This window comes from Monodelphis domestica, chromosome 1 (genome assembly GCF_027887165.1).
Source record: "Monodelphis domestica isolate mMonDom1 chromosome 1, mMonDom1.pri, whole genome shotgun sequence".
In the NCBI taxonomy this organism is placed as follows: Eukaryota; Metazoa; Chordata; class Mammalia; order Didelphimorphia; family Didelphidae; genus Monodelphis; species Monodelphis domestica.
Genome location: NC_077227.1, coordinates 670,697,787 through 670,841,965, shown reverse-complemented (window position 1 = coordinate 670,841,965; position 144,179 = coordinate 670,697,787). Strand labels below are relative to the sequence as shown.

The following is a 144,179-nucleotide window of genomic DNA, read 5'->3' as shown; positions in this document are numbered from 1 at the left end:
TCTTTGTCAAGAAAACCCTAACTATGATCATGAAGAGCTGGACACCACTAATTGACCAAACAACAACAAAATAAATATAATTTATCAATGTAATATAGATAAAACATTTGTTAAACATTTAATTTTTGCTATACACTGTGCTAAGCTTGGAAATACAATACAAAAAAAAAAGAAGCTATCCTTTGCCCTTAAGGAGCTTCCATTCTAATGGAAGAAGAAAAAAATATAAAAAGGAATAGAAAAACAAGATTCCCCACATAACCACACACCACATTTCAGTCTGTCTTTGCATCCTCACCCATTCTTCTATAGATCTTATTTTTCTCTTCTTTGTTAACTTTCCACTTATTAGTGTTCCTTATACATTATCCTTTATCTATCTCCTATCTTTTCTCCTTCTATTCTGAATTTTATTGTCACATATATTTTCAAAACAAAAACAATAACAAAACCATTAAATCACCTTAAGTGAGGCCTGAGGTTTCATCTATGATGTTTCAGGTCTGTTTCTTCACTCTATGACTTCTGTTTTCACCGTGGTCTTCTTGTGGACTTTTAGAATTCTCTTCATGATCTCTTTGGAGTTGTTTTAGTTTTTGTTATTATTGATAACTCCAGCGGTATCTTTCTCTTTTTTCGTTTCCCCCCTTACTTTTTTGGGGATGTGTAATTCATTTTGTTATCTGGGCTTTCTCCTCTCTAAGGTTACCCCCATCCTGGATCAGTCCCTCAATCCTTCACTCCTGAACAATAGTATTTTAGTTTATTCTCCTGCTTTAAGCCTCTCCACCATCTAACTTGTCAAATTGATCTTCTTAAACCATAGTTCTGACAAGGTCACCCTTACCCCCACCCCATTCAATAAAGTCCAGTGGCTCCCTGTCACCCCTAAGATCAAATATTCTCTCTTTGGCATTCAAAACCCTTCATAGCCTGACTCCTACTTACCTTTACAGGAGGCATACATACATGCATATATATGTGTGTGTGGGTAATTTATAATTCAATATTATGGAAATATATTATATTTAACATATGCCTGATATGCCATATATAACTATATAAGATATATTTAATTATATACATACATGTATAATTCAATACATAAAAGTCCACATAACTCACAATACCAAGAAGGTATACATTCTTTCGGTTACTTGGCACGCATGGCTTCCTGTTTTAACCAATCCTTTTTGTACTAGCAAGAGCAAAGTCTGTGGATCTGCTCCTTTCCTTAGCACTCTCTCCATTTCAGTATCTCTGTTGGGGTCTAGGTCCTCAGTTCAACTGATTTCCAAAAGGGGTTCTCCATCTTTATTTTTTTGTGACCATTTAATGGTCCTTGTTATAGATTAAAAAAAAAAAGATCCCCTCTTGTGTCCCTCGTGAACAAGTTGGGAGGAGTTCATATGCCTGTCTACCATACATACATATATGTCTTATCCCCACATCTAAGATCCTTGAAGATGTAGATACTGTATTATACTTTATATTCACTCCTCTCCCTCGTAACTAGCATAATGCCATAAATGTAGGAGTTCCTCACTAATTAGTGATTCATAATATAATAATTGTGCTATTGACCTCAAACACAGCTTGGGCAACAAAAATCAGACCAGTTTTCCATTTGCAGAAATTAGTCTGTATATAAGATAAAAATAATGCTTCCATATTTCAAGGATCCGTCATTTCGTATAAGTGGGTATTCCTTCTGCTGACACAGCTTCCAAGTCCTCTATGACTTAGTATGTTCCCTTCCTGATAAAAAATAAATCTCCCTTTAGTCGACTTTCTTGTGATGAGGCTCTATGAGCTTATGTGGCTCCTTGGAGGACAGACATAGCAGTCTATCATTAAGTCTATGTTTGAAGCTTTCCTAGTTTACTAGGACCTGCCAGAGCTTATGATCCACAGACATAGCCTTCAATAACTCAGGGTTATGCCTTTGCCATGATGAAGCATTGGAGTGGGATCTGAGTGGAGAAAAGAGAGTACATAATGCCAAAGTTTAGAATGATTAGGTTCATCACAATCACTTTTCCTATGATTCTCTTTAATTCAATAAACATTTATTAAACACCTACTATGTGGTAGGCACTGAAGTGTCTGATTTACCAAGGTAATGAGAAAGAAGGAAGGAAAGAAGTCAGGGATAGAGGAAGAGGGAAAGGGAAGAAGGAAGGAAAGAAGGGAAGAAAAAAGGGAAGAAGGAAAAGAAGAAAGAAGGGAGGATGGAAAGAAGGGAGAAAAGAGGAAGGAAATGAAGAAGAAAGAGAAAAAGGAAGGAAGGAAAGAAGAAAGCAAGGGAGATGGAAGGGAGGAAAGGAAGGTTGGAAGAAAACAAACAAACAAAAATTTGTGAAGTGCTTACTATGTGCCAGGAACTCTGCTAAGCACTGTGATAATAAAAATAATGACAGCTTATGTTCATACAATATTTTAGGTCTGAAAAAATCTTTACATAATTTATGTCATTTGATCTTCACAACAACCTTCTGAAGTAGGTGCTATTATTATGCCCACTTTACAGATGAGGAAACTGAGCCTCAGAGGGGTTAAGTAACTTGTCCAAGGTCACATATATAGCAAATGTTTCAGGTAGAATTTGAACTCAGGTCTTTTTGATGCTCTGAACTGAGCACTCAGGAATTTACCTTCTGCTGGGAGATGGGTCTGGCCATAGATAAGTAAATTCTAAATATATACCCAGTAAATTCAGCATTGCTGATAAATGTAAAACTTGTGTGTGAAGTTTTTAGAAACCTTTGTCTCCCTTTCTCTCTGTTACTGTTTGCTGAAGAAGCAAAATGGGACTGAAGGACATTCAATTCATCTTGTTGCTTGTTTCATAGATTTTCTTGGCCAAAGGATTCATCATCAAGTGCTGAGGATGAGCATCTTTGTAGTTAGCTAGGTGTATTCTTGAAAAGCAGACACCCTGTGTTTCTGAGGACCAGTTTGAAACAACCTGCCAGATCTTGTCTTCCACTGGCATTGTTTTCAAGAGCCTAGGATGACCCCCTAGGTGCAATGGACTTGGGTAGGATAATTAATTGCCTAATACTTGGACTCTAGCATCACATTCCTAAATGTGTTAAGAGGCAGGTTCATGGAGGAGTGAAAGACTTGAGTTTGAATCCTGCCTCAGATACTCACTAATCACGCAATGAGGCAAATCCTCACTCTCTGCCTCAGTTTCCTCATATTGTAATGGAGGGAGAAGGAATGGAGCCTCCCGCCACTAATTTCAGGACCAGAGTGTGGTAAAGATGGAATGTACTTAAGGGTTGAAGAGAGAGGATAGATTTCCTCCTCTCCTTCCCTGGTAAACCCCACTCTGGTTTCCTTCGGAATCACAGATGCTGTTCCCTCAGAGACATGATTGAACCAAAGTGTAAGACAGACAGACAGACAGCTCCTCTCTCTCTCTGGGAAAGAAGGTAACTTTCTTCCCCCCAAACTCCCAGTCTTCCTTCTTGAACACTATGCAGCAGACTCTTGATTTAGGAAATGGCTATTTATTCTAAAGAACATGTAAAAGGTAAGACAAGTGAGTTGTGGGATAAGGTGATTGGGAAGGAGGGAAATAGGAAGTCCCTAATAATAACAAGTGAACCCCTTCTCCCCAAATCCTGCAGGGTCAGGCTTTGCGTGAGTTGTGAGAGCTGTCCTGACTCTTAGCTGTCCTAGCTATTATCAAGTTCAAGGACTGTTCAGAGGGACTTAGAGGATCTTCTTCTTATGGTGAATGGCTTTCAGGCAAAGTCCCATTCACTCTGGTTTATCTTCACTGAATACTGGGGTCAGGTTTCACAGGAAGACGCTCCAGGCTCAGAGGTCTGCTCAGATCAACCTTTTTGGTAGGCTTCCCAAAGACTCTCTTCCTGAGTTCAAATTCAGCCTCAGGTAATTACTAGCTGTATGATGTTGGGTGAGTCACTTTACTTTATTTGCCTCAATTTCCTTATCTGTAAAATGAGCTGGGGAAGGAAATAGCAAAGCACTCTAGTATCTTTGCCAAGAAAACTCCAAATGCGGTCATGAAGCATCAGATATGACTGAAGAATGACTGAATTATTGAAGTACTTACTATGTGTGGGTCACTATGCTGAATAGGCTTTCACAAGCAAAATTCCACAATAGATCACATTGTTAACATGAAAGAGTTGGCTGAAACCAAAAGTACAGTATCTAACTATGAGATAATATTAGTAAAAGTATGTAGCACAGTGCCTGCCACATAGTAAGTGCTTCTTCCCTTCCCTGCCATATTGTGTTTATCGTATTTTTTTTTCATTTCATAAAGCAAGGTGCTGCCTTGAAAACTGCTCCAACAAAGCAGCTCCTATATTTGCGTCAACAATTATGCAAGATTCCTTGAAATATGCAAAAAAGAAAAACTTGTTTGACTTGTTCTGCCTCTGATCATGAATACTGGGTGAGGCATAAAACAGTTAGTGAGATGTTTGCCAGAGGGATTCATCACAGTCATGGAGGAGATCGAAATCCAAGTGGAAGAGTTTTTCCCTGGAGTTGGTGAGATCCTCTGTGTGCTCTCGTTTATAGAAGACTCCCCTGGTTGTTTCATGCCCTAAAAGAGCAGAGGCTATTGAATGGAATGTGGAACTACTCAAAAGATCTTGGCCTGACCACTAGAGGAAAAATCAAAGATGAAGGATAGTACTTCTTGCCTAGATGATGATCTGCAGCAGATGGGTAATATCTAGAGCTTGTCCATTGGCATTTTCCTAGGATAGCTAGGTGACTCAGTGGATAGAGTTAGGTCTGGAGACTACAGGTCCTGAGTTCAAATGTGAACTCTGACATTTTTTAGCTCTTTGAACCTGGACAAGGCACTTAACCCCAATTACCTAGTTCTTATGGCTCTTCTGCCTTGGAACAGATATTTAATATTGACTCCAAGAAAGTAAGAATTAAAAAAATATGTATATATATGTGTACAAATATATATATATATTTTTTTTCCACATATGCAGCAAATGGACAGTGAGTTGAGCCTAGAATTATGCAGAGGGAGAGCAGGCTGGATTGCTTTTGAGAAATTTCAAAGTTCTTTTAATGACCTTAAGTTTTTAAAAAGTCATTCAATCAAAAAGCATTTATTAAGATCTTGAGGACAGCATTGGTGTAGTATTGGCATGTGTGCAGAGCTGGCACTCAGGGAGCTGCTCCATTCCCCCTTTTCCCAGTACCCAAGGATATTTTTTGCAGGACTTATCCCTCTGTCTAATCACCCAAAGCCAGAACATCTTCCCTCTGCTCTTTGGGGGTAATGTGGGAGCAGGGGGAGAGGGGAGGGGCTTACGGGTAGCGTGAAATTGCACTCTGGGGACTCAAACTTAAAAATCTTTGCCAATGCTGCTGTAGGGTCTATGGGCAGCTGGGAGGTGCAATGGATAGAGTGTCAGATCTGGAATCAGGAAGACTCATTTTTCTGACCTCAAATCTCAGACACTTACTAGTTGTGTGATCCTAATCAAGTCACTTTATCCTGCTTGCCTCAGTTTCCTCATCTGTACAATGAGCTAGAGAAGGAAATGATAAATCATTCCAGCATCTTTGTCAAGAAAAACCTAAATATCAGCACTGGGAGGGGGGAGCAAAGAAGGGAGGGACAATATGAATCATATAACTTAGGAAAACTTATGTGGAAATTTGTTATTAAAATAAAGATTAAAAAAATAAATTAAAAATAAAAAGAAGCAAAAGTAGAAAAAGAAAAACCTAAACAAGATCACAAAAAGTCAGACATGACTGAAATATCTGAACAACTGTAGGGCCTATGTGCATTTGCCTTTTTATGTGTACATGTATATTGCCCATGTAGATTTTGTATATATAACATGGATCTGTCTAGATGTTGTACATTTGGAGACATGAATAGATATTTCTAGCCCTTTTTGTCCATTTTTCTCCAAGAGAAAATTCCAGTCAGGAAACAGGAGATTGTTGCCACAAAGTTGATCGAACTTTTCTCTTCAGGTAAAGGGTTAGAATTATATCAATATGGCCACTAAAATAGTGGTAATATATCAACAACCAGTTACTATTGACAAATATCTGTCAATGAGTGAATGTTGATAGGTAATGATCATGGCATTATAAATTTAGGGCTGGAAGTGATCTAAGGGGTCATCTAGTCCACCTTCTTAATTTTACAAAATGAGTAAACTGAGATCAGAAGAAATTAAGTAATTTGTCTAAGATGAGACAAGTGGTATGTGTTAGAGCTGGGGTTTGAGCCCAGGTTGTTTGACTTTCACTCAGAACACATTCCACTAGGTCCAAGTGCCTAGGGAAATAATTTTTTAGGTTCAAACTTCATGCCTAATTGCTCAATGGGGAATGAATGCCTAAATTTAGCTATCTAAGGCTTGACTCTCACCCCATCAACTGCCAGCTATTCAAAGACCACATATAATGGAACTCAAATAAACCCATTTATCCAAGCCAGTAGTAAATTGAAATCTTAGAAGTTATACATATGAGAATATATCAGACAATATAGAATGAATGAGTTCTCCTATTGGAAATAAGCTATCTCAGGTCGATTAAGAAAGAGATCTCACTTAAATGAGATCTTTTTTTTTAAATTAAAACTTACCTTCTATTTTAGATCAATACTGTATATTGGTTCTGTTATGGGAGGGTTAAAATGAAGGGTTAAACAAGCTATATATATATATATATATATAAACATAAAAGTTTATTTAACTAAAAGGAGGAGGAAAGGGAAGGGAATCAGGGACTACCTTACATCTAATCCCACCACAGATATTAAAACCCTAAACTTTCTAAATTATCCTAAACTAATTAAAAGAGTAATTAAAGTCAGAGAGGGATTTGTAGGGGCAAAGACAACAGGGTCCCAAAGAAATCTCACAACCAAGAGTCCTTCTTTGCTTCAGGCAGCAGTCCCAGAGAGATGTTACCAGCACTAGCAGAAATCTACTTTTTCTGTACCATCATCAGTAGGAACAGGAAGAAATATCAAGACAGTCAAAGGAAAGGAACCACTGGTTTTCTGGGTCCACCCCAGAAATACCAGACACTTATCCTCTGGTTTATCCTGACAGCAAGGGAGAAATAGCTTCTCCCTCCTCTGGAGTTCACCAATTGTCAGCAACTGCCTCAGTCTCTAGTCCCAGCTTCTGGGAGTTCTGAGTAGAATGTTGACCCTGTCATTGCCCTGTGGGTTCTCTTTGCTTCTTGCTTTTTGCAACTTGCTTCTTTCTCTTTGCAAAGCTAATCCTTTATAACAGTTCCAAGGCAGAAGAGCATTAAGGGCTAGGCAATGGGGGTTAAGTGACTTGCACAGGTTCACAGAGGTAGGAAGTGTCTGAGGCTAGATTCAAACCCAGGACCTCCCATCTCTAGGCCTGGCTCTCAATCCACTGAGCTACCCAGCTGCCCTCAATTCTTTCTTTTTTTTCCTTTTAAAACAGAGAGAAAAATCATCATTATGATTTAGTGGACAGAGTCAGAAAATCTGGGTTTGAATCATGTTTCTGTTATTTACCATTGTAAATAGAACCTGGACAAGTCACCTGACTTCATGGGTCTTAATTTCCCCTTCTCTATAATGAAGGTATTAGAATAGATGATATTTAAAGTCCCCTTTTGATTCTTTATTCTATTTCAACAAGTTTTGTCCGTGAAAGTGAGACTAAGAAAAAGGAGAGATTTTGACTTTCTGTACTTGCATTGTGAGTTGTCAAAAAGTCACAGTTTAGGGCAGCGAGGTGGCTCATAGAGAGCTAGGTGCCTGGATAGAGAGCCAGACCTAGAGATGGGAGGTCCTGGGTACAGATCTGGCCTCAGAAAATTGCTAGCTGTGTGACCTTGGGCAAGCCACTTAATCTCATTGCTTGGTCCTTATCGCTCTTCTGCCTTGGAACCATTACACAGTATTGATTCTAAGATGGAGAATAAGGGTTTAAAAAAAAAAAGAAATCACAAACATGAAAGAAAAGCATGTTTCACTGAATTATCCTGATGTTCTCAAGGACGTTTATACTTGGGGTAGCAAATCGTGGCGTTCAGAGAAGAGAGACATGAAACATTTTTTGTTGTTGTTTGGTCATTTTCAGTCATGTCTGACTCAGTGACTCCTTTTGGGTTTTTCATTTCAAAGATACTGGAATGGTTCTCTATTTCCTTCTCTGGCTTATTTTAAAGAGGAGGAAACTAAGGTGAACAGAGTTGAGTGACTTGTCCAGGATCACACAACTTCCAAGTGTCTGAGGTTGGAACTCAGGAAGATGTTTTTCTGACTCCAGTCCTGGCACTCTATCACCTGTGTCAATAAGGTGCCCTAATAAGGAAGTTGGGAAATACCAAATATAAAACCTAACACACATCTTAGAAAGGCTCAGCTTGGATTCCTAGGCTCTGGTTTGGGTACTGGTTATTTCCATCACTCCCCTTGAACTCTACTTCTTTTCCCATTTCTTTCAATGGGCTCTTAAAAGTCCATGAAATGAGATTGAGTTGGACTAAAGGAGGTATCGCAAAAATATGATTGGGTTGCCATGCTTGGCTTGGATCAACCATGAGGAAGACTTTAAGGACTGTTTCTGGTCATGTATGACTTAGGACTAAAAGTATTGCACTTTGAGATGATGAAAAGTGTCTTTATTGATTACTGCGTTGGAAGAATTCATGACAGAGGATGCATAAAAGAGAGTGACCTTTCCCTTTGCTTCTCTCTTCCTTTCTAATGGTGAACCATGTTGGGAGTGTTTCAACCTATTAATGGACAAGGGAGTAGCAGGAGGAATAATTTATCTTTACTCTCATGCTGACTTCCATGAGGTCCTGAGCACATGGCAACTAAAACATCTTCCCTAGCTAGGAAACTTCGAGCCTGGATTTTGGTTATATCTTTGGTGTTTATACTTTTCTCATCTTAAGTAAGTTCCTAATCTTAAAGATTCAAGCCCCATTGGGTCAAAGTCCATTGGGACCTGAGCAGTAATTGCCTTCAAACCTAGACAAAAGCATCTTTTGATAGATAATCATTCACCTAAGGCCAAGAAAGAACAAATGAACAAGAGCCCACAACAGACTTGGGTTTACCTAGACAGAATGTGTACTTTAGATAGTATGTGTTCATGGCTGCATATATGGCTTAGGGGTTAAGGAAAGCCATCCCTTTCTCTACCTTTTCTCAAGAAACATATTGAAATTCTTTTTTTTTTAAACCATTACCTTCTCTCTTAGAATTAGTGCTATGAATTGGTTCCAAGGAAGAAGAGGGATTAGGTAAGACAATGGAAGTTAAGTGACTTGCCTAGGGTCACACAACTTTGAAACAGTCTTCATATAATTGAAGATCAGAGAGCATAAGAGAGACTGAAGGAGCAGTCACTTCCTTTTATACTTTTACTGAATCACCAGTTTTTCTAGTTCCAAGGCTAATAGAGTTGTCATCTCATAGTATAATCCAATGAAGGAGATTAGAGATTGAGTACTCAAACTGCAATGCTCATGCCCATGTGAGCCCCGCACCTTACTCCAAACAAGGGAGGGAGGAAGTGCTCCCATTGAGCAGAGGGGTGGGTCATGTGAGAAGTGTCTCCAGGCACTGTGAAGAGGGGGAATGGAGCCTGCATGGGTGCCATAGGTTTGCCAACATGGGTATAAACCCTTTAAAGGTAGCTAGTGATACAGGGAACCAAATGTTGGACCTGAAGTCAGAAAGACCTGAGTTCAAATCTGACCTCAGACACCAGCTATGTGACTCTGGGCGAGTCACTTAACTTCTGTTTGCCTCAGTTTCTCCAACTGAAAAAATAGGGATAATAACGGTACTTCATAGAATTTTTGTTTGAGGATCAAATGAAATAATATTTGTAAAAGTGCTTAGCACCATTCCTGGCACAAAGTAAATACTATATTAATGTTTATTACTTCCCCCACCCCCCACTTCTCCATCCATCTTTAGCCCTGAGTCACATATGTTGGGATGTAAGCCCAAAAGCTGTTGACTGGAGCCAGGAATGGCAAGTCTGAGCATGCTCCATGAGATGTCCCCACAGACCTACTCAACCTCTCTGCACATACATCATTTCAAGTTTTTGCCTGTCACTGGAGTGGGGGGAGGGGGGGCTAGAGTAAACAGTGGAGGGACTTCAAAAGTGTTAATACCTTTTTTTGTTGTTGTATATTCTGATGTAGTATTTCTGCTTCCCCTTTCCTTTACCTTCCTAGCCAGATCTTGGGGCTCTTCCAGCATTAGGTCCTACCTGGAAACACCTTGGCTAGATTCTGGGGTCTCTCTGTCAACATTCTGGCACCTTTTATTTCCAGAAGTGGCGATCTGGTACACAGCCACTGCTGGAGCTAACAAAATGGACCTTTACAAAGCTGGTTAATATCACAGGGAGTGATCCATTTCAACAACACTCTCGGTAGAAAAAAAGCTTCCAGGCTTCTTGGCAGGAAGGGCTGATATAGAGAAAGATAAGTTGGAAAATAAGAATTAAAAAAGAAAGAAATGGAACACAATCCCTCTGAATGCAGGACTGAAACAGTCAGACATTTTACAAATGAAGGAACGAAGAAATCAAATAATTTGCCTTAGGCTGCCCAGAAATTCACTACTGGAGTTAGGATTAAATGTTAGGGCTAAGGATGCTTGAAATCAGGGACCTCCTATAGTCAGATGGGAATCCCTGCTAGAGAAACTTTAATTTGGCAATTTTGGGTTATAGGAGGAAGGAGCAGCAAGTCCATGTGATCACAGAGTGACTAGTATATGCTGTGCCCTTCAGAGGTAGGGGAAATCTTCCTACTATTCTCTCCAGACATTCATATCATCTCTGCTAAAATGGAGATCACATCGAGTTTGAATATACTGTATTAAAAGGCTAAATGGAAGCCATCCATCAAAGCTGTTCATATCTTTCTTTTGCTCATTCTCATCCTCTCTCTCTCTCTCTCTCTCTCTCTCTCTCTGACTTTGTCTCTGTATCTCTCGTTTTCTCTCTCCTTTCTCTATCTTCATCAGTCCTATAAATCTGTACCCTGACAAAGTCTTGCCTTTTTGTACCAATAGCCAGAGGTGAAATGGTAATTTTTCTTCCTAGCTTTCATTTGTTTCCTCACTTGAGTGACCCGTCATTGCCATGTGGCACCCATCCATCAAAGGGACCCAGGTGCAGCTCTATGGAGGTGTGCTGCGAATCCTGTCAAATTAGTTATCCCTTCCAAAAAGAACAGAATGGTTTTCCAAGCACCATGCACATCAGATGATTGCACTCAGCAGTGTCTGATGAATCCTGGCACATTGAGATCAGTAAAAGAATGCAACACATTTTCATGCATTCTTCTGATAGCTAGTTCAGAATAGCTATGAAACACTGGTTAATGATTACATAGAATCATGTGATTTTTGTGATATTGATTCAAATTGCTCCACTGAAGTTCTATTCCAGTGTCTGATTATGATATGGGGGTGGTCTTGGCTGGCTATTCTCTATGCCTGGAATATTCTCTCTCCTCATTTCTGCCTCCTGGCTTCCTTCAAGATAAACTCCCATCTTCTATAAAATATCTTTCCTCATCTCCCTTAATGCTAGTGTCTTCCCTTTGTTGGTTATCTCCAATTTATCTTATACACAGCTTGCTTGTACAGAACTTTTTTTTTTAATCTGGATATTGTCTGCCATATTAGACTGAGCTCTTTGAGGGCAGGAACTATCTTTTGCCTTTCTTTGTATGTCCAACACTTAACACAGTGCCTGGTATACAACAGATGCTTAATAGATACTGACTGACTTAAAGGCTATGCCAGTGTTTTTTGAGACATTATCCCAAGAAGGAAAGGATGTAAGTCTAAGCCTGGCAGTGGCTTGGGTTTCCACTGTATGAGGTCTAGCCTGGCTAAATTCACACACCGAAAGTTGACCATGATTTTCCTAAAATGCTAGTCTAACCACACCACCCCATACTCAACAAACTCCAATGGCTTCCTATCATATCCAGGATAAACTACAAAATCCTCTGTTTAGTGTTTAAAGCTCTCTCTCCACCTTTCCAGTCTTCTTACACTTTGTATACTTCCCTTTCCCTGTTCTCCTTGATCTGGTGACATTGGTCCCCTTGTTGGTCCCTAAACAAGAAGTATCTCAAGAGGTGGAGCACCATCTCTTGGTTCTCTGCATTTTTTCTGCCCAGAAGAGGCTCCATCCTCATTTCTATCTCCTGGCACATAGTAGGCACTTCAGAAATGTTAATTGACTGACAGATTGCCTAGGAGGTGATGAATATTTTTAGCTGCAGAATCTTATCAAACCTGTTTATGAAGGCGTGGAGGAGTTATGATCTCTTATCAGTGGCAGGAATACTCAGACTAGAGAAATCATGAATCTTTTGAAGTATTGCTAAAATTACAGATTTATTGGAACATTATGGATTTTAAAGCTGACCTTTATATAAATAGTTTAAAGTTTGCTAAGAGATTTCCATATATTATTTTTATAGCAATACTGTGAATTGGGTGCTATCATCATATAATTTCCATACTATAGATAAGGAAACAGGCTCAGAGAGCTGAAGTGACTTAAAGAGGGAAAACAGGTAGGTTAGTAAGAGTATGAGGCAGGATTTGAACACAGAACTTCAAGTCTGGAACTCTATCCATTATGCCATATAGTATACAATGTTGACCTTGTCTGCCATGGTAGTTCCAGAAGATTTATTTGTCATTAGACTTTACAAGTCATGGAGATTCATCTCTGTTGTGAATAAGGAAGTGACAGAAAAATCTTCTTACCTTAGATGGACAAGTTTTGCCTTCTTCATCATCAGCTTGCCTGATGGCTCCTAGCAACCATGCTTTGGATATGGCTTCTTAAATCCTTCCTGAACTCTTCCATTCCAGAATTTCATTCCCTACTACTAATTGGAAGAGAAATTCAGCTCCAGTTTGCCTCTAAGTCAAGGGTTCCTAATCAAGGCTAATGGATAAATTAGTGAATTTTGATGGGAAAAAAATGCATCTTCGTTTTTATTGCCCTCTCACCCCAAATTCTCATTTCCTTCAATTATGCAATTGGCATTATGAAATTATTCAGAGAAGAGATCCAGAGATGGCACCAGATTACCAAAGGAGGGGATGATACAAAAAAGGTTAGGACCCCTCTTTTAGGTTATCACCACCATTCTTCCCTCTTTCATCTCTGACTTTATTCCTTGTGTCTTAGCTCCAGAAAGTTTTAACCTTGGCCTTGCTTGCAAATTTAGTCATTTTCCATATTTCTCTAACAAACAGGTTGGTAATAAATTTATAAATAATCCCTCTGCCTTTGAGAATGTCATAAAAATATGGTGTTGGAAAAGAATCTTGAGAACTTGCCCAGTCTATCTTCAGGTGGGAAAAATAAACTGCCTTAGACAGACAAACGTCGGCTGTATTTTGAAGATTTTTCATGAAATGGAGACACCGTATTGCCCTTTGGCAGCTTATTTCTGCTGTTTGCAAATCAGCATTGACTCTTTGTTCCTTACAAAATAGAAGCAACTGGAGAAGGCATTGCTGTCTCTCCTGCCTTTAAAAATACAGCATTTTCACACTGGGATTCATTACGATCTGCTTCAGCTTTTAAATCTCTTGTGCTAAAAGACTTTCTTTGCATTCTTTTCTCTAGTATGCAACACCTGGGAGAGCATTATGTTTTATGCTCTATATAGGAGTCAGATAGTAACAGGCTACTGTGGCCATTGCACACATATTAATTAATAGTGAAATACTTTGGAGAACTTGATAGAAGCCTGTGAAAATGAAGAGTGAAAGGACACTTTTGAGGGCACAAGTAAATGTGGTAAACTGACAGAAGAGCAGAGCAGAGAATCATAACATGTCAGAATTGGAAGGAAACTGAAATGCCCTTACAGAGCAGTAAGGTGATCCAGTGGCTACAACACCAGACCTGTAGTCAGGAAGATTTGAGGTCTGTACTAGCTATGTAACCCTGGGAAAATTACTTAATCACCATTTTCCTCAGTTTTCACGTCTGTTAAATGGGCATAATAAAAGTATCTATGAGGATCAAATAAGATAATATTTTTATATTTAAGTCATTGACTCATTTTGAATTTATCTTGCTATAGGGTGTAAGATGTTGATCTAAACCTAATTCTTCCCATATTCTTTTCCAATTTTCCCAGCAGTTTTTGTCAAATAGTGAGTTCTTGTCCCAAAAGCTGGGATCTTTTGGTTTTTCGAACACTAGCTTGTTGAGGTCATTTACCTCTAGTCTATTCCATTGATCCACCCTTCTGTCTCTTAGCCAGTATCATATTGTTTTTTTTTTTAACCCTTACCTTCTGTCTTGGAATCAATACTGTGTATTGGTTCCAAGGGCTAGGCAATGGGGGTTAAGTGACTTGCTAAGGGTCACATAGCTAGGAAGTATCTGAGGTCAGACTTGAACCCGGGACCTCTCATCTCCCTGGCTCTCAATCCACTGAGCCACCCAGCTGCCACCAGTACCATATTGTTTTGATGAGCACTGCTTTGTATATAGTACAGTCTAAGATCTGGTACTTCTAGGCTCCCATCCTTCACATATTTTTTTCTTCATTATTTCCCTTGCTATTCTTGATCTTTTGTTCTTCCAAATGAAAACTTTATTATATTTTTTCTAATTCTATAGAAAAGGTTTTTTTTTTGTAGTTTGATAGATATGGCACTGAATAAGTAGATTAATTTGTGTAGGATTGTCATTTTTATTATATTAGCTCATCCTAGCTAGGAGCAATGAATATTTTTCCATTTATTTAGATCTAGGTTTAATTGTATGAAAAGTGTTTTATAATAGTGTTCATATAATTCCTGTGTCTGTCTTGGCAGATAGATTCCTAAATATTTTATATTATCTAGAGTAATTTTAAATGGAGTTTCTCTTTCTAATTCCTGCTACTGAATTTTCCTGGAAATATATACAAATGCTGATGATTTATGAGGATTTATTTTGTGTCCTGCAACTTTGTTAAAGTTGTTAATTATTTCCACTAGCCTTTTAGTTGATTTTCTAAGATTCTTTAAGTAGACCATCATATCATCTGCAAAGAGTAATAGTTTAGTTTCCTCATTGCCTACCTTAATCCCTTAAATTTGAGATAATATTTTTAAAGTGCTTAGTATACTGCCTGGTACCTTGTAAACATTAGGTAAATGTTCGCTATGGCGATGATGATGTAGTCCAACTCAATTTCAAGCACATATGACATATGGTCATTCAATCTTTGCTTAAAGACATCCAATGAGATCTTCTTTCCTCTTCTGAGGCAGTTGATTCTGCTTTTGGACAGCATTTGTTTTTAGGAAATGTTTGTTCCTTTGCAAACTCTATCCCTTTGCTCCTACTATTGTCTTCTGGGGCCAAACAGAACATAATGAAACTCTAATATATGATAGTCCTTTGGTTTCTTGAAGAGTGGTATCATGGCTTCCCTCAAGTCTTTTCATCTTTAAACTAATCACTAATTTTCAGATGGCATAATTTTGAAACTCTTCCCTTTCCTAGTTACTTTCCTTTGGGCACTTCCAATGATCTTCTAAAATGTGGAATCTGAAACTTCATGCCATGCTCCAGATATGTTCTGTCCAGGCAGAATCCATCTCCCTTGAACTGGGCTACTATATCTCTCTGAATGAGGTCCAAGAACACATGAGTTTGCTTTTGTTCTCATGTCACACTGATACTGATATTGAGTTTGCAGACCATGAAAACCTCCCAATCCTACTTAAATGAATAGCTATCTAGTCATGCTTCCCTGTCTTTCAACTGTGAAGCTGATCTTTTGCATTGAAGTGGAAAACTTTACATTTATCCTTATTAAATTTGTTATTATTAGCGTTAACTCAGCATTCTAACATTTTTTGGAACCCATTTCCATTCTCTGTGATTGCTACTATTCCTAGCTTTGTGTTATATGCAATTGATTAAGTATGCTAGCTATCCCTATGTCCAAGTTGCTGATAAAAATGTTAATCAGTACTAGACCAAGCACAGGTCCCTGGGAATATTCCACTATCAATCTTCTTCCAAGATATTATTAAACACTTAAAAAACCCCCCAAGAACCCTTATCTTCTGTCTTAGTATCAGTTCTAAGACAGAACAGCAACAAGGACTAGGCAATTGGGATTAAGTGACTTGACCAACTAGAATGTCTGAAGTCAAATTTGAACCCCAAACCCCAAAATTATGCCATCTGAAAACCCCAAACCTCTCAACTCCAGGCCTGATGCTCTCTCTACTGTGTTACCAAGCTGTCCTCATAAAACTCTTAATGATAGTTTTTGAGATCTGGGTTTCCAACCATTTTGGAATCCATTTCATTGAGCTATTGACCAGGTCACATCTCTCTATCTTTTCCCATAAGAATAGTGGGAGAAACTTTTGTGAAATGCTTTGCTAAAATCAGGGTTAATGATATCTACAGTGTTCCCTTGATCTATCAGATGAGTAACTCTGTCAAGAAAGGCAATTAGATTGGTCTGGCATGACCTCTTCTCGATGATACTGTACTTTATCTTTGCAAATGCTGCTTCCTTCTGTGTTCTAGAATTTTTCCAAGAATCAGTCAAGCTCAATGGTGTATCATTTCTAGACTTCATTTTTTCCAATTACTAAAGATAAATAGGGATAATATTTGACCTCTAATCCTTTGGGGCTGCTCTCATCCTCCATAGCCTTTTGAGTATCACTCACTTTGGCTCAACTATCACATCTGCCATTTTTTCCCCATCAGGACACAAGGGTTTAATTGTTCATGGCCCAGAGATTCAAACTCATCAAAAGTAGCTAGCTACCTTCCTAAAAACTCTACTTAAATAGATATCCTTATTAGCCATTTTTGGTCCATATCTCTGCATCCAAAGGTCATTCTCCTTAAAGGAGAAAACAGAAGCAAAAGGAGAACTGCCCTCTTTTTGTCATCCATCCATTCCTATTTTCCCCAATATACCTTTTAAAATGTTCTTTGTATTGTCTTTAATTTTCCTAGCAAGCCTCAGCTCATCTTGAAATTGGAATTTGCTATATGAATGTATATATGTATTCCTCCTAGTCTTTGCTCCCATTTTCTGTGTCTTATTTTAAAAAAGAGATAATAGGATTTAGAGCTGAAAAGAGCCCTAGAGGTCAACTAGTTCAACCTAGTTCAATCCATTTTATAGATAAGGAAAAAACGAGGCTTAAGGAGATTAACTGGCTTTTTTCCAAGGTCACATAATAATAGCTAGGATTTTATATTGTGTTTTAAGGTTTTCGAGGCTCTTTACAAAAATTATTGGCTTAACCACCCTGGAAAGTAGGTACTATTAATACCCCCATTTTGCAGATGAGGAAATTGAGGTTGAGAAGGTCAAAGTTACATGTCTAGCATCACACAGCTAATAAATTTCTTAGGCTAGATTTTCAACTCATTTCAGACATAACTGAAACTCACGTTTTCTTACTACAGGTCTGGTGCTTTATCTACTACTTCATCTAGCTGCCTAAAAAATAGATGGCCAAACTAAGATTTAAAGTCAGATGCTTTGACTTCCAATATAATGCTTTTTCTACTCTACTGACCTCTCTGTTCATTGATGAATTCCTTGTCTCTCCACACTGGACTTTATAGATGAATCTTCCTTTTAATGAGATCAGCACTTAGCAGGATACTTGACCCTCAGTAGATACTTTTAATAAAATGTTGGATGACTAGTTAATTGCTCATATCCTCTACATCAAAATTGTTTTTCTTTTTTTTGCGTGTTTTTAGAATTTTCTTCTTTTTTTTAAACCCTGACCTTCCATCTTAGAATCAATACTGTGTATTGGTTCCAAGGCAGAAGAGTGTAAGGATGAAGCAATGGGGGTAAAGTGACTTGCCCAGCTAGGAAGTGTCTGCATCTAGATTTGAACCCAGGACCTCCCATCTCTAGGCCTGGCTCTCAATCCACTGAGCCACCCAACTGTCCCTTAGAATTTTGTTCTTGAAAGCCTCCTGCCCCTTCTGGACTAACTTCCTTAATAATGATAATAACATTATTATTATATTATTAATGATGATTATAGGTGGTTAGCTAAGCAACATAGTGGATAGAGTGCCAGATTTGGAATCAGAAAGACTCCTCTCCCTGAGTTCAAATATGGCCTTAGATACCTACTAGCTGTGTGACTATGGCCAAGTCACTTAACCCTGTTTACCTCAGTTTCCTCATCTGTAAAATGAGCTAGAGAAGAAAAATGACAAAGCACTGCCAAGGAAATCCCAAATGGGATCATGACTGAAAAATGACTTAACTATGCTATAGTCCTTCAAAATTTGTAAAACACTTTACATATATTATCTTATTTGATTCTTATTACAGCTCTATGATTTAGATGCCATAATTTTACCCATTTTACATGTGAGAAAACTGAGGTTGAGAAAACTTAAATGACTTGTCCTGGGCTACACAGTGTCTGAGGCAATGCCTAGCTCAGAGTTCAGCACCACCTCATTGTCTTAGTATCATTGGGTTGTCAAGTCTTGGAAGGTTGGTTTTTTCATATTCTGGATACCTGACCTGGGAAGAAAGTATGCCTCTCTACTACTGTTTTAAGGTCAATAGAGTATTTTCAAGCCTTTTCAACAGGGAATCACCAATGATCATTCCTTATCTCTTTTGAATCTTTTTGGATGATCTCTTACCTATGCATCCCAAGCATTTTTCTTGGAGAACCTTGGTCTTTCTTCTGGCTTTCTCCAAATCCTAACTAAAATCTGACTTTTTACAAGAATTCTTTTCTGGTCCCCTTTAATGCTAGTGCCTTCCTCCTATGATAATCTTCAATTTGTCATATGTGTGTATTTGAAGTGTGTACATAGTTGTTATCTGTACAAAGTTGTCTGTATGTTCTCTCTTCCATTAGATGGGAAGTTCTTTGAGGGTAGTCTTTTTTTCCCCCTTGCCTTTTCTTTGTATCCTCACTGTTTAGCACAGAGAAATTAGTATGTTGTTTAATCAATTCTTCCTGGCTTGACTTGGTGGTCAGTAGCTGCTTCCTTCTCAAAGATCCATTCTCATTAGGAAAAGTCTCGTGTCTATTGCTTAGCTTTAAGCATTCAGTGTTCCTTCTTCTCTTTCCACCCTCCAGTCTCCCAACACTTGTTGGTTTTCCTTTCTGCTGCATCAGATCTTTCTTCTTAAATTCTTTCTTCTGCTTCCCCTCCCCTTAAGAAATGTTGCATTTTCTCTGACAATCTAGAGAATGGAGAAACAGTCTTCAAACTCTTCATTTTTTTCCTAGGAGGGAGATCAGTTTATATTTCAAGCACAGATAACCATCCTGTGGCCAAAGCAGAAATATCAACGTTGTCCTCTCCACTTAGGTAGCAGCAAGATTCTCTGTGCTTTTCTGTACTTTCTGCCATATTTTCTAGTAGTTGCAGAATTGCTAAGATATTGTCTGGTTATGCCTGTTTAATCAGGATATTTAAATAGTACTATGGCTGAGGGTCACATTCTCAATGAAAAAATTACTTGCTCAAATTCAGTTCTATATGACTATAGCACATTCAAATTCACTATGAGATTAAGTCAATCCAATTCTCCGCTGCCTGCTGCCCAGGCTAGATGGGGGAAGGGAAACACCTAGAAATACTCTTTCCACTATTCTTCAGCCTATATTACTAAGTCACAGTAAATTGGACTGACTGAATCAGTTACATCCAATTTAACCATGATTGCAGGGACATTTATAAATTCATGGTAAAACGGAATATACCAAATATATCGCATTAAAATGTACACAGAGCCTATTATATGACTGGAAGGCACTGATACTTCAACATTGACATTCTTTTCATAAATAAAACTAGAAGAAATTGGAGAAGGCGAAGGCAGGGTAATGATGATAGTGGTCTAAACATTTTGAGAGATGTCGCATAGAAAAAAATTTGGAAGGGCAGCACAGTGGATAGAGCTCCAGGTGAGGAGTTGGGAGGACATGGGTTCAATTCTGGCCTTAAGTGGGGCAAGTTCATCACCCTCACCCACTTTCATACATGTGGGTCACAGACCTCCCCTACTTAAGGATAAGTGGGATGTATATGCTTCTGGTGATTAAATCTAAAAAATGGGCAAGGGAGAGTTAATCCCGTCTTCACATCTCACACACACACACACATACACACACCACACATAAACACATACATTCAATAAACGACTGGCTTCTTATTACTTCCGAGATCAAACCCCAAAATTAAAGTTAAAGTCTTTCAGAACCTGACCCTTTCCTACCTTTCTAGCCTCTCTTCTGTGCTCTGGGACACATTGGAATCAGTTTTCTTGCCATTCCTCATACATGACCTCCTATCTCCTGACGCTAGGAATTTTCACCAGCACATCCCGTTTACCTATAATTCTTTTCCTCTTTACTTTCATTTTCTGACTTCCTTCAAGTCTCAACTAAAAATCTCACTTTGTTTTAACCCCTTACTTTCCATCTCCAAAGGTATTTTTTCATGTCATGGAGGATCCCTTTTTGCAGAATCCAAATGGAGGGATTCTTTAGAGCAGGAGAGATTCTTCATATGCACCTTTTTGGCAGGTGACATTGCCCTGATTGCAAAAAGCCTCAGAAAGCACTTCTTTAATGACCTCCATCACTACTCAAAAGAAGTTACCGTTACATGTGAAAAACCAAATGGATTACTAAAATGCATAACTCTCTAGATTATGGTATACCTTTGAATTGAGTATCCATTTGGATTAGTTCCTCCTTACGTAGGCATTGGATGGAATAATGAGTTAAGTTTCATACTGAGTAGGGAAAAAATAAGCAAGGTTATATTTGGGAAATGGTCAAGTACTTTCAATAATCCTAAACTGTTCTTTGAAACAAAGTCCATTTATCTAACACCATTAGTCTACTAGTAATCATCATCAAGAATCATTTACTGGGGGCAGCTGGGTAGCTCAGTGGATTGAGAGTCAGGCCTAGAGATGGGAGGTCCTAGGTTCAAATCTGGCCTCAGCCACTTCCTAGCTGTGTGACCCTGGGCAAGTCACTTGACCCCCATTGCCCAGCCCTTACCACTCTTCTGCTTTTGAACCAACACACAGTATTGGTTCCAAGACAGAAGGTCAGGGTTTTAAAAAAAAGAATCATTTATTAATCACCTACTATGTGCCAAATATGCTATATGGCTGCAAACCATGGAATACCATCATTTCCAAAGAATCAGTACTCTGAGTGACCTGAAGAGTAACAGAAAGGGGCAGAATACTGCCCCCCCCCTTTTTGCAACAATTATGATTTTATTTGAATCAAACACAACTAGTAAGTTCAGAAAAGGAAATATAAGAGTGATATAAGAAAATAAAATTAGAATACATATCAACATTCCAAAATGAGAATGAGAAAATAGAGGTTAACAGTAGATATTTGATCTGAACTTGGATCCATTAGAATTATGTTATATGGAGAGAACTAAGCAAGATAACTAGCAAAGCCTTCTTTTTCAAATGCACAAAGAAAATGCTCACAAAAAGTTAACCTCAAACTAGCTCGTAAATTAAGCCAAAAACTATAAAAGGCAGACATAACACATGCTATATTATTAAACTGTAATAACTCAAAAATTGTAAAAGAAAACCAGTCTACACAGCTACATTCTAATAAAATAACAACATGCGGATTACTTATGATTTCAATTACCAAAAACTGACAAAAGGAATTCTTTTCCTCTATAAAATCTATCTGATCACATATACCATTAGGCTTCATTTTCATTCATCCACTGCTTTGTTTGGCTGCCAATCTCTTATCTCTTTCTTCCGCAATGGTAAGACGGATACCTTTTCCTCGGGGTAGAGAAATCCAAGTCTTATTACCTTTGCCAATAACAAATATGTTTGAAAGCCTAGTGGCAAAGATATTGTCATTGGCATCCTTCACATGGACCACATCAAAAGATCCAGGATGCTTCTCCCTGTTAGTAATCACACCAATTCAACTTAAGTTTGGCCACACCGGCCACCATACACAGGTTGCCAGTGTCAAATTTGATGAAACCAGTAATCTTGCCAGTCTCTAAATTAATCTGGACAGCGTCATTCACTTTGATTAGAGGATCTTGTTATCAGATTGTATGAGCATCTTGGGTCACCAGATGAAGGATGCCTTTTGTAGCCACAAAAATCTTTCTTTGCACAATTTCTATTTTGCCTCTTCAGCCATGATGTGATAAACACAAGTTTAAGTAGTCTTTAGTTTATTTGTGCACAAGGGGTAGTCTAAAAATGTTATCCAGGAACTTTATGACTGGAAAAGGGAATGGAAAGAGTGAAGAGTAACAAGTAGATGTCCCATGAGTTGGTTTGTGGTCTTTCCAAAGTGTTACAAGGTCTAGAGCAGTGTTGGTGAATGCTTTTGAGGTCACATGCCTAAACTACAACTTCAAGTGGTCTGTGAGTCCCCCCACATTACCTCAGACAGTGGAGAGAGGAAGTGCTCTCATTAGGCAGCTGGACAGAGGATGGGGCGTGTGAAAGATGTCTTTAGGCACCAGGAAGAGGGAGACCAGAGCAGCTTCACCAACATGGGTGTAGAGGAAGGTCTCTAAAATGTTGGACAAATCCTCCATAGAGCATTTATGAAAGGTCATGGTCAAGAATCACATAGAATGGGAAGAGCTAGATGAGGTACAATCCGCATTGGTAAAGGCAACAATTAAATTTATCCAATCATTTTTCCATTGAAAAAGAATATTGTATATCTTAAATATTATAAAGCATATTAAAATAGATGATAAATAGTAAGTTAGAGAGATCTCATCTATCCCTTCTTGACTTTTACCTCTGTGCCATCCAACAAGCTGCCTTCCATCTCTCTCCTTATCTCTCTCTCTCAGAATCCTTTTCTTCCTCCTAGGCTCAGGTCTGATTCTAGCCCTTTTAGGGAAAACTTCCCTAAATCTTCCAGTTACTGGTGCTCCCTCATTATGTCTCTATTTATTGACATTTGTTACATTTTTTTCCCTATCCCCAAGGAAACATAAGCTTCCTGAGGACAGGGAGAGTTTCATTTTTAACTTTGTATATCCTGTACCTACTATAGTGACTTGCACATAATAACCACTTAATAAATAGTTGCTGAATTGTACTTAACATGGGTTCCATGGGAAAGTTCTGAAAATTCAAGGGAAAAAAATGATATGACTTAGCCCATTGAAGATGATAAACTTCCTGGCTACTCCTGACCATGTGGTGGCCCCAGGGGGCTGAAAGGACTTTTTGATCATTTAAAATGATATGATAAAACTTGTTGCCTCCTCATACTACCATCTGACAAAAGAAGAAGCCTCCTGCTGATGACTGTTGGCTACAACTTGCCAGATGACAAGACATGAGGGATGGAAAGTGTCTCGCTATATGTTATGGTCATGGCAATCTTTCTCATGTGTAGTCTAGGATGGGGGACTTAAAGAAGATGAACCTACACCAGGAACCTAGGTGCTTCCTTTGCCTCCTCCTTTTTGTTTCTTCTTCCTATTTGGTGTTAGCAGTGGTAAAAGCAGGCTGGCTCCAAGGTCAGAGCCATTTGATGAGACTATGTCCACTGGAGGTGAAATGTAAACTAATTGGTAGTCTTGCAAAAACTTTACATCCCCCAAAGACTTAAGTATTAGCATTTTTTCTGTTTGTACTAGCAGTGATAAGTTACTCAACCTATGATAAACGTACTGATTCTTTTATTCTTGGAAACCTTTTTTCTGTGTAGGAATAAACCTGCTCCATATTTTTATATTAAGTATCTCGTTTACTTTCCTGGAAGGCTCTCCTTCCTCACTAATATCCATCCTGGCTTTCCTAGCTCCCTTCAAATTTCATCTAAAGTTCTACTTCGGCAAGAAACTTTTTCCAATCCTCTTTAATCTTAATGTTTTCCCTCTGAGACTTCTCCCAATTTATCCTTTACTTATCTTGTTTATACATAGTTGTTCCTTCCCTCTGAGAGTATGCCCAATTTATCCTGTCTATATCTTGTTCATACATAGTTGTTGGCATGCTGTCTCTCCCCATTAGACTATGAGCCCTTTGCTATCAGGAACTGCTTCTTTTTCTTTGTATAATCCAGCACTTAGCTTCACGCCTGGCACAAAGTAGGTGCTTAATAAATACTAGTTGGTTGAATTTTTTTCCACTTTTTTGAGGAAAGGGCCCAAGGTGACATTGCTGGGAATAGCAATTTTTCTCAGAAAGTTGATATTAGGATGATGAAGCAATGAAAGCAAGTACTGGGGAACCTTCTTTCCCTAGAGAGGTCGGGCTTCCTCCAGAGTTGAACCCTGGGCAGTAAAAGAACATGGATTGCTACAGGTCACCAGCCCCATGTCCTCAGAAGTACTTAGCTAGTCACAGTGCCAGCCTTATATTTCTGCGGAGGGACATTTTCATCAGCAATGAAAGTGGAGCTGCAATATTGTGTATTCGATCACGTCAGTGCCCGGTGTCCTATGAAGAAGTGCCAGTTATACTGAAGATGAAGTAGGAAATAGCTTATGGCCCTGACCAAATAACTATATATGGAGGAAATCCGTGCTGGAAGCAAGATAATTTTAGAGGCATCCAAACTGATTTCCAAAATATCTTATAGAGGGAATATTCCAAAAGAATTGAAGAAATAACAGACAGAATCACCAGAGACACCACATGAACATCAGCACCTTCTGATTTTCTCATCTCTATAAAACATTCAAGAAGAATCTTTGTATAAATTGAGGGTATTCTTGTGGAAAATGAGAGGACAACAGGCTGATTTCACAGATAGCTTTCTCCAGTAGATGACATTTTAACTCTCAGTCAATTAACATTTATTAATCACCTACTATGTGCCAGGCACTATACTTAGCACCGAGGATCCAAATAAGTGAAAAAGACAAATCCCGGCTCTCAAGTTGCTTACAGGCTAAGGGGAGAGACAGCAGATGAACAAGTATGTGGTGTTGTTGGGTCATTTTTTTCAGTTGTGTCTGATTCTTTGTGACCCCATTTGGGTTTTTCTTGACAAAGATACTGCAGTGGTTTGCCATTTTCTTCTCCAGCTCATTTTACAGATGAGGAAACTGAGGCAAAAGGGGAAAGTGACTTTCCCAGAATGACACAGCTAGTAAGTTTCTGAGATCAGATTTGAACTCAGGAAGATGACTTCCTAACTCCAGGTTCAGCACTCTATCTACTGCACCACTCAACTGCCCTAGCTGTATATGACATCTATGTACAAACAAGCTATTGCTAAGAATACAGATAGTAAAAGATACTTTTGACTCTTGTTTTGTAAGAAAAAGATATTTGACTTGGTAGAACATTCATTCTACTTAAATGTTCTTCTCCAACTAGGTGCCTCCCATGCCTTAAATTAAAATCTTCAGGAATTTATAATTGAAGAGATAGGTAGGTAGTATGGTGGACAGAATGCCAGGCCTGGAATCAAGAGGACCTGGGTTCAAATCTGACCTCAGACACTTCCTAGCTGTGTGACCCTGGGCAAGTCACTTAAACTCAATGGGTTAACCTTTGACACTCTTCTCTCATAAAACGGATACTAATTCAGAAGTTAACAGTTTAAAACAAAAAAGAACTTATGAAAAGTTTATTCATTCACTGGTACATTGAAATGGAATCTATTGTTTCACTGGTATAGGCAGCTCCTAAGGTAAGGAAGCTACGGGGTGCTGTAGATTGAGCATGGGACCCAGAGTCAGGAAGATTCATCTTCCTGAGCTAAATCTGGTCTCAGATACTTACTATGTATCCCTGGGCAAGTGACTTAACCCTGTTTGCCTCAGTTTCCTCATCTGTAAAATGAGCTGGAGAAGGAAATGGCAAACTGCTCCAGTATCTCTGCCAAGAAAACCACAGATAAGGTCACAAAGAGTTGGACACAACTGAAATGACTGAATAACAACACAAGGTAAGGAAAAACCTTCTACCAATGTAGACTGGCATCATTTCTGCAACTTTTTGTCTAATATACTGGGAAGATAAATGTCTTTCCCAGAGTCCCACAGCAAGTATATGCCAGAGGCAGACTTGAACCCACCTCTTTCTGGTTTTGAGGTCAGCCACACTAACTTTTATGCAAAGAACATCAACATGCAATAGCATAAATCAGGGAATATGGCCACCTGAGCTGGTTCCTAGTGTTATAGTGGGTGTCCTGTCCAGTATCCAAATATAAGAGGAATTCCTCATTTGGGATGAGTTTCTCCATATGTCCCTGCTTGTGGATGACATGCTGATTATACCAAGCCTTGACACATGACAAGCCCTTTTCACTGAGCATCATGATTGTTTGAAAGAGACTAGTTAAGTCATCTAGCTACCATAAAAGAATGAAGAGCTTAAAACCATTTATCACCCAAATGATGACATGCAGTTAATTGTTCGAGGAGCCCATTGAATTAGTCCATCCATCCTGCCATATTGAACAGCTGTTACAGATAGAAAATATGCCAACTATAGACCTACATGGAAAGAGTTTCAAGGCAGTGTTGCTCATGAGAAAGGACACTAATTCTGCAGTCATAGGAGCTGGATTAAAATCCTACTTCTGACACTTATAACCTGTGTGTACATGGGCCAGTCACTTTATCTTGTTGAGCCTCACGTACCTGGTCTGTTCAATGAAGGGGTCACGTTGGATAGTCCCAAAGATGCCCTCCAAGGCTGAATATATGAGCCTCTGAGTTGTCCTCCATCACATTTCAGAAATCGCACAACCATTTGAAGGAACTCAAGCTGATTATTGCTGCAAAAGCCCATCTTTTTAATATTGATATTCTGCCAGTGATACTATATGGCTATAAATAATGGCCCATCACCACTCTACTAGAAGAATCAAAACTGTCCATGACCCAAAGGGCAACGGAAACAGAGTTCTCCAGGTAAAGGACATTGCCCACGAAGAAAGAGATTGTGCATGAAAAGTGTTGTAAGTGTCATGAACCAGGACATGTGTGATTGGTAGAGGAGGTGGCTCAGTCATGTAGCATAAGCTTAGGATAGCAGACGGACAATCTGGATGTTATACTGGTAACCACAAAACATAAAAAGAAAGAGAGGAAGATCTCCAGGGCTTTGAGTACCTCCTCTGTGCTGAGTTTATAGGAAGACAGAGACAAGAATAACACAGGATGAGAAAATGTGGAGGGGTGGGCTAGGGATGTGCCGATGAGATCATGGCTGCATCAAAATACATGGACAGGACCCAAATCATGATTTATTTTCAGCTCTGGGCCCCTGGGCTGGTGTTCTAGTGAAAATCTGAATGAGATCCCAGTCTTGTATAATACAGATCATCTGGGAAATGTGTGGAGATTAATTTGCCATCATCTGTTACAGCATCACACATTGAGGAGGATCAATATGGCTGTGGGTGACTTCGAATGGTTTCCTTCACCATATGTGCATGATAGGTCCCCAAAAGGAAGTCGCTTCATCCAACATGTGAAAAAGACAAGGCATTTTGTGGAATGTTGATGAAATTGGAAGCAAGTTTGGGCCTGTGATATTTGAGTAATGTCATGCTTCGAGTCAGTATCACCAAGATGACTTACCATAGGAGTGGGCACTAGAAGTCACAGTAGGAAATTCTAGTTGTGAGATCTATTTCTAGCCTTGTCCTTAATCAACTTTGTAGTGGGGGGGAGGGGAAGGGCAGTGTCAGAAATGTGATGACTCCAACATAGGTAAGTGCAATTATTTGCAAAAATGTCAGATAATGGAAGAATTTAAAAAAAAAACAAACAAGCCTGTTTGGGTAGAAAGCAGTGTTCTCTTTGGTGGTTTTAGGGCAAATGATTCACTTCCTTGGAAGTATATAGAAAAAACCACCTTGTGACTTGTAGACATGACCATATGAATTGGACAATTCATATGGTCAATATGTCTCAGAATACAAGAACATTATCCTTGACCCAGTTAATTGTTCAGTTTAGTCAGAGATGGTAGACCAGGAGATATTAGGGCTGGGCAAGGTTAGGGCATCAAGAGAGGCAATTTACATTGGTTTCTAGTGGTTGAGAACTAGATTAACTGGCTGTGTGGGTGATGTGAAAGATATCTAAGTACAAGAAGGATCTAACAGGGAGGGACAGAACCAAGAGCTGGACTGAGGATGAAGAAAAGTAGAAGCTTATTGAGAACTTTAGGTAGAACAGGCGGGTTCCAAGCCTGAGGAATTTTGGATGTAAATCAAGATTGGATGGGAATTGGCAGAAGTATAGTGAGCAGATAAGTTAGAGGCTGATCCTGGGTATTCCAAAGCCAATGTTAGCAGACAGGGTCAAATAAAAAAGTGCAATTAGATTCTCAGGAAGTCAATCATGACCAGAGAGCTCACAAGAAAACTTTTTAAAGCAAGAACATTAGTTGTCTGCAACTAGTAGGGAGCAGGTTGTCTGCCCCTGAAAGAGGAAATCTCTGAATCAAAGTGGTGGGGGGGAGAAGATGTACAGAAAATCCTCCAAAGGGAAGGATATGGTTCTCTAGAGCCTTATTTCATTTTGGAGGAAGGCTTTAGGAGTGCAGGTATAGGAGAGTTACTTGTGATCCCAAAGGAATCCTCTGAATCAGGGCTGGGAGGTGAAGCGTGACAGAACATCCCTTGTTCTAATGGGCATAGTTTCCCAAAGACCCGCGTTATTCTGACATGTATGTGGGTGTGGGAAGGGGTTATGGGGTTCAAAAAAGGTGTTTACCTGCCACTCTAATAGCAATTAGATGAATAGAATAAAATATACTTAGAACTATTAAGGTTTAGCTATATATAGGACAGGTTAGAATTACTGAAAACACTACCGCAAAATTTCCTGAATGTGAGCTTCTCTGCTTTCCTTCTATGAAATTCTGATCCCTTTTCATTGTCCACCTGTGTGCTAGTCTTACATACATGGACACACACACATATAGATAATGGATAGCCCATTCAACTATGAGTTATGAATGATATGCATCTTTCTCTAAATGGATTCTTGAATCAATCACTTTTTTTTTAACACTTACCTTCAGCCTTAGAATCTATACTATTAATTCTAAGGCATAAGCATAATAATGGCCAGACAGTTGGAGTTCAGTGACATAACTAGGAAGTGGCTGAGGCTGTATTTGAACCCAGGTCCTCCCAACTTCATGTCTGGAGTTCTTTTCACTGCAAACAAAATCATCTAGAGATTCTCACATCTATAATCAATTTGTCTTCTATTAGAGCATCTTCATGACAATGGCAGATACTTTTGTTTGTCAATGTTTCCTTGTCTTACTCTCACATGAATGTGTGGAAGGTTTGTGAATGTTGTCATTGTGGATATTTCTTTCACCCATGTAGATCTCATAACTGTATGATTTAGTAGATTCCAATATGACCAAAAAAAATATCATCTCTTTGTGGTCAACTTGGTGATGAGCCTGAATGTGTGAAATTCCAGGGAAGAAGTGAACTTCAGGATGAAGAGACTTCTTTAGTCACAATAGAGGAACTTTGGGAGAGAAGTCTTGAAATGATTATTCACACAAAACACCTTATTGGATAAAAGTCTTTAAGGAGATGTTTCTCTTGATAGAATTTTTAAAAAAACAATTAAATCAATAAACCATAAATAATGAGGTCTTATCTCAGACACTTCCTAGCTGTGTGACCCTAGGTAAGTCACTTAACCTCCACTGCCTAGCCCTTACCACTCTTCTGCCTCAGAACAGTATTGATTTCAAGAAGGAAGGGAAGTTTGTTTGTTTTTTTAAATAATGAGGAATTATATTCCTTGCGACTATCTTTTAGTTTCATTACTTATCAAGAGGTTATCTTATGGTACAGCATTATCTTCCGTAATCTTGCTATACTGTTCATGTATTTTCTTCTCTGATGCATTTTTATAGAACTTAGCAAGTACAAATAGAGGTTGATAATCACTTATGCCTTCCTTATCACCTCTTATTAGCATTAACACTCTGCCATCATGTCCGTTCTTTTGGAATCTTTTTTAAAATATCTTGGAAATTGATCTCCAAGTACTTTTAAAATTTCGCTACTGCCAACATGGATTTCCTCTCATATCTATTTGGGCCTGTTCAGCTGCTTTTTCTTACATCATTTTCTTGACTGCCTTCCCATGTCCTCGTGTAGCATTTTAGGTACTGAGGTGTTAAGAGTCCAAACATAGTGGTTCTGCAGTTATCAGTGAGGAAAATGGATTACTAAGGCAATCCTGAAAGTTCTGTTCCATTTCATATTTATTTGTCTTTTATCCTTTAAGTTTTATCTATAAATGCTCTCACAATGACATATCTTAGCTGGGTCTCACAAAATGTTTTCTCCATGCTCATCATCCCCTTTGCTCTTTTCTGTTTTGATAGATAATACTGATTGTAATCTTCAGTCCTTCTCCAAAATATTTTTAAATGATAAAATATGCAAAACCAGTATTGCCCTTGGCTGCTATGTATCTTTGCTTGCAAAGCATGTCAAGTATTTGCTGTCTGAAGCAGTTTCAAGATACTTTTAGCCTCCTAATTATGAGAATTTTTTTACCTCTGTTAAATGTCTCTCAGAAATGATGATCAAATCAACGTCTGTACTTTGTGAATCCATTTGGGATTGGCAGGGGGCGGGAATTCCCAATTACTTTGGAGAAAAAAATCAATTTCCCACTTGTCAGAATTAACATTTCACTTGAATAGGTGAAGTTGTAGCTATTGTCACTGCTTACAGTTTGGGCTCTCTATTCTTTTTTCTAATTTGAAATCAAATTTGACTTTTGTCATAGCCACTCATTCTTACTTCTTGTAGACAGCTGATTCTCAAATTATTTTATTATTTTTAACTCTTATCTTCTATTTTAAAATTAATGCTAAGTATCAATACTAAGGCAGAAGGGTGTTAAGAGGTAGGCAATTAGGATTAAATGACTTGCCCAGGGTAACACAGCTAGGAAATCTGTCTGAGTGCAGATTTGAACCCAGATCCTCTGGACTCCAGAACGGGACTTCTCCACTATGCTACTTAGCTTCCTAGATTCCGTTATTTTCAACTCGTATCTGTCAAGATAGTCAGTTTCCTTTCTTAAGGACATGATATTTATTATTTGATGCTTGCCATGCCTAGTTCCTTCTGAATCTCTTCTTGAAGAAAGTATTCATGATCTGCAAGCCTGGGGCTTCTGAATAACCTAAAAGTCTTTGGTTCATTTCATTTCTAGATTTTGAATTATATTTTTTGGCATTTGTATTCTTTTCCTCTTCTATGCCCCTCTTTATGCTGGAATCACTGAGAATGTATTGACTTGGTTTTGAGACTCTTTTCTAATTCTAGTCAGAATTTCTTTATGTCTTAATACTTTACAATAAATGTTGACACAAATTGCCATGATCAGCGTGAAAGTGTCCACGTATGTGCTCCTCACAAGCACTTAGAAGTGAGATGACCAAAAATATTATGAAATGATACTTATTGTCCTTGAGAGCATCATGAAACCGATTCTATCAACTTTACCTCTTAAAGGGCATCCTCTATGTAATCCTTCCATTTCACTGCAACTTTTTTTTTTGTCTCATGATATCATTTATAAGACTATCGGTATGATGTACTAGAAATGTATCAAAATGGCCATTGGGCAAAGATCTTACATTCAGAGTCCCCGTATTTAAATGAATGTAGGTGATATTTTTTTAACTGAAAAAAAATTTATTTAATGAATTTAGAATATTTTTCCATGGTTATCTGATTCTTGTTCTTTCCCTCCCCTCCTCCCCCTCCCCGCCAGCTGACCCGCAATTCCCTGGGTTTTACCTGTGTCATTGATCAAGATCTATTTCCATATTATTGATAATTGCACTAGGGTGATCCTTTAGACCAGGGGTCCCCAAACATTTTACACAGGGGGCCAGTTCACTGTCCCTCAGACCGTTGGAGGGCAGGACTATAAAAACCTAACCCTAACCCTAACTCTAACCGGGCAACAGTATACAGAGTGTGGAATCCCCTCCCCCAGATCCCTGCTCACCATGCTGACGTCTTCCATTGTGCAGCCACATAATCTTTTGTGCAGCACCTCATTCTAAGGTGCCACACAAAGAATTATGCCACCACTACATACAGTGCTCCTCTCACTGACCACCAATGAAAGAGGTGCCCCTTCCAGAAGTGCGGTGGGGGCTGATACATGGCCTCAGGGGGCTGCATGTGGCCCGAGGGACATATTTTGGGGACCCCTGGTTTAGAGTCTTGAATCTTGGTAATCTTAAAGTGGTGTGCTCCTTAGCACCCTCTTCCCACTCCCTTACTCCCCCTTTTCTGCCTCCTTACAATTATTCCTACCAAAAAAAGAGACATAAGACAAGACCATTTTGTAATTTTTATTTATATTACCAGTTTTGGTGACCAAAAGATTCATGGTCTACTAGCCAATCTTCTGGCGTTGAATTTTTCTACAAGTAGCTAGGTCAGTTCTTGAGTAAGACATATGTTTTTTTGCCAGGATTCAAATAATAATTTTAGTTTAATAAGATGGTACTGGTGGATAAGAATACCTGGAGTTAGGAAGATTAAAGTTCAAATCCAACCTCAGGCAATTACTAGATCTGTGACCCTGAGCAAGTTTCTTAATCGTGTTTGCCTCAATTTTCTCATCTGTAAAATGAGCTGAAGAAAGGAAACAGTTAACCACTCTGGTATTTTTGCCAAGAAAAACCCAAATGGGGTCTTGAAGAATCAGTAACAACCAAAAAAATATCCAGCCAAAATTTATATCCTGCCTTCAAGAATTCTAGGTCATCTTCATGCCCTAATATAACATTGAAATAGCATTTATGTAGATTAGGCAATTGATAAATCACTTATCGTTGATTCATTCATACTCCCAATATTCAATTCAACATTTATTGAGCATCTCTTCTATTCAAGGCAGTATTTTAGGATAGCTGGGCCAATAGAGACACAGTCCTTGAGAGAGGAACAGTGTGCTCTGCTTGCTTCCAAACTATGTATGAAGGATGCAGGATCACCAAGCTCTCACTTGAGCTGGCAACAGGCAGAACATACTACTTATGTTCAAAAGATGGAGAGGCCAGTTCTATATTACACTAGGATCTAGGGATACACAGATAAAACTGAGGCAGCCAATTACCTCCAATAACTTACATTCTAGCAGGGTGTGGGATTCAATATGTTAACAAGTTAGTAGATACAAACTATGCAAAATAATGCAAAGTAATTTCTAGAGGAGAGAGTGCTAGTGGGGAGGGGCAGAGTCTCAGGAAAGATGATTTGAATGAAGCTAGGAGGCAAAGAGGGAATGCATTCAGAAGCTGGTAACAGCCTGTACAAAGGAATATAATAACTAGCATTTATCTAGTGCTTTAAAGTTTGCAAAGCACTTTGCAAATATTACTCTATTTTGTCGTCACAATAAACCTTGGAAGGAAGTGATATTGATACTCTCATTTTTTTTAGATGAGAAAACTGAGGCAGAGAAACATCAAGTGTCTTGTTCATGGTTCATGGTGTCAACATGGAATCTAGAAAGCCCAAACTTGTAGCTAATAAGAACCCCAAGTTTTAGGACTAGCTTTTAAGTTGGAGACCCCAAAGCTTGTACTTGTTCCCTGTTCCTGTGAGAATCCACCCTGAAGGGAATCTCAGGCTAGCAGTGTCAGACTGAATGATGGATCCTCAGGTGAAAGACAATCCATTTTAGGTGGGGACTTTGCCAAAGCTGAGTCACTCTTTAGTGTAGTAGGCAGCGCATCAGTCTCGAAAGCTGAAGGTCCTGAGTTCAGTCTGTGGAAGGAGAATATGATATACTGGAAGAGGCTTCTGGAGACAAGAAGAATGACTCAGCTTTGACTTAGTCCCCACCTAAAGAGGATTGTCTTTTACCTGAGGGTCCATCATTAAGTCTGAAATTGCTAGCCTGAAATTTCCTTCAGAGTGAATTCTCACAGGAACAGGGAACAAGTACAAGCTTTGGGGTCTCCAACTTACAATCTAGTCCTAAAACTTGGGGTTCATCAGATCTCATTAGGCTACAAATTTGAGGCTTCTAGATTCCATGCTGACAATAGCTAATAAGTTTGCAAGGCAGGATTTGAATTCTGGTCTTCCTGACTCTAGGTCCAGTGTACTTTACACTGAACCACTTAGTAGAAGATGGCATATCATATTAGTAGAAGAGTTACTATGTCAGTTTGGATATTATAAAGAATGTATGAAGGGGAGTAATAAGATTAGAATTCTAGGTTGGAGTAAAAGCTTTAGACTATAGGCTGAATGATTTTTTTTAAACCCTTATCTTCTATCTTGGATCAATACTGTGTATTGGATCCAAGGCAGAAGAGCAGTAAGGGCTAGGCAATGGGGGTTAAGTGACTTGCCCAGGGTCACACAGCTAGGAAGTGTCTGAGGTCAGATTTGAACCTAGGACCTCCCATTTCTAGACCTGGTTCTCAATCCTCTGAGTTACCCAGCTGCCCCCCACGGCAGAGTGGTTTTTATTTTCTTTTAGAATCAACCAGAAGCCATTGTAGATTTTAGAGTTAGGAGATGACATGATCTGTTCTGACAGATATATGGAGGATGCATCAGAGAGGGGGGAAATTGCATTCAGAGAGACCATATAAGAAGCTTTTGCAATAGTCCAGGTAAGAGGTGATGAAGACATGAACCAGGTTGGTGGTTATGTGAGTAGAGAGAAGGACATAAATGTTATTTGGAAGATAGGATTAAGAAAACTGGAGAACTGATTAGGTATGGGGATTGAGGGAGAGGAAAGAGTCAAAGATTATTCTGAGGTTGGGAATCTAGGTGACTGGAAGATAGCAACAATAGAAATAGCTGACTCCTCAAAGAATTTTTATTCTAGTTGGGAAGAAAATAAAATATATTATAAAATGGTGAATTATACATAATAAGTTATAATACAGATTTTATAAACTATAGAAGTTGGGAGGACAGGGAGATCAATATAGGAAGAACTAGTCAGGGAAAGATTTATAGAGAACTAGCATTTGGGTTGATTTTTGAGGAGGAAGTAGGATTTGGATAAAGTAAGATATACATATATATATATATGCAAGGAAAGTAGCATGAATTAGTACATAGAAGCAGAAATGAATAGAATTTCTCTTTTCTACAGTGAAGAGACCATTCTATCTAGATCTAAAGGGTCACATATATAATAACAGGAAATATATTTGATTAGGTAGGATGAGGCCATGTGTTGAAAAAGAGTTAAAAAGGTTTAGACTTTTGCAATAAGCTATAAGGAGTCAGTGAAGATTTTTGAATAATTAAGTAACTTAATGAAGGCCATGAACATTAGTCTGATGGAGATATGTAGGATGTATAAGGGCATACTAGTATAGAAGACAGACAATGAGATGGACAAAGAGCTTGGAGTTAATCAAGTCAATTAGGAAATCATTGCTATAATCTAACAAATTTAGAAGGGTGATGATAAGAATGGAAAAAAAATTATGCATATGAGACATTTTGAAAGGAAAATCACCAGGATTTATTGGTTAAATGGATATGAGAGATGATATATTTTCTCCTTTTATAAAATTGGAACACCTACCTTCATGGGGGCTGTAAGAATAAATGAGATATAAAACAATCTACAAACCTTAAAGTACCAAATACATATCCACCATCATCACATCATTATCTCATTCTTCTCACCCTTTTCATCTGATGCATCTGGATTAAAATATTCCTGAGAAAACATCTTCTTCCTCTCCCTCTCCCTCTCCCTCTTCCTCTTCCTCTTCCTCTTCCTCTTCCTCTTCCTCTTCTTCCTCTTCCTCTTCCTCTTCTTCTTCTTCTTCTTCTTCTTCTTCTTCTTCTTCTTCTTCCTCTTCTTCCTCTTCCCCTTCCTCTTCTTCCTTCTTCTCTTTCTCTTCCTCCTCCCTTTCCCTCTCCCTTTTCCTCCTCCTCCTCCTCAGAAAATTGAACATGTGGATATAATAATGACTTCCAATAGTTGAAAAAGAGTAATACTATATAAACTAATCTACTATGGGCTCCCTAAAGACATTCCTGGAATAATTTCAATAGTATTTTTTTTAAAAAGGATCATACACACACATATACATGAGATGAGGTATATATATATGTATACATATATATATATATATGTAATATATGTATATACACACACCTCATCTTTTCCCCCTATGACTTGGAGCTCAGCTAGGTCACTATATTTTGAAAGCTTTTCATTGATTTTAGTTTAGAAATGATAAATATTTAGTATTATTTCATCTGTTTAAAATATTCTTAAGTTTCTATAATTCATATTATATCTAAGTGATTGCAGACAACTTTTTACTCTGTGTTGATGATCAGGTAACAGTACAATTTCATTCTTTGAGTTCTCTAGGATGTTTGAGGTCCTTAAAAGATAGTGAGCTTCTGATGTATAATTCTAGTCACCATCTTATATTTTACAAGATATTTGGAAGGTTAGGTGGTGAGTTTTTATATCTGCAGCAATATGTTGTATAGTTTCTACCATATCTTTGTATAATGTATAAAAAATCAGAGTCCTTAAAATATCTCTTCTATAATTTCTAGTGACAATGACTAGAATACGAATTTCCATCATATACTCTTCCATCTCCATAAGCAAATAAATATGATTCTGTCATTAATTATATATTTCTTTATTAATATATTATTGACTAAGTTCATGTGGGTCCATGGAGGGTCTTTTGATTCTGGTCTTGGATCTTAGCTATTTCATAGGCTCCATCTGGAGGTAAACTATTTAGCTACATTTGACAAATATGATGGACTATACATGTAATCAGTTTTTAGTTTGCTTGCTGAAATATAATTTTATTCTTAAAGTACCAATTTTTTTGCATATTTATTATGTGCTCTATGAATGTCAATCAATCAAACCCCCTTGTTCTGGTCCCCTTTTTTAACAAATACTATTCAAAATTTCATAATGATGCTTCCCTAATCTGTTATGATCCATTTTATAGTTCCTATTAAATAAGCTCATGATTTCAGGCTGCCACTTAGTCTCTTAACATATTTATCCACAGTTTTCTCTTTGATATCTTTATGCTTGATGTGTCTTGTTTGGAAGAGACTGCATTATTCATATGTATTGTTTTTATCTGTTAGCTCAGGGAGGCCCAAAGTCTTTAGTATTATTATTGATGTTGTTTTTGTTGTTGTTGATTTTACATAAGTGATGGCCCCAAATTTTAAACCTCAGTGATTGAGATAATAATCTTTCTTAGAGTCAGGGAAATTGGTATTGAAATATGGTTTATGAGGAAATATTGGGAGTTTGACTTTTTTATTGTGTCAAGTTTGACTGGACAGTGTGACATAAATGTGGAAATTCCCCACCTCTCTGACTGTCACTTGTATAGGCACCACTGACATTCTCTTAAAGATGCCCTAGAGAAACTGGAATGATAGGGGAGAAGTTAACAAAAATTTAAAACCTTTACTGTGTCTAAGAAGTAAGGACATGGCCTGACAAGACTGAGACAAAGAATGGTGATGGAACTTAGAATTTGATGTATTATAGACTCAGCTCCCCATCTGACAAGGTGCTGTGATCGTCTTCTGTCTTCTGGCCCTGGTCCTTAATCCACCTCATTTGTCTCATTATGTGTCTCTCCTATTTAGGAAATGCTTAGCTTGTTGTTGAACATTGAAATGTGCCATCTCTGTGATCCCCCAAATTATGAAACAAACACCTTACTAACAACAGCTCAACACTGCACCCTCGATTTTCTCAATGCAGCAATCGATAGCAAATAGAAGCTTGGTATGTTTGATTAATGAATGATGTGATTTCCTATTTGGAAATTTTCCAATGAATTTATTAAAAAAACCTGTGGCAAAAACAACTTACATTGTAGCCCCATTGATGCCTTTAATGATACATTGGTAGAGCTGGCCCTTCAATTATAGAGAGCTGGCCTATATTTGTAATAGGTGACATTTCTGTGAAATATCGTCGAGGGTAATCCATCAGATTATATGCCGAGACTAGTTTAAAACAGACATAAATGAAATTCAAGGGTAACATTATTTTCTAAGAAGGACCTGATCAAAGTGTTCTGGCTAGGGAAATGAGGGAGACTATTATGTTCTTTTAAATGTAACCGAAGTGTCAGAAAAATAGAATTGTTTCTGATTCAATCTGGTGGGAGATAGGTGTAGTTTTTGTCCAAAGACTGCTCACATGGCCAGGTAATGTGGAGAAGTATCAGTTCTGGGTGATGCATAGTGTTTATGAAGGGGTTAGACCTGGTTGAAAGGTTAGAGGCTCTAGGGACATGCCAGCCAAGATCCTGAGTAATTTCATCTTAAAAGACATAAAAGGGCATATGCTGCCTTGAATGAATTTCAGGTAGCAATTGTTTGCTCACAGCTAAAGGTAGTTTCTGTCGGCATCAGTAAAAATTGAAGATTATATTATAGCATATTAATAAAAGAAAGCTCACCAGTCTCAGCACCTCTGTGTAAGGACAGATGAGACTCCTGTGACAAGCTTTGCATTTCGTGCTAGAAAACTTACAGGTGAGAGGAACAATCTAAAATTACAATTCTTTATCCTCCTTAATTAGACATGAGCTCACTGTAGATCTGGTTAAAACTATAAGAAAATCTGAATGATAATTCATTCCCTGGTCTACAGAAAATGGGTATGGAGTCCAAGGAGACTGATAGATTTGCCCAAGTGAGTTATGTATGAACAGAAGAGCCTATGAGAGGTCTATATTCTTCAAATGGAAAAATATCCTGTACAGAAGTAGAAAACAACCACTTTCAAAGTCTGATTCTGATGAGATTTGGACACTGTCTTTATATGTGCCATTTCAGAATACAATATAATTCACATTAATTTTTATGTGGGGAATCAATTAATAAGTGCCATTAAAAATGCACTAATGACATCTAGCATTTAATGAATGCCTCATAACCTTTTGATCATTGAATATTTCATAAACTAAGGACCTAAGAAATGCCATGCTGGTATCTCTAATATTATATTCACCCTCTGTCAAGGGCACTAAGTTACTCTTTCAAAGACTACTTAGTTGAATCAACTAGCTCTTTAGAAACACTGGGCACAAGTACTTTCTTTAACTGAAAAACCTTTTATTGTTCTTCAGTTACAACAATAATAATAACTCATTTATATAGCATTTAGTCCTCACAACCTGGAGAGGAAGAGACTATTATTAATATCATTTTACAGATGAGGAAACTAAGGCAAAGAGTGGTTCAAGCAACCTGTCCAAATTCACAGCTAAAAGGCTCCATTTGAACTCAGATACATCAGACTTTAGGAGGCAGCAAGGTGGCTTAGTGGATAGAACCCTGGACCTGGAGTCAGGAAGACCTGAGATCAAATCTAGCCTCAGATATTCACTAGCTGTGTGATTCTGCCTTAATTCACTAGAGAAGGAAATGACAAACCACTCCAATTTGCTAAGAAAACTCCTTGGACAGAAATATTCACATGGTCATGTAGAATTGAACATGATTGATTTCAGGCCCAAGGTTCTATCCACTGTGTGTTTTAGCTGTGCCCTAACAAAGTTAACATTTATAACTACATGAGAGAGGGACTCCAGCCTAGAGAGGGAAGGCAGGAATAAGAAGCAGGAAGACCTATATTGGAGCCTGTCTTTGATACATATTCTCTTGCCCTTGGGCAAGTCAATTAACTTCTCTGGAATTATAGACCAACTGTGGATAGTCATTGGTGGAGGGAGTTTCCACACTAGGAGCTCTCCCAAACCTATCCTATCATAAGTTCTGACCATATACTGCCACCCAACTAGATGTGTGATCCAAGGATACAGATTTGAAACTAGCTACTACTACACTCATTTACTTTGCAGCATTGTGCTACTCTGAACTGACTGCTTCCTGTAAAGTACACATATGGAAACTTACTATGATGAAAATCATTACTTTGATTTATTACTGGAGACTTTCTTCATTTCATGGTAAGAATCACTTTGCAGAGCAGATGCCTATTGCATGTGTTCACTGAGCCTATGGACTCATCTATAAATTCCAGAAGATAACTCACTCAAGCAAGAGAAGAGGGTAACTGACTGACCAGTGGGGAGAGGGGAAGCCTGCCCCAGATTGTCTTAAATGAAGAACAGAGAGAGCTTTGTGACCTAAACCTTTATAAGCCTCCAGGAACACTCTTAATGGTCTTAGTGACTTTTCTTTCAGAAGAATGGCTGGAGCAGAATGAGGGAGGCTTTAGCTGGACAAATGAGTACTCTTTCTCTGAAGAGGGAAGGAGATATCATGAGCAAGACACTCGCAGTGCTCACTAGGCAACAGAATAGAAACCGGGGATACAAGAACCTTGCCACATGGCACATAGTGCACCGAGGCATTAAATATTATGCAGACCCAGTCTGATGAGGCTTTAATACTGGATGCATCCTGGAAGCCACTGGGGGCAGTGATCAAAATCAACTTGGACAAGTGACAAGCCTGAGTCTGATATTGGTAGAGTTGTTCTGAGGTAGTTTTCGAGGTGAGGACTAGAGGTCACGAGGGAGAGATGGAAACTAAGTGACAGACTAAAGAAGGGGGAGAAAGGAAACTGTAAATGGAGAGGTAACAAGAAAAAAGGAAAAGAAAAAAGGAAAAAGAATGGAAGATAAGCTGGAGGGAGGGAGGAAGAGCTAAGACTTGGGGAGGAAAGATTTGAAGGAGAAAGAAAAGTGAAGAGATGAGACAAAGTGAGGGACAAGAGGGAGAAGCCAAAAAGGGAGGCAAGCTGAAGGGGGGGGGGGTGGAGAAGAATGGGGGGAAATGGGCTAAGAGGAAGGAGGAGAAGTGGGAAAGAAGAGGATGGGAGATTGCATTTGGGGGAAACGAGGAGGGGTGGGGAGTGAGGTTGGGAAGAGAGATAAGGAAGAGGGGAGAGGGAGGGAGAGAGGAGTGAAGAGAAGGGAGGGGAGACCGTGGGAGCGAGATTGGGGGCGGGTGGGGAACGAGGGAGAGAAGAAGAGGGAGGGAGAGAGGGAGTCGAGAGGGAAGCAAAGTGCATTGTGTCTAACTGCAGCGGCGGCGGCGGCGGCGGCGGCGCCGGAACCCAGCTTGTGGGTCGGAGCGGCGGCGGCAGCAGCGGCAGTGGCGGCTGTGGCTGCAGTCCTGGCCCGGGCCCCGGCCCCGCCGCGGACGCGAGTGGAGGAGAGGCACGAAAGGCAAGAGAGACACAAGAGGCAGGCAAGCTGGCGAGGCGAGGGATGGAGCCGCGGGCGCTCATCACGGCGCTTAGCCTGTGCCTGAGCCTCTGCTCTCTGGGGCTGCTCGTCACGGCCATCTTCACCGACCACTGGTATGAGACGGACCCCCGGCGGCACAAGGAGAGCTGCGAACGGAGCCGCGCGGGCGCCGACCCCCCGGATCAAAAGAACCGTCTCATGCCCCTGTCCCACCTGCCGCTGCGGGACTCGTCCCCACACGGCCGTAAGCTGCTCCCGGGCTGGCGCAGCCCCGCGGCCCCCGAGGCGGCGTCGGCCGGAGGAGGAGGCGCTGGCAGCCCGGGTGGTGGCGGTGGCAGCAGCGGGGGCAGCAGCCGTGGCGCCGGGCGGCCGGAGGACGAGCTGCTGCTGCTGGAGCACTGGCGGTCCCTCCTGGGGCTCGGCGTGCTGGAGTCCGAGTGTGGCCGCCCGCTCTTCGCCACCTACTCCGGCCTCTGGAGGAAGTGCTACTTCCTGGGCATCGATAGGGACATTGACAACCTGATCCTCAAAGGTGAGGTGGCTGCGCCGCGGGGGAGGGGGCTGCTCTAGGCTCCGTCTGCCCCCACCCCCACCCCTAAGGGCAGGAGGGAAGCGGGAGGTTCCTGTGGCCCTTTGGACAGTTCCCCTGAACAGCGCGCACACTCGGCGTCGGACCTCAGGATCTGGGCAGGGGCAGAGCGTGGGCAGGCGGGACGTAGCTATTGCTCGAATTCTCACCATCCCTTTCTCCCACTCTTCTCTTTCGAATTCTTTCCACCTGTCCAGCCCTTTTTCGATCCTTTCCTTCCCCTTCTGCACTCTTCGGCTTCCTTTTCCTTTTCTTCCCATTTTCTCTTTTTCTTCCTCCAAGATTTCTCATTCTGCTTTTGCCTCCCAAATACCCCTTTCTCCATGCTTTTGCCTTCTCCCCCTTTTTTTCCATCCTCCTCCTCCCTATCTGTCTTTGTGTGTGCATGTCTGTCTTGGTATACATGTGTACGCCTTGTCTGTCTACCTCTCTATTCCATTAGTGACCGTCAAAAACACCTTCCAACTCGGCTTCTTCCACAACTTGTGCTTTGCTTTAGAATGCTTTTAGAGTATAGGTTTCCTCTTGTATGAAAAGTGGTGCAAACCCCGGAGGGGACAAACCGGCATTCTCTCGGTCTGCATGCTGTATTGGTCTTTGACTGAACTGCTGCCCTCATTGCAGCCAGTGGAAGCTAATGGAAAGCAATAATACAAAAGAAGCCTTCCTCCAAAAGGAGGTTAGAGCTACCAATGTACAAGATTCAAGGAATTTGCAGCTTAGACCTAAAGTGCCGGTAATTCATTGGTTGCAGGCAAGATATAGCAGCCCATATGGCAGATACTAACACCTACTTTTCTAAGGCTTTCTGATGAATCACCAAGCCAACTGTAGTGCCTAGGCACACCAGGGTGAGCTAAAGATAGAGAATCAGCCATAACCCTTTTAAGGTAGAACTTGAGCACTTCAACTATTATTAACACCTTCCCTCTCTTGAAAACATGCTTCTCTTTTGATTTTATATCATTGATGTTTTAAATTTTGTTTTTGTTTTCAGGAAGGGGCCAATGACTTAAATAGTAGCAGTAAGCTTATCTAAAAACCTTCAAAACACTTACTTCAAAGCCTGAAACTGTTGGTGTACTTTAAAAGTTTTCACAGCAATCAGATTCCTGTAAACATTTTGTTTTGTAGTAGGTGTATGTTTTCTGTATTTTTAGAATTTCTTATTTAATATTGAAAAATTTTCTGAGCTTTTGGAAATTAAAAAAAAGTCTGTTTCTTATAGATACAACATTAGGGAAGTGCAAATACTTAGAAATCAGTTCATTTTCATATTCTAGACCCCTTCTTTAACTTATAAATATCTGAACAGATTTGTGTCCAAGTTATTGCTTGAAATGAGATTGTATAGAAAGAAGTTAATAATGTGTTGGCCTTCAGAGTAATACAAGTTGCCACATTTCTCATTTCTCAAACATGTCAACTTCCCCTTTCCCAGAGCTAACTCAGCTGGATACTGCCATCAAAATCTGCCAGTGCATGGAAAGACTCCAACTCTTTTCATGAAGGTCTGAGACAATAACCTCTTCTGGGAAGTATACCTTTTTTACCCTTCTAACTAGCATCCAGATATGATTTCATCTCATAAAGAGGCTACATAATTAATTCTGATCATAGCATAGCACATGGAAAAAGGTGGTTTGGAGTATTTGTCCACTCAGCTATAGAATATCATTGAGACAAAGCAGTTGCAAAAGCTAAGCAGTGTGGTGGGTCTTTCTTTGGAGATGACAATGCTGCATTTCCTTATACTTCTCAACTCCCTCCCTCACACTCTGCTCTAGCTGGTGCTTCTCTCTCTTTCTCTAAGTTATCGCCTCACCACTATTCAAGTATTAGCAGGGCAGAGTTCAGATCTAAATAGGGTGAATAGGAACACCCCCCAGGATCATTAAACCCTCCTCCCCTACAATAGACTTAAAAAGTATAGTGGTTAATTGAGATACAAAACCAATTGACACTTGTCAGTGTACTCTCCTGTTATATTGTCTGATACTGACTCATTTGTAGGAATGTTGTATTCACCCAGTAAGATGGAAACTCCTGAGGGAGGGAATTGTTTTCACTTTCATGTCTCCATCCTTGCTCATAGTAGGTATTTAATGAATCTTTGCTGAATTGAGTTGGATTAGCACTCTGGGATCTTAGAATTGGACAGGAACTCAGAGATCATCTAATGCAAACCCACTGCAGGAATCCCATCTACTAACATCACTGACAGATGGTCGTCCATCTTTCAGTGATGGAGAGCTCAATGGTTCTTACAAAGCAATCCATTTATACTAGCAAAACCACTCAAAGTTTTCTAGATAAAATCCATTCTATATGACTAGTTACTTTTAGATTGCTTTCAAGTCAAAATGGGGTAGGCTCTATTACATTGATGATATTCACAGAATTCTGTGTATTGCATGGGGAATAAAGAAATGGATATTATAGTCCTGGCTCTGCCCTCAACTAACCATGTTTGGTATGTTTGGTCAAATCACTTAATTTCTCCATGCCCCAGCTTCTTCATCTGTGAAGAGAGAATTATACTTGTTATTCAGTCATTTCAGTCACATCTGACTTTTCATGACCCAATTTGGGGTTTTCCTGGCAAAGATACTAGTGTTTTGCCATTTCCTTCAACAATTCATTTTATAGATAAGAAAACTGAGGTAAATACCATTACATAACTTGCCCAGGATCACGCCACTAGTAAATTTGTGAGGCAAGATTTGAACTCAAGTCTTCCTGAATCTAGGCCTGTTGCTCTATCCAGGGTGCCATCTAACCACCAAAGAATTGTATTAGACCATATCTAAGATTTTACAGGACTAACTCAATACCTTATGTAATTATGTCTTTGTGATACTAGTTTCAATGGAAGCTACTGTGGTAGAGGAAGAAGGAGCAAAAAGTGTTTATGGTGCCCACTAAGTAAAAAGGACTATGGTAGGTGCTGAAGATACAAAGAAAAAACTGTGAGAGTTCTGGGTCCTAAGAAGGTTATGTTCTGCACAGGTGGAGGTATTCAGTATATATACAAATAAATAAATTCAAGGCGATTTGAGGAGGAAGAGATCCTTAACAACTGGTCAGACCAGGAAAACCTTTTTAAAAGAGAGATAACTGAGTGTTAGGGGAAGATAACAATTCTGAGAGGCACAGACAAGGATGAACTATATCAGAGACAGAATATAAAATGGGCAGAGATAAGACATTAAATGTTGAGTTCAGAGGATAACTACTAGTCCAGTTTGGCTGGAACAAAAAAGTTCATGAAAGGGAATACAATGCATGGAATAAGATAGTTTGGAAACACATTATGGAGTGTGATAATCATCCAAAGAATTTATATTTTATTCTAGGGTAATAGGGGAAATTGGTGGAACTTAATTTTCAGGCTGAGCTTCATTTATAAAAAAGAATGAAAACTTTAGAGGAAAGAAAAAAAGATCTGGCATGATCTTCCCCAGTTCAGTTTTGTCATAAACCAACTGGGTGATCTTGGATGTCAACTGAACTCTCTGGATTTGAGTAGTCACATTTCCTAGAGAAAGAAGTTGAACTAGATAATGGATAAAAATGCATTTTAGCTTTAAAGTTTAATGAATAATAATGGTGAATTCAATGCATTTTGTTTAGGCTGAGACCTTTAGTGCTAATATGAGTTAAGGATTTTTACTTTTAATTGTTGCTAACTGATATTAATAGATGCCATGTAGCTTTCTTTCTCTTTTTCTAAAGTAAAAATAGAAAGATGTAGACCATTTCAATGGGGTCTGGAATTTTCATCTGTCATGACTTCTTCCATCCCCATCAGTTAGCAACATATTTGTAAGATACAGCATTAGATTGTTTCCTGGAACAAAAGATAAAAAGACTTGACTATTGCCATACGGATAGTATACAGTAGAGGCAGGACTGAATCAGTCTCCCTACCTCCATCACTGACCTTCTATCTACTATTCCTCATTGCCTTAATGAGTCATTTAAAAAAAAAAAGAATGACATAATGGTTAAAGAACAAGATTGCTTGTCTGGACTCAGTCTTTTGCTTTACCTTTACAACGAACATTTCTGTATAATTGACAAGTGGTATAAGATCCTGATTCCATTTTGGCATGTTAAATGTGAGTAGTGGTATGCATCTACTTCATAAAAAATGCATACAAAAAGATTTCAGAGTACCCATCTCAGCTGGGGAAATTGCTTAGATTATTGTCACTTGTTGCCTCTTTCTTCTCAGTCTTGAACTAGTCTAGTTCTAGTGGTAAAGGGATTCTGACAGGGAATAATCCTGAAAGATCTGTCCAGGAGCTGAAATTTTGCTCATATGATGAACTCAAAATGTGAATGTATCTTGGTAATTTCTTGGTGCCTTGAACTCATCCGAAAGACAAGGAATAGCAGAGCATACCAGACTGGCCTTAGAATAAATGCGGATTTCCAAGAAAATTATAGATATTGGTTCAAACATCTTGAATGTCTTGTATGTTGGAATGGATTAAAATCAAGGATATAGCCATGGCCTCAATTGTGATAATCTTCAATCCATGACAGGAAGAAGATGGGGATTAATGATGTTTCTGTTCAAGGCAAGAACTCTAGGGTCTATTTCAAAAAAGGTATGCACAAAATGAGCTAGACCTTCAGCAGATTGATCTCTGGGAAGGGTGAGTCAAAGAGACATTGAGTTAGGCAATGTCTCTAAGGAAGCTAATGAGAAGAAAATGAACATGAATACTTTTGCAAACATATCTTATATAGTATATGAGAAGAAAGCAGCAACAAATTTCTTAAAATTCTAGAGAGTTTATGGATTGCTTTTTAAGCAATGGAGTGTGATGATTCCTGGGTCCCTCTCTAGCAGCTTATCTTTTGTTTTCTATTTTCTTTAAATGTACTTATGATGTCTATAAACATAAAAAGCTGAATTTCTAAATTTAATTCTGAGACAAATGAAACATGACTTAGACAGTTACAAAAATTTTGACAATAATACAGGATGAAATCAATGACAAAAATGGAGACGATACCAATTTGACATAGATAATATGTTTACATATAAATAAAATGTTTAATATGTATATATAATGTATTAACCAAAATATTCTTAATCCATAATAGTAAAGTATTGAAAGTTCTAAACTTTTATTAGCAGAAATAAATAACAACTAGGCAATGCCATGGATTGAACACTATATTTGCACTCAGGAAGACCTAAGTTCAAATTCAGTCTCAAACACTTATTAGCTATTTGACCCTGGAGAAGTCACATAACCTGTGTCCTCAACTACAAAATGGGGATAATAATGGCACCTACCTCTCAGTGTTTTTGTGACCATCAAACAACAAAATATTTGTAAAATGCTTAGCACAGTGCTTACCACATGGTAATGTCTTAATTTAAATTAAGGTAAACTGAGGCACAAAGTTTCAACCATGTTCAATCTGTTGATAAGGCTAGAAAGGAACTGAAATTGTTCCTAAATGAGGTAAAAGATCCCAAATCAGGGAAGACAAATCGTTTTTATAGTCAAAAAGAAGGAGCATAAAAAACAAGAAAGCAATATCATAGATGGGGACAATATAGTTGGTTACAAAGCCTGGAGCATCATAAGTATGAGGAACAATATGATTGGGTAGAAGAAATTGGGAATAAGAGGCTAGCAAAAACCTCTCTTTCCATTCTGTTGCTAAGAAATGTCCTTGTTTGAGTCCATCTACAGGGAGAGTTATCAATCTAATACATTGGATAATGGACCAGACTCCCTGGTATCCACCTTCTTCCTTGAAGGATGACAGATTTCCTTAAGGCAAGAATACAACAGTGATTAGCCCAAAAACTGGACTTCTGAACTGAACATAACTTAGAGACAATGAGTGATTTACATGAAAGTTGTATTTCCAAACTTAATTCTGAGACAAATGAAACATGACTTAGGTGGTTACAGAAATGTCGGCACTGATACAGGATGAATTCAATAACAACATAGAATCAGTTATAAAAGTAGAGATAATATCAATTTGATTTTCTCAGTGAACACTTAATAAATGCTTATTTCCTTCCTTTCTAGAAATGCATAATCTTAGAGTTAGAAAGGACTTTGAGGTTATTTAGTTTGACTTTTGATTCAATGAAGAATTTCCTTCTCCAACATCTCTAACAGATGGCACATATAGTCTTCTTGTAACTAGTAATAAGGAAATTTCTATTTCACAAGACAGTCTATTTTGATTTTAGACAACTCTTGATGTCTGAAAGTTTTTTGTTATATGGAATTGATATATCATTTAAACAAACCTCTGTAGTTAAAATTTTTTTCATTCATTTTTATTTTTGCCTCCCTAAAATCTATAAGGCTTACTTATCCCAGGCTATCTCTGCCCCACATGTGCTTCCTATTATTATCTAACACACTCTGTCCCCTTTTTAGAAACCTTTATTTTCTATCCTAGTAATAGGTCCAAGATAGAAGGGCAAGGGCTAGGAAAATGGGGTTAAGTGACTTGTCCAGGATCACCCAACTAGAAAGTGCTTGAGGCCAGATTTGAACCTAAACCCTTCCTACTCCTGTCCTGGCACTTTATCCACTGAGCCCCTAGTTGCCCCATTTATGTCCCTTTTACTAGAAATTTCTTAAATGGAAACCTCAATTTTGTAAATTTTCATGACCTATGTTATACTCAAGCAGACCTTACCACCCAGTCCTTAACATCTCTCTGCCTTTGACAACTGAGACAGGAAAAAATTAGACATTTTTCCTTCTGTATAAAAACTATGGGAGCTATTAATTGCTTCCCTGGTAGGTAGATTGCCCAGTGTATGAATAATAATTGCAAGTGAAATTGTCCCAGGAGCTGTTGGGTGTCATGTCAGCCTATTAAGATACTCTGGTATGGAGGATAAAGTACTGAGACATCTTGCTTATAGAACTAGGAGGAGTCACAAAAGGTTGTCATGATCTGGATGTGCCAGTTCTGGAGGATAGCTTCCAATAGTACCATACTTCATCTTCCTCCTGTCGTAGCCTGAAGATCATGATATCTTGGACCCAGAGCCCTTCTTGGTCATATCCTTGCATGCCCTCTCTACCCCTTTCCCAACTGCCAAGGACATCTTTGATTATTTATCCTTCCCCCTCTCCTCCCATGGGAGCCTCTTGTCAGTTAAATGCATCTGCACTAAAGGCTACTCTCTTTCAGCAGGTAGATTTGCTTCTTTTGGGAAAGGCGCTAGTTTTCAAAGTGACTGCAAAAGTCTGATTTGTTTGGAATCCATTCCCTTGTCATTTCTAATTTTGGCTTTTACAGCAAAATTCCTTAGCCTGGGATGGAAATCCATGAATAGATTTCAGGGAGTCCATAAATTTGGATGGGAACAATACAGTAACTTTATTTCAATATAAGTGATTTCTTTTATAATCCTATGTGTTTTATTTTATGGATTAAAAAATAATTCTTCTGAAAAGGACTTAAGAGACTTCTCCTGATGTCTCCAAAGAGGTCCATGGCATCAGGTTAAGAACCTCTGATCTGTAAGAACATAGACTGTCTATTTTCTCTAGTTGTTACTTTGTCTAAGATTCTTGAAGCTAACTCTCTCCTAGGTCTTTCTTAAGCTTAATGACTCCAATTCCTTTGACTATTTCCCCTATGATATGGTTTCTAATTCCAACTAGTGAGAACATGGACAAATATCACATAGGATAAGAAGGTATGGATTAGTTGCAATAAGTACTGACAAGATCATTGAAGTAATATAGATGGATGGTTTCTAAAACTCTCACCATCCAAGTGGTCCTCATCTGGACTCATTTTAGCTTGTCAATGTATTTTTTTTTAATATGCCACTCCAATTGGAACACAAAAAACAAACAAACAAACCAGATATGGTTGGGCTAGGCTAGGGGGCAATAGCACTATTCTTTCTATTAATTTAATTAAAAATCTTGAAAAAGTATTTTTTTTTTTAGCAATAGTTGATGTTTTTTGTTCAGTGTCCCAGGTTACTCCATAGGAAGTAATGAGGCACTGGTTTTTTATCAACCACAGCCAGAAACTGTTTCTGGAATACTTATTCCAAATTTCCTTGTATAAATTTGTAGTTAATTCAATGGAGACTCATGATCTGACCCTGAATTGCTAGGACTTAGAGCAAAACTGGCAATTCAGTCTCCGAACACTTCTATTCTTTTGATCTGATGTTGAGATGGCCATGCCCTTAAGGGGGATTCTAACTGAAGATTGTAAAGTGGGATAGCAAGGGAGTTTGGGGAGTAAAGGTTAAGTTCTTTCAGGGAAATTGTCATATGGCCAAAGTAAATATGAGGATATCAGGAAAGGACAATTACTGATTAAGGCTTTTGCTCAGGAGAAGGGATCTTAATGATGTAGGTGAATGGTGAGGATGAACTATGAAGTATTAAAATATTAGTCTTTGTTGGGGAGCAGGCAGTCCATAGTGGAATCAGCCCTTATTTTCAATCAAATAAACATATAGACTGGTAGACAATTAGAGAGAAATTGAGTCAAGAAAAAAACAATGTAGATAATGCTTCTTTCAGATGTGTGGCAAATCAACACTGATAGCATTTTTGAATATATTACTAAGAATCAAGAGGTTAAAGAATTTTAGAAGAAGAAATTTGGAGAGGAAATTGAATCATTGAAATAGTGTTAGCATTGCTTCTTTCCAATCACATATATTTAATTTAAAATTAAAATAGTCTATCAATGTCTATATTCATGTATATAGATAACTTATTTCTCTAAACCAAAATGTGAATAATTTATCATGCCCAGTAAGTTAAAAGAAAACGAATGTTGTGGGTTTTTTTGTCCTGCTGGTGTATATGGAATATCAGAAATTAAAGCTTGAAATACTGAATAGGTAATCTATAACTTGTCTAAATTATTTGTGTTTGAATATTTTACTCAAATGCTCATCAAACTAGAGGTTTCATGACCATTTTAAAATTATGAGATAAGTGTATAAAAATAGAAATATATATAAACCTTTAAAAACTCTGTTTTTTATATATAAAGTGTGGTAGGGGAGAAAGATTTGTAAAGAGTTCACAAGATTTTCTCATCATTCTCCTAATGATTTATCTGTTTCCCCTGCTGTTTATTCTCTGTGAAATTAATAGTCTGTGCAGGACAGCCAGACTTAGTCCTGGCATATAAATAAATGTCAAAAATCATACAAGAGTCCTTGAAAGATGTAACAACAGTGGTAACTTTGTTCTATGACACGTTGATTATTACTATGAAGCGAGGCATAAAATAGGGAGACAGATGCTCACCTAAGGTGTTCACCACTGTCATGGAAACTCAGAAGGGTACCCAGATCAAAGAGGGATTTCCTATAGATAGTGAAATCCTTCAGATGTTTCTGTCTGCTGATGACATTGTGCTGCTGGCATTAAGCCCTGGAACATTGTAGAACGTCCTAAATTAGATCTATAATCACACAAATGAATTTGGCCTGATTATCATCAAAGGAAAAATCAAGTGCACTGAGAATGCTTGTCGAACAGACTCTAATATGCAATTGGATGGAAAAACCTGAAACCTCATCTTGGGGTATATACCCCTTGGATGTGCCAGGCAAGTGGACAGTGAGATGAGCCCAGAATTGAACAGGAAGAGGAGATCATTTGCCTTCAGGAAATATGACAGGACTTTTCACAAGCCTTTTCCTGAAGCAAAGGACCATCATTTAATCAATATTTTAAAAAATAGTAATGTAAAGATAGAGTTGATTACTTGGAGGATTCAGGTAAACTTTATCCTATAGACCTGTAATTCAAAAGGATGAGCCTTGATTGCTTCCTAAAACCGTCAAATAATCAACTTACTTTCACTCTTAAACATAGTTGTCACTTTCAATGATGTCTCCCATATGATAAGTTAAAAAAAAAACCTCCAAACCCAATGCATTGGCCATATTTCCCAAGACAGACCTCTTTCTATACCCATAGCTCACCAACTCTCTGTTGGGAGAGAAGCATGCTTTGCTAAAAATAATGAAATATATATATATATATGTATGTATGTATGTGTGTATGTATGTATAAAATCAACTTTCTTGCAATGATGTTGTGTAGCTATAGACCAAGAAATAGAACAGTGTCCAAAGAAATGAAGATAATGATCATGGACAGGGATTGGAGAGACCCAAGAAATGTGTGAGTAGAGGGCCATATGTGCCATGTTTGTTTTTTTTTTTAAACCCTTACCTTCCATCTTGGAGTCAATACTGTGTGTCGGCTCCAAGGCAGAAGAGCAGTAAGGGCTAGATAATGGGGGTTAAGTAACTTTCCCAGGGTCACACAGCTGGGAAGTGTCTGAGGCCAGATTTGAACCTAGGACCTCCCATCTCAATCCACTGAGCCACCCAGCTTCCCTCTTGTTCCATGTTTTTTTTTTTTTTAACAAATTCAATTTTATTTATTTTTAGTTTTGAATTCCCTTTCCCCTCCCCTCTCCTAACCATTGAAAAGGCACAAAAACAATGCTTATTACAAAATTGTAAAAATGTGCAAAACAAATTCCTGAATTAGTCATTTTCGTTTTGAAAGAAAAATAAAGAGAAGAAAAAGTCTTCTATCTGTCCTCTGAGTCCAACAGCTCTCAACTTGGAGAGCAGGCAGTATATTTCAGGAATCCTTTGTAATTTCTGGTTGTTGTGTTGTATTGATCAGAGTTATTAAGTGTTTCAATGTCAACATCTTTAAAATATTGCTCTTATCATATAAATTGTTCTCTGGTTCTCCTCACTTCGCTTTATAACAAGTCATACAAGTCTTCCCAGGTTTCACTAAAATCATCTTCATCATTTCTTACTGCAGAATAGTAAGCTATCTCATTCATTCATACTAATTTGTTGAGCCTTGCTCTATTTGGTGGGTCTCCCCTCAATTCTTTGCCACCTTGAAAAAAGTCATTATAAATATTTTCATACACATGGGTCCTTTTCCTCCTTCTTTGAACTTTTCTCATCTTTCTTTGATGTCTTTCACACATTCTAAATAAATGAGAAGCAAGGTAAATAATGTCATTAGAGAAATGTATGATCAAAAAGACACGCGCGCACACACACACACACAGACAGAGAAAGGAGAGAGAGGAAGAGAGACAGAGACAGAGACAGAGACAGAGACAGAGAGAGGAGACAGAGAGAGGAGAGAGAGGAAGAGAGAGAGAGACAGAGAGAGAGACAGAGAGAGACAGAGAGAGACAGAGACAGAGACAGAGAGAGGAGACTGAGAGAGGGAGAGAGAGAGAGAAAGAGAGAGAGAGAGAGAGAGAGAGAGAGAGAGAGAGAGAGAGAGAGAGAGAGAGAGAGAGAGACAGAGAGAGAGACAGAGACAGAGAGACAGAGAGACAGAGACAGAGAGCCAGAGAGCCAGAGAGAGGGGAGACAGAGAGAGAGACAGAGAGAGGAGACAGAGAGGAGAGAGAGGAAGAGAGAGAAAGAGAGAGAGATTGGCTATACATGTAGCAAGAGCTAAGATAACTAATAAATAGCTTCCTGTGATATCTAGGTAACATCAAGGTAATGTGGGGAAGGTTCCTGCCACACCAAGTGGATATCTTAGAGAACTGATTTCTGAGTAGATTCAGAGTTTCAAGAACTAGAGTTGCTCAGAATTGAATCATGTAGAGGTTATATTGCTCCTTGTTGGTGAGGCTCTCCACATCGATGAGACTACAGATCTGTTGGAGTATCACAGCAGTGATTTTGCAGATGACAAGGTAGGTGCTATTGCTAGCCCATTAGATGACAAAGTCAGATCCAATATATGTTGGCTAGTTAAAAAGTTGAATTAAATCTAACGAATTGAAATCTAATAGATATAAATGTAAGTTGGGCTAAAAAAAATCACCTTGACCTGGGCAAGGTAGTAGAGGTATGACCAGATAGAAAGTCATCTGAAAAAGATGTTGAGAATTTTATGAACTGCAAGTTCAATACAATTCATCACAGTAATATGCCCCCCCAAAACAAAACAAAAAACAACTTGTACGATCTTAGACTCCTTTAAGAGAACTATAATCTCTAGGACTAGGGAGGTAGCAATTGGCTTTCTATTTTCTTCCTGCATTGGGCTTTTTTTTTTTTGGATTGTGCTTGGTTCTGAGAGCCACATATCAGGAAAAATATTGATAAGCCTGCCATGTCTGGTTGAATTTATGACTTCTTCATCTGTCACCTCTGTCCCTTTCTCTCCATTCACACAGCTACTGTACCTTCATTCAGGTCCTCATTTCCTCTGGCCAGATCTAGGAATAGGATCCATACTGGTGTCCCAGTTTAGATGGGATGTAAGGAATCTGCCAAACAATTAGACTTATCTAATAACAGAGTGAGTTGTCTCTACAAATGGGTTCTCTCTCACTGGAGGTCTTCAATAAAGACTGGGTGGTTATTTGTTAGGTGTATGATAGAGGGGATTCTTATTCAAGTATGGTTTTTACTAGATAGTGTCCATAGTACATTTCTCTGAGAGTCCATGACTCAGTGAAACTCAGGCACACTTAATTTGCCTCTGTTCTACTTCTGACATTACATGAAATATCAAAAGTAGCCTCCCCCCACTGCATTGAACATCTGACAATTTGTATGGCATAGATCATGTAGATTCATATGAACTACTTCTGGTTGAGGTTGAAAACACACAATTGGATGTTCCTTGTGTATGCGAATGTTTCAATACAATATATTTATGAAGTTAACAAAGTAAGGAGTTTCTTATTTATTAAATCATCTTGGACATCAGTCCATCAATAAACATTTATTAGGTGCTTACTACATGCCAGGCACTGTGCTAAGCACTGGGCACTATGTAGGAAATAAACACAATCCAAACATTTCTTCAGTTCTTATTTTCACAGAATTGAGATTTCAAATGAGGCTTTAAACACAAAAAAATAGAAATTGCTTTAAACCATTGTGTGAACATATTCACCAGAATCACTGACATTTCATTCTTTTTTACTTTGTGGATAACATTTAGCTTCAAGGGAAAAAAGTGTTTCCTACGTCACAGATTGATTAGATACATATAGTTTTTCTTTGCTACTGATTTTGGCTTTTTCACAGCTCAGATATCTTACATTCTAAAAGACAGACTCTCTCTCTCTCTCTTTAAACCTTTATATTCCATCTTAGAATCAATACTATGTATTGGGTCTAAGGCAGAAGAGTTGTAAGGGCTGGGCAATAAGGGTTAAGTGACTTGCTCACCATCACACAGTTAGGAAGTATCTGAGACCAGATTTGAACCCAGGACCTCCCATCTCTAAGACTGGCTCTCAATCTACTGAACCACCCACCTTTTCCCCACGAGACAGATTCTTTATAACTTGGGGTACTCTTTATTGTAGTGGGAGACAAACTTCTGAGGGGCAGAAACATTTTGAACTACATTGGCTACTATTTAAATGAACTAATACAGAGAGACAGCAGAGATAGGGCATTCTTTGCATCTGGAAGACAGTAGGTAAAGTGCTAGACTTTGAGTCAGGAAGAATTGAGTTCAAATCCAGCATAGTTACTAGCTATGTGACTATGTCATTTAATCTCTCGAAGCCTCAGTTTCTATGTTCCTAAAATGTGGATAAGGGTAGAACCTACAGAGTTGTGAGGATCAGAGGAGATAACATATCTAAAGCATTCTGTAAACTTTAATGCTCTGTATAAATTCCAGCAACTGTTATTATTTATGATGATGATAATGACCTAACTGTGTGATTATGGGCAAGTCACTTAATCTCTCATCATCCCAAGACACTACCTAAGACTGTGAGGATCCAATCAGAAAATCTTAAAGCACTTAGCACAGTGCCTGGCACATAGTAAGCCTCTATAAATATTATTACTGTTCTTTACATTGCAGAAGAGTTGCTAATCTCTCTCAGAGAGAAAGGAATGAAATCATGCATACAGAGAAAATAAAAAGGCAGATCTCTATTATCGAAAGTGAAGCAGAAGACTGGCAGTGAATTTATCAAGGGAAGCCATGGGAATGTCAAGTTTGACTCATTTGGACCCAAACCTTTTTTCCCCTTCTTAATTATTTCATTAATTCAGGGAACATAATTGTTACTGGTTAGACTAGGTTTAATTTCCTATCTATTTCTCTCTCATTAACAGAAGAAAGTCACCATCACTATTCTCTAATGTTTTGCCCTTCTGATTGTAATGATTCTTATCATAATAAAGGCATTTGTATTATTAGAGAAATTGATTTTCTTCCCCAAACTGGCAACTCGTGAGTTCAGCTCTCCTTTGTTTTCACCTCATGAATTCCTGGGTTTGAAAATGATTGTGATGATTAATCTGCTTTAATGCAAGATTTAACTGAAGTTCTTGGAGCACGAGAGGCTGAGGCTGTCGAAAGCTGACAGCCTTTGTTTCCTGCTGAATAACAGGAATGTACTCACTGAACTCCATCTTCCTTGTAACCCAGCCAGATGAGCTGATTGCAGACCAAACAGTCATGTTATGGGTATACCAACAGAGAATGTATTAGTGAGTGAAAAAGAGCACAATGGTACAAACTACACTTTAGATTCAGTTATCAGGAATTACTCAGAACAGATTGGATATCTCTTTTGCAATATATTGAGAATTTCCCAGTATGCTGGGAGTTCTTTACATTTTGCCTGTAGAAAAAACTAGTTAGTTTGAATTATCCCCTTGAGATCCAAAGGGATACTATTAATATCTTCTGAGTATGAAAGGAGTATGTACTGCTCTTCCATTTCTTCCAATATCCTACCTTCTATGCCCTACTTCAGAGGGAGCCGAGGGGCCAACTTTGGGGTTAGGATGACTTGGATTCATGACTCATTTCTGATGCTTATTGATTGTGTGATCATGGAAAAGTTGCTCTCGGGAACCTTTTGAAGACTATAAGCCACTGAAGGAACTCCATGCTGGGAGTTCCTCCCATCAATAAAATTACAAGTATGTATCTCTTCTAAAGGAAAAAATGAGGAAGACAAAGAGATTCTAATAATATAATTGGGAAACTTTGCATATAGAATTTATGCCATTTAAAAATCTAATATTAGTTGGCTATGCTATAGGATAACAATATAACTACAAACTCTGGTCATGAAAATAAGAACACCTAGAGGGACAAAAGAATCAGGAAGATCAGCCCCCTCCCCCCCCCAGTTCTATTTTGTTCCTTTAAAAAAAAACTCTTATTTTCTATCTTAGTATTAGATCTAAGACAGAAGATTAGCAAGAACCAAACAGCTGGGGTTGTGACTCACTCATTATCAGACAGCTAGAGAATGTCTGAGGCTAGATTTGAACCCAGTTCCTCCTGACTCTAGATTTGGCATTCTGTCCTCTACTACCTAATGGCCCCAGCTGTACTCCCATTTTTCTTAATTTTTAAGGACTTTATATTTGTGGAAGAACATGAATGTTTGCCTCAATTACTCAATAAATAAAAATATTTCTGGATGATTAACTTTTGTGACCTTTATGAATCTAATAGCACAGTGTGTGGCACATGTTGAGTCATTTTGTTCATGGCTGACTCTTCATGACCCCATTTGGAATTTCCTTGGCAAAGATACTGGTATGGTTTGCTACTTTCTTCTCCAAGCTCATTTTCCATATGAGGAAACTGAGGCAAACAAGGTAAAGCAATTTGCCCAGGGTCACATAGTTAATAACTGTCTAAGACTGGATTTGAACTCTGGGAGATGACTCCAGACCAGGCACTATCCACTCTGCCACCTAGCTACCCCAATAAATGCTGACTAACTGAAAAGTACAAGGGAGATACTCCAAGTATGAATTCATTTCAATTTAGTGACTTCTTGGACAGTAAACTTACAGATATGACAAGCAGAACAAGAGACCGATATTGGCAAAAGTGGATAATACCAGCATATATTTTGTGAGTTGAGTACAATTTCTGATGGCCCCACAATTCTAGAAAATACTTAGTCTAAACTGTGACATGATTACAGCCTTTTGACCTCCATTAGGACATTCACTGAATGTTCTCCTCATGTTAAAACAAGAAAATTGATCAAATGTCATATCATTTTCAAAGTGTGAAAAAGCTTTCCCCATGAAGTCGTGTTCTTGCTGAAGACAAAGTGCAATAAGAACATAATTGTGAGTGCTGTGGTAATAGAGTGGCCGTGAAATGTGAAGGCGGTTTGTGCACACAGAGCCCCTGGTTCTTGGGAATTGCTTATCTCAGGTGGTTTAGCCCTCCCTTACTCCTGGCATCAGTATTCAAGGGCCTCCACTTATCTTGACTGTCAGACAAAGGGAGAAGATTTGAAAGCAGATAAACTAACATATGTTGAAAAGCTAAAGTGAAAAATTGAACCAAAGAAAGGAGAATAAAAGTGGTGAGGACTAAAGTGAATCTTCTGGGAACACATTGGCTTTTCTCCTCTAGGGGAAAAAAATGGGGAAAAAAAAGGTAACCATGCAAACAAACAGAAAAAAAATCCTTTAACTATTTATCAGTAGCTATTATGGTGATGTGAGTTTTGATAGTGTTCTTGACATTGTAGAAAAACAGATACAAAAATTCCAGCAGAGATGCCAGTTCAAGGAGGGTTTAAGTCAGATATTTCTTTTTTCTCCCCTCTTGAGAGCTAACTCCCTCTGAAAGAAAACTCAAGTGGTAAGGAGAATGATAAGAAAAAAGGATGTACTTTTATGGTTTTTCAGAAAAAGGGAGGTTGTTTTTTTTTTTTAATGGGGCAGAGAGTCTTGATATGAGATTGGAGAAACTTTCTAAATGGTGAGGAAATAGGAAATGAAAATAGAAGAAAGAACAGGAGTGGTAACAGATTGTACTAGGAGAAGAGAATGGTTAAAGGAATGAAATTAGGGACTATTGATCCCAAAGTGAAGTCATGGTAGCAGAATTTAATAGAATAAACATAAGTGAGTCACTGGCAAAAATTAACTGGTCTATAGGGAAGTCTGGGAAAGGATTAAAATTAAGTAATCTTGGGTAGTTTTTTGGTTTTAAGATGGAAGGCAATTAAAAAAAAAACCCAGATGATATATTTATGGTCTGACACTACATGGTTGCTAGCCAGGATTAGATAGGAGTTAGAATCAGAGAAACTGAGTCTAAATCCTGCATGTGCTACAACTATCTGTGTGGCTTTTAGCAGGTCATTTGAATTCTCTTCTTCATCTGGAAAATGAGAGGGTGTGGAGAGAGGGCAGCTATGTAGCACAGTAGATAGAACACTGGGGCTTAGAGTCAGGAAGACTTGAGTTCAAATCCAGCCTCAGACACTTATTAGACACATATAGCCCAATACTGAGGTCCTTCTCCTAATCGCTTTCCTTTGGGAGCTTTCCAGTTCTTACGGTCCTTCTTTCTGAAAATATGGCACCCAGTGCTAGGTGTAATGCTCCAGTTGTTGACTGATGAAGGCAGAGTAAGACAGTCCTTTTCCTAATTTTGGACACTCCTCTTTTAAGGAAGCCCAAGATAACATTAGCTTCTTTTTGCCTTCTGTATATTACTGTAGACACAAAACCCTCAGATTTTTTTTCAGACAAACTGTTATTTGTTTTTCCCATCTTGTGCTTGCAGTCTTTTTTATTTTTAAACCAAATGTAATACTTTATATTTATTCCTATTACATTTCATCTTATTAGATTTGACCCAGTGGTCTAGACTCAAGATATATTTGGATCTCAATCTCTATGTAACATATTAGCTACCTTTTCAAGCATGTGCCTCACTCTCAGTTTATATATTTATTATATTATAGATGTTTATTAATTTACTAAATTAATACATGTTTATTATTTTATTTACTAATTTATTAATTTACTTTGTCATGAAATCTCTGAGTTGGAAGGACCTCACTATGTGATATACCATGTATTATAATAGGAATCGGTATCATCTATCTTCATTCCTGGCTTTGGGTCAAGATGACATAGCGGACTGATAAATTGGACAATTAATCAGGATAGTAGTTCATTAAGGTTCCAGAATCACAGGATTTTAGATTTGGAAGCTGTTACTAGGGCATCATTTAATTCACCATAGATAGATGGGCAGACAAATGGATAGATAAAGATTTGGATTGGGTGTCAGTGGTCATTCATATAGTAGAACCTGTACTATTAAGAAATCTCCCAAAAAGATTTTTGAGAAGTGGTCATCCATTGGTCATCTTTGTTGAAAGATCTCTGGTATCAGGGAAGTGAGGTGGCTTGGTGGACAGAGTACCAGGCATGGAGATAGGAGGTTCTGGGTTCAAATCTAACCTCAGAAATTTCCTAGCCATGTGGCCTGGGAAAGTCACTTACCCTATTTGCCTATCCCTTGACCTTCTATTTTAGATCTATTACTAGGACAGAAAGTAAGACTTTAAAAAAATGGTCTTTAGTAGCCCATTCCACTTTTAAATGACTATTTGTTAGGAAGTTTTTCCTTCCATCCTCCTAGAATGTATATATATTTTTAAAACTTAAATTCATGCTCTTAGCTCTACCCTTGGGGTCAAACAGAACTCATTTTCTCCTACTTCCACATGACAGTCTTTCAAACAGTTGAAGACAATTATCATGTCTCTTGTAGGGAAATTTTTCTTCTTCCTTTTTTTTTTGGTTCGATGAAATATCTCCAGTTACTTTAACTAATGTATTTATGACGTTTCAAGTCCTCTTACCAATTTGATGTCTTTGTTTTATATGCTTTTAAGTTTCTCAAAGTCCATCATAAATATAGAATGTAGTTACAATATTGAAGAAAACACGTCTAACTAGGCATAGTACAATTGTATTATCATTTTTTGTTTCCTGAATAGCATACCCTTATGAAGGTAGGATAAGATGATATTTATTTTTTATGGCTATTATGTCACACTACAATTTTTTGATTTTATTAATCACTAAACTCTCAAAGTTTTTTAACATAAACTTTTATCTAGCTTTGCCTACTGCATTCCATACTTTCTGTAGTTGATTTTTTGAGCCCAAGTGTAGGATTTTATATTTATTTCTATTCTGTTGTTGTTTAGTTGTTTTAGAAATGTCAGGCTCTTTGTGATGCCAACTGGAATTTCCTTGGCAAAGATACTGGAATGGTTTGTCACTTCCTTCTCCAGCTCATTTTTCAGATGAGGAAATTGAGACAAACAGGGAAAAGTGACTTGCTCAGGGTCACACAGCTAGAACATGTCTGAACCTGGATTTGTACTTAGATCTTCCTGATTATAGTCCTGACATTCTATCCACTGTAGCACAGTGGATAGAATGTTTCTATTCTATTTTTATTTAATTTCAGCTTGTTCAATTTGTTCTCTTGCACTAGTTTGTTGAGAGCTTTTGGATCTGATTCTGACACCCAACATATCAGCCACCCCTTTGAACTCTGTGTCATCTTCACATTCAATGAGCAAACTATCTATATCTTCATCCAAGTCAATGATAAGTAGACTGTAAGCTCAGGACCAAGGACACATGCCTGAGGCACTTGCAGGGTCAATTCTCTAATTAGCTTGGAATCTACCTGATTATGTTATAATCTAGTCCACTTCTCTTTAGATTGTCTATGGGGATATCACAAAAGAATCTGTCAAATGCTTCCCTGAAACTCAGTTACACTTCATCTACAACATTTCCCTGATCTATCAGATTAATTACCCTGACAAAAAAGGAAATGAGATTAGTCTGGCATGACTTAAAGGATCTATGCTGGCATTCAATAGTCACCACTTTCCTTTGCAAATGTTCACAAATCACCCCATTAATAATTGTTGTTGTTAAGTAATTTCAGTCATGTCTGTCTCTTTGTGACCCCATTTGGGGTTTTCTTGACACCATTAATAATATGATCTGTACTTTTGATGAGTACCAAACTTGAACTCAGTAGCTTACTACTATTTCAAGCATATCTCCTCTTCCTTGTTTATTTGATTTTGGAAGAAAATTAGAATAATCTTTATCAGTCTCCAGTCTTACAGCATATCTTTCATTCTCCATAATTATTAAAAAATGATAGAATTATAGATGTAGCCCTAGAAGAGACCTTAGAGGTCTTAGACCTAGAAAATCCCCCTCAATATATAGATATGGAATCTGAGACCCAATGAGGTTGTGACTTGCCCAAGGTCACAAAAGTCATAAGTGACAGATTAGATTTGAGTCCAGATTCTATGACTTCAAAATCAGAATTGTTTCCTATGTATACCATCACCTCCATCACTGATAGTGACTTAATAATTTTATGAATAGTTCTTTCAGTACTTGAGATTGTAATTCATCAGGACCTGGTGACTTGAACCCCTTGAGAGAAGTTAAAAGTTGTTTGTCACCATCTTAGCATTCTCTGTTGGGTTGCAATTTCCTGTTGACTGTTTTATCCTACTCATTCTGAAATTTTTTCTTGATAAAGAAAGCAGAAGCAAAAGAAGAGGGACAGAGCCTGCTGTTAAGGGTAAATTTTAGGGTTGAAACTGAATATAATTTTAGTGGTTGCCAGGGATTTAAATTCTAAATCCCAATGAAATACTCAAGTCAGAATGGAATTTTATGGTGATTTGTTTACAATAGAAGGAAGAAATTTAGAATGAGGGTGAAAGAGAAAAAGGGAAGAACTGCTCCAGCCTGTCCTGAGCCAGGGGGAGTTCAGAGGCCTCAGCCAAGGGGCCTTCCCAGAAGATTAAATCTAGCTCAACTTCTAGCCAAGAGGCCTCCTCCAAGATTAGGGGCCTACTTGGAGGCTGGTGCCTTCAGAAAAGTCAAGGGAAAGGAAGTCAGCTTTAACATTCACCACATGGTCACCTAAGGGAAGCAGTCTCAGGACCCACGCTCCACCAACTCAAGTTCCACCACCAAAGACCACAAAAGCACAAAAGTACCTCTCACAGGAAGTGATGGGAAATATAAAGACTAAGCAGGGTGAAGTAAATCTAAAATTCACACTGCCTTCTGTTTATCATCTGTGGTCATTGACCAGTCTAACCAAGAAGCAGTCCTTCCCTCATTTTATCTTAATTTTGATTGATTTAGTAAATGTTCATTGATAACTAACTATATACAAGGCCCTATGCCCAGGCACCTTTGAAGAGACAAAAAAGAATGATATAGGTTCTCTCCTCCTGGAGTTTACTTTAGAAGAGAAAACAGTCAACTCTAATACAAACACTAGGCAGTATAGTGGAGAGTGTACCCAGCCTGGAGCCAGAATAACTCATCTTCCTGAGTTCTAATCTGGCCTCAGAAACCTACTAGCTGTGTGACCCTGGGCAAATCGCTTAACCCTGTTGGCCTCAGTTATCTCATCTGTAAAATGAGCTGGAGAGGTATATGGCAAACCACTCCAGTATCTTTGCCAAGAAAATCCCAAATAGAGTCACAAAGAGCCTGACATGACTGAAAAACAACTGATCAATAACAACAACATAAGTGCCCTTACTGCAGCAAATCAATCCTTTATATCTTCCTAATTGACTCATTAGCCCACCCACAACAGTGGCTTTTCCAAACCTCTTCATCCTTCCTCAAACATTCTCTGTCCACCTTCCAGTGGGAATATTTTACTGAAAAAATTAAGGCCATTCACTGAGGGCTTCATCTTCGACCTACTTCCTCAGTTTCACTTCTCCCAGATGCCTTCTGCCCTTTTCTCCACCTTTCCCCAACCCATGTCATGAAGCAGCTCTTCTCCTTGCTAAAGCAAATCACTCTTTATGCATGAGTAATTTCATTCTCCTTCCTTCTATATGCTCAGGTAATTCTTCTTCTACCTATCCTATCTTCTCCAGCAGATTGCCCCCTCTATCATTCCCATTTACTTATCTTCAGTTTCTGTCTACCAACTGCTTTTCTACTACCTATAAACACACCCATCCTTTCTCCATCCTCAAAAGCCTCTCACTTATCCATCTATCCCCACTAGCAAAAATTCTGTATCTCTTCTCCCTTTTGTGGCTAAAATCCTTGAGAATTGGATTAAACTTCATTGAGGAGACTATCTATAATAAGTGCCTCTACTTCCTTTCCTCTCATTCTATTTTTTTTAATCCTTACCTTCTGTCTTAGAATCAATACTGTGCATTGGTTCCAAGGCAGAAGGGCAGTAAGATTAGGCAATGGGAGTTAAGTGACTTGCCCAGGATCACACAGCTAGGAAGTGTCTGAGGTCAGATTTGAACTTAGGACCTCCTGTCTCTAGGCCTGGCTCTCAATTCACTGTGCTACCCAGCTGCCCCCTAATAATGGTATTTTATTTTATTTTAATTTTTTAAATAAATAAACCCTTACCTTCCATCTTGGAATCAATACTAAACCAATATACAGCATTGATTCCAAGATGGAAGGTAAGGGTTTATTTACTTAAAAAATTAAAAGGCAGAAGAGTGGTAAGGGATAGGCAATGGGGTTCTAGTGACTTGCCCAGGGTCACACAGCTGGGAAGTTACTGAGTTCAGATTTGAACCCAGGACCTCAAGTCTCTAGGCCTGACTCTCAATCCACTGAACTACCCAGCTGCCCCTTAATAATGATATTTTAGGTAAATTCAGACTTCTGAGTTATACTATGGGCTTCTTGAGAACTAGGATTATCTTTTGCCTTCCTCTGTATCCCCAGGATCTAGTGTAATGCCTGGCACATAGTAGGTGGAAATGTTAATTTATCGATTGATTAATAAACATTTTTTGTTTGACAGACATACTAATAAAAACCTCTTTCTTTTCTTTTTTTTTAATTTTTGACCCAGTAATTCTCAAAATGTAGAGCTCTGCTGTTATCCTTTATTTCTCCAAAGGGTAATAGGATTTTTACATTTTGTATAATTTTATCATTTGGCATGTGTGCCTTTAGGGCTCAGTGAGAAGTTACAATTTTTATAAATTTAATTAATAAAACACTTGACAGATTTCATAGTTACTGTACTGTGGGTAGTTGGTGAAATATTCATCAGAAGAGTGAGTAAGCAAGCATAAGTGACAGCCACATAGTTTGGGTGACAGCCCCAGGAATAGAATATAGAGTTCCAGTTTCTAATTCTTATTGATGAAATATTGCATTTTCTCTTTGCATGCTCTTTGGAATGTGTGTGTGTGCGTGTGCACGTGTGTGTAATAGGAATAGATTAAATGTCCCAACCTCTTCTCCTTGTCTTCTATATTAAAGAAGAGGTATAGTTACCCTTTTCTAAGGCTAATCCCTCTACCTATATTCTTCCATTCAACTTAACTGAGTTCTGTTAATCCAATCTGATCAATATTTATTAGGCAGCAGAAGGGGAAATTCCAAGCTCTCTGCTAAGGGCTGGGGAGACAACAAATAAAAAGAAAGGACCTCAGGACTTGACCTCAATGAGCTTACAGTCTAAAGAGGGACACACAAAAGGAGGTAGGAATTGTGGTTGGGGAGTGGGTGGGAAGGGATACCAGGGAGGTGCCATCTTGTTCCATGCTCTTGAAACCAGGCAGGGCAGCAGATATAAAATATAGTGCTCTGAGAGTCCAGATTCTGCTCTTTATAAAGGAAGACATTGGGAGGAGTTTGGTACTCCACACTCCAACTCTCCAGAGGAAAGAGGAGGCTGAGAGGCAGACAATGATTCAAAGCTTGCATTAGTAGCATGGTGGTGAGTTTAGAGGTGATGGCTTTATCTTGGGAGGGGCATCTTATTTCCAGAAGCTGGAACCCAGCAGGGCAACAGATACACAGTGGAGAAAGGGTAACTGAAAGGGATTCTTCCTATACGGTTCCTCATTCTATAGACATTTCATCATTTGTCCTTTGGGACTTTGCTTCATTAATCCCACCCCTATGCATTTGCATCATCTTCTTCTTTACCAGCTCCTTTTGCTTTGTCTATAAACATTAAAGAATAAAAAAGCAAAACAAAAACAACCAATATAAACTATACTAAATGGCAGCTTGGTGGCTGAGTGCATAGAGAGCCAGGCCTGGATATGAGAAGTCCTGGGTTCAAATTTGAGCTCAGATACTTCTTAGCTGTGTGACCTTGGGCAAGTCACTTAATCCCAGTTGCTTAGTGCTTATAGATCTTCTGCCTTGAAACCAATACTTAATCTCTTCTAAGATGGAAGGAAGGGGTTTGACAAAAACCTATATTCAGATTTACCTTTTACTTAAAAAAAAATTAAAAGCCAAGTCAAAAGATCTTCCCTTCACTTAAGGAGCTACTAGTTTTTCAAACTTTACTTACTGATTCTACTTCCATAGTAACTACTCAGTTCTCAGTACCTTGCAATGGGGTTTCCATCTCAACCACTCCCCTGCAGCTGCTGCCTTGAAGATCATTATTGCAGCTCATAGATTGTGTTTATGAAGAAGGCTGGTTGGGCTAAGATTCTTGGGATGTCAGTAACTGGGTGAGGTCACCATAGGTCCACATATGGTCTTCAGCTTACCCAGAAATTATAAGGTTATAGGAAATTCATTCATGCATTCATCAAAATAGCTTTTAAGTCCTTCTCTGTACCGAGGAGGTGCACAGATTATATGAGTCATTTTCCTTGCATTTGTGGAGCACAGAATCTTGTAAGGACTTAAAGAAGATTCATGCTAAGTAAATGCTCAGCTAACACTGATAAACTAGAACAGGGATTTATCCTAAACTCAGCTGGGAGGGACAATCCAGATTCTCAACATCCTTCCCCAAATCCCCTTATTTTACAGATAAGGAAAGAGATGCCCAGAGTTCAATGCTGAGTCCAAGGTCACACAGGCAGTAAGTGGCATGGTATCTATCAGTCAAGCTGCCTGATAATGGTGTTGACTAGTGAAATAATTTTCCCAGTAGCACAATCCCCTTCAATAAACAAATTAATACCTGGCTGCCTGATAGGATAGGATGAGAGTAAATGAGATGTGCCTCTCATTCCCTAAAACTACTGCAACCTGGTTTATCCATTTGTGCTATAAAGATTTACCTGCCAGGCTGGATGGTTACTCGTATTGACTGCTCAGATCTCCCTTTCTCTGGGCAGTTTTGGATAAACACCAACACGTAAGTTGCTGGTCAACTCCCTCTTTTAAATATTCCTGATCAGTGTTATTACAGCACTCCCCTGTCAGACAATAAGACTCCCCACATACAGCATCTTATGTTATTGTTGCTGTTGCTTGCATTTTTGTCCATGTGAGTGGTATTTCTTCTCTAGTGTATATCCATTTTGCTGATAAGAAACTGAGGCAAATAGGGATTAAGTGACCTTCCCAGTCAGATACTGTATGAGTTCAAATCCTATTTGCTATCCCATCTAACTGTCCAAAATAGGAGTTAAGTGACTTGCCCAGGGTCACACAGCTTATGTTAGTTACATTTTAAATAGACGTATTCCCTTTTAGGAGTGTACCCAAGACCCTTTCTTAATTCAGGAAGTTTGCTGGTCTCATTAGCAAGATATATAACAATTTCTCTTAATATATTATATTTCTTATAATATGTAACATATTCTATTTTATATATGCTTATTATCTTTTGGTTTTAGATAGTGATACTCTTGATCTTATCCCCTAATTCTGGAAGGATACCTCATTTGGAACCAGTATCTTAAGAAGTAGGAGGAAAAAAGAACTATAAGTAGGGCAAGATGAATGGAGTATAGTATCAGCTTACTGACACCCAATGGGATATACTTTTTTTTAACCTCTATCTCCTGCCTTAGAAGAGTGGCAAGGGCTAGGAAATTGGGTTTAAGAGATTTGCCCAGGGTCACATAGCTAGGAAGTGTCTGAGGTCAGATTTGAACCCAGCACCCTCCCAATGTCCAGACGTGGCTCTCAATCCACTGTGCCAACTCATTGCTACTGGGAGATGTATGTTACCTTAGGAGGGGCCAGACTTGCACCAATTAGCTGCTCTTCAACTTGTAGTTTTGGCCAGTTACCTCCAGCACAAAGAGTTCAATAGCCAGTAAGTGTCAGAAGTAGGATGTAAACTCAGGTCTTCCTGACTCCAGCACTTAGTACAGTGCTTGGCATAGAGTAGGAAGTTAATAAATGCTTGTTGACTGACTGACTGAGACTGGCTTGCTTTAAGCTATTCTATACATATATATATGTAATATATTTACATATGTGTAAAATACAGTGCCTCCCAATATATTTGGATAGGGTCTGAAGGCGTGATTTCACTATGAGAAAGAATTTCTTTGTGAGGAAATGCCTTCTACAAGGAGGGGTTGGCTCCTTCTCTGCAATTTAGAGTTGTAGACTTGCCTAGGGGTGGCAAGAAGTTAAATGACTTTTCCAGGATCACACAGTGAATATGTGATCAAGGCAAGAGACTAGAACAGAAGTCTTTTAACTTCCAAGCTGAGCTCTCCAGCCATTATAGCATACTCCTTCTCTAAATATCAAAAGAGATGGAAAATCAGCCCAAGTCTGAGTATTAAGAGAATATAATCAATGTATTTCACTATGTACTACCAAATTTCCCAGGCAGTGAGGTTGCATAATTAATATAGTACTCGATTTGTGGACAGGAACACTTGAGTTTGAATGAATCTTGGCTCAGATGCTTCCTATTGGTGTGACCCTGGGCAAATTATTTATTATCTCAGTTTCCTTATCTATAAAATGGGGATAATTATAGCACCTCCCTCACTGGTTTGTTGTGAAGATCAAATGGCATGATCCATGTATGGTATGTTACACACTTTAAGTGCTACATAAATATTATTTATTATCACCAGCAATAAAAAGAGTGATAAGACTAGATGAATTATCCTTTGAATCACTGGCATACAAGCATTCTGATAATGCTGTTCAGTCATTTCAGTCACGTCTGATTCTATGATCTCATTTGCAGTTTTCTTGGCAAAGAAACCGAAGTGGTCTGCCCCTTCCTTCTCCATCTCATATTACAGGTGAGGAAACCGAGTCAAACAGTATTAAATGACTTGCCCAAGGTCACGTAGTTAGCAAGATCTTCCTGATCTGGTACTTTATTTACCTAGCTGCCTCAGTAATATACTTATTTGATAATATATTTAATACAATTCGGTGTCAGAGGAAAGCATCCAGGAAAAGATGTGTTGAGGGAGCAGGTAAAAGTTATGATTTACTTTGTAGTATTTTTGTTTAAAAACTCTTGCTTTTTGTCTGATTAACAACTCTAAGACAGAAGGGCAAAGCCTAGGCAGACAGGGCTAAGTGACTTGCCCAGAGTCACACAGCTAGGAAGTGTCTGAAGCCAAATTTAAACCTAGATCCTCCTGACTCCAGGTTTGGTGCTCTATCTACTGTGCCACCTAATTTCCCTACCTCAGAGCATTTTAAAGATATAAATCCTATAGAAATTTGGATGCCCCCCAATCCCCACCTACCATATATTTGCCATTTTAAAGATGGTTTTACCTTCTGGTTAAGTTGGAAGACAATGTTGCAAGCCCATATACCCATATCCAATCTAGTTTACTCTTCTAAGGAATCTATGGTAAAATTATGCCTAGCTACAAAGAATTTGTTGTTGTTTTTTCTGTAAGGTAGAAAGACACTGATAAAAGGCACTAACCTATTAAAGAATTCTATTCGTCTAGACGAAGAAGCCTCAGTAGAATATGAAGGGTTGAACTAGACATCCGGTAAAGTGCCTTCCAGATCGAAAACATGTCAACTCTGAGTACAGACATTCAATCAGAAGTAAAGCCAGCACACCAAGGGTTCATCCAATGCTATCCCTTTCTTGACAGTTATCTTCTCAGTTGCCTAAGACCACTTTGTTCAAAGGAACTCAGGCTCTTCACAAGACTCCAAGAATGACTAAATTCCAATAAAAGCAATGTGAAACTTGGCATTTTTTCCCTCTTACTTATATCATCATTGTATGGTACCATTACTGGATTCTGAACAATTGTGGGTTTTAAATTCTAAAAAAAAAACAACAACAACAACCCAGTATCATTGTGCTTATAAATAATCATAAATAGAGGGTAAATTTCCTTCAGGAAAATTGGGAATCATGGAGTCACAGAACTTCAGAATTAAAAGGGAATCTCGATGTTCATCTAATCCAACCCGTACCTGAATAAGAACTCTCTCTTAAAACATCTTTGACAAATGGTCATCCAGGTTTTGCTTGAAGATCTCAACTGTATCCTGAAGCAGGTTATTACACTTTTCAATAATTCTTATATTTCTTAGGCAATTTTTCTTAAGTCAAGACTAAATTTACCTCTGTATGATTTGTAATAATTGTTTCTAATTCTGCTCTCACAGACCAAGAAGAAAAGGTCTAATCCCTCTTCAAAGTTTTCGAGGTTCTTGCTTCTACATTTTTATAACCCTTACCTTCTAGAAGCCTTAGAATAAATACTATGTATTAGTTCCCAGTCAGGAGAGCAGTAAGAGCTAGGCAATGGATGTGTGTGTGTGTGGGGTTAGGTGACTCTCCCAGGGTCGCATAGTTAGGAAGTGTCTGAGGTCAGATTTGAACCCAAGCCCTGGCTCTCAATCCACCTACTTGAGCTACCTAGCTATTTCCTCCTTTTTTTCTTTATACCAAACATTCTTGGTTGGAATGGTGGTAACTGATATAGCTATCAGTCAAGAGAACAGAATTCAATGTAATTTTCCTCCCTAAGTCACATCATTGTTTATACAGATATGAACAGAAATGGATTTGGGAAAGTATTTCCAGAGTTTTATTTACTCAGTGTAGAATTGGTAGCATTTTATGGTAAACACTGACCTATATGTGGCTCATCTTTATGTGGGGTTCATTGAACTTTTTCAGATTCAGGGGGTAGCTAGATGCTAGATAAAATCCTGGGTCTGGAGTTAGGAAGACTCCTTTTCTGAGTTAAAAATCTGACCTCAAGACATTTACTAGCTATGTGATCCTGGGCAAGTCACTTAATCCTACTTACCTCAGTTTCCTTGTCTGTAAAATGAACTGGAAAACAAAATGGCAAACCATTCCAATATCTTTGCCAAGAAAACCCTAAAATGAGGTTGTGAAGAGTTGGACATGACTGACAAACGACCAAACAATAACAACACAAGCTGATGAGAAGGTAGGAGCCTGAGTTTGTAGATGGGTTGCTTGATCTGCCACATATAGGTCAGTGTTTACCATAAAATACTACCAATTCTACACTGAGTAAATAATACTCTGGAAGGTCCACAGGTCCATATCAGATTGACTCTTGCCTATATCTATACATAGAGTTTATTTTTCTATCACTCAGCTCTATCACTTGGTTGTATTTGCATATTCTCACATTCTTTTGGTATTTTTTCATATTTTCATGCCTTTTCTCCCCATCAAGTTAGGGGAAGAGTCTTACCCTTCTTTGTATCTTCAGAACCAAGGATAGTTCCATATATGAAGTAGGTGATCAAGGAATGTTTGTTGGTTGGCCGAGTTCTGCCCACATATTCCTTTTTTACAATTTCTAGTCCCTAAAATAAAAAGGCTAGATTGCTTTTAGTCAATTGCAAAGTTATTTTAATGACCTTAAGTTTTTTCCTGAAACAAAATATTCATATTTTAATAAAGTGTAGCAAATGAAATTGCCTACTTTCTTCTAGGGGGAAAGCAGAATAGATAAGAAAGAATTAATTATTCTGAGAAATACAAGAATAGTCTCCATGGCAATAAAGAGCCAGGATTTGGTTCCAGACTTGTCCCTGGGGAGTTTAATGGCTATTAGGAAATGAGATAGAGCTTTGAACCATTTAGTAAAATGCCTGGTACATAGTAGGGGCTAAATAAATACTTTCCCCCTTTTCTACTACCCTACTTTCATATCAGTGAAGTAAAGCATTACAAAGAACTTTGTAAACTTTCAAGCACAATGGAACTGTCAGTTAATTTATAATTATAACTGCCAAAAACTGATAGTTGGGGAGAGTGGGATCCTGTTTTCTCTGGCTCATCAGAGTCACTATCTAGGTGGATGAAAGCTTTTCTAATATTCTGAAATGCTAATTTATTTTAGGATCAATTCACAGTCCTTGGGGATAACATAAAGAATGCCAAGAGAATATCAGCTTAATTAACAGAGCAAAATGTAAATATGCAATAAAGTCAGTTTTCCCTAGGAGTAGTAAAAGTTCAGAACAACCGTAGTCTGAGGGCATTTTCCCACTATGTTTAAGTGATGCATCATCTTGTTTTTCTTTGCTTTTTCAAGTGTGGCATGCTTTCTTATTACTTATTCCCTTTTTAGTACACAAGTTTCCTGAGGTTATCAATGAAGAAGTAAATACTTTAGATATGGTTGGAGGAAATCTGTTCAGCAGGGATAATACTTGTTTTTAGTTTGATGGATTCTGTTCTGTGGTTTGACAATCTTTTTCTTTTTAGGTGAGTTAAAAGAGTATTTGATGATGGGTCCTCTCTGCCTTTATAGGAACAGACATCAGAGTTCACAAAATCTCAAGCCTGACAGAAAATATCTGATATGCCATTGTTGGAAGACTCCAGTTATCTAGATATTGGCTAGAGAACTTTCTTTCTGCCTCAAAGAGAAAAGCTAATCATTTCTTGACTTTCCTTAATAATAATTTTATCCTTCAAAAAGTAGAAGGGTTAACACAAGGGAATAATATTTTGTCTGTTTCTTACCATCAGGGAATGAATGAGTAAATGAACAAAGAGCATCTCTTGAGCATTTATTGCATGCATATACTGTAATAAGAGGTGAGATACCAATAGAAAAGTAAGATAGTTCCTGGCCTCAAGGAATTTATATTCTCTTTCTTTTCCCTTCTAAATTCTTGCTTTCTGTTGTAAAACTCTAAGACAGAAGGGAAAGGGCTAGGAAAATAGGATTAATGGACTTGTCCAGGGTCATACAACTAGGAAGTGTCTGTGGCCAGATCTAAAATCAGATCTTCCTGATTCCAGGCCAGATGCTCTATCTACTGTGACACCTACTTGCCCTGAGACTCACATTCTAAAGGGGAAGATAACCTACATAGAAGATTTTAGAGAAAATATTTTATGGTTTTTAGGGTGCAGTGGAAAAGCCAATGGTAATTTATCATTGGGACAGATAGATTGGAACAGTGGAATCAGGAAGACCTGAGTTCAAATTTGGCCTTATTTAGATTTATGACCTTTGGCAAGTCAATTAACCCCATTTGCCTCAGTTTCTTCATTTGTAAAATGAATGGGAGAAGGAAATGGCAAACTACTCCAGGATCTTTGCCAAGCAAACCCCAAATGGGGTCACAAAGAGTTGAGCATAACTGGAAATGACTATATATTATAATACATTATCCTTAATGTCATTTCCACTGATAAAATTGAATTCATTCCTCATATTGAACCATTTCATTTCCTTGCTATTTTGTGGCAAGGCTCTGGTGGCAAGAACTTTCTTAACTGGGTCTTCAGTAGCTGTGGCTTCAGAACCCACAGATGTGATTGCTAGGTCATATCAGCATGGAGATTGCTTCCCAGGATGATGGCTATGAGGACTTATCTGGAAGCAGGAACAATAGTCACCTGAAGCCATAATTCCCAGGGTTTTTTGGTCTACCTGCTCATTGTTGTCAGTTGAGTAGCAGTTAGTGGTGAGTGTGGTAAAGAACATGGGTCCCTTTTCCATAGTGATTTCTCCCCTTAGTGGTGGTGACAGGGCCTGGGTTGGAAACAGATCTGGTGGTTTGGAAAACACTGGGATTTATTAGGCTCTTTGGATCAGAATTTTAAAGTGTCTCCAACATGATCTCATTAGAGGTGGTGATCAGGATGATGGTGGCTTGCCTTATCAGGCACAAGGTGTCTCCTTTCTCTTCTTCAAGGTGCCTTACTGCTTTAGATAGATTATCTTGTTTGCCCTTGATGAGGATGTCTGGCCCTTTTCTACAGCCATTATCTCCTCAAATTATATCTGCAAGAATTAGGCTGAAAGAAGATCAGGACTAGAACTCTGTCTGGCATTGATATTCTCAAGGTTCTTGGTTTCAGAGACCAGAGATGTCTCTCTTCAGATCTCAGGAAGATGGCAGTTAAGGTGATAGTGGTGGTTTAATTCTCTTGCCATAAACTGTTTGCTGTCTCCCCACAACCCCACAGGGTCATTACTGCTACTGGGAAGGGGGGTGGTTGATAGATAATGATAGGAAATTTGGAGCAAACTTTGGTTATAGACATCAGAAAAGGCAGGCATGGTCTGGCATGCATCTTGGAATTTTGGAGAGCAAATTAAATAGGTTCAGAGGAAATGTGTAGATATCATGTTCCCCTTCTCTTCTCTAGGCTAAGTAGTCAAATTCCTTTGACAGATACTCATCTGGTATGATTTCAGGGTCAATTATATTCTAGTTGACCTCTTATAGGCAAACATTCCATTTCTTAATATAGTTCCTGAAATCTGGCCTCGGACACTTCCCAGCTGTGTGACCCTGGGCAAGTCACTTGACCCCCATTGCCTAGCCCTTACCACTCTTACCACTGTAGCCAATACACAGTATTGACTCCAAGAGAGAAGGTAAGGGTTTAAAATATATATATATATATATGTGTGTGTGTGTGTGTGTGTGTGTGTATAGTTCCTGAAATGAGGCACCTACAACTAAGCAATAACAACTACCCATGAGACACTATGCCTCTATTAATGCAGGCTAGGAAAAAATGATGATGATTTTATTTATTTTTTAATCTATTTAATTAAAAATGATTATAGCTGTCATGTCATGTTGTTGCCTTATAATAAACATCCACTGAATCATTTTCTAGCCTTGACTTTCCATTGAATTTTAAATCCGAGAGTAGGATGTTATGTTTTTAATATGTTAAATTTAATCCTTAAATTTTTTTCAAGGATTGTGACACCCAAAGAATTTATTATCTGGTGTCCATGCTGCTGGTGATGAACTTCTCTGTACTGAGATCAGCTTGCAATTTAGATAGCCATCAATTTGCCATTGAGACCATAAGGGAAGACTTTCCATGGTGGCAGAGTCTACCCAACTTTATGCTCCTCTGTTAAAGGATGCAGAATATAGCCAAAGATACTTTCTAGGTAGGTGAACCTGAGCGAGCCATTTGCCCTCAGTCTGCTTTAATTTCCTCATCTGTAAAATGGGGCCAATAATAGCATTGACATCCAAGGATTATTGTGAGAATCAAATGAAATATTTGTAAAGTGCTTTGCAAACTTTGAAGTACTATAGAAATGCTAGTTAGCATTAGTAGCAGCAGCATTAATCCACTGAAGTAATAATACTCCTGTGGATAACATTGCAAAATGATCCTTAGCCTTGTGAAGTCCCTCTGCTCTTGCAGGAATGGTGGAGGCATGGCAGAACAGAAAAGGAGACAGATGGTGCTAAGAATCATACAACTTTTACATTTACAAATATTACTTTAAATATAAATGTGCTAGAGGTGAGATCTTTGCCCAACCACTGCCAAGTTCACCCACTCTGGAATAAAAGGAACCATATCCATATTGACATTTTCAAGATTAATCAAAATAGAAGACCAAGAAGTCATAGTTCAGTGGAAGGTTAGCCAATCAATTCTTCTCAGAGGGGCAGCTAATAGAGCTGGCGAAGATGGTTTCTTCATCGGTCAAAGACAGCCATCTCTAGTTACAGTGCTCATGATGAGTATTTGTAAAAAGACCATTCTGATGATAGATAGTTGCAGCTTCAGGACCAGGCACTATTCCAGAAAATGAAATAGAGAAACTCTCCAAAGAATTTGATAAGATCATACAATCAAGTAAATGCTACGGTAATGATATATGCTCAATTACTTTAATGTGAAAAATGGGTACAAGTGTTGGAAAATACTACTTGGTATTAAGATGGCCAGAGCAGCTAGATGGTGCAGTGGATTATCAGAGTGCTAGCTCTGGAGTTAGAAGGACCTGAGTTGATATCCAGCCTCAGGCACTTACTAATGGTGTGACCTTGGGCAAGTCACCTAACTGTGTTGCCTCAGTTTTCTCTTTTTTTAAAATGAGCTGGAGAAAGAAATGGCAAACCCACTCTAGTGGCTTCACCATGAACACCTTTAAAGGGGTTAGGAAAAGTCAGATATGACTGAAAAACGGCTAAAAGACCCAAATTAAAATGGCCAAAGCCTGGTAGTTTACCCAGAAGCTTCAGGTCTGTATATAATGAAGCCTTTAGTAAAGCAGAAAGTCAGAAGTACCATATATGGTAAGTACAGAATAGCATCCTCAAAAAAGAAATGGGCACTATCTAGAACACTATCTAGAATGAATGTGACTGGTTGATGCTAAGTGAGCTTTGCAGCTAGATCATTGACTTGTTAAAGGTTAGGCCAAATGGGTTAGAATAAAGAATAAAGACCAGAAAAAGATGTCACTTACCATTATAAAAGTTCCAGCTTAGTCTTTTAAAATAACTTATTGGCTCTGAAAAATGAGAAGTGGATAAAAATAAAGACTTTGACTCTTTATAAAAAATACTCTTTCTGTCTTTGAATAAATACTAAGTATTATTCCAAGGCAGAACAATGGTAAAGACTAGGCAACTGGAGTTAAATGACTTCCCTAGGGTCACAAAGCTAGGAAGTGTCTGAGGACAGAATCTCCCATCTCCGAGTCTCTTTATCAGTTGACCCACCTAGCTGCCTCTTAAAGCCATGGACTCTTCTCATCATTTATTAGAGACATTTAACCTATATGAAACAGTTGTCAAAAGAGGGACAAAAGAGTTCAGAAACTTTCTAAGCCAACAAACACTTAATGTCCTTACCAGTCAGAGACAAAATAGCCAAATGAACATTGAAGTTGAATATTCGTCTGCAAAACATGGTGGAGAAGGATGACACAATCAATATCACCTCACAAAATAGTGAAAAGCAGGGGTTGGGGGAAAGAAGTCTATAGAAAACTAGACATAATACCCAACCAGGGATATTTATTAATGGATCTTCAAAGGTAGACACTAAGTAGATTATAGGACCATAGAATTTATTTTTTCCTATTATTCATTTTTGTAAAAGAGTAACTTTAAAAAAACAAAACCCCACATCCAATACCCATATAAGGAAGTGATGAATCAAATGTTTTCCTTCTGCATTTCTACTCCCACAGGGACCATAGAATTTAGAGCTGAAAGGTTCTTTGAATCATTAAGACTAACCCTCTCAATTTATAGAAAAGGAATTCTTTTCCCCCAGATTAAGTGGTTTGTGCGAAGCCAAATAGGAAGTAAATAGTAGAAAGAGGATTTGAATCCAGGTCCTCTGAATTCAAGTCTTTTGATCCTTCTATCATATTTACCAACATTTTCATAACAATCTCTTCTCGTCATTGTTAACAACGGAAATATCATCTTTGGGTGCTAACACCTCACCACAAAATGTGTTATGATGATGAAAATGGCATGATGAAGTAAGGAGAGGAGTTAGAACTATAAAAATTCATAAAAAAGAAACTCCTGTTGATGGCCAATTTCAATCTCAGCCAATGCTAAATTTCCAAAATATCAGTCAGTAAGTAGCACCAACCATGTTCCAGGAACTGTGCTAGGCATTGGGGATACAAACTCAAAAATAAAATCTCTGCTTTTAAGAAGACCAAATTCTACTGGAGTATGCATAACTATTGAAATTCTTGAGAGTCAATATTTCTTAATTTCAAATTAATTTACTAATTGACTGGTCAGTGAAGGCATCCTAGCCTGCTAGTCAACTCTTTTCCCAATGGACAAAGTAGAGACCTTCTCCCCTCTGGTGCAGGTTTACATACCCCTATTGCCTAGCAGGTTTACATACCTCTTGGGATCTCTCCATTCAGACCTCCCCCCTCAATATCCCAAGATATCTGATTGGTAAATAGCCACTGAGGAGGTGGACTTAGAGACCTCAATTCCTCTCTCATTCATAATAAGGGGGAAGCATCCTTACTTTGACCCAGAAGATGCCAATACATTCAGTCATATAGAGTCCAACAAGGCTGCTTGAGTTTGATCAGGATTTACCTTGGCTGCTCAGCTCCATTTTTAATCCTTTAATCCTTAATTAAAACAAAAGATTCACAACCATTTTTATAGCCTGGGGGGGGGGGAACTGGGAGTCTAGAGTTTTCCACCAAGTTTCAGCCTGACCTGGGGAGTGAAAGGGTAAATTGTTTCACCTATTACAATTCAACATCAATTTTCCACAGAAAGAAAAAAAAAAATATATATATATATATATATATATATATATATATGGTGATGGTGGTGATGGTGGTAATGGTGGTAAGATGATAGGTTTATTTTTTCTCTAACTTAGAGATATTCCTCATGATGCTTTACGTTCTGTAACGCTTTACTGAGTCTTTTGGTCAAGGATGAGTCTCATCCTGCTCTGCCATCTCCCTGAGAAAAGTGAAGTCACAAAATCCCGAGGCTTCTTTTTTACTCTGCTGCCCCTTGTCCCTACAAGTCCTATCTCTTCTTCAGTCTGGGTCAGTTATTAGCACCCCACAGCTCCCATTAAATATGCTTTGGGGCAGATGCTTTATTTTTCTCTGTGATCCAAGAAGGCAGAGAGAATTCCAACACTCAATGACACTTGATTTCTCTCCTGTATAAAATCTTTCTAACAATGGTCTAATGCATGTTTTAAGGGTATTTTAGATCAAAATTTGAGAAGGGAAGTCATTTTTTTCAGCTGGTTTTCTACAACAAAGTATATCTTCATAGTTCCACAATCAATGGGTAGGTGAAAGAATGCAGCATCCTCACTGGATATATATATATATATATATATATATATATATATATATATATATATATTAAACCTTTATCTTCTGTCTTAGAATCAATGCTAAGTATAGGTTCCAAGGCAGAAGGGCAGTAAGGGCTTGGCAATTGAGCTTGCGACTTGTTCAGGGTCACAAATCTAGGAAGTATTTGAAAGTATATTTGAACCCAGGACCATCTCTCTCTAGACTTGGCTTTCTATCCACTGAATCACTGAGCCACCTCCTATTTCGTGCTTTTTTATTTATTATGTTTTTCTTTAAACTTTTACCTTCCATTTTAGAATCAATATTGTGTATTGGTTCTAAGGCAGAAGAGTGGTAAGAGCTAGGCAATAGGGGTTAAGTGATTTGTACAATCTTACAACTAGGAAGTGTCTGAGGCCAGATTTGTAATTAGTGCTTTTTTAAAACGATTTTTCTTTTAACCAAGATGTTTGACTCAGGAGAGCCAAAGACTTTTCAGTCTTTTCTAACAGGTATTTCCATGCATGTGTTTGAATTGTACCAGACTTAATATAAAGTGGAGCACAAAATAAGAAGCTGTGTGGACTATGTCTTGGGCACCATCCAAAAGATAATACATCCTTTAGAGATGGTGAGATCTTCAAGTTGCTCCTGTCTGCAAATAGCTTTGTGTTGATTGAATCTAACCCTAGAGTTTTACAGAGCTTCCTTAGTGAGATCCATGGTTACTCAACAGAGATGTAACAATCCACCCAGAAAAAAACCCCCAATAAATCACCCAAGTTGAAGAAGGTTTATGTATATGTCTGCACATATGTGCACACATCTCTTGGATGATCATTGCAGATGGACAAGTTGAGGCTACAATTGCATTAGAGAAGAGTGCATTGGATTGCCTTGGGAAGTTCAGGTATTGTTCTTTGATTCTCCCAAACTTCAGGAAACCATCTTTAAAAAAAATAGAAACAATATTCTTCATATAATCCCTTGAAACTGCAAATTATGCAATACCATGATCTTAGAAGAATCAAAATTTCATGTAATGATGGGATTTGTGACACTGAATTGGCATTCTAAAATATTAAGAGACTGAGAGGAAGACACACACTACACCAGTAGATGCTTAAGAAAATGTCATGGAAAGACACTCAGAATATCCCCCAAATCTTGGTGCAACTTTAATCTATTAAAGCTTAAATAAATTAAAGCAAATATAAATAATAAATACAGTGGTTAGAGCTAGGCACTCGGGGGTTTAGTGATTTGCCCAGTCACACAACTAGGAAATGTCTGAGGCCAGATTTGTATTTAGTGCTTTTTCAAAACCAAGATGTTTGACTCAGTAGAGCCAGTCTCTTTTAAGTCTTTTCCAAAAAAAAAAATAAATAATATAGCACAGATAATAAGCTATAAATACATTAATGTAACATGTGTCACATTAATGTACTTATAACTTTTATTTTTAATTTTTTAATTTTATATTATTTTATTTAAATTTTAATAGCTTAAACCGTTGCTAAGATTTTTGGGGACACTCCCATACCAAAGGTACTCTGTACCAGGATCACCTGGGATGGGAAGGTAGTGAGATGAATTATCATTTGTACAACAAGGAGGGTGGTACAATGAAACTCCTGATTCATTTTTTTTTTATTTTTGGAAAAAATTATTTAATTAATTGACTTGGAATATTTTTCTATGGTTACAAGATTTATGTTCCATGTTCTTTCCCTCCTGTCCCTCCACCCTCTCCCAAAAACTATTGATTCATCAAAGAACTTAAACCAGTAAAAAAAAAACAAAAAACCTATTTTACAAATGAGAAAACAGAGGCATGGAAGTTAAAAATTTTAAATAAATAAATAAAATACATTTATATAGGATTTTTTAAAAGAACCTCAGAGTTGGAAGGGAACTGAAAGACCTAGCCAAACTTTACCTAAATTAGAAGCTTTTCCATTTGGTGTATTTATAGCCTATTGAGCAACTGTTGGGCAGATAGGTTGTACAATTGGATAAAGGCTCTTGCCCTAAAGTCAGAAAGACTCATCTTTCTGAGTTCAAATCTCCCTCAGACACTTAATAGCTGTGTGGTCCTGAGCAAGTCGTTTAACCCTATTTGCCTCATTTTCTTCATCTGTAAAATGAGCTGGAAGAATTGCAAAGCACTGGAACATATTTGCCAAGGAAACCTCAACTGGGGTCAGGGAGAGTCAACTGAACAACAACAACAACCTGTTGAGAACCTGACTTTGTCATTGAGCAGTTCTGTTTTCTCTGCCACCTTCCATACGGAAGAGAGGTGAGAGGAATGAGTACCTACCCAATAACATCTTAAACTCCCTCATGAGAATGGATACTCAAGAGCCTGTATTAAAGCCAACAAGCAATTGGACGAATGGAAGGGCACAGGCGCCTTTTATTAACGCGAATTAGTCCCTCCCCTTGTCAACATTGGCTGACAGTCAGGCTGATTGGAGTGAAGTTTACAATCCCCAGTCATTCACGTGGGTTTTAACCAATTAAAGTAAAGCAATGTCACCTGTTAGCCTCTTAAAGGACAAAGGTATCATGGGTTCCTTGTAAGGTCCTGCTGACGTGGCTGTGGGGGAATGGGGGGCTTAAGCTAGGAATTGAAACGTCACTCAATTTTCTTTTCTTTTCATTCCATTCCACCAGTTTAAGAGAGGATTCCACCATCTTGTCAGGACTCTCACAAGAGTTAAAAAGAGTATTTTTTAGAGATGAATAGGTTCGGATTTTGAACATAAATAAAGAAAATAAAGCTCAGATTTTGCCTAAATCATAGATTTAGACTTAGAAGAGTCCTTCAAGATCATCTAATTCAACCCTTTCATTTTATGAATAAGGAGTCAGAAGCCCAGAGAATGGAACTTACCTAAGGTCAGAGACATAATAAATAGTATACCCGTGATTTGAACTCATTTCCTTGGACAACGAACCCAGTGTGCTTTTGAGCATATCTCTTTGTTGCTCGTTTTCTTCTTTCTGTCCTACACCTTGAAAGGACCTTGATGAGAAGAAAGTGGCTTCCCTGTTTACATGGAGCCTGCTCTGAAAAATGATGGATTTATTCTCCATATGCATGAGGAGAACCACTAATATACATAATCCATGCTCAGGCTCAATGAAATCTACAACTTCCATTACTGGAACCTTTTGTCCTGCGTAAATAAAAAAGTGCTTTCTGAATTTAATGAGCAACTGTGTTAAATACCTAACGCTTCTATTTGTTCATTCACATTTAACGCACACGATGAATTCCGCTGATTCATTTCAGCCTCTTCTTTTTGTTCAATGATATTTCTAGTTGGCTTGCCACATAGTCACCAGCCCAATAGTTTATTTTGCTGAAAGCCTCATTCAAAGACTGAACGCGAAATGAATTTTCTTGACCCCCCATTTACTCCTTTATGCATATGAAAGGACCTCCAGGAGGTAACCTTTCAAGTCACACACCCCAGTGATTATGCAGATCTGTGGATCAGCTTTCTGGGAAGGATGGAAGCAGATGCCTTTACTCAAACCCATTCAGGCAAGGAGTGATTTCACCAAGGGACAGGAGAGTCTCCAATGGTTCCTGTCAGAATCTGGGTTCATGTTGCCATAGCCAGGGTACAGCTTCCAAAGATCTGATATTGTGCTGTCAGAATAACTTGGTTTTACACAATGAATTCCCCCTCGACTCACCAACTTCGTCTTTGATAGCAGCTCTTTGCTTGTTTGAAAAATAAGGTTTTGTTTAAAGGATAAGCCCAAGAGAAGGAAAGGAAACCTGCTTATGAAAACCTCAGCTACTTAATTGAACTAGAATGGAGTTGTTTGGGGGGGGGGGGAGGTGGGTAGAGACCAGGCACAAGAGAAAATGAAGAAGATGGTTATCAGATAATGAGGCTCATGAACTCTCAACTTCAGGCACTTGATTTGGAAACGTTTCTCAGAAAAGAATTTCTTAATGAAAAGATTCTAATCACTCAGGATTTTTTTTTTCCTCCTTCCTAGGAATAAAAATAGTAGGCTGGGCTCTATTCCCTTTGGTGAGAAATAAAGCTCCCCCACAGTCCAATGTGTCAAACTCAAATAGAAAGAGGGGTACGAACCATACATAAGGATCCCTTTAGCCTATATGATGGGAGCCACTCATCACCGGCCCCTGCCCTCCATCCCCCTTGAAGTTATACTGTAACTTTCTTCCAGAGGAGATCAGAACAATTTGGGGAAGAAAAAAAAATGACAAAAATACTCCAAGTGCATCCAACAAGTAAGGAATATGTTGGAACTGCTGATGATCCTGAATGACTTGTATCAGAAGAATAATGACTATAGCAATATTTTATTTGCCTAACACTATCAGGGAATGAGGTATTACCCATAAATGTTTTCCAGATTACTGAAGTTTAACTCCTTAAATGCTGAGTTTCTGACTCTCCAAACTTGGCCAGTCTGCCCCTGTGGCCCTTTAACCATAGAAGATCTGTTGTCTCTTTTAGCTCCCTTCACCCACTGGCGAGTTCCACCCCATTCCCCCCAACATTTTGAGAAAGGGACCAGACTGGGCCATTCCTCATTTTTCTCTTCCATCTGCTTCTGACTCTTTTGACTTTGTACCACGCCCCAGTATGACTGATTTCCAGTCTCCACTTCACTCTCCCTTTTCAGCTCCATTTTTGTGTGTGTGTTGGTCTTCCACATTAGAGTATAAGCGCCATGAGGGCAGTGACTGGTTTTTGGTTTTGCTTATATTTAGATCCTCAGTGTTTGGCACATTAAAGTGTTTAATAAATTCTTGTTGACTTAAGAAAAATGTTAACCATAGTACATGGAAATCTTTGTAAAATGCATTATTATGTTTAACAGATTACAAGGCATTTTAGTCTTTTTTTGATGACTCAGAGTTACATCATTATGACTATCATGCCTTCTGTAATATTTTCAGAGGCTACTAACATATGTACAGGTTTTTACTCCTACACTAAATAGCTCCAGACTTCTATTCATTTTGAGTTCTTGTATTGTTGATATTTTTAAAAAACTGCCCCACATCCCAGCCCCTGCCTGCCAACTCTCTTCACTGTAAATAAGGCTGTCAGGTGTCACTTCTTATTGAGTTCATTGTGTTGACCCACCCAACTCTTCTCTTACTTCTCATCTGCTGTGGGCTGGGAAACTAATTAAACTGGTTCAATTATCATTTTCAGGAAGAGTGAACAAACTTCAAGGGCCAGAAGAGTTCTCCTCTGAGCAAATTATTTTGACTTCACACACAAATGTGCATATATATATATATACATATATATATACACACACACATATATATATATACACACACATATTTCAGGAATTTAAACAGTTAAACAGTATGCTAAAATATACAAGGTCCTTTACATTTATTATCTCATGTGAGTTAACAACAATTCTGTGAAATAGGTATGATGGATATTCTTTTTTTTTTGACTTTTTACTTTAAGTTTATTAGAATTACATTTGCTCCAGTTACAGTTATTTTGAAATCCAAGTTCAATAAGTTTCTCCTGAACTTTTTTTTATTTGTCATTAAAACTTTCCAGTTTCTTCCATGTTCATCATGTTGTGAAAGAAGACACACACTGCTTACACTTAGAGAAAAATTCATGCTATGCTTCAATCTGCATTCAGATTCCATCAATTCCATCTGCGGTGTTGGGAAGCTTTTTTCATCATGAGTCTCTTGGAGATGTCCTGGATCCTTGCCTTTTTTTTTTAATTTTATAGTATTTTATTTGATCATTTCTATGCATTATTCCTTAAAGACAAAGATCATTTTCTTTTCCTCCCTCCCACCCCCCGTAGCTGACGCGTGATTCCACTGGGTATCACATGTGTTCTTGATTCGAACCCATTGCCATGTTGTTAATATTTGCATTAGAGTGTTCATTTAGAGTCTCTCCTCTGTCATGTCCCCTCAGCCATTGTAGTCAGGCAGTTGCTTTTCCTCGGTGTTTCTACTCCCTCAGTTTGTCCTCTGCTTATGGATAGTGTTTTTTCTACTAGATCCCTGCATATTGTTCAGGGACATTACACCGCCACTAATGGAGAAGTCCATTACGTTCGATTATACCACAGTGTGTTTGTCTCTGTGTACAATGTTCTCCTGGTTCTGCTCCTCTCACTCTGCATCACTTCTGGAGGTTGTTCCAGTCTCCATGGAATTCCTCCACTTTATTATTCCTTTTAGCACAATAGTATTCCTATGATGGATATTCTTAATCCCACTTTACAGATAAGGAAACTGAGATCTTGAAAAGTTAAGTGATTTGCCCATGTTAGTGGAGGACACAGTATTTGATTTTAGACATTCCTGATTCCACAGCCATTACCCTTTCTCCTAAGTCAGTGGTGTCAACCTCAAATAGAAATAGGGGCTATAAACCATAAATAAGGATCCCTGCTGGCCACATATCACCTTAAAAAACACATATTGACATTCTCTATGATCTATTGTATTTTTATTTAAAAGTATTTCCCAATCACATTTTAATTTAATTCAAGCCATATTCTGGGGGTGCTGGGGCTTCAGTGTCAGGTGTTTGATCTTTCTACACTAAGCCATGTCGCTTCTATGAAAGATATAATGATTTTGGCATTTTTTTGATACAGTATTAATTTGGGGGGGTAGTAGGTGGAGTCTTGGACTTGGGATCAGGAAGAACTGAGTTTCAATTTTGTCTTTGATGCTAACTGTGTGTCCGTGGACAAAGTCATTGAATTTCTCTGTTTTAATTCCCTCATCTGTAAAATGGGGATGATAATAATAACACCTTACAGAGCTGTTGTATAAAATGAGATAAAGTGTAGAAGGTGCTTCACAAACTTTAATATATGAATGCTAGCTTTTATGATTTTACTATTTTCAGAGTACGCTAAAGATAGTGAATTGTGTTCCTTTCAAAAATTAGGACAAAAGAACATGGTGTGAGCAATTTCATAAAAGAATATAGAGAGGATTCAGGAATTTAATTCCTATCCCATGAGGTGTATGTTTGTGAATCCTATATATCATATATGTATGTGTGTGGGTATGTATGTTATAAAGTGGCCAAAAGAAAGGAACAAAATCTAATTTACTAGACATTCTACATAGTCTTCATATGCAAAATCTATCCGATATTCTTCATAAAAATAGCTTCTCACCCTGTCCCCCCCTAATAGGAAGGTCAGTGACTAAAGTTGAGCTTCCAATTCATTGAGATTCTATTGATCCTCATGGCTTCCTTCAATAGATTAAGAAAAGGTAAATGGGATATTCATTCTCTCTGTATTTACATGGAAATAATATCACTTCATTAGCTACCAAAATAAATCTAGTCTATTTCAGCACAAATTGGGACACTGACTATCGATCTCCACTAATTTATGCTTGGGAAATCAGCAAACTTGGCAATTTTTAGAAATCTCTCTTCCCTTATAGCTCTACCTTTCTTTCTCAGCAAAGCCAAAAATGTTCTTTAAAAAAATGGAGGCAGTGTTAAAAAAAATTCCTATGTTTTTCCTTACTTGTAATGCACTTCTTGTTGTTCAGTTGTTTTTCGGTCCTATCAAAATCTGTGACACCATTTAGGGTTTTCTTGACAAAGATAGTGGAGTGGTTTGCTATTTCTTTTTCCATCTCATTTTACAGATGAGGAAACTGAGGCAAACAGAATTACGTGACTTTTCCAAGATCACCTAACTAGTATGTGACCAGCAACTACTATGAGGCTAGATTTGAGGCTGGCACTCTATCCACTGTAGCTAGCTTCCACCACCTAGCTTCCTCCCTTCTATTTCTTAGCCTGCCTAGGATTCAGCTCAAGCATAAAACTTGGTTCATTTCTTCTAGCTTCTAGTGTCCCTGCTCCATAACTTGGGAATCAGTTTTGTACATGTTTATTTACCCTAATATAATGTGAGCTCCAGAACCTGGTACATTGAACACCTGAGAGGTATTCAATAAATACTTGTTGATTAAGTGATTATCTTTTCCAAAATTTCAGAAATAAATGATTTATTGGTTCCATATAGTTCACCTCTAATATAGACCAAATCTATAATATAGACAGCTAGGTGGTATTGTAGATGGAGCACTTAACCCAGAGTCAAGAAAAGCTGAGTTCACATCTTTCCTCAGACACTTACTAGCTGTGTGACCCTGGGTAAGTCACTTTACTTCTGCTTCAATTTCTTTATCTGTAAAATGAGGATAATAATAACTCCCACACCCCAGGGTTGTTTTAAGAATTAGATAATATTTGTAAAGCATTTTACAAATATTAAAACATACTATGTTAATTTTACTATTATTAGTTAGTTTTATTATTATTATCAAAAATGAAATTTCTAGAAAGAAAAAAGGAAAGTAGAAAATATATTTATAGAAAATTATCAAAGAAAAACTTTTAATTGTGATAGATGAATAGATGACTGTTTGACAAATAGGATTTTTTAATTGTACTCATTTTCTAGAATTGCAGGATGTGGACTGAGAGCTGGAGCTCCAGGACCTGAAGGGGTGGCAGCAGTAACAAACAATAATCCTTGGCAAATTCAGAGGCTGGGGTGGAGGGGCACAACTAAAAATCTTATACTTGAGCCAGTTTTCTCCTGAAAGAGACTAGAGATCTAATTATAGGTTGTAGTCAGGTCTTGTACAAGACTTTTTTTTAAAGCACTAATTACTGTGTTTTAATGAACAAGGCAATTACAAATAAATATCATTTGTTAAAATAATTGCCTAAGTCTCACAGTGAGCTTCACTTTGCTAAATTTTCTTGGCATATTAGGAAGAGAAAAGACTAACCTGACAAATTCAATCAGGCTTGAATATTCATCTGAAGATCTGGGACCCTGGGCCTCCTAAATGAATTAGAGAATGACCTAGGTCAGGGACAGAAGTAGCTAATGGTTGTAATGAAGATTTTCTCTGATAATGAAGAATTTCATTTTTTTAAAAACTGTGAAGAAAAAAAATCTTATCTAATAACTATGGAGAGTGAATGGATGTTTAAGGGATGCCAAAGTTGGTTAGGAACCAGAGAATGAAAGACTTATTGCCAGCATTGTATGGAACTGGTGCAATTCTGCTGCTTCAGTCTGTTCCTGGTCTCTTTTAATGAAGCAGGTGGTTCTATGTGGATGTACGAGGGTCGAATATATAGGCAGCTTATTTCCCCACCAGTCCAATCCATTCAGGAATACTTCTTTCTCCCTAATTCTTCAATAATTGATCTAAGACAATCAAGGACTGTGACCTAACTGAGAATGAACATCTGTTGAAGTCATGGAGTTTCACAGAGAGCTTTTATTTAGTTGTGACTTTGGATTGGTGGTTTTTGAATTGATTTGGCTGGATAATGTAATCAGCTGGGATGCTTCTGGTTATTTTGATGATCTCAATGATTAGGCTATGCATGATCAATCCAGCACTGACAGTTTCTCAGCTATGGGTCTTTCTGACTGGTGAAAAAAACAAAAAAGACTTTGAACCGACCTCTAGGCTCATCTGTATAGTTTCTTAATGTATTTGCTCTGCATTCTTAGCATCATGCTAAATGAATCATTTTGCTTCAATATATTTCATTTTCCTGTTTGAGTAAATGATGATGATCATATTTACTTTTTGGATTAATTTTAAAAGTCATTTAGGTTCACCAGAGAGATACAAATAGTTACATCCATTTAACAGAACTACTTGGGTTTGCTTCATGGTGTGATCTACTAGATTTTAAGCTCCTTGAGGGCAAGGACTGTGACTTCTTTTTCTTTAGTCCCCGGCTAATATTTATATAGCACTTTAAGCTTATCAAAGGATTTATTTTTGTTATCTCATTTTCTCCTCAAAAACGGGAGATGCTGCTATTAATCAATCAGTAACATTTATTGAGCCCCTATATATGCCAGGCACCATGTTAAGCTCTGGGGAATGAAAAAAAAGAGGCAGAGGATAGTGTCTGCCTTCAAGGACCTTACAATCTAATAGAAGAGACAACATGCAAACAAATACAAACTATATACAAGATAAACAAGAAATAATTAAAAGAGGGAAGGTGTTGGAAATTGTAGAAGACTCCCTATTGTAAAGGGTGAAATTATGGTTGAGACTTACAAAAGTCTAAATTTAAGTGGTCGCCAAGGGAAATCCCAAATAATAAAATATCCAAGTCAGCTGCTAAATTTTATGGTGATTTAATTGATATAATAGAGAAGATTTTAAGAAGAAGGAGGAAGGAAGGGGCTAGAACTGGGCAGGAAAATAGGAGATATAGAAAGTAAGGTTTTGAGTGTGAAGGAGGAAAGAATCAGCCTGACCTCCAAAGAGGCTTAGCTAAGATGACTGAACCTGAAATCAGCTCCAGGGCAAAACTCACCACCCCAATACTCCAGGATGTCAGATCGCTTAGCTGTCAGCCAGAGTCATCTCTCCAGGGAAAGAGGAGGGGCCAGGAAGTGCCGTGCCTTATATGGATGTTTTTACATCATTTTTCTGTGTCTCATCTGTACCAATGAGGACTTAGCTTGACTTAGGACAGCCCAGAGGTCTGTCCTTTTTTTTTTTTTGCACATGTCTGTTGAAGGCCATCTCCTCAGATAATTAAATCTTGAGTTTGATGCAGACCTTCAAAATCTTGTTAAACTAATTAGGATGAAGAACGTAGAGTTTCCAAGACCTGATTCTATTATCCCAAGATGTATCTCCATTGTTACTGATCAGGAAATAGCTAAATCACATCTTCTAAAGAATGGTCTGATTAAGGTCTGATTAGTTTTGAAATTCACACTGTAGAAGGTGGGATTTTAGTTGGTACTTAAAGGAAGCCAGAGAGGCCAGTAGAGTGGAGTAGAGAAGAAAGACATTGCAGGTATGGTAGACATAGAGCAGAGAGATGGGGACCTCTTTGATTCATAGAACCAGGAGGTCAGTGTCATTTGATCAGAAGAATACATACTGGGAGTAAGGTATAAGAAGATTGAGAAGATAGGATGGGTCTGGATTATTAAAAACAACAACAACAAACAAAAAAACAAAAAAACCCCAACAACCACCAAACCTTTGAATTGCAAACAGAGCTTTTTATTTTTGAACAGGGAGGCAATAGGAAGCCACTGAAGTATATTGAGTGAGGTGGGGGGATGGGATGGGGTTACAGCATCATATTTTAGACTGAAGAGAGGATTATTCAAAATGGGGAGAGACTTGAGACAAGCTGACCACCAACCCCAGTGTGTTAATCTTGCGTTGTGAGGTGATGAAGACCTGCACTAGAAAGTTGGCAGTGGCAGTGGAGAGAAGGGGACATATTTGAGATATATTGCAAAGGTGAAATCAGCAGACCTTGGCAACAGTTGAGGATGACTCCTGGGTTAGAGGCTGAGGGACTGGGTGAATGGCATTTCCCTCTATAGTTATAGAGAAGGTAGGAACTGGGGAGAACTTCGGTGGGGGAAAGATAGTAAGTTCTCTTTTGGACATATGGAGTTTAAATTGTCTATTGGAAATCCAGTTCAAGATATCTGAAAGCTGATAGGAGCTATAGATTTGAGTGATCAATATACAGATGGCAATTAAATCCATGGGAGCTAAAGAGATCAATAAGTGAAATAGCATAGAGGGAGAAGATCTAGGACAGAACCCTGTTTTGTTTGGTTGTTTCAGTTATGTCTGACTCTTTGTGACCCCATTTGGGATTTTCCACTGGAGCAGTTTGCCATTTCCTTCTCTAGTTCATTTTACTGTTGAGGAAGCTGAGGCAAACAAATTTAAGTGACTCACACAGGGTCATCCAGCTAGTGAGTATCCTGGGCTAAATCTGAACTCAGGATGATGAGTTTTTCTGATTTCAGTCTTGGCATTCTATTGACTGTACCGCATAGCTGTCCATAGATACACTTAGGGAGAAGGACCAAGCAATGAGCACAGAGCAGGAAAACCAGGAGATGTCCTGAAAACCTAGAAAGGAGATTATCATGAAGGAGAGAGTAATCAAGGGGAATGAAGATTGAGAAAAGGCTACTGGATTTAGCAACTAAGAGTCTATTAATACTTTAGAGAGAGCAATTTTGTTGGAATGATAAGATTCCAAGCTAGACTAATTAGATTACAAGTTTAACTTGTAAGAAGTTAAGAAGAGCATGATGTAGAGAAAGTGGAAGCACTTTCTTCAAAGAGTTTAGCCACAAAGGACAGAAGAAATGTATGATGAGAGCAGGGATGGGGGGGATCAAGTAAAAGTTTTTTCCAGAAGGGAGATATGGAGATTTATGCAGACAGTAGGGAAAGATCAAGCTAAGAAGATTGAAAACAAGCAAGATTGCAGATGATAGAGGGGGTGATCTGTTGGAGGTCATGGGATAAAATGGAATCACTTAAACAAGTAGAGGAGTTGGCCTTGGTACGGAGCGGTTAAGTGATTCCCCTGAGTCAGAGGAGCTCTAAGAGACTGAGAAAGAATTTGAACTTATGACTTTCTGACTCCAAATCCAACACATGATTATTCATTCCTTCCCATTGCTGCCTACTGCCTACAGTGCATTGCAAATAGTAGGCAGGCAATAAATAATAAATAACAAACTGGGACTTTTTTTGAGAGGAAGAGACAGATCAATTTTAATTTATTCTCCATGCTTAAAGAATCCTAAAAGGGGGAAGGGAATAGAATTAGGTCAAATTCTTTCTAATGTGGCATATTGCAATCAATTTATAACTTTTAACTTATAGACATAACTTATAGCCTTACAGAGTTGCCTGAGGCTAAATGACTTAGGATAGAATTTTTTAATAGAAATTATCTCTGTACATTTATCAACTTGTTCACATACAGACTGAGGTCCTGCGATGAGATGTTGAACATACCCAAATCATGTTTAGATTATCTGGTGTACCGACTATCTTTGTAATGCACTTGTAAAATGGCTAAGCAAAGAATTACATGTGTTAATTAAATTGGCTTTTCCATGGAAGCATTTATAAACCAAGTAAAATAGCTGTAGTGTAGTGAAGTCTTCTGGTACCAGGCTGAGATGCTTCTTTGGCCTCTTAAGCATCTGAATACTTGCTCCTGGGCTGTCACCAGGCTTAGCTTAAAGGAGTAGCTTTGGGCCTCCACTGCAGGAGCTCCTGACATCTACAGCAGGGAACAATTAGCATGTCCATGAATCAGGGTTCTTTTTTATCCCTGTGGGCTGAAGGATAATCTTTTGTTAATTGATGTGAAATTTTTCATTTTTATTATAAATGTTAGCTCCAGAGAGTAAGTCAGAATTTGGATCCTTGCTGGCAAATGAAGGACATGTGAAACTTAAACAGGTGGAAATTCAAATATTTTGTTTAAAAACCAGTACAGGTCTTGCCTTAAATTATTTTTCTGTAGTCCAAAGTCCTTGAATTTGCCTTATCTCTAATTCCCTTTTAATTTATTTGCTATTAAATTCTAGCTTCCCAAGGGCCCTTTTAGGGCATCCTGGAGCCTAATTAAGGCTAGTTTAGATCTATAGGGAAGTTTGTGGTCCTCCTAGGACCAGGGCAGAACTCATTTATAAAGTATAGTTTAGGGTCAGCTGATTAACCTTTCCTTTCAAGATAAAATGTTCCATCATTTTTGTCTGTACATTTTGGATACCACTTCTTCTTTCTTCTTCTTCTTCTTCTTCTTCTTCTTCTTCTTCTTCTTCTTCTTCTTCTTCTTCTTCTTCTTCTTCTTCTTCTTCTTCTTCTTCTTCTTCTTCTTCTTCTTCTTCTTCTTCTTCTTCTTCTTCTTCTTCTTCTTCTTCTTCTTCTTCTTCTTCTTCTTCTTCTTCTTCTTCTTCTTCTTCTTCTTCTTCTTCTTCTTCTTCTTCTTCTTCTTCTTCTTCTTCTTCTTCTTCTTCTTCTTTTTTGAGGGAATGTGCTTTCCAAGGAACTGAAGATGATGCCTTGAACTGGAAATTCTAGTTCTTCTTTACTAAGACTGGAGAGTATACTGGCATACATTGCTTATCGTTACTTGGTTCTACAAAAATTCTATGTTAGGCAAAAAAGAACAGAATGGGGTGGGAGGTGGAGGAGTTAGTCTCAAAGAAAAAATGTTTTGAATATGAGCTCCTTTCTTAGATGGTCAAAATTCAGACTAAAAGTTTAAGAGCAAATTTCCCAAGACTTGATAATGGTGAATTTTGTTAACCAAAGCATCAAAGTTGAGTGAAGTATGGGAGTGAGGGAAGTATGAAATCAGAGCAAGGGCTATTGGTGTTCTCTTGGAGGAAGACCCAGAGCCTTGGAGGACCCAGGTGTACTAAGGTGAAAGGAAGAAATGGTTGATTTTTTTTTTGAGGTGGACGTAGGGTTCCTTTGACTTGGAAGGAAGGCAGGTCCTCCAGCTTAGAGCAGAGAGCTATGGGAGCAGCAATGTAGTCAAGAGACTTTAGAAACCCTAAAATTGGGGAGCATGGCTGACAGTGTTGAAAAGAAAGGAAGGATGAGTAGTCTTTGAGTGTTTGACAATTAAGGTTTAACTCCAGGTTTAGAGAATTACAGAAATCTTCCTACTAATAAACTTTGTACTGTTTCTAATCTAACTAAAATAAATTAAAACTAACTAAAATAATTGTTTTTTTTTCAGAAAGTACCCTTCTTAAGTACATTTTGTTCCATCAACCAAAGCACAAGATTTCAAATCCTGTAATTTCTTTTTAATTCTTATTTTGGGTGTGTGGGTGCAGAGGGAATTTTTATCTACTTACTAATATCCTATTCCATGGAAATCAATAAAATTCTTGCCTGGTTTTTTTTTTTTATGATTTCCATCTGAAACATACTAAAAGTTCAGGGGTTTCCTGCCTTAAAACCTCTTCCTTCATATGACCTATTATCTTTCCAAGACTAGAATGAGTTGGTTAGGTTTGGTTCAGTTCTAGGTCAGTATGACATCTTGACCTCCTTCCAAGATTATTCTCGTTCTCTCTCTCTATTTCTCTCTCTGTCTCTGTCTCTGTCTCTGTCTCTGTCCCTCACTAGAAACCAGATGTTTTTCTCTGGCTGTTCTGGCCAATAGCCTACATCTTGAAAGTCTTCTGAGATTATGCTTTCTTCTTTGTTTATACTTAATACAAATACTCTTCATGTTGAATTCACATTGCATAATTATTTCAAATCCTGAGAAATTACTTCTTTAATTTGCTTTAATAATTCTCCAGTCCATGGGCCAGCTTTGTTCAGAGCTCCAGATACTTATTCATAGGCTGGTTAACTAAAGACAGCTGTATGAGAATGGATATTATAAACTAAATCTCTCTCCAGATGTTAATGACTTATTTAAATATTTGTATTTGATTACCTGATTTTTCTGCACATAATCAAGATGAAATTTAGGGAGATAGATTTGCATTACTCTTATTATTAATGATTTGGAACACTCATATGGTTGTTAATAGTAAGCAGTTCTTTTTAGAATGTCTTGTTAATGTCCTTTGACTACTTATCTATTAAAGAATGACTCTTGGTCATATAAATATATGTGCATATATATAAAACAGATATATATGTAAAACAGGTGTATATATATATATAACAGACATATAATGGAGAGAGAGAGAGAGAGAGAGAGATGGAGAGAGAGAGAGAGAGAGAGAGAGAGAGAGAAACTGCTTTTATATCTTGAAGACCAAACTCTTATTAGAGAAATTTGATACAAATATTTTTACCCATTATAACATTTCTCTTCTTAGGTGCATTAATTTTCTTTATGTAAATTTTCAGTTTCTTTTGAAAAGATTTATGCTATTTTCTCTTTTGTAATGGCCTCTATGCCTCATTTGGTTAAAAATATATCTACCCAGGGGAAGCTAGGTGGCTCTGGGGATACAGAACCAGGACAGAAGGTGGGCGTTGTGAGTTCAAATTTGACTTCAGATACTTCCTAGCTGTGTGATCCTGGACAAGTCACTTAACCCCATTGCCTAACCCCGGTGGCTCTTTTGCCTTGGAACTGATACTTAATATCAATTTTAAGACAGTAGATACACATTTAAAAAATTCATCTACTACCTATAGCCATGAGAAATATGTGATCTGCTTCTCTTCTAATTTTGTTGTAGTATTATCTTTAAAACTAAGATCTCAAAAAAATTAAGGTCTCATACTTTTAGAATTTTTGTGGAATATGGTTTAAGGTGTTGCTCTAAGCTTAATATCTGCAGATGGCTTTTAAGTTTATCTGACTGATTTTTAAATTTTATATCAATGATTTTTTTCCTAAGTAATTTACAATAGATCACGGTCTCTTGAGACAAATTCAATTTTTTTTTCTAGAACAATGGCTAATTGAATTCTCTTGTTTCTAATTTTTTCCCTTGTCTGGGCTAGCTGATTTCTAAAGCTCCTATGAGCATTGAGATTCAATGACTGGTCCATCTTGGATGGTTCTCTGGTTTCCAGTTTTTGTGTAGCTCTAACCACCTTCAGGGACAAGTCCTTAGACTAAGCTAGAGAGCAAAAAAATCTCAACTGTGTTGGCTACTACACTTGGTCAGTTTTGGGGACAACTTGGATACCACCATGTAGATACAAATGAGCATTATATGTATAATCAGAAGAAAGCTTCTTGTGAACACCTTCAGAATCTGTGAATATTAAAAAAAAATTAAGCCCTTACCTTCCATTTTAGAATCTATACTATGTTCCAAAACAGAAGAGCAGTAATGACTAGACAATGGGAGTTAAGTGACTTGCCAAGAGTCACCCAGGTAGGAAGTATCTGAGGTAAGATTTGAACCCAGGACCTTCCATTTCTAGCCAGACCTATGTGGTACCATTTTTTAATTCCAGGAGTCAATATTAAGTGCTTTTCAGGTGCTCTTCATTGTTTTAGATTCTTCTGCCCTTGAAAACAAAGCCAGAGGCAGAATGTAAGCCTTCTGGTAAACAGATAATAATCCATAAAAAGGATGCTGCCAGAAGGCTTTTCAGAATTCTCTTAAATTAGTTTTTTTTTTTAATTATCTAGTTACCCTTTAGAAGTCTGGAGCAGTCTCATTTCTTTATTAATTTGTCCCTTGTTGTCACAGCTAGGCTCAGGCTCTAGATGGTTCTAGAATATTAGTTAAATATAAGGCAGCTAGAATTTTTATTTGCTTCCCCTTCTCTCCCCCATCCTCACCCTGATTCCCAGGTAAATGTAGTATGTGGCTTTTCTGTTACTGGTGGCTGAGGTGGAGAAGTACAATTAAATATGTTCAGGTGGAAGAACCTATAGGATTTCATGTGCACCAGAGCAATGGTTAGGGTGTACATGTTGTGATAAGTATCCTCTTACTGATTTGGGGAATGGGATGATGTAATATGATTGAATATAAAGGGACTGTCTCTTATTACCATGATCCTCATGGCTTCTGATCACTTACTAAATTCCTGACCACTGTGTTTTCAAACAGCTGATATACCTGCAGAAGTTATATTTGACATGCTTATGTGGTACAGTGGACCTGGCTTCAAATCCTTCCTGGAGATGTTTATTATCTACGTGACCTTGGGCAAGTCACTTAACTTTCATAGGTCTCAATTCCCTATTCATAAAATACGTGTGGGGAAGAGGGCTAGATGGGCTTTGAGGTTCCATTCTAGGATCTTAATGCCTTATGCCTTAATGCCTAATGATTCAGCATCATCTTTCCAGCTTTATAATATAGAGAACTCCTTCTTCCCAGGGTCATGAACTTTCTTTTCGTTTGACCCATCCATCCTATTAGCCTGGGTGGAACACTCCAAACAGAGGTCACAGGTTAAGAGCCCTAGGAACATGACCCATAAGTAAGGGTTATGGTTCCAGGGTAGGGAGACTTTGATTGGTTCCTGAAATGTGATAGACCAGCTCAGAGACACAGGAAAGGGCTATAAAAGATGAGACCATAGAGGAGATCAAGGGTTTTTGGTGTGAGTTTGCTGGTATTGATTCTTCTACTCCATCTGGTGTTGGTGGCTTAAGAGGAAGGCACCCTCATGGGCTGGCAAGACTCTTGCTCTGAAGAGACTATTGGATTTCCATGTGGAGATCAGAACCACGGATCAGACTTTAGAGTAGTAGACTAGAAAATAATTTTCTATTTCCTTCCTTCCTTATTTCTTTCTTATACTATATTTATATTTAAATTGTTTAAAGCTACTATCATCCTTATGACTTAAGAGTTCATTTTATAAATGGCGACCACAATAATTTTTTTACTAATATTATTTAACAAAACCAATGTCTAAATATTACATGTAGCATTTTAATTATTACATATTACATTCATTTTCATTATTACAATGGAAATAGGAGGGAGAGAAAGATCCACAGAATATGGTGTCAATGACATGGATAAGGAGATAGGGAATAATGGATAGAAAGAGGTACTGAGCTGTTGTTCATCCTTCATTTTTGAAGAAGACCAATAACATCACAGGGTGATGTCTCTTGATTGTGAACTAGATTATTTATTTGTTTGTTTATTTATTTTAAGCCCTTACCTTCCATCTTGGAATTAATACTGTGTATTAGTTCCAAGGCAGAGATGGTTTGTCCCTGGTTGTGTTTCAGTTGTTTTTCAGTTGTTGTCTACTCTTCATCTGGGGTTTTCTTGGCAAAGAAACTGGAGTGGTTTACTATTTCCTTCTCCAGTTCATTTTGTAGATGAGGAAACTGAGACAAAGAGGGTTAAGTGATTTGCCCAAAGTCACACAGTAAGTGTTTAAGGCCAGATTTGAACTCATGAAGATGAGTCTTCCTGATTCTAAGTCTGGTACTGTGACAAGGAAATCACTTTAAAAGACTGATATATATTAATTTAAGGTCGCCAAGGAATTCAGGTATGTAATTCCTAAATGAAAACTCAAGTCAGCAGTCAACCTTTTATGGAGTTTTAAATTACAAACGGGAGGAAGAAAGGTAAGAGAGAGAAAGAGAGAGAGAGAGAGAGAGAGAGAGAGAGAGAGAGAGAGAGAGAGAGAGAGAGAGAGAGAGAGAGAGAGAGAGAGAGAGAGAAGGGGAGAGAAGGGAATAGGGCTTAAATACCCCCTTTCTGTTTAGGCTGGGCAAAAGGCCCAAGCCCTTAGATAGCTGAGGCAAAGAAAAAAGACCAGTCCCTATCATTCACATGACCAAAATGGAGAAACAGCCTCAGGGGCCTCCACCTCCAGCCTCCTTCAGAGCAAGCTTCTCAGAGCACAACCTCTCAGAGCAAACACTCTCCAACCACCCCAGTCCTCAGACCCCGCTATCTTTAAGGAAACCATCCAAGTTCCCTCCCCTCAGTTCTCACATCTACCAATCACTGTCTATGTCTTCCCTGTGCCAATGGTGGCTCTAGCTTAACCCAGGACCGCCCAGAGGTCTGTGGCTTTGCACATGTCTGTTGAAGGTCATATTCTCAAATAATTAAATCTTGATCCTTTGCTGCAGCCCTTCCTAAATCCTGTTACCCTGAGTAGGGTGGAGATTGGAAGTTCCAAGACCTGGTTCTGTCATTCCAAGTATCTCTATTGTATCAATTCTAAAATCAATCATGACTCAAAGAACTTCCTGTTCTATGCTTAAGCATAGGTCAAAGCCCTTTCCATTGTTCAGCAAAAGGTTTCTGTCCTAAAGTAGTCTTAAGTAGGGAGGAGAAGGATCCTCCCATGCCAAGGGGAGGTTCACATTCCAATAGACTATCAGTAGGAAATTTTTCAAGTATGAAATTTCCCAATGGTGAAATTTCCAACATTTATAAGTCTAAGAAATTTTAAGGTTTACAGTACTCTAACCACTGTGCCTCCTACCATCCTGGTTTGTCCCTGAATGCATCTCCAAAGCCTTCTCAGCTTGGGAAAACCTGTCAGAACTTGTGTCCCATTGGCATAGCCCTATGCACCTCATTGAGATCTCAGAGTAAGACCACAGTTGAGGGTCCTTCAGGTCAATTAAACCAATTAATTGGGTACCTACTGTGTGAAAGGCATTGTGCTGGGCACTAGTACAAATGTGGGCCAAAATATAGTAATATTGTTAAGTGGAAATGCAGCTGGTTGACCTTATAACTATATGCCAAAAGTGTTGATTAGTGGATTGATTTTAATTGTGGAAAGGTTTCCAGTGAGGGCCACTCAGTTTGGTTCTTAGCCTTGTACTGCCTAATATCATTGTCAAACCAGCTCTCTCCTCAATAAACCACTCTACAGATAAATCTCCCAGACAATCCTAGGAGATAGGTGCCATTATTTTCCCATTTGTACATATGAGGAAACTGAGACCAACAAAGATTAAGTGACTTGACCAGTATCTGATAATATATTCGAGCTGAGATTTTTGTTGATTCCATGCCCAGTGCTTTATCCCTTATATCACCAAGTAGCGGTATTTTTGTATTGCTTGCTGTCTTTGAACCATCTTGACTTCCTTAATTGTAGATTTTGTCAACTGGTCACAATCATATTTCTTGTGTTAGAAATGTCTTCTTAGAAATGGGGGCAGTTGGCTGTCTCAGGGTATTGAGGGTCAGGCCTAGAGATGGGAGGTCCTGGGTTCCTAGTTGTGTGACCCTGGGCAAGTCACTTGACCCCCATTGCCTAGCCCTTACCACTCTTCTGCCTTGGAACCAATGCACAGTATTGATTCTAAGATGGAAGGTAAGACTTTAAAAAAAAGTAATGTCTCCAATATTGAGTGGAATTAGGATGGGGATGTACTATGAGTCTAAAGGAGACCTCTAATGGACCAGAGGCAGATCAGTGGCACTGATTCCTTCCTGGGACTCTACCAGCAGCTTTAGAAACACAACAGACTTTCCTTGGCAGTGAGATGCTAGTCACTGAGGAATGGGGTACTCTCCACTTTAAAGACTGTCACAATCAGATTTTGACTCAGATGCTGATGATGTCATGGAAAGAATACTGAATTTGGAGTCAGGAAGAGAGGTTGAAAGTCTGCCTCAGACACGTATTAGCTGTATGGACCATTGACAGGTCACTCAATCTCTATGTTTCTGCATCTGTCAAATGAGACTGTTAGACTAGAGGGCCTGCGAAATCCTTCCGGCTTTATATAAAAGACCTGAAATTGGTCCATCATATAAGTGGTTGGCTTCCCTTCTGCTGATGGCTTCTCAGACACTTTTTTATTTTTTTTTATTTTTTTATTTTTTGCCTTACACTGCTATAACCCAACATATGCGTTCTGAAAAATCACCCTTCTAGGAAAGTGACTCAATAAAAACCCCAGAGCAGCTGGGAAACACGGGGTTGGGGCACAACACTCAAAAACTTCTTCAGTGACATAAAAGGAAGGTAGAGGACAGTTTTATTCATTTTAAATGTTTAAGAAATACATAAATCCCACAATAAATAGAGGGAGCATCCTTAGCCTCAGATGGATGCTTAGCCTGTGACCTAGTTCTCCCAAGGCCCTGTGGCTACAAGAGGGACGCTTCTGTGAGTCCCAATTCTGGCTATGGATTGAGGACTCTGGCCAAGGAGGAGGCAGGTAAAGTGTGTGGGTGTAGATCAGCCCTCATCCACCTAAAGCTCTTACTCTACCAGACCATAGACAACAAATATGTCTCTTTGGCTTGAAAAAGACATGAAAAGTGGCTCTCAGAAGGGTTGTAGTTCGAGTTTGCACTCCCAGATATAAAGACCAGACAGTCACTGTCCTCAAAGAGCTTGAATTTAATAAGAGGAAATAGCACACATATATCTAGCTATACTAAGCAAGGATCTAGGTGTGTCTACAAAGACATTGGGAGGAGTGGAAGAGAAGAAAATTCCAAAAGAATGTAAAAAACCTTTTACAATTTCTTCTACTGCGCCAATTGCTTTTCCACCTCTGTCTTCTTAAATAACCCTTTGGTTACCTGCCTGGAGAAAGGAGAGACTGAGGATGGGCAGGGGTGGTTATCAGATTCTAATCAGTTAATTCTACTACAGATGAAAGCTTCCTCAGAAAAGAAGGTTAAGACAAAACTAAATCTTTAAGAAAATATAACTAGATTTTAGGTCCTTTGTCTAATCCCTATGGAGGCAACTAGGTGGAGCAATGGATAGAGGATTTGGGCTGGAAATCAGAAAGACCTGAATTCCAATTCAGCCTCAGACACTTAACTAGCTAAGTGATACGGGGCAAGTCACTTAACCCAGTTTACCTCAGTTTTCTCATCTGTAAAATGCACTGGAGAAGGAAATGACAAATCACTCCAGTATTTTTGTCAAGAAAACACCAAATAAGGTTACAAAGGGTCGGACAGGTGCCGAATGAATGAACAACAACTAATCTTTATAGCCATAATCTACCCAAGTGGGCAAATTGTTTATCAGACACATCTTTTAAGATTTAAAATCTGCTTTAAATGGAATATAGGTTTATGTTTATCTGGAAATGTTTCTACTGAAGAATGTGGGACAAGGAAACCAATACTGACAAGTAGGGAAAGAAAAATATATATTTTATAACCAAAGCCTCTGATCTTTGCCTTTATTTTCATAAATTAACAGTACTAAACCTTCTTTTCCTATTTTCCACATACAGTAGTTAACCAGTTCATTATGATCTAGTCTTCATTTCCATAAATGAAACAAACCTCTGAAGCAATTTCAATTAGACAGAATATGTCAGAAAGCCAAGAAAGGACAAGGGATAAACTTTCCTTCCTTCTTCCTTCCTTCCTTCCTTCCTTCCTTCCTTCCTTCCTTCCTTCCTTCCTTCCTTCCTTCCTTCCTTCCTTCCTTCCTTCCTTCCTTCCTTCCTTCCTTCCTTCCTTCCTTCCTTCCTTCCTTCCTTCCTTCCTTCCTTCCTTCCTTCCTTCCTTCCTTCCTCCCTTCCTTCCTTCCTTCCTCCCTTCCTTCCTTCCTTCCTCCCTTCCTTCTTTCCTTCCTTCCTTCCTTTCTATCAATTCTGTACAATTAAAGGGTAGGCAATGGGGATTAAATGACTTGCCCAGGGTCACACAGCTAAGAAATGTCTGAGGCCAGATTTTAACCCAGGACCTCCTGTCTCTAGGCCTGGCCCTCAATCCACTGAGCCACCTAGCTGTCTGATAAATTAAAGAATTCTAGGAATATAGTCAATTCAGTCAAAAATATTAGTGTATTTTCCTAATAAGCCACATTCCTATGAATGATTAAGAATTTACTAAATATTTAGAGGACATTTCTATAGTAGGAGATGCTCAGGGAAACATTGTTCTCCTGTTTTGTGATGTCAAGTTTAATTTCTCTTTACATTATTGGTTGAGGTTTAGTCTCAGGGTTTAGAAAGCAAGACAAGGTAATTTCATTTGATGGACACAATGACATAATGCAATAAAATGACAAGACCTCCTTTCCCCTCAAGCAACAGGCAGGGACACTTGCTCATTTATTTTGTGTTAATAATAATAATGAACACGTAGTGTTTTTAAATTTGTTCTTTATGAATATATCGTTGAATCTTAATTTGGAATTCTTAATTTGGAGTTCTTAATTTGGAATCTGTGACATTAAAAATTAATATTTAAAAACTATTTTAGTATATTGGTTTCCTTTCTACTTCTTTGTATCTTATTTTATGCATTTGAAACCATTATTCAGAGAAGGGGCCCATAGGCTTCACCAGACTGTTAACAACAACAAAAATTTTACAAAGGCTACCTTATATCCTCATAACTGTGAGAGGTAGGTGCTATTACTATCTCCATTTTACAGATGACAAAACTGAGGCAAACAGAAGTTAAGTGACTTTCCCAGGGAAACATAGTTAAATGTCTGAGAATTCAAACACACACCTTTCTGACTCCAAGACAGTACTGTGTTCACTGCTTAATGTTTTCATTCTTTAGGAAATGAAGATGACATTTAAAAGGCCCAATCCATAGAGGTCATGCATGATGTTAAGTGGTAGGGGTTCACATACAATCAAAAAGAGTCAACCTCTATCCTCAAGGAGCTTACATTCTATTGGGAGAAAATAACATGCAAAAGAGAGCTAAAAAGGAAAGTGGGGAGTGTGATGGTGAAGTACTAAGAATCCGAAACACAGCTAGGAGGGGAATGCAGGGTAGCTGGTGTAGGTCCTTCCCCCAAATGAGGTTCCAGGAAGAACTCATTTCATTTCCCACTAGGCTGCACCACTCTGTATTTCTCCATCACACCCCAGAAATTTCTGTAACTTGGAAGAGCATTTCAGCCCAGGAGCTCACATCTAATCAGCCGCCCCTGCCCCAGGGATCCCTCCCTCTGATTGGAAAATAGAGGGTTCCTCCCAGTACCTTTATTTAAGGAGAGCATCCAGGACAACCATCTCTTTTATTTCCCATCTAGCTGTACTTCTCTGGACTTCCTTCCTCCCTTCCTCCCTCCCTTCCTCCCTTCCTCCCTCCCTTCCTTCCTTCCTCCCTCCCTTCCTCCCTTCCTCCCTCCCTTCCTTCCTTCCTCCCTCCCTCCCTTCCTTTCTCCCTCCCTTCCTTCCTTCCTTCCTCCCTTCCTTCCTGCCTTTCTTCCTTCCTTCCTTCCTTCCTTCCTTCCTTCCTTCCTTCCTTCCTTCCTTCCTTCCTTCCTTCCTTCCTTCCTTCCTTCCTTCCTTCCTTCCTTCCTTCTTCCTTCCTTCCTTCCTTCCTTCCTTCCTTCCTTCCTTCCTTCCTCCTTTCCTTCCTTCCTTCCTTCCTTCCTTCCTTCCTTCCTTCCTTCCTTCCTTCCTTCCTTCCTTCCTTCCTTCCTTCCTTCCTTCCTTCCTTCCTTCCTTCCTTCCTTCCTTCCTTCCTTCCTTCCTTCCTTCCTTCCTTCCTTCCTTCCTTCCTTCCTTCCTTCCTTCCTTCCTTCCTTCCTTCCTTCCTTCCTTCCTTCCTTCCTTCCTTCCTTCCTTCCTTCCTTCCTTCCTTCCTTCCTCCCTCCCTCCCTCCCTCCTTCCCTCCCTTCCTCTCTCCTTCTTCATTCAGCTTCCTTTTGAATATTGCTTTCCCCAATCAGAATGTAGTTTCTTGAGGGCAGGAACTGGGATTTTTGCCTTTCTTTGTATTACCAGTGTTTATCAATGTGCCTGGCACATAGAAGGTACTTAATAAATGTTAATGGACTGGCAATAAGAAAAGAGAGCATGAGTAGAGGGATATCCTGGCATGAGAAGTCCCAGAAGCTAAGGGAAGTTCCAAGGTGAGGAGTCCAGTGAGTGATGGAGGGGATATTTTCATTGAGAGAAAGGTTGATTGTGATGTTTCATCACATGTCTCCCTTGGGTCTTCATGGGTCTTCATCAAAAGATAAATAAATTTTAATTTCATCTACAGTATTTACATGAGAGGAAAATCATATGCTTACTAGAAGAAGCTTAGTTTTCAGGCTTCTTTAGCAGCACTTTTTTGGTTGTACTCTTCCTCCCAGCATGAATTTAAACCCAGATGTATAGAAATAAGTTACCTGCCTGAAACCCACTGCCAGACACTCTTCTCTAGATCTTGAGTTCAGCTTGGCTGCTCTAGGCTGGATCTGATGACAGCTTTCATTATCACTTATCCTTCCTAATCTGACACATGTTGAGTATGTGCTCAGGTACAGCAGGAATCCAAGTACAATAGCTGCCTCAATCAGACCTTTCACTTCTATTCATTCTGCTCATTTTTTTCAGATTCACTTTCTAAATCTGCTGGGCATGCTCATTCACCACAGGTCAAGGGGTGTTTACTGAGCTCATGTCATGTAACCGTCATGGTGCTAAGTGACATAGAGATAGGAAAGATATTGGAGGATTTCTGTGCTCCATAGCTACTTACAAGGAAGGAAGGAAGGAAGGAAGGAAGGAAGGAAGGAAGGAAGGAAGGAAGGAAGGAAGGAAGGAAGGAAGGAAGGAAGGAAGGAAGGAAGGAGGGAAGGAAGGAAGGAAGGAAAAAAGGAATGAAGGAAGGAAGGAAGGAAAGGAGAAGGAAAAGAGGGAAGGAAAAGAAAGGAAAGAAGATAGAAAGAAAAAGAAAGGAAAGAAGTAGGGAAAGAAACACATATAATCAAACTTAGATTTATATGACATAGACTATGCATTCAACACTAATTTAAAGAAGGGAATGATCAATTTGGCCTGAATGGTTAGGGCAGGTTTCTTGGAAGATTAGATCTGAGTTTGGTTTTGAAGGACAAATAGGTTCTGGGTTGTAAGAAAGAAGTGGGGAGGATATTCCAAGTAGAGAAAAATAGCATGATTAATACCAAGGATCAAAAAATGAGCTTGATATAAAGGAGAGAGTTAAGTGATCTGCCTGACAAGAGTGTGGATAAGTTCAAGTAATGCAAAGATAGATGCCAGGCTAAGGAGTCTGGACAATAGAAAGGCATCAGAGAACCATTTAAAAATGATTTTATGAATAAGAGTTATATGAATAGGAGGTTACAACATTGAATAATACGTTAGAATCAAAACTTAGAATAGAAAGGAATAAGAAGAGATAATCTGGTATCTGTTTTGCCTCAAGTAAGGTAATGAGTCACCTGTATTTTGTAGATCAGGTAGCTGAAACTCCTAAAGGTTAAGGTCATCTAGAAAATTGGCATTTTAATGTCTACATTTTTATCCAGGAACTAAACTCTCTGCACCCCACTTTAAAAAGATATAAAATGAGCAATTTAGATTATATGGCCTCAAAGGTCCCTTCTAATTTGAAATCTGTGATCCTGTAACCCCTTAGGTTATTATTTTCAGTAACTGAGATGTGATGTGCTGAAAGCCTGAAATAAATTAGTTGGTGATAGCAAAGGAAGGGACAGATTTAAGAGAAAAGGCATGTCTACAGCTATTGATGCATTCATTTGTTCCTCTATTTATTTTGTATGAATTCTTGTTCACTTTAGAGCAGACACAACTGTATAGAGTACTGTATACAAGCAAGCACATGACTGATGCTTTTCATGACTTAACTCAAGGGCTCGTGGTACCTATCTCATCAGCTCCTAAAACAATAAAAGTATCATCAGCAGATATGTTCTTCACCATCCCTCCTGAATCCTACTGCTCTTCTCAATATCTTATATATCTTGTGTTAGCTCACAACTGGCTCCACCTGGCCCTTTAAGAACCTAATTAATCACTAAATATAGTCCATAAGTTGCTCTTTGCAACCCCTGCATGTATCTTCCCCCCCATCGTGTGATGCCATCTGGTGCTATAAACTCACCCTCTGCATTCCCTTTCAAAGAGCCAAATTCAATGCATTCTAAATCAAGAATGTTGTGTAATTTCATAGTTCTGGACTAAGAAAAGATTTGAATCTAATGCCTCCTTGTGGATTATTTCAGCATAACTATCACATAATATGCCATTTCTTTACTGAAATGACCTCTTCTTTTTTCCTTTATTTTAAAATTTCTTCCTCCACTCCCAGTTAAGGGAGCCAAGTAAACCCCTACTAACAACCGGTTCTTTTCCTGTCGGTATATTCGTCTAGTTTTCTTTTCCCAGTCCTATTGATATATTATAGGAAACCCAAATTTATTAAGCTTTCCTCTCTCATTCCAGTCGAGTTTATGTTTTGATACTAAAAAACAAACAAACACTCCCCTCCCTAAATTCAGGAATAAGGAAATAAAGATAGTGCCCTGATTCAATCATTTCTCTCGCCTCCACTCATATTTCTCTAACTAATTCAATCTTGAGACTTTGATCTTCAGTGGGAGCTGAACACATTAGTGCCTGAAGGTATTTCAGGGCAAAATCTCAATATGGGCAGCAAGATCTCCATTGGCTCTCAGATTCCTGCATTACTTGAACATCATGGGGTAAGGGAGTGAATATTGCCAAATGAAGTGTGTGACACTCTTCTGTGTCTTTTCCTAAAAATATGACTCTAGTTTCCTACTTTCAGTTTTACTTGGCCACTTGCTCTTGGATCATCAGCCTAGTAGGAAAGGGAAGGCAATTCTGTGATCTACTTATTCCCTACCTCATCTCTGGCACACATCATTCTCCCCTGTGGATTCAGGAAAATACTCGCAGGAAGGCTTGCTACCTGCCTAACCATTCTCTGCTCTCTTTCTTGCCTGTCATGATGACATCATTCTATACATGGGAAGGGAGATGGAGAGGAAGAAAGAGAGAAGGCAGAAGGCAGTTAAGATTCCATGAAAATGACCATAATTTCCCACATAGTGAAAATCATCTCTCAGTTTAGCTGTTGTAGTTATATATATATATATATATATATATATATATATATATATTTTTTTTTTTTAACCCTTTACCTTCTGCCTTGGTATCAATTCAAACCAGAAGAGCGTCAAAGGCTGGGCAATTGGGGTTAAGTGACTTGCGCAGAGTCACACAGGTAGGAAGTATCTGAACCCAGGTACTCCTGACTCCAGACCTGGTGCACTACCCACTGTGCTACCTAGCTGTCCCTCTAGTTATGTTTATCATGTGTAATCTATAATTCAACAGGCATTTGTTTAGTGATGATTCTTTGGCGAGAACCCAAGATACCATACAACTTTTATGTGTCTTTCCAGGTTCATCATACTCTTTGTAACCATATCTGCTCAGAACCATAGTTCACCAGCATTCCACTATTTACTTTTACAAGTTAGGTGAAGGACAAATTGAGTTCAAAGAAAAAATATTCAGTGAAATAGAAAGCAACAAATAGAGATCTCTCCCATGAATTCGGGACACCCTCTCTAATGAATACCTGCACTATTAATAGGAAGCAAAGACACACATATTAAATATATATGGCCATAGCCCATGATTAGAGTCTCATGTTTATGAGTTCAAATCTGGCCTCAGACACTTAGTAGACTTGTGACCCTGATCAAGTCACTTAACCCTCTTTGTCTTTGTTTTTTCATCTGAAAAATGGACTGAAGATGGAAATGACATATAGGGAAAATGTGTGGCCAGGGTGAATGTATGAAATAGAGTACAGAAGAGAATACTTGTGGTCCTAGCATAAATGTTGGGGGGGTCAACTTTGGCATCCACCAATAGTTTTTGGTATATTGCATTCTTCCCAGATTTGCCTTTTTGCTGATCTTACCCAGTGTTCAATATCTGTATTATGTTCAGTGTCTGCTTGTCATGTGTCTGTAATATGTAGTCTCTGCTGGATGTTACTCCTTTTGCCTTTGTGTAGCTGCTTCTTGATATTATTCCATTGGTCCCAGAGTCCTGCCAGGAAAGCTCTACTTACTTTTACTTAGAGTTAGGCTTTCTCTTGGCTTCCTGCTTAATTTCCAGTTGCTAAACTATACTTAGTCCAAAGTAATAGTTTAGAAGCTTCCCTTGCAACAAACTTCAAAAGACTGGGCTTTTGCTCCCCAGTTTCTAAAACCCATTTCTTGTTATTCCATGCAAATGAATGGGAAGGGGAAAATGTATCAAAGGTAAGTTGAGTGGATAAAGTCCTTTTCTTTTTCTTTCTTAATAGCTGTTTATAGGTGATCATAGCAAGCTGCATTATATTTACAAGGCATTGTACTTAGCTTTGGGGATATAAAGACAAAATGAACTTGTCCTTCCTGTCAAAGACTACTCATTCTACTAGGGGATTATATATATATATAATCAAACAAAGAAGGTAATATGAATAAAGTGTTAGCAACCAAGAGTGTCAGCAAAGGATTCACACAGGATATTGTACCTTAGATCAGTTGTGAAGGAAAATAAGGATTCCAAAAGGAAGACATGAGCAGGAAGTATATATTCCAGGAATGAACTATCCCAACTCCAATTCACACTGACCAGTCAGGTCTAGGAGTGCACTTAGGGTTTTAGGAATATCACTGGAGGATAAAAGGAGTAGATTTTTTAATACTATATCTTGAGAGCTCCAACAGATATGTTCCTTATCACAATTATCAGTCAATATAATTCAGCCAGTCATATTCAATTAATTTTTTTTTAATCCTTACTTTCTGTCTTAGAATCAATACTAAGAATTGGTTTCAAGGCAGAAAAGTGGTAAGGGCTAGGCAACTGGGGTTAAGTGACTTGACTAGGATCACACAGTGAGGAAGTGCCTCAGGCCAATTTTGAATTCAGGACCTCTTGTCTCCAGGCCTGGCTAACTATCTACTGAGCCACCTAGCTATGCCTCAATTAGTTTTTATAAAGAGTGATTTACTAAAGTGATATGGTAAGAGAAGTTAGTATAAAACCTCTCCCCACTCCCCACTAACAAATTTGCGACAGCTTCACACAGGTACATATAAAGTCAAGAGAAACAGAGTTCAAGCTTGGAGAGCACATGTCAAAAAGGAATAATTTATAACTCTTGGGAATCTTTTTGCTCAGATGATGTCCATAAAGGCAGGTATGGGTGAAGAGATCTGAGGCTCTTTCTTTTCATGGGTTTAGCTGGAATGCATTTTCCTCATCACTTGCTTGAATTTCTGGTTTATATTTTCTTGATATTTTGTAGGCTCATAAGAAGTGACCTTAGTCAATCTAAATATTCTTTTTGTTTATTCAGTTGATTAACTCCGGCTGATCAAGGACTCTTCCCAATATTAGTCTAGACCTATGTCTGACTTGTTCCATAGAGTAGTATTCTCACCTCATTAAGCTATTAGAACTTCACATATTGGCATTTTAAATGGTTGGGGTAACTTGATTGATGTGCTCAACCAATCCCCTCTCTTACACTGATATATGTACTTATCACCTCGAGTAGAAAATAAACCCCTTACCAGAGATTGCTTCATTCATTATATTTCTATCCTCAACACTTAAAACAGTATCTGGCATAAGTGTCTTGGAGCTTGATTGATTGATCTTTGAGGCAATAAGGAGACATGGAAAGTTTTTGAACAGGAGTAAAATGATTCAGTCAACTATGCAGTGTGTCCAAATCCAAAATAAGAAGTATTTATTGTTTCAAATATTGCAAGGAAAATGCCCTAAGCAAAGGCACATAACTCCTTGTCTCTTCTTCCCTCTTCTTTACAAATGGTTATTTGCAACATCTGTACTAAACTGCTACGATCTGTTCATGTCAAATGAACAATCTCTTTGTACAAAGACATAGTATAGCAATGTCAGCAATCAAATCTTTGAGCACATTTAAAGTAGCCTAAGGACATTTGTCTGTGGAGTTCTCATACTGATGAAATCACAGGCCCTCAGAGAAGAAATTTGTCTTTCTATACCAGCAATAATGAATGGATTGAAAGAGGCCAGATTATGTACTGAAAAGAGTATCTGTTGCTAGGAAGGGTAAGTGTCTGGGCAAGATAGGAAGAGTGAAGGAGAGAAAGAGAGAAAGGGAGGGAGATAGATAGATAGAGACAGACAGGTAGACAGAGAGACAGAGAAACAGAGACAGAGACAGAGAGACAGAGGAGAAGATGAAGAGGAAGAAGATGATGATGAAGAAGGAGGAGGAGTAGGAGGAGAACGAGGGAGAAAAGGAGAAGAAAGAGAAGAAGAAAATTCCATGCCTTTGCCCAGGCTGTTCCCAAGACCTGGCATACTTTAATCAACTTTACCTCTTAAAACCTCAAGCTGACTTCAAGGCTCAGCTCAAGTGCTGCCCCTTATTTAGGAGTCCTTTTTTTCCTTGATTCTCCCATTGTTCTCCTCTCCACCCACCACCATTACTTTGTCTATATTGTGTATTTACAAGTTGTCTTCCTCTACCACAGTAGAGTAAAAGCATCCAATGGCAAGGATATTTAATTTCTGTCTTCATAGCCCCAGTGCTTAGTATGGTGCCTGGTATTTTGTTTCTATTCAGTGACTCTCCATAACCCAATTTGAGGGTTTCTTGGCAGAGATTTGTAATTTCCTTCTCTAGCTCATTTTACAGATGTCATGAAACTGAGGCAAACAGAGGTAAATGATTCATCAAGTCACAGAGCTTGTAAATGTCTAAGGACAGATTTGAACTCATAAAGTTAAGTCTTCCTGACTCGAGGCTGGGTACTCTATCCACTGGGCCACCTAGCTGTTTTGCCTGGTACTTAGCTGATGTTTGATAATGGCTTATTGTATTGAATCAAAATAAAAGTTTGTGGAATTGGGAGCCTAGGCTTCTTGCCCCGTATATAAATCCAGTGCATCAATCTCCAATATGACCTCCTTTTAGAAATTACTATGGTCCTTTGAATAGAATGGTCACATAGACTTCATTCAAAGAGTTTGTGAAGTATGGCCAAATTTGGGATGAACATGATTAGAAGTTGAGTACAGAATATCACAATTCAGTTATATAGTGTATATCCCTATATATAACCTAGGACCCAAGGTCTTGTGTCCCCATGGACCTCTCTCAAGGGTGCCTGGGCATAATTTATACACAATTTTCTTCACTAAGATAATTTGTGACTTACTGGTCAGTCATTTTTTCAATCCTGTCTGACTCTTTGTGATCACATTTGGGGTTTTCATGGCAAAGACACTGGAGTGGTTTGCTATTTCCTTTTCCAGCTCATTTTACAGATGAGGAAATGGAGGCAAACAGGATTAAGTGATTTGTTCAGGGTCCCGCAGTGTGTAAGTGTATAAAGGCAGTTTTGAACTCAGGAAGAAGTGTCTTCCTGTTTTCACAGCACTCTATTCACTGTGCCATCTAACTGCTCAATTTCCTTCTCCTGTGAAATGGGGTCAGCCTAATTCCCAAAATTGTCATAAGGATTTAATGAAATCAGAAAGTGAAAAACATGTTATCTCAAAACAGAATATTATTACAAGTTACTTCTTACTTATTTCACGTTGGCATTGGATTCCTTTTTTTTTTTTTGCTAGCCCTAGCTAGTCAATTCTCAATTCTATTCATGTAATTTTCCTGTAGCCCCTTTTAAGTTTCAGGCTGATTTCATGTGATCATGCAGTATTCTCCTGACCCATCTCCTCTGTAGATTCCTTAGATAATGATGGAAACTCAATTTAATATACAGGTACAGAAACATGGAAGAATCTGAGCAGAGGGACCCATCCGTTAGGGAGGAAAATCAACAGATGACTGATAAGTCTCTCCCCACCCCTTTATTCAGCACATTTTATGAATCCATCATTCCTTCTCACATGACCCCTTTAGTAAACTGGCTATTAAAACACATTTCTTATTTTCTTCAAGGTATTGCCCAGAGATGCACAGCTATCAAGTATCACTTTTCTCAGCCAATCCGCTTGCGAAACATTCCCTTTAATTTAACCAAGACAATCCAGCAAGACGAGTGGCACCTGCTTCGTAAGTATCCACCACAAGGAAGATATCTGAGACAGAAGCAGAAACTTCCTGTGCGAGACTTTGTTTCTCACTTCCTGCGTGACACTTTGTTTTCCCCTGAGCTCTGGGCTGGAGTCCGTCTAGAAACAACCCCAGGGTCGGTGTTGGTAGTAAGAGACAGTGCAGTGTATCTCTACCCTTGGGATCCAATCACACCTAGTGAGAAGCTGACGAAACTAATTCAGTGCAAAGAGGATTTGACTTGTTTACCCAGTAGAGCCTGTATGTGTACATGTACATTTATATAGCTACCTGCTTGCCCCTAAGTGCAAGGTAATGTCTGGTCCCATTGCTGGGGTTTTGTTTTTGTTTCTTTAGTTTTTATAAAGCTAGTTTGAGGCACCGAATGAGAAGAAATAGCAGCCCAAGTCTAAGCTAGTAGTTACTCATGTTTTTGTTCTGTTTATACACTCTAGACAATCATCTTGACTCTTTGTACATCTGCTATAATGTCCCCGTGAATATTATGTTGGTAATTTTCTGGAGAGGAGCTGTAGGTTCCTGCAGGTCTCTAAGGCAGCAATTATCTTTTTCCTCATCAGCAAAACACATTAGAACACCTGAAATAATCTCATCACATTTAGGAAGCCAAATGAGGTTGAAAAACCTCCATGATGACAGTTAACAAGTGGCAGCAGTAGTTTAGAAAATGTTTATAGCAAACAGAGGATTTAATGCAATTTGCTACTGGGATATGTCATCTTTGTGGTTGTTAGTCGTCTGGAAACACTTATTAAGCTCCTACTATGGGCCAGCACTGTACTAAGCCCTGGTGATGCAAAAGGAAGGAAAGGCTATTGTAAGAAAACAAGTTGTGTGTAAATTCTGAATCAGAACAGTGGTAAGGAGCAGCTTTGTGTTTTCGGTGGGCTGCACTCACCCAGATAGAAATATTAAGTTGTGCATTCATATATATTGTATCTAAAATCCGTAATCATTAGAAATTTGGAGTCATCAGAATGAAATGTGATCTTCTTTGTAGTGGTAAGATTTCCTAAAAATGCCTTCTGATAGCTGAATTTTAATCATCCTTCCTCAGCAAATCAAAGGTGAATATTGTTTTTTAAACCTTTACCTTCTATCTTAGAATTGATGCTAAGTATTGGTTAATAAAAGTTGCTTAATAATACGTAATAATAATAATACATTGGCTCACAATAATTTATTATATTATATAATAATAAAAAATAAGAATTCCAAAGCAGGAGCGCCTAATAAAGTCTGGGCAAATGAAGTTAAGTAACTTGCCTAGGTCACACAGCTAAGTGTCTGAGGCCAAATTTGATCCCAGAACCTCCTGTCTCTCAGATTGGTGCTCTACCTACTGTGTCACTTAGCTGCCTACTTTATTGGAAGTGGTTTCCAAGAAAAAAAAGATTTTATTAAATCTCTATCCTTAAAGGTTGTCTTTCCTGTTAGTGTTGGTGATCTTTACAGTAGAGATTGCTGCTTTTGTATTAGCAACCCTGATGTGAGAGGCAACAGGGCATAGTAAGCAAATAGAAGAATCAGCCTCTGAATTGGGAAAACCTGGGTTCAAGCCTGCCTCTGATTCTTACTGGCTGTTTGACCTTGAGGAAGTCACTTAACCTTTTACTGTCTCCAGACAGCTCTCTAAGGATATGAGGTGCAAAATGGAATTTACTCTCTGGGAGTTCCTGCACTAATTAAATCACATGTTTGGGTTGAAGCAAAATAAGACCAACATATATCCAAAATGGACTTTGTCTGTTCCTCTATTCTTAAAGGTCATAACAAATTACATTAATCACCTGAACCACAGGGAAATGAGAAAGAGATGGGACAATATTGGTCATACTTATAAGATGCCCGGGGGAATGGTGTGTATTCTGGACTGACTGAAATTTTAAAGCTATCTGCACTATCTCTTAATTATCATGCTCCTTCAGGCCCTTGCTGCCTTTTTTCACTTTCTGCAGAAATATTTGCTCATAGTTCATTTAGGGATGCTGTAAATCAGGAATAGGAACTCTTTCCTTGAAAAAGGAAGGGTGATAATATGAACTACATTAGAAATTTGATTCAAGAGAAGGGAGGGGGAGGATTTGACTCAAAATTTTTTTAAAAAGGTCAAAAATTATTTTTATATGTAATTGAGGTGGGGGAATAAAATATTATAATAAAAAAATTTTTTTAAAGAAATTTGATTTCCATTTACCTACTTCTCCATTTCATCATCTACATAGTATCTTTGGGTTACCCTCTAAAGGATTGCCATGCACTATATTTGTAGTTAAAGTTTGGGCAAATGTGTCCCATTCCTGTTGTTTTTCCTTGAACCAGGATTGTAAGCCACAGTCTTTGACCAGCAGTATATGGGGAGCTTATCTGTGCTGGGGCTGGGCTCCATATTGGATGATCTTATTTTTGTTTCCAGTGTGACCTATCAGGCTTGACATTTGAGAACACAATGAGAGCTTGGTATTTGGGAGTAGTGCTAACTTTAGGTTTCATAAGGAAGGCCATTTGTCATGGATCCTGGATTTTAATGGAGCTCCACAGATCCACCTCCCACCTGGACTTTGCTTGGCTCTCTTCTATTGCCATGATTATTGGCAGGCACAAAGGGGCAGGTACACATTTCAGGTTAACCTGTTCTTCCTTGAAGCCCAGCTTTCCATGGGATTCCTTTTCTGTCTTGGCTTAAAATGGCATAGGTTGTGTAGAGAATAAGTAGGTATCCCCACCATTTTCTCCCTTGAATTACTCAGAACCAGAGTTCCCCAGTTTGCCCTTGCCCTAGTGCCTATCCATTCCAAAGTCACCCTCTAAGAACCCCTAGTGGTATAACCCTCTTCAATAGCCATACTAAAATCTATCGTGTTTCATTTCCCATGGTCCACAGTTATATTAAAAACTCTTTTCTACCTCTCTTTTGGCACCAGACTTACGAAGAATCACAGCAGGCTTCCTGGGAATGGCTGCAGCCGTGCTTCTCTGTGGTTGCATCGTAGCTACTGTCAGTTTCTTTTGGGAGGAAAGTCTGACCCAGCATGTGGCAGGACTACTTTTCCTTATGACAGGTATGGTCCTATCTCCCTTCCCCATGAAAGGTGAACCTCATGCTTTTCTTGACCCCTCCCACAGTCACTGTCTGAGCAATGACCTTCGTTTTGGTATTTCTCAGTTATGGTGGTTGGATTAAAAGATTCTCATCATTTCAGTGAGGGAGCACATCCAGAAGAAAACAAAAAGGCCAGAAAATAATCTGTATTCTTTTCCCTTTTGATTGGAGTGGTCATTTTGACCAGATGTCTAGAAGATGCTGCTAAACATGTCTTGGATATAGGTATTTGGATCATTCTGGTCCATTCCCACAGAGGATAACCTAACGCAATCCTGGACTTTTACAAATATGTGTAAAAAAAAAACAACAAAAAACAAATACGTGCCTTTGGTTATAGGTAGAGGCTGTAGCTAGAGTTATAGAGTCACCCTCATTTATGAAAAATCCATTCAAAGCCCATATCCAACTGATTGTGAGTTATTAGCATCATCATTCTGTATGTAGAATAATGTATTTTGGGGTTCAAATAATTAATAATTCTTTACTTTGGGTTAATACTTTTCAGCCATTAAGAGCTTCACATACATTATTTCATTAGATCTTTAACACAAGCCTGTGTGCTAGGTAAGGAAGATTTCATCTTTTAGTTTTAGATGAGGGAACAAAAGCTTGGCACAATTAAGTGTCTTACTTGGCAGTTAGCCGAGCCTGAACTTGAAACCAGTTCTTTGGATTTAAAACTCTGTCCATTGTACTCTGATTACCTTTTATTATAGCACACAGTTGTTATGTGGTGATAAAGTTATACTTGAATACAGAGAATACTATTGAGATATAGAGTTAACCTTCAGCTATCTGCGTTTGTGTAAAGGAGAATTAGAATCAATAATACCACATGATAGAGTCTCCTTGGGGATTTTTTTCCCCACTGACATAGCAGTATATGAGTTTTGAGATTAGATCAGATAGGCAAAGAGCATGGAGTTCATTGCTGTAATGAGCATAAAGCTCCTCTCAGTAAATTCTGACTTATTTTGGATCCCTCTGGATTTGAAGTGACCTCTTTTTGGTTCCTCGTCATATTACAGGGAAGACAAATTAATTTTCTTTGGCTAATCCAAGGAAGGCAGTTTGGCATGAAAGGAGAAGAAGGGTCTGGCTGCCTCAACTACTCCTACACTCCCAATTCTTCCCCAATTGTTCAATTTCCCATATGGGGGGAAAATCATCATCATCTGAGCCAGCTTCTGCCATGGCAAAGTGGTCAAAATGGTCTGGCCTGACATTAGTGAAGAACAGTGTGCTTTCCTTCACAGCCTGAAGGTTAATGGTTGATGCTTTAATGAAAGACTTTTGGTGAATGGCCCAATTAATAGTTCCATAAAATATATCCAACATCAGCATTTAATTACATTTGCCCCAGACATGTAATCATTTAGCATACGCTTGTTTCAACTTCCCTAGAGTTCCGTTATTTAAGCTGCTCCTACTGTGGTGTGTGTGTGTGTGTGTGTGTGTGTGTGTGTGTGTGTGTGTGTGTGTGTGTGTGTACACATTTTTTTCCTCCAAACAAAGCCAAGGAATAAAATTTCTCACCTGGTTTGTATTGGGCTACAGAATCTGTAGGTCACTTAATAACAAGTCTTTAGTTGTTAAGGAGTAACCTAAAGCCTTTCTTAGCTGAAAGCTGCTTGGTCACCCCTGGCTGCCCCAAGCCAGTAGATAATCCACTGTGGAGTTGTTCCAGGACTGGGTGGCTGATATAATCACAGCTAACACAGTGGTGTCTCTTCCATCATGGGTTTGGCACTCCACCCAATGGAGCGCTTAGTTACCCTTCATAACCATCATCTCTGCTCCTGTCTGTACCTTCCCCCTGGAGGCAGGGGCTCTATAGCACTGGGGAGTTCATGTGAAAACTGTTATCTTGCACAGAAACAGCTTAACTAGCTTCACAAGGGAAGGAGGAGAATGGTAGCTAGCAGGGAGAGTTTCAGCATGTAGTCTCCATGTCCACAATGCACTTGGAGAGAAGGGATGATATCTACCAACCAATCAACGGCCTCTCAGACCTTCAGGGCTTTGACTTTATCTCTCATTTGAGACAAAGAGCCAGTATGTACCCCTGAAAGATTGTCCTATTAGCCATAGGACAGGATAAGTAAGATGCAGGGATTTTCTAAATTACCTAATAAGGAGGGTGAGATGAAGTTGGGAGGAAGGAAACAGGAAAATCAGCCCTAATGGTATCATTCCAGCATGATCTGGAAGTAAGATCTGGCCTGTCCCAGCTTTTTTTGGTTTATTTTGTTTTTATTTTCCAGATCAGTGCTGAGATACAGTGATAACTAAGGAGGAAGTGTAAGAAAGAGTCTTCTAGATTCCAGGGTTTGGGGGATGAGAATTTGGATTATGAAAACTGTTAAGCATACTCCCAGGACATTCATTTCAAACTGATTTTTTGAGGGCATTTGGAAGCCTTGGTAACCCAGAGCCAGAGGGATTCTGTGCTACTGGGGCTCTTAATTGTAATTAATAATAATAATAGAAAGAAAATTTCAGTTCCCTCATCTATGAAATGGGAATAATAACACTTACATCACAGAGTTATTGTGAGGATCAAATGATTGTAAACCTTAAAATACTATATAAATGCTAGCTATTATTATATTCAATTGTCCTCTTATGTGGATTAGGGTTCCAGAGCTGAAAGAGATCATCTAATTCATCTAACCAGGCCCACCATTAAAAAAAAAAATCCTTACCTTCCTTCTTAGAATTAATACTGTGTGCTGGTTAGTAAGGGCTAGACAATGGAGGTTAAGTGACTTGCCCAGGGTCACACAGCTAGGAATTGACTGAGGCCAGATTTGAACCCAGGATCTCTGATTTGTAAGCCTGATTCTCAATCCACTGAACTGCTAAGCTGTCCCCCTTAAGCCCTCTCATTTTAAAAAAATGAAGAAACACTTCTAGGGAGGATGTGACTTGTATAAAATGCAGAAGCAGTTTCAAGAAGCAAGATTTTGAACCCAGGACATTTGACTAGAACCATCCCTTTCTCTGGTTTAATGGACCATCCTCCCTATATTCATTAACAAAAAACAAAAAAAAAGAGGGGACCTGAAATCTTTTTAAATGAAGCCCCTATATGTGATTGTCAGGGAGTGGACAAACAAGATCAGAGAAATTATGGCACTGGCAGCTGCCACCCACTATAGTACATTTAAAATAAATCTTTTAATGTAGATCATGAATGAATAATCTAAAACATTTGGCAGCAATAAAATCAGCCAAAGCACCATAGAAACCAGCAATCTTGACTATCTCAGCAGAAAGTAGAGCAGGCTGATTGAGTTTTAAAGAAAAGTTAGTTGGAAATTTAGCAGATGTGTAGTTAAGCTTCAGCCTAGGCCATTAGTATCTTTCGCTTTCAAGGAAAGCTCCTACTCTGCTTAAAATTTGAATTTCTTAACACCTGGGCCAGTAATAGTAGAAGAAACCCCCAGAACCTTTTTATTTTCAGTTCTTTTGGAGTTATCAATAGTCATTTTCATTTTGATCATTCTCTTCCTCCTCTCATCAGAATTCAGACTTTGCCCCTGGAGCTCTGGGCTCTGACAGGTGAGTTTTCATCTTCTCTTCCCTGGATCCAGCCCATTGCTGCTTTCCAGTTCTCTTTAGATTGACAGTTCATTTCCATATCAGGCCACCTGCTCTCTAGCAACCTTCCTCACCCCCCCCCCCCATTGGAGCTCAGAGTCTGCCTCCGTGGACCCTGGTCTCTGAGAGCTGAGCTTTCATTTTATTGGTCTGGGAGCCAGGTACCACACTCCTTCCTCGGGCATTTTCAGACTATGATGCAGTACGTAAACAAAACTGTATACCTTCTTCTAGAAGCCCTTTACATGTTATTTCCACCCCTACCCCCCCATCAAAGTCTATAAACTCCTTGAAGGCAGGGACTGTTTAGTTTATTGTGTTTGTATTCCCAGAACTTAGCAGAGTGCCTGGTTTATAGCAAGAACCTATTAAAATGCTGATTCATTCATTCATTCATTCATTCATTCATTCATTCATTCATTTGTTTCAGTACAGAGCTTTGCAAACCCAACAGAGCTATATAGGTCATTGTTCTTCCAAGTGTTGAACCCTCCTCTTCTTTCATTCCTTTGGTCACCCATCTTATCCCAGGTGAGGTTTCCCTCATTGTCTGACTGGATCCTTTCTGCCTCGGTCCCACTTTCAAAACTTAACTTATGGAGACAATTCCACTCATGGGAGTAAATAATATACACATTCGAAACATTTAATGTACACATTTGGTGCTGATTGTACACAATTAGTAATAGAAAATGTGAGGGAAATGGTGGAGGGAGGTGATAGGGAGATCTATTTGACTCAAGCAGAAAAGTCAAGTAAAGAAATGTCACCAGCAGCCTGAATCCGCCTGACACCCACATATCATGCATGCTAAATGGAGCTCCTTTTAGATAGAGGTTCTTGATTTTCATCCTGTGTCTGTTTAGTAGCAAAGTCTTCCACTGAAGAATGTCAGTATTATGTCAGTATGCTAGGTTAAAATGGAAAGTTTGTGTGTGTCTGTCTATGTGTCTGTGTGAAATTTTTATTCTTCTGTCATTCTTTACAGACAGCTCCTAATTACTTACATGCAGAATGGGTAGTCTGCAGAGTGTCTGGGCACACTTGGGAACTGTTCCCCAGGCTCTCCTCTTCCTTCCTCTTCCCAGCTGTCCTTTCAACTCCCTTTGAGGTTCCCCACTGATCAGGCTTGCATCCCTTTCCCTTCATAGTGGGATGTCTGATGTCTCTCTCCACTGCCACTTTGGGGAGGAACTATGGGAAACTCAGCTGTGCTAGTGCAACAGTGGCCATTGGACAGAGGGACCAAGGGTGTTGGGGAATGGAGGGAAAATTATTAGTATCGGATAGAATTCCTTTTTCCTCAAATGTCTACAGGTAGCAGAATCAATAATATTTAGAAATCTCACCTGTAACATCATGCTAGGAAATTATTATTGCAATGTCATGATATTCATTCAGTCTTTCAGCAAGCATTTATTTAGCACCGACTGTAGTGCAAGTCACTCTGATAGGTAGTAGAAATAATAAGGTTAAATCCATTCCTCCCCTAAAGGAATTTATTGGGGGAAAAACATACAAATGTATAAGTTATTATGAGATATACACAAAATAATTATAGATGATAATCCAGCAAGGGAGGCTGAAAAAGGAGTAGCTGGACAGAGAAGAGAACAGTCAGAAGAGAGCAGTGTCATAAAAAACTCAAGGAGGTGGCCTGAGATACTTTCTAGCTGTGTGACCCTGGACAAGTCACTTAACTCCCATTGTCTAGCCCTTACCACTCTTCTGCCTTGGAACCAATACTCCATATCTTTTCTAACATAGAAGCTAAGTTGTGTTGTGTTTCTTTTTAACCCTTCCTTTCTATCTTGTAATCAGTACTAAGGATGGGTTCTGAGGCAGAAAAGCAATAAGAGTTAGACACTGGGGATTAAGGGACTTATCCAGGATCTCATAGCTAGGAAGTATCTGAAGCCAGATTTGAATTTAGGATCTCCTGTCTCTAAGCCTGGTTCTCAATCCATTGAGCCAACTGGCTGCCCTTGGAGGTAAGGAATTAAAAAAAAATTAAAAATTAAAAACAAAATCCAAGGAAAAAGGATATCGCAGATGAGGGAGGTGGTCAACTGTGTCAAACTGCAGAGAGGTCAAGAAGGATGAAGTCTGAGAAAAAGCTCATCAGATGCAGCAATTAAGAGATCATTAGTAACCTTGGAGAGACCAGTTTCAGTTGAGTGATGAAGTACTGTGCTATATTAGACCAGGTTGAGAACAATAAGAGGAAAGGAAATGGAGACAACAAGCACAGATGGCTCTTTCTAAGGTTTGGCTGTGAGAGGGAGGAGAAATATGGGATGATAACTTGAGGGATGCTAGGATCAAATGAAAGGTATTTTTTATAGGGAAAAGAAAGACCTGGGCATGTTTGTAGGCAGCAGGAAAGGAGTCAGGAGATAGGGAATGACTGACGATTAGCAACAGAGGTTTGGAGGGGTGATGGGGGGGGGGTTGGTGGGGACAGAGAATAAAGGGCTCGAGAAGAAAGATTCATCTTGCCAAGGAGAAGGGCCATCTGCTTGTCAGAGACTGGAGCAAAGGAGGAAAAATTAGAAGAGGAATTGTATGGGGATACAGATAAGGCAGGCAGTCGTCCTTTTTTTGCCATAAGGCATTTATAGGAATGGATCCTATTTTCCCATAGACAAAATGTTATTACTGAGGGTGATGCTTCTGACCTATGACTCAGAATCAAATAAATGATGCAGTAATTCTATGAAATCATAGCTATAACAACCAGTATGTTTTAAGGGCAAAGAAACAACACAAGCGTAGTTAAAATAATAAAATAAATGTAGATCTCATAAAATAGTCAGAAATTTACAGTAAACAATGATAATGCCAAAGAATGTTATAACGTGTTCATAAAAAAGCACTGTATAAAAATAAATGCTGAAGGCAACCAGTTAGCACAGTGGATACAGCGCCAGGCCCGGAGTTGGGAGGACTTGGGTTCAAATCTTGGTTATTTCCAGTGTGATCCTAGGCAAGTCACTTAACCCCAGCTGCCTAGCCTTTGATGCTCTTCTGTCTTAGAACTGATATCAAGGCATAAGGTAAGAGTTTAAAAAATAAAAAGAAAATGTTATTTTAAAATAAATTAGACCAATCTAAAATTAATATGATAGATATACAAATATTAACATTTCATAGAACCATAGAATTTAGAAACCAGCCTCAGTTTCCTCATCTGTAAAATAGGGAGAATAATAGAACCCACCTCAGGGTTTTGTGAGGTTAAAATGAGATAATATTTGAGCTTTACAAACCTTTAATTGCTATGTAAATACTAACATTTCCTCCTCTTATTCCTCCTCCTATGAAATCATATTTGCCCTTTTGAAGCAGGATAGGAGTGAAAGACGAAACAATTTTATTTATTTTTTTTATTTTAACAACTTTTTCCTTATGTCTTGAAACTGATACTAACTATTGGTTCCAAGACAGAAGGGCAGAAAGGTCTAGGCAATTGAGGTTAAGTGGCTTTCCCTGGGTCACACAACTAGGAAGTATCTGAGGCTAGATTTGAATGCAGGTCCTTCCAATTCCAGAACCCAGTCTGTCCACTGAGCCACCTAGCTGCCCTTGAGTATAGTTTCTAAGGTAGAAAAGCAATAAGGTCTAGGCAATTGGGGGTTGAGGTCACATTTGAACCTAGTACCTCCCATGTCCAGACCTGACTCTCTATCCACTAAGCCACCCACATGCTCAAAAAGTCCCCCCAAACTGCATATAATTAAGTGCCTATTATGTGCCAAACAATTAGTAAAGATTATCTTATTTGATTCTTCTAACAATCCTAGCAGGTAGATGCTATTATTATGTTATATTTGAGGAAATTGAGGCAGAGGTTAAGCAAGTTGCCTAGTCACAAAGCTAGTAAGTATGTGAATCCAGATTTGAACTTGGGTCTTCCTGACTCCAGATCCAGTGCTCTATCCACTGAACCCTCTAGTTGTTGCTATGAGTGTGTATCTAGACAAAAATATATTATTTTACTGGAAAGACTTACATGAGCTCATACAAAGTGAAGTAAGCAGAACCAGAGGAACATGATATACAGTGACAGCAATTTAAAAATATGCATATATTTTATTTTCCTATTTACATGTAACAATTTCCAACATACATTTTCTGAAATTATAAGATTCAAATTCTCTCCCTCTATCCCTTCCCTCCCTGCCTTTTGGAGATGATAAACAATTTGATTATATGTGTATTATAATGCAAAACTTACTTCCATATTAGTCATTGTTGCAAGAGAATATTCATATAGAACCAAAACTCCAAAATGAAAATTGAAATAAACTAAAGTGAAAATATTATGCTGTGATCTGCATCCCACTCCAACAGTTCTTTCTCTGGAGTTGAATAACATTCTTTGTCACGTCCTTCAAAAGTATCCCGGATTGTTGTATTGCTGAAAGTAATAGTCTTTCACAGCTGATCATCGTACAAATATTGCTTTTACTGTGTACAATATTCTGCTTATTTCACTCTGCAACAGTTCATGTATGTCTTTCCAGTTTTTCCTAAAATCATCCTGCTCATCATATCTTATAGCACAATAGTATTCCATCACCATCATATACTATAATTTGTTCAACCTCTCCCCAGTTGATGGCCACCCCTCAATTTCCAATTATTGGCCACCACGAAAAGAGCTGACATCAATATTTTTTGGTGAACAACTATGAATCACCTAGTTATTCTCAGTAGCACATTGATCCAAGACAATCCTAGAGACTCATGATGAGAAATGCCATATGCCCTCCAAGAAAGAACTGGAGCCTGAATGTAAATTGGAACATACTATATTCCATTTTCTTTATCCTTTTCCCCCCATTTGAGAACTCTTCCACAAAATGACTAAGATGGAAACATGTTTCACATGTAAAATCTATTTCAGATTGCTTGATGTCTCAGGGAGGGGGGAGGACAGGGATGGAATATGGGAGAATCTGAAAAAGGGAGAGAATTTAGAACACAAAACTTTACAAATGAATGTTAAGAATTTTTTCACATGTAATAGAGGAAAATAAAATATTTTTTAAAGAAATGTATAATTTTAGGATTTAGAGCTGGAGAGGATCATCGGATCATAAATCTAGAACTGGAATGGACCTCAGAGGCTATCCATTCAAACACTCTCATTTTATAGATGTGGAAAATCAGACCCAAGTGACTTGCCCAGAGATTCAAAGGCAGAGCTTGGGACCCTGTATCCATACTCTACGTACTGAACTATATCACTGTTAGAAACAATTGAATGCAATACCCTCACTTTCCAGAGAAAGAAACTGGAAAAGAGACATGACCAGGGTCACATAGATAGTAAGAAGCAGACTTTGAATCCAGATTGTCTGACATCAAATCCAATGATCACTTTCAATTATCTTATGTATTATGTATTTTGTGTTCAGCCAAACAGGGTGCCTTTTATTGCTCACTTCCATGACAGAGCAAGAGTGTAGACATAGAAGTAGACATCAGAGCTATCTACCCATCAGGTCTCAGTCAATTAATCAATCAAATGAAATGAGCATTTACTAAGCACTTAGATGCTAGATAGGATGCTAAGGGACAGAGATACAAAGAAAGGAAACAAAGAATTTACAATATAGTCCCCGTGTAAATGAATAAATAAGGACCCATGCAGAGTATATGGAAGTGATTTTAGAGAGAAAGGCTTCCAGTATTCAGAAGAACTGGGAAAGACCTTGTTTGGTGAGTTGCATTTGAGCCCCAATGTATAGGGGCTGATCAGGAACCAGAGGTTTCCACTGATGGGTAGACCTCACTTCACCACTTAGGGTCCAATAGACAGAATCTAGTTCCCACACTTTAATTTTGGGGGGGATGCGGGAGAGAGTGATGAGGAGATGAGATATACATATACCATTAACTGCTATGATTATACCCTAAAACACATTTTTGGTGGTGATGCTGGTGATGCTGGTGTTCAATAGTGTCCAATTGTTGAGCTCATAGGAGACTTTCTGGGCAAAAATACTGGAGTGGTTTGCCATTTCCTTCTCCAGTGCATTAGGCAAACAGAGGTTAAGTGACTTGTTCATGGTCACACAACTAGTGTGGATTTGAACTCAAGTCTTCTGACTCCAGGCCTACTACTCTTTCTACTGAGCCACTTAGCTGCCTCCAAAACATTTTATACAAGAAGTATTGTGAAGTCCAAGTGAGATAATGCATGTTGAGAATTTTGCAAATATTAAAACATTATTTAAATGCTAGTTATTATTCTTTTCAAAGGAAATAAAGTCACAGTATCCCATTGTCTATGAGATATGATATGACCTTTATAATTGGGCTGAATTTTGAAAAGACATATATTAAATTTCAGAAAATGTCCTTTCCCAAGCCTCAGTCTCCAGAAGATGCTTAGAGGGCTAGGTTTAATATAAGCACAGGCAACATTGTATTTTTGTTACTGTGAAATATTTTTGTTTATTCTTGCTTCTTTGTATAACTGACTACAAAGAAAAGTTCTTTTCCTTAAACAGGTCATGGCTTTATTATATTCTACTTGGTGATACCCTGGAGATCAATTTTTCAAACTACTTTATTGTTCCATTACCAGCATTCATTAAAAGGCCCTTGTAAACATACAGTGTTTTGTTTTGGTTTAGCTTAAATGGTCATATAGGAATAAGAATGCTTTTCATAGTGTTTAAAAGAAAGAAAAGGAAAATTCCATTTTGAAGACATTTCCTTAAGAAAAATATTTTAATCTTGATTTTTCCCTTCCCTGAATTGCTCAGAGTAACATGTTTATTTTTATAGTCTAGGACAAGAAAGAGGAAACTAACACTTTAGTAACTCTCCTCCTCTGCCTTCCACCCCCCACCCCCTCTCCAAAAGGACAGAAAATAATCAAAGGATCTCAGCACTTCTTTTAAGATTTTTAGATCTTACATTTTTTTCTACATATGCATTCCGGGAGGGGAAAGGGCCTCAGGAATGTTTGAGAATTTAGTTTGAAAGGGAATGGGAGTCAGCATTTAACAGATCACCTTTACCGATTTTTAAAATTCCTTAAAAATGATCACTTCTGAGGTCTTCTGAAAATTACTGTGATTCCTGAAGCTCTCAAAAACTTAGTCTCATCCATAGCCTTAGATTTTTTCTTCCCAGTTTCCAGGTTATTCTCACTGTCTCCTTCGGTAATGGTATATCCCAAGGAGCACAAAGCAACTCTCAAATTGATGGCATCTCTCTCTCTCTCTCTCTCTCTCTCTCTCTCTCTCTCTCTCTCTCTCTCTCTCTCTCTCTCTCTCTCTCTCTCTCTCTCTCTTTCTCTCTCTCTCTCTCTCTCTGTCTCTGTCTCTCTGTCTCTCTGTCTCTCTGTCTCTGTCTCTCTGTCTCTCTCTCTCTTCTCTGTCTCTCTCTCTCTTTCCCCTCTCTCTCTCTTTCTCTCTCTCTCTCTCTCTCACACACACACACACACATACACACATTAAAACCAATAAAATTAAATCACAATGAAGAGCTGTGGCTTTCTGGGAGTGCAACAGTCAGTGGAAAATCTAGAAATGGAATCTGGGAAATCTGATGCCCAGGGTAAGGGTCATATTGGATTTCCATGACCTCCTTCCTACATCCCCCTCACCCCCGACTTTCCTTTTTATCTAAGCACCTGGATCTTGTCATCCTATGCCAATCAAAAGTGAGAATCCTCAGAAGGTCATTACTATGTAATGGAAACATTCATATCACTGGGGCATCGTTAGCAGTTACTAAAAATCTTAAGCCCTCTGCCGGTTGTTTAGCCTCTGAGCATTGGGGCTTACCATTTTATCCTAGACTTGCTTTTTAATGGCTAGGCTGTTGGAGATAATTACAAATGTATGTGTTGGTGGAAAATGAATGTAAAAGCCAATGGGTTTAATTTGGACTGTGGCTACTCCGATCATGTTCCTTAATTTGTTGGCATTCTGAATAAGTTTAAATATATGATCTTGAATCAGAGCCCTCTTTCACCTTCTCCAAGTTCCTGGGAAAAATGAAGGAATTAAAATAATACTTAAAGTTTTGCAAAGTGCTTTCCATACATATATTGTTTCATTTGCTCCTCTAACGAAACTGGGAGATAGGTGCTATTAACCCAATTTTATTAATGATGCAACTGAAGCTGAGAAAGATTAAGTGACTTGCTTGGGGTCACACAGTTTGCAAGTATATGAGACAGGATTTGAAGTTGTCTTCCTGAGTCAAAGTCCAGGATTCTACATACTATTCCTCCTAAGAAAGATATCATTTCTCTTCTTCTAAAGTTACGAGTGTTGCCTTGATATCAGAATCATAGAACTGTAGAATCTTGTCCAGTCAGTTTTAGTCACATCTGACACCATTTGGGTTTTTCTTGGCAAGGATACTAGGGTGGTTTGCCCTGAGTTACACAGCTAGGAAATATCTGAGATCAAATTTGAACTCAGGTCTTCTTGACTCCAGGCCCATTGCTCTATCTAGTGTACCACTTAGATTTCACCTAATTATTATTAGTTATTAAAATTATAACAAACACAATAAATATAATTAATAAAAAATAACTGGCATTTATGTATCATTAGAGTTTGTCAAGTGTTTTATATACACTATATCATTTAAGTCATAACAATTTTATTAGGTAATTACATGTACAATTTGCATCTTCATTTTACAAGTGGGGAAACTGAGGTAGAGTGAGTTGAAATAACTTGCTCAACATCACATAGTGTCAGAGGTAGGACTGGAACCCAAGTCTTCCAGTCTCCAAATCTAGCTGTTTCCACTATAATATGCTAGCCCCTTATCTTTGTTTTTTTTTAACCCTTACCTTTTGTCTTAGAATCAATACTAAATATCATTTTCCAAGTAGAATGATTTGTTCAGGGTTATGCAGCTAAAGGAAGTGTCTGAGGTCACATTTGAACCCAGGTCCTCCCAATTCCAGGTCTGGCACACTATTCACTGGGCCCCTAGCTGCTCCTAGCCCTTTATCTTTAGAGATGAAACCCCAAATTTGTGAATTGCCCCCAAACACTTGAGTCATGATTGACACGAATCGAAACAAATCTGGTTTGATACTGATCTGCCAGCAGACAAGATTTTAACTGATCTCCATTTTCTGTTTGTGTGTGTGTTTGTTTTTTTTAGGGATATTTTGCACTATTTCTCTGTGCACGTATGCTGCCAGTATCTCCTATGATTTGAACCGGCTCCCAAAATTAATTTATAGCCTGCCCGATGATGTGGACCACGGCTATAGCTGGTCTATATTTTGTGCTTGGTGTAGTCTAGGCTTTATTGTAGCAGCTGGAGGACTTTGCACTGCCTACCCATTTGTTAGCCGGACCAAGATTGCACACCTAAAGTCTGCCAGGGACTCCACGGTCTGATTGTTTCTGTGCAAATTCAGTGCTCACCAGCCTGTTTGGGGCTTCGAGGACTTCTGAAAAGCGTTGAGTTGACACTCAAGTGTGGAATCCAAGCACAAATGGATCCTTTACATTCCAGCATGTCTTCTGCCAGCCACGAGGGAGGCAAGAGAGATTCTACTGCTTTTCCTGGATGACTGGCATCAAAGAGAAAGCCCGCAGCCATTCTATGGACATGAATCCTGTGGAATTAAGTGCTTTAATGAATTAACGTATGCAGTTTTCTGTAACGTTTGGATCTGTCATATGGGGGCAGCACCGTGGAACATTCCTTGGGCCAATAAAGGGGGGGGGATCCTTTTGGGTAAAAAAAAAGGGGGATAATTTGCATTTATTTCAGAAAGTTTGTACATAGCCATTGCCCAAGGGAGTGATTTCTATTTGCAAAATGATTCCTAGCAAAGCAAACCTACTTTGCTTGTCATTTACTGTACGCTTGCTAAGTTTTAATGCAACATCCTGAACTCAAAGCTGACTGTCCTGATGGTGTCTTGTGTCATCACCAAATATATCTGTATTCTTTGTGGATATTCTTTGTCTAAGGAAGATTCTTGCTCGGTTGGCTTTTATTGAAGTCCCTTCTGTGTCTTTTTACTAGACCCAAAATGATGTATGAAAAAACAAAATCTACTGTGTAAGAGATAGTAAGTGACTATGCAGTATTGTTTGAAGTCATGTCTTGCCGTGCAATTTCAGTCTCTTTATGTTAACTGGATTTCAGTATTAAATGACTCCCCCCTTGTTAGTCTGCGTGTATTTTTCTCTCAATAGCCTTCTCTATACAGTGTGATATAGCCTGGATATCAGGAACCCCAACCAAACGAATGGATACAAACATCGATGTTTCAGCAACACCTTCACGAGCTTCGTTTTAATGGGTGTAGCCATTATTATTTAATTAAAAAAAAGAATCATGTGAGTACTTCACAGAAAATTCCATGCCAGTTACTGATAAAAGTCATACTTCCCAATTGCCCTTTTCAAATCATTGCATATTTAAAAATTATAAACAAACAAATGAATAACAAATCACCCAACCCATTGGAATTGCTGCCTAATTGGTCCAGAAGCCTGGGCTCTAACTCCAGTGTCATCTCTAGTGCTTTTTCTCCTGTGGCAACCAACACTTTCTTCTATGGCAGCTAACTTGGCAAGGTGATCTTCTTGCCAGCTAAAGATCTCTCAAGAAGAATCTTGAAATTTGCAAGGTGTAATAATAATGAATATTTACATTGTGCTTTAAAATTTTCAATATGATTTATGTTTCATACATGTGATTTATACCCAATCACTCCAGCTAGGTAACACAGCTATTTTTATCCTCATTTAACTGATAAAGAAACAGAGACTAAAGGAGGTTAAGAGACTGTCCCATGATCACACAATTAGTGTCTGCTGTGGGATTAGAATTTGAGTCTCCCTGACTCTTTAAGTCTAGCACTCTGTGTCCTGTAAAATGCTTCTTTAGCAGTAGGAAGTAGGATAGAGACTAGATCTACAATATGATTATTTTAGGGTTACTCTGGGGCAAGTAAACTCCTTTCATTAATGCAGAACACCCATCCTGTAATTCATAGTCTTGGAGCACTGAAAATTTAAATTATTTGCTCAGAGTCAAATGGCTAATGTGAGCTAGAAGCAGGACTCGAATCCAAACCTTCCTCATTCCAAGGCCAGTTCTTGATTCTGCTTCTTTGTAGCTAGGTGATGCAGTAGGTAGTGTTGGAACTGAGTTCAAATCCCGCCTCATATGCCTTCTAGCTGTGTGATGTTGGGTAAGTCACTTAGCCTCTGGATGTCTCAGTTTTCTCATTTGTAAAATAAGGATAATTATAGCACCCATTTTCAGAGTTGTTGTGAGGATCAAATGATATAATATTGGTAAAGTACTTTGCAAACCTCAAAGTGCTATATAAATTCTATCATCATCATCATCATCATCATCATCATCATCACTAACTTTTATATTCCACTTCCTACATTGCGTCAAGTGCTTTATGAGTATTATCTCATTTGGTCCTCAAAGCTGAGGAAACTGAAGTAAAGAGGTTAAGTGACTTGGACAGCCATTAAGTATCTGAGCCTGGATTTGAACTCAGACCTTCCTGAGTCCAGGGTCAGCACTCTACCCACTGTATCACTGTGCTGCCAAGGCACAAAGGGCACAGAGGATTGGTTAACTGCCTATCTCATGAGGTGTCCAGTGATTCTGGAGAGTGTGTAAAAAACCTGCTTACCTTTGCTGTTTACAGTAACACACCACTCAAAGCTAGTTCAGAGATGATAATGACAAAAAGAATCAAGTGAGAGAGCAGAAGGTCTGAAGATTCACACAGTAAGGAGGAGACACACAAAGCCAAAGTCATTCTCTCAGAACATAAGTGACTGCTGCTGAAGTCCAAGCCACAGCCTCCCCTGCCAAAGGGAGTTGCAAAATGAGTAGCCATCCCCTCAGGGTCACTGCTTTCCATCTCCTGTCATGGAAACATGATCCAGATGCATGCCCAAGCCAGATGGCTCGCCAAGAAAGAGGAAAGAGGACATAAGAAAACTTGCATCTCCCTTAGAAAGATTTATGCTATGGGTTCACTTATAAACAATGGTGAAAAGGATTGAACAGTATTTTCTGTGGGAAACTTGTGGCAAGAATTATCTATCATTACCCCTTCAACTATGGATCCCCTCTCCCCTTAATTGCACATGGTTTCTGTTTCTTCTTTTCTTTCCATTTTTAGGGTCAAAACTGTTAACTGATTGCAGTTGTCAATCTCATTTTCCACTCAGCTCTCAAGAATACTCCATGGAAAGAGTTATTTCTTTACCATTTATAAATAGATGCAAGGTTAGGGGGATGTAGAGGAGTTGGAACATTGGACCCTCCACTGAAAGGGAAACCCAACAACCATGTCTAATGAAGGCGTAGTAGAAGTTGCTGAATGGTATCCAGTTGCTGAGTTATGTCTGACTCTGTGATCCTGTTTGGGTTTTCCTTGGAGAAGGTACTGCAGTGGTTTTTCATTTCCATCTTCAATGGATGGAGCCAAACAAAGGTTAAATGATTCACCCAGGACCACATAGCTAGTAAATGTTTGAGGTCAAATTCCAACTCAGGTCATTCTTACTCCAGCCTCAGCACTCTATCCACTGAACCACCTGGCTGCCTCCAGCTACATGGGATCCAGTTAAAGACTCTTAAATGGAATTAGTTGAAGGAACTAGAGATGTTTAGCCTGGAAGAGCAAATGGAGAGTCGGGGAATTAGGACTGTCTGGTAGAAGGGGCATTGGACTTTTTCTATTTGTTCCCACAGGGCAGAATTTGCAACAATGGTTGGAATGTACAGGAGGTAAATTTAGGCTTGAGAACAAGAAGAATTTCCTAACAATTGGAACTAAAAGTGAAATGGACAGCTTTAGGAAGTGGGGGCCCCTGCCCTCCCCCCTTTACTAGAGGTTTTCAAGCAGAGTCTGTTGGATTATCACTTATTGGAGTTGCTCTAGAGTTGGAGTTCTTAATCCAGGGACCATGAACTTGTTTTTAAATATTTTTAAAATTAAGAAAAAACATTTTGATTGCTGCATTTTAAAAGAATTGATTTACTTATTTTTTGCATTTAAATGCATTTTATACATTTCAAACATAATGTATTTTATTCATTTAAAAGATACATTCAATTTTATGCATTCAAAAATGTAATTCTGAAGAGTTTCTCTAGAGATTGTCATAAGGATCCATAACACACACACACACACACACACACACACACACACACACACACACACACGGTTAAGACCTTTTTTTGTAGAGGGATTCTTATGGAAGTCATACTTTCAATGCTCTCAGGTCCCTTCTAACTCTGAGATTCTGAGATCTTTCCCTACTGTTTACATTTTCTTCAAAACATAAGGAAGCCAGTAGGGAATGTAAGGAAACATCTGGAGACCTTCTAAACTCCACTGGACAATAGAAAGGCTCAGAATAGTCAAGATTGACTCCTTCAGCCCTGATTTCCGTGAAACACAGGAAGGTACCATTATGTGATGAGGCTAAATGAAAAAGAGTGTTAATGCTATGAGCCGACCTCATCAGCATCATTAGAAGGACCATTAACTCAAATTAACCCAGAAATAACTAGTGATGCTCTGTGAACTAAAGACTATGCAACATTTATTTTACATCCTAAACAGTGCTAGCCCCCATATGGTCCTGCAGCACAATTTGAAGCTCTTCCTTTTATGTGTTTTTTAAGAAACTAGGAAAGCAATGGCTTAGAAATCTCTTCCTTGCAGGCACCTGTTTTCGCTAACAAAAAGCCTGTAAGGGCCGTTTGCATATGTTTCTCAAGGGACCCTATCCTCAGAAAGGAAGCTGCTGGTTATTTCCTTCCTTGTGGAGAGCCATCCACAAAGGGCTGAGCTCAAGGCAACTACTTGATCTTTCCGTATGCTGTGAATATAGATGTTTGACCCTGTATCTTTAACAATGTGACCTGAATTTCAGAGACTTCTTAAGTCTGACTTCAAAGTAAACCTGTACATTAACTATACATTTTATTCATAAGTACCTGTCAAGAATGAAAAGTGCAAAAAGAAAGTCAATTGTATAGGCAGCAAAAAAATATTTTCCTTGTTATTCTTCCCCTTTTTCATTAATCAAAGAACAAGCATTTATTATCTCCTATGTGCCAGCTACTGTGCTTAATGCTGAAGTGTAAGAAAGAATGGAAGGAAGGAAGGAAAATAGAAAGAAAGGAAGGAAGGAAGGAAAGTAGGAAGGAAGGAAGAAAGAGAAACAGGAAGAAAGATAGAAAGAGAAAGAAAGAAAGAGTAATGGAAAAAGAAAGGAAGAAAAGAAAGAAAGAAAGGGAGGAAGAAAGAAAGGGAGGAAGAAAGGAAGATAAGTGAGAGAGGGGAGACAGTCCCTGTCTCTAAAGGGTTTATAATCTTTTTTTTTAATTTTATAGTATTTTATTTGATCATTTCCATGCATTATTCATTAAAGACAAAGATCATTTTCTTTTCCTCCCCCCACCCCCCATAGCCGACGCATGATTCCACTGGGTGTCCCATGTGTTCTTGATTCAAACCCATTTCCATGTTGTTAATATTTGCATTAGAGTTTCATTTAGAGTCTCTCCTCTGTCATGTCCCCTCAACCGCTGTAGTCAGGCAGTTGCTTTTCCTCGGTGTTTCCACTCCCACAGTTTATCCTTTGCTTATGGATAGTGTTTTTTTCTCCTAGATCCCTGCAGATTGTTCAGGGACATTACACTGCCACTAATGGAGAAGTCCATTATGTTCAATTATACCACAGTGTGTTTGTCTCTGTGTACAATGTTCTCCTGGTTCTGCTCCTCTCGCTCTGCATCACTTCTTGGAGGCTGTTCCAGTCTCCATGGAATTCCTCCACTTTATTATTCCTTTTAGCACAATAATATTCCATCACCAACATATACCACAATTTGTTCAGCCATTCCCCAATTGAAGGGCATCCCCTTGTTTTCCAATTTTTGGCCACCACAAAGAGCGCAGCTATGAATATTTTTGTACAAGTCTTTTTGTCCATTATCTCTTTGGGGCACAGACCCAGCAGTGCTATGGCTGGATCAAAGGGTAGACATTCTTGTGTCACCCTTTGGGCATAGTTCCAAATTGCCCTCCAGAATGGTTGGATCAATTCACAACTCCACCAGCAATGAATTAATGTCCCTACTTTGCCACATCCCCTCCAGCATTCATTACTTTCCATAGCTGTCATGTTAGCCAATCTGCTAGGTGTGAGGTGATACCTCAGAGTTGTTTTGATTTGCATCTCTCTGATTATAAGAGATTTAGAGCACTTTTTCATGTGCTTATTAATAGTTTTGATTTCTTTATCTGGAAACTGCCTATTCATGTCCCTTGCCCATTTATCAATTGGGGAATGGCTTGATTTTTTGTACAATTGATTTAGCTCTTTATAAATTTGAGTAATTAAACCTTTGTCAGAGGTTTTTATGAAGATTTTTTCCCAATTTGTTGTTTTCCTTCTGATTTTAGTTACATTGGTTTTGTTTGTACAAAAGCTTTTTAATTTGATGTAGTCGAAATTATTTATTTTACATTTTGTGATTCTTTCTATGTCTTGCTTGGTTTTAAAGTCTTTCCCCTCCCAAAGGTCTGACATGTATAGTATTCTGTGTTTACCCAATTTACTTATGGTTTCCTTCTTTATGTTTAAGTCTTTCACCCATTTTGAATTTATCTTGGTGTAGGGTATGAGGTGTTGATCTATTCCTAGTCTCTCCTACACTGTCTTCCAATTTTCCCAACAGTTTTTATCGAATAGTGGATTTTTGTCCCAAAAGCTGGGATCTTTGGGTTTATCGTATACTGTCTTGCTGAGGTCGTTTTCCCCCAGTCTATTCCACTGATCTTCCTTTCTGTTTCTTAGCCAGTACCAAATTGTTTTGATGACTGCTGCTTTGTAATATAGTTTGAGGTCTGGGACTGCAAGGCCCCCCTCATCTGTGTTTTTTTTTCATTATTTCCCTGGATATCCTTGATCTTTTGTTCTTCCAAATGAATTTTGTTATGGTTTTTTCCAAATCAGTAAAGAAATTTTTTGGGAGTTCCATGGGTATGGCACTAAATAGATAGATGAGTTTTGGTAGGATGGTCATTTTTATTATATTGGCTCGTCCTACCCATGAGCAGTGAATGTTTTTCCAATTGTTCAAGTCTAGTTTTAGTTGTGTGGAGAGTGTTTTGTAGTGGTGTTCATATGGTTCCTGTGATTGTTTCAGGAGATAGATTCCTAGGTATTTTATTTTGTCTAAGGTGATTTTGAATGAGATTTCTCTTTCTAGTTCTTGCTGCTGAGCTGTGTTGGAGATATATAGAAAAGCTGATGATTTATGTGGGTTTATTTTGTACCTGCAACTTTGCTAAAGTTGTTGATTATTTCAATTAGCTTTTTGGTTGAATCTCTAGGATTCTTTAAGTAGACCATCATGTCATCTGCAAAGAGTGATAACTTGGTCTCCTCCTTGCCTATTTTGATGCCTTCAATTTCTTTATCTTCTCTAATTGCTACTGCTAGTGTTTCTAGTACAATGTCAAATAGTAGAGGTGATAATGGGCATCCTTGTTTCACTCCTGATCTTATTGGGAATGCGGTTTATAATCTTTTTAAGGCAACCAGTGCCTACATATATCACATATATAAAATATGTAAAAAAAATGAGATTGGCAAAAAGGGAGGGGATGAGGAGTTGGGGGAAATTGGAAGGACCATATCATGCTACTTTTCCTGTTTATGTCTCTTAGGATCAGAGATCTTGAGTGGAAGTCCAATCTTGTTTTGTGAAAACTCTCAGATAATACTACATTGAAGTTCAAAGCTATACAGTCATCACTGCCATTTTCAGATCTGCCAAGACTTTTACAGCATCTCAAGTGATCCTCAATAACCCTGTACAATTATCAGCCCCATTTTGATGATGAGGGAACGGGCTCAGAGAGGACAGTCTCCATTAGCTTTTTGAAAGGATTATTTAGTAAGGTGGCACAAAAAGAAAGCATCCTTCTCCCCAGCCCCTCCGGTCTTTCATATATTCTCCCTCAAGTGCATATGACATGGAAAGGAATATGGGCTGAAGTTTTGAGCCCATGTGGCCAAAGGGTAGTGCCCAGCTCCTGTGCATGCCTTGCTAGAGTCCTCAAGATTTCCCCATTAGGTATGCTTGAACATGAAGTTCATGGACCAGCACAGGGAGGATCTATGTGCCCCAGGCATTTTCACAATAAATATGGATTTTGGCCCCATAATCCACATGGTCACAGACTTCCACTCTGGGCTATGAAGGCAGGGGAAATGAAGTGACTGGCTTTCCCCCCTTCAGGTCCAAGCTTTAGCAGTCACATAGATCTTCTGCGAGGTCCTTCGGTGAATCATGTCAGGACCTGAGGTCCACCTGGATATACGAACATTTAATAGAATGAGGCGGATGCCTTTGTTCAACTCTGCCTCACTTAAATCCAATTCACCCACGAGACATCACCCATCACTACTATTTTACTCCAGTGTCATGATGTCATTGGTCCTCTTCAGAAATGAAGGACAGAGTGTACCTAGAAGAGAGCACCAGGTTTATAGATGGGAAGTCCTGAGTTCAAATCTAGCCTCAGACACTTCCCAGCTCTGTGACCCTGGGCAAGTCACCTAACCTCATTGTCTAGCTTTTTTTTTTACTCCCCCTCTGCCTTGGAACCAATACATGGTATTGATTCTAAGATGGAAGGTAAGGGTTTAAATAAAGAAAAGGACAAACAACATATTCAATATTTAATCACATTTCCCAAGAATTTTGGGAAATACACTGAACCTCAGGACAACAGCATCAATAGCATATGCAGCTAGAAGGTACCTTAGACGTTATCTAATCCAATTCCTTTATTTTATGATGAGGGAACTGAGGTCTAGGGGAGGGAAGTGACTTACCCACAGTCTCGCAGGCTGTACGCCATAAAGCTGGGATTGAAAAATCATCATATCATTCCCAACCTCAAAGGGGCTTAATGACTGAAGAGACAAAGGACGGGGTGGTCCCTAGGCTTGGACAGTGAGGCTTACACAATAGCAAACCTCCAGTGCATCAGCGAATTCAGTATTTCTTATTAACCTTGACAAAAAGCTCCCCTCAGGGGTGAGTGACAGTGTATCAAACCTTCGTCAAGTTGTATATAATACAGCAGACCACAGTCACAGCCAGACCTCTGGCACAGAACACGTTATTCCGAAAGGGCAAAACAGATTATTTTCTACTTTTGTGACTGAGATATTGTGAAACGCAGTCAGCTCATAGCAGTCAGACTGCACTTGAGACAGGCAAGAGCAGAGGCTGCGCTACACACAGGAGACTTGCTTCGGAAAAGATGGCTTCAGGGCTCTGTTTAGTAGAATTTAACTGAATTTCCTGCTCTTTAATAAAAATTAAATTCCATCACGAAGATTAAGTTGGTAAAGCCCAGGATGTTACAATCAATTGTCCTTTGGGAGTTATTGTTCTGGTCCAGGGTTCAAACCATGCGTCAGAGTTCATCCTGTTACAGGGAGACACCAATGGGAAAAGCTATCCATGGCAGGTGTGAAAAACTGGAATCCCCATCCTGAAACCCAAAAGGACTTCAGCGGTCGTCGAGCCCAGCTGACGTGTGAGTAGCCCTTCCAGCACTTCCATCAGAAAGTGATTCTCTCGCCCCTTCTTGAACCCTTCTAGGTAATGTTCAGTGAAAAGAAGACTTCATTTGGGGGTAGAGCCCTGGCACTCAGGTCCTGATCGCTAGAGTACGTACCTGGGGGACTTTGAGAGTTTCCTAACGTGTGCAATGATGGTGGGTGGATATAGACAAGGGGTCTCCAGCCTTGTTGGGTCCTAGATCTTCTAGCAGTCTGGAGGAGCCTAGGGATCCTTTCTTAGGCTAATATTTTTAAAGATATAAAATAAAATCCATAGAAATAAAAAGGAAACAGTTAAATTGAAATGTAGTTACTGAAATATACATTTCAATAACTACATTTCAATTTAAATCCAGTTAATTTCAGTTCAAATCCATGAACTTGGTTTTTAATTTAATTTTATATTTAATTATATATTTATTTATTTAATTATATAATTTAATTTTTATTAATTTTTATTAAATTTATTTATAATATTTATTTATAATATAATAATTATAATAATATAATAATAATATATAATATTAAAAATAATATAATAATTATAATAAATAAATTAATTAAATTAATTAAATTTTATTTAATTATAATTAAATTATACAAATTTAATTATATAATAATTAAATATATATATATATATTTAAACCAAGTTCATGGATCCCAGGTTAAGAACCCATGCTAAAATATAGCTAAGGCTCCTTCTACTCTGACATTCTATATTCTGAGGTCCCAGGATGAGCTTTTGAAGAAATTAATTCCTCTTTTGGACACCTCTAGGACAATGGAATCATAGAGTAAAGCTAGAAGGAGCATCAGAGGACATATAGTTCAACCTCTTTAATTTACAGATGAGAAAACCAAGACTCACAAAAGTCAAAAGGTCACAAATGTAGTATCAGAGGTGACTTTCTTGAATTCAGGTTCTCGACTTCAGCATTAATGCTCCATCCACTGTGCTGAGCTAAAAATCTTCCTCCCCATAGGGTCATCCGCACAAATCTAATCTCCAAGGCAGCTAGGATGTACAGCAGATAGAGCTCCAGGACAGGATCTGGGTTTGAATCTGGCCTCAAACACCAGCTGTATGACCTTGGGCAAATCATTGAACCCCATTTGCTTAGCCCTTACCCTTCTGTCTTAGAGTTTTTGTTAGGACAGAATTTAAGGTTTAAAGAAAAAAAAAACTAATTGAATCCCTTTTCCATATGGCAGACCTTCAAATTTTTTAAAACAGCAATGATGTCCCTCTCAAATGCAACATCACCTCCATCATTAAACTGAATTTCATGTCATAGTTTTGAGCCCCACATTATCATGGTCATATTGTCTCAATATACCCTGTCTTGTCAATGCCCCTTCTAAAATGTAGGGCCCCAAATTATGAACAATGCAGAAATCACTCATGGCAATAAAGCATGAGGTGTACATGGGGGATTCGTGAAATACGCTTTGGACATTACTAATAACATGGATATATTTTCACAAAACTTTTAAAACTTTCTATCTATGTTATTAAAAATATGTATTAAGTGTCTTATACAGTTAGAGAATTCTGCCAGATTCTGAGAATGATTTAGAGAAGGTAAGTATCTTACCTTCAATTGAATTTAAAGTTTAGTAGAGGAAGAGGATACTAACCCAGATAATTAGAAAACTATATATACACATGTAGATAATGAATGATAAGTGAAATAGAGAGGTATAAAATAAAGTGCTGGTGAAGTTCATGAATGGGTCTGATCAATTTGGGGGATCCAGGGTTATGTAAAAATTAAATTAGTTTCTCTACTAAAAGTATTATATTTTTAGAGGTTTATTAAAGATTATTAGGCTGAAAAGATAAGGTTGGGCTCCATTGTGGGTGACCCTGAATGCCAGATAAAGGAGTTTGAATGTGGTAGGCATTAAGGAGCCATAGATGGCTTTAGGGCAGACATGATATGATTAGGTGAAGCAGGGAAAAGATTATTCTAAAAGAATGAAGAGAGAGAGATGAGCCTGGAACCTCTGGGAGAGAGCTGTTGCAATATTCGAGTGGGTTCATGGTAAGTGGCTTGTGGTGATAGATAGGGACAGATGCCAGAGGTGTTGAAATGGATAGGATTTGGTGACTGGCCTGGTATGAGAGAGACCTGGCATGACTGACTTTCAGGAATACTCAGCAACTGCAATGGCCCAAAGGCATGGCAGGCATTTTAAATTGTCTTCTTTGGTATTTCCTTCACATAATACTCAGGAATATGCCACTACGACTAAGATGGATTGGGACAGAGACTAGACCTATGATTTTGTTGATACAGGGAACTCCTGCAAGAAGAAGTTTCTTCTACCAAAGTACCAACTTCTCTATAACTCAAAAGCTTATAGTTGCCTAGAATAACAAGGTCTTAAATTATTGGGAAGTTAGTTGGAGCAATGGATAGCCACTGGCCCTAATGTCAGGAAGACTCATCTTCCAGAGTTCAAAATCTAATTGTAGATACTTACTAGCTGGGTGACCTTGTGCAAGTTGCTTAACCCTGCTTGCCTCAGTTTCCTCATCTGTAAAATGAACTGGAGAAGGAAATGGCAAACCAGATTCCAGTATCTTTGCCAAGGAAACTCCAAGTGGGATCATGAGGAGTAAGAACATGATTGAAATGACTGAACAACAACAATAAGGAACTTACCCCAAGTTAGATGCAGGACTCAGACTCAGATTTTCCTGACTTTGAGGTCGGTTCTCCATCCACTATGCCATGAGGATTCTCAATAAGAAGAGACCAAGATCATTATTCAACAAGACATCTTCCTTCCTTCTTCGCTTTGTGTTGGGTACCACAAAAATTATTCCAGGTGATTTTTCTTTCCTTTTTTCAAAAAAACAATTTTTTCACTTTGAACTCAATCATCAATAAACATAAACATACTAAATTCAAAAAAGAAATTCACATGATACCACAAACTTCTCTTATATATTAAATTTAATAAAGTAATAATAGCATTGCCTTGTTGGTGTCCCTTTTGAGTTTCTTTTGGTTTTCTACGTATCTTTTGAGGAGGATCCTTTTTTCTCTCTCATTTTCCACTTACCCAAACCTTCTTCCTTTTCTTGCCCGCAGAAATAGAAGGCCTTCTTTGTAATAAGGAAGTTTAGAAAAGTAGGGAAAAAAGATCAACGCTGTCAGAAAATATATGTCTCATTTTGTGCCTTTAGTCCACCGTGTCTCTGCTAAAAGGAAGAAGGTACAGTTCATCCTGATTGTTCTCAATTTGCAATAATAATGATTCTAAAAGGAGGTCACACAGTTAGAGTTCAGGACTGGAACTCAGATACTTTTGAATTGCAGTCATGATGGATGTGCTGTGACTCTGAAAGGATCTAAGGGCAGGAGCTGTCCTGAATCTCAGTATTTTGAAAACAAGGCTTTGTTGCAAGCACTCTCAACACCTGTTTTGTCTTTTTCTTTATCTTCCTTGCCTTTATCTTCCATCTGTATAATGATTCTAAGACAAAAGAGCTATAAAGGCTAGGCAATGGAGGTTAGGTGACTTGTACAGGTTTTCACAACAAGGAAGTGTCTGAGACCAGATTTGAACCCAGGACTTCTCATCTCTAGGCCTGGCTCTCAATGCACTAAGCCACCTAGCTGCATCAACCTGTGCAACTTTGCTTCATTAAAAGTGAATTTAAAGCAAGAAATTTTTAAAGTACACAACAAACAAGATCTAAACAATAAATAAAATAAAGCCATCTGATTTGCATCAATTTAAGAATACTTTCCAAGTTTCTTATATGTAATAACCACAATATTGGTTATTAGAGAGATCTTTCTCTGAAAAATTTTTATCTTTGAAGAGATGCAGTTCCCCAAATTTTTGGTCTTAGGATGCCTTTACACTCTTAAAAAAATATCAAGCATCAAAACAGTCTGGTACTGGCTAAGATATAGAATGGTGGATCAATGGAGTAGGTTAGATACAGGGATAAATGACCTTAGTTAGCCAACTAGAGTTTGATAAACCCAAAGACCCCCCACTTTTGGAATAAGAACTCACTCTTTAACACTGTTGGGAAAATTGAAAAACAGTATGACAGAAGCTACGTATAGACCAGTGTCTCTCACCCTATATACCAAGAAAAGGTCAAAATGGACATATAATTTAGATATAAAATTGACACCATAGCTAAATTAGGGGAACACAGAATAGTTTACCTGGAAGAACTTTGGAGAAGGGAGAATTTATGACCAAACAAGAGATAGAGAGTGTTATAAGAATGTAAAATGAATAGTTTTGATTATATTAAATTAAAAAAAAAACCTTTTGTAAGAACAAAATTAATGTAACCAAGATTAGAAGGGAAACAACAAAATGGGGGAAAATTCTATAATAAATTTCTCTGATTAAGGTCTTATTTCTAAAATTTACAAAGAACTAAGTCAATTTTTTTTCAGAATACAAGTCATTCCTCAATTAAAAAAATATCAAAGGATATGAACAAGCTATTTTCAAATGAAGAAATCAAAGCCATCAATAATTATGTGAAAAAATGTTCTAAATCATTCTTGATTAGAGAAATGCAAATTAAACAATGTCAAGGTATCACTTCATAGCTACCAATATGGCAGTAAAGGAAACATATAAATGTTGAAGGGGATGTTGCAAAATTGGGACACTAATGCATTGCTGGGGAATTGTGAACTGATCCAACCATTCTGGAGGGCAATTTGGAGTTATGCCCAAAGAGCTGGGTATAACCTTTGATCTGGTAATACCACTACTGGATCTGTATCTCAAAACGATAATAAAGATAAAAAGATAATAAAAAAGGGAAATGAACTAATTGTACAAAAATATTTATAGCAGCTCTTTTTGTAGTGTCAAAGGGGAAATTGAAGGGATATCCATCACTTGGAGAATGACTGAAAAAATCATGGTATGTATTAGTGATGAAATACTTTTGTGCTATAGAAATGATAAGCAGGATGATTTTAGAAAAAGCTGGAAAGACCCGCAGGAACTGTTGTAGGGCAAAATAAGTAGAACTGGGAGAAAACTGTACACAGTAACAGTGATGTTGTACAACGATTATCTGTAAAAACTTGGTTACTGTCAGCAATGCACTGATCTAGGACAATCCTGAAAGACTTATGACCAGAAATGCTATCCATCTCCAGAGAAAGAACTGTTGGAGTTGCCTTTTATCTTATGGTTTTATTTTGGGGTTTTTGGTATGTATAAATGTGCTTTTACAGCAATGACCAGTATTGGAGGTATAAGGGGGGGTTTAAAAGGGTTAGACTTGATTTATTAAGAGTGTGGTCACCAGGAATTTAATTTATTCCAAAGAGATTTATTTATAATTTATTTACAAAATATAGAAGAGTAAAGTAAGAAAATCAGAGAGAGGATAGGGTAAGATATGTAGCCTAAGCACTAAATAATTTGCTCCCAGCCCTTGGCTTAACCCAGGCAGGAAGAGTTGGTCCTTATCTGGCCTTGGCAAAGCCGAGAACCTGGGGAAGTCTCTCCTGAGGCTAGTCTCTTCAGAAAATATCCAGGAGAGTCAACTCTTTTTACTCACTGCGTGTCAGTAGAACAGCCTCACCAGGAACAGGGTCTCAGGTCCAGTCATCACATTCTTTACCAGCCTCCACTTTTAGAATAAAGAACTGCCAGAAGAACTTGCAGAAAAACTCTCTCTCATAGGAGGTTCTACTCCTAGTGAGAGTTCCAAGTCAAACTTCACTCAGGAAGTTGTCACTCCCTTTTAAAGGCACTTTCTCTTGCATCACTTCCCCTAATTTTTACATCCACCAATCACAGTTGAGGCTTTTGCTTTTAGGACTGCCCAGGGACAGTCAGTTGATTTTGATTCATCACCCACAATTTCACACATGGGTCACAGACCTCCCACTTAATGTATGAAATGGGGTGTTTACACCTTTGGTGATTAAATCTAAAAAACAGGCAGGGGTTACAATTTAATCTTCACAATCTGGGGAGAGTTCATTAATTTCATTTTCACAATTAGGGGAGGGTTAAATTTAATCTTCACAAAGGGCATTTTGCATGACAATAAAAATGAAATTCAAAAATACTATTGAGGACCATATTCCCCCCAAAAGCTATTGGTAATGTTAGTTATATCTCAGTATACTCAATATAGTATACTGGTTTAATAACCTATACAATTTGATTTGCATGATATTCTCTCTCTGTATCTCTGTTTCTGTCAGTCTATCTTTCTGTCTGTCTGTCTGTCTGTCTCTCTCCCACACAGACACCTCTTCAAATACTTGAAGATATATTTCTCCTAAGTCTTCTCTTCTCTGGGCTATATCTTCAGTTCTTCTAACAGATATTGTGGCATGAATTTAAACTTCTTCACCATCCTGATTACCTTTCAGAGGTTCTTAACTTGGAGCCCAATAACATTTAGAAAAAGTATTTTGATAACAATATTTCCATATAACTGGTTTCTTTTGTTAACCTATTAATTTTATTTTATTTGCTTAAGAACATTATTTTCAGGAGTTCACAGGTTTCACCAGACTGCCAAAGGGGTCAAGGACACAAAAAAAGATGAAGAATCTCTGTTCTATATATTCTTCCAATTGCCGGTGTGTATATTTCCATTCTGAAGGTGAGAAACAAAGGAACAAAGAAATGAAATTGCCTAGGGTCAATCATTGTCTGAGCTGGGATTCAAACTCAGATCTTCTTGACTTTAAGTCTAGTAGGCTTTAATTTTTCTTTCTACTATAGCACATTCATTCTTGTTTTGGCTGCCTTTGTGGCCTTTGGAACAATTTGTTCTTATCTGCCCATTCTGCCAGGGGAATTCTTCATATGCTCAAGCTAGACATCCCCCTAACTCACTGCTTATCCTAAACCCAGTTTAGCCCATCTGCCAAGTTTGTGGCCCCTGTGCGTGCATGCTAGAGCTTCTTAAGAGTCACAGGTAGTGAGTGTTGGGTGGCAGGTGAACAAAGATGCCAAGGTCATCCACTGATCTCAGGCCATAAACAGTTGTCCTGACTTTGTCTTGCCACTATGCTCTGATGATTCTAGAAGAGAGAGTGAGTGGGGTGGACAACTGTTCAACACT

General features: G+C 38.5%; 1 protein-coding gene and 1 long non-coding RNA gene across 2 annotated transcripts; one reads left to right on the top strand and one right to left on the bottom strand.

The window, feature by feature from the left end:
- Window positions 1-40,263: 40,263 nt before the first annotated feature.
- On the top strand, window positions 40,264-128,612 carry TMEM178A (transmembrane protein 178A). Its single transcript, XM_007476994.3, has 5 exons — window positions 40,264-40,687; window positions 41,139-41,833; window positions 111,590-111,703; window positions 114,649-114,786; window positions 127,587-128,612. The coding sequence occupies exons 1-5, from the start codon at window positions 40,680-40,682 to the stop codon at window positions 127,826-127,828; spliced, it is 1,197 nt and encodes a 398-aa protein (XP_007477056.1). The 5' UTR covers window positions 40,264-40,679; the 3' UTR covers window positions 127,829-128,612.
- Window positions 128,613-136,321: 7,709 nt separating this feature from the next.
- Window positions 136,322-142,789, bottom strand: LOC130458882 (uncharacterized). Its single transcript, XR_008918251.1, has 3 exons — window positions 142,653-142,789; window positions 139,756-139,935; window positions 136,322-136,950 (listed from the first exon to the last, which is right to left on the bottom strand). It is a non-coding gene; the product is annotated as an uncharacterized LOC130458882 (long non-coding RNA).
- Window positions 142,790-144,179: the final 1,390 nt, after the last annotated feature.

What these genes read in the sequence shown, in the direction of transcription:
- TMEM178A (XM_007476994.3), top strand. An exon ending in AGACGAGTGGCACCTGCTTC is followed by an intron (nt 111,704 to 114,648) that starts GTAAGTATCCAC and finishes TTTTGGCACCAG; the next exon opens with ACTTACGAAGAATCACAGCA. An exon ending in ACTACTTTTCCTTATGACAG is followed by an intron (nt 114,787 to 127,586) that starts GTATGGTCCTAT and finishes TGTTTTTTTTAG; the next exon opens with GGATATTTTGCACTATTTCT.